Here is a 144,179-nt window from a genome sequence, read left to right as displayed (position 1 = left end):
GCTGTGCAAACAGAATTATTTTAGTGCAATTCATTACCACTTGGTGGGGCTATAACCTCTGAGCCAGCCTTCACACCCACAGTGCACCCCCAATATACAAAATACAGATCAAAGCTAACCCATTTCAAATGCTACATGTTTAGAATGTGCAAACATGTTAAAAAATATTAAATAAATATGTTTAATATTTAAAAGAGCTTTCAATTTGGAAAAAAATATTCTTAGAATACTCTGAATTTTCAACCAAAGCTCTTGATATTCATTTTAATACTCTATGAATTAATGTCCATTAGACAAACGGAGATGAGCATAGACATGAGGAGAAATGTACTTATTGCACCAGCACATTTATTAAGTCCAACACAAACAGACTAAGGTGTTAGGATCTAATACTCTACCCTCTGTCATAGCAACACAGTGCCATGTCCAGAGTTGTGTGGCATGTAGCGAGGAGTTAATGCTGAACTTATGCACATTGGTATTCATACTTCAAATATAACTACAGACTTAAGTGCTACTCAGACAGCTGTGCAGGGATTGCACACGTGGTGAGGGGTTGATGAAACAGTGTCATATCTCAGTTATGTGCAATTCTGACCTTGAACTTAAGTCAGTTTTTCTTGCTCAGTATCTGCTTGAGCAGTATTTAGTTCTGCACCACTGGCTCATATTTTGATGTAACCACAATATGTCACACTGAAAATTCTGCTTTGGGCTGTAAATTCATGCAAAAGAAAAACCAAACAAACAAAAACAAAACAGACACACAATGTTATAATTAGAAACATAAATATGACACAATTAATTAATTAATTGTATCGTCCCTGTAAAGTCCATGGAAAGTTTATTGCTTTTGTTTTTTTGGCATTGGGTGAAACAGCATCTTAAATGTTTATCAATACTTTGTTCCTCTTGAGGAACTTTTTATGGATATAAGTATGACCACCTTGAACTTGAACTGAGCTGTAAGCATGGCAGATGAATGCTTGCTCAGTGTATCCTTTGGGCATGATTTCTACAACATATAACCAAATCACTGGCATTAATCACACAGGTAGATGCTGCCTGTAGCACCTCCTCCGGTGCCCAGAGGATTACCGCCATTCCTTCAGCCTTGCCAACATGCCTAACACAACAAAAACCATACAGGCCTCCCCAGTGACTAGTTTATTAATTAGACAATGCAAAATAGTGAATTAAAAGCAAATAAAATAGTATAAAATAGTACATTACGAAGTGCTGGATCTCGCACACACACACACATGATCAAGTGTTGTATGTTGCCATATAATGACGGTGGGGGAAAAATGAAATGATACAAGTTTTGAAACTATAGGGACTGGATTTGCATGTGCACATAGATCTGTGACAGTCTCAGAATTCACAAGCTTCGTTTTTCACATCTCCATCCTGTTCTCTTACTCCCATCACTACATCCTGAGTCCGCAATGCCGACTCTTTTCTGACATGTTTACTAAAGGTCTTTGTATTATTCTTCTATGAATGGTGCAGAGCTAATAGAATAAAGTTTACTCTATTAGCTCTGAACCATTCATAGTACTCAGTAAACGGTGATAAAAGATAAGCATTGAAATATTAAACATTTTATCCATTTATGAATGAAGGGTGAAATCCAAATCAATAGCTCCAGGAAGTCATGAATATAAACATGTAACAGATTTCAGTGTTTCTTTTAGTAGGCAATAGAAGTAATGCACTGGAAACACATACATCAACCATTGCAAGATGTCTTTGAATTATCCACTGCAGTATTTATATGTCACTTTCAGGCCCAAGAAATGTCCCACTTGTAGCATACTGCTGACAGTGAAGCCTCACTATCATTTGAAAAAGATAAAGATAGATTAATCAAATTGTTTGAATTGTTTGATTGTCTAGACCATGTGGATATACTGATACATGATCAGGAAAATAGTCCCTCATGCCCCTTTTGGCTCAAATAAAATAAATTACACATATGGATCTTCGATGGTGATTAAATTTAAAAAAAAAATACTAATTTTGAGTTCACATCACAACAGAGAGCTTATACTCTATAAATAACACACAGTTGCCTGTGTGTATGAGAGATGCTGTATTTATGTGGCCTGCACCACAGCCCTTACTGAGTGCACTTACTTTCCTTGCACACACATCCAAAAAACCATACAATTCACATCGCACTTATTGAATGAACCCGCTATAGATGCCATGGCGGTCACTTCCCAGGGTTCCTTCTAAGAGTGTGCAGAAAGAAAGATGGATGGTCATTCTTACCCAGGTCATTAAACGGGTGAGCAAATATTCCCTGAGCCATTTTTAAAATGACAAGCCCCTCCCTTGTGGAACGAGCAAAGGGACAGTGGGATAAACAAATAACTTTTCCAGAAAATCTCTTTCCATGATCTCAACTATACCTTCAACCTAGCACACACCATTTGGGAGGCTCAGTTCAGGAGTTAAACTAGTGTTGAGAAAGTAGGGGACCCTTACTTATTATTATTATTATTATTATTATTATTATTATTATCATCATTATTATTATTATTATTATTATTATTATTAAATTGGTACCAACAATGTGGTGACATTACAGATCAAATGTATACGTATGTTATTATATGGAGTTCCCACATGGGATAGACTTTTCAAATATACAGGGTTTTCAAGAGTTATTGAAGTCTTGTATAATTATAGGGTCCTTAACTTCCTAAAGTGATTCTACTGTATGATAGGGAAAGTCTTTATTTACGGTTCTACATAGAGTTCTCCCAGAGGAGCAAACAGAAGGATCCTTAAGAGTTCTAAATTCAACCCGTTTTCATAAGAGGTTATTGTGTAAACTTCAAATTAATCGCTTACCTTTTTTCAAGTTTGCAGTTTTTCTTGTTTGACAATTTCCATCCATCCATCCATCCATCCGTCCATTTTCTGTACCACTTATCCTACACAGGGTTGTACCTATCCCAGGGGACTCAGGGCACATAGTGGGACACCCTGGATGGGGTGCCAACCAATCGCAGGGCACAATTGCACATTATGGACAATTTAGGGATGCCAATCAGCCTACAACACATGTCTTTGGACTGGAGAGGAAACCGGAGTACCTAGAAGAAACCCCTGAATCGAGCCCCCAGGGTGAAAGACAAAAGTACAAAAATTCCTTGACTAAAAGTATGCATTTTATGAATTTCTTTATGAATCAGTGCACAAGAGTTTTCCATCACCATTATTATAATCACCATTATGCCATGCTATGATTTAGTCCTTTACAACAGAAAGGATCTTAAATGATGCCTCTGAAAGTACAAGGAATGACACAGGCGCCAGTGTATTTTTTGCTTGTTTTGTCATTTGCTTAAACTTACAGGAGAATCTATACCAGATGTCTGTTGCACCTAGGCTTTATTCAGAGTTGTTTTTGCCAAGCACATATTTATAACCCTTTGGCATTTTTCCATTTGGCTACTTCTTAACTAAATGGAAGTCCCTTGCTTTTCCCTTTATGTTGGTTTTCCTTTTTAACAATCTGCTACAATTACACCTTTAGCTTTACTGCTTTTCTAGATCAAATACACTGGATACCACTCAAATGACTTTTCATCTGTCTATTATATTCTGCTTTTGGACTTATTTCCCCATGTACATCCAACTCTGTCATGGCCTATTGCAATCTCTCACCAGATCCCTGAATCTTTACTCAGTAAGTCAAGTTGTTGGTTGTGGTTAGGTTTGGGTTTGTTGGGTTGCAGGCTGCTATGATTTTGTCTAGTTTTATTCAGTTACAATGTGCATTCATTGGACTGTTATTATCCATCCATCCATCTTACTCCTTCTTCAGGGTCGCGGGGGAACCTGGAGCCTATCCCAGGGAGCATCGGGCACAAGGCGGGGTACACCCTGGACAGGGTGCCAGTCCATCGCACGGCACATGGACTGTTATTATGCCCTGTGTAATTTGTTTTAATGAAACAATCATTTGATCATGAATACTTGTAGACAATACATAGAGAGATTAGACAGATAGATGCATGGGTAGAGGACAATAACAACAATGCAGATATTACAAAGCTGACTTTTTTTTTAATTTCTTTTTTTTTTTTTAATGTTTATTTAATTTTAAATATAGAGAAGCATACCCAGTCACACTTCAACCCCCCAATGTTCAAACCAAATCTACGCCCATGGGCTTATTCATGCTTTTGAAAGATCTTGAATAAAACTTCTTTTCAATAGACCATCCAAAACATTAAAAGCCAAAAAGTTATGTCCAGAATAGATTTCCTAATCACGTAAAAAAGAAAAAAATCTGTATATACAGTCAACGGCCACTTTATTAAGAACACCTGTACACCAGCTTTTTCATGAAATTATCAGCCAATCATGTGGCAGCAGTGCAGTGCATAAAATCGTGCATAAACAGGTCAAGTGCTTTGGTTAATGTTCACATCCAACATCAGAATGGGGGAAAAGTAATCTTGGTGACTTTGACCATGGCGTAATTGTTGGTGGGTTGGTTTTCAGAAACTGCTGATCTCCTGGGAATTTCCTGCACAACCTTGTCCTGAGGTTAAAGGACAAGCACTCAAAAATATCCAGCGAGCAACAATTCTGAGGTAGGAAATGCCTTGTAGATTAGATAGGTCAGAGGAGAATGGCTGTACAGGTTCAAGCCAACCACGGTGAGGAAAAAAAGCATTTTAGAACACACAACACAAGGAACCTTGAGATAAATGGGCTGCAACAGCAGAAGCCATTGGGTTTCACTCCTGTCAGCCAAGAACAGGAATCTGGGACTACAGTGAGCACAGGCTCACCAAAACCAAACAGTTGAATATTTGGGGAAAAAATGGTTGCCTTATCTTCAACTGTCCAGTTTTGGTAAACTTCTTCCTCTCAAATTCACATTTTGTTATATTTAATTACATATTACATCACTTCCTTTTCTGTCCCTAAAGCCCTCTTACAAATAAACACACAGACATTTAATGCATTGGAACAGTCTCTACATGCTGTGGGTTTGACAAATGGGAAGAAAAGGTATTGCCTGATTTTTTTATTTTATTTTATTTTTTTTTTAAACAATTTTCCATCTTAATCTCTTAGACAGAGATTAATGGTTCAGCCTGTTGTTGAGTTTGGCAGCAGAGCATCAAGGTGGATGAGGACTTCAGTGTAATTTAGGGAAGAATGAACAATCGGCTTCATCATAACACTACTCCAGGAGGTTCACTGAACTTTAGTTCCTAATCATAACAACATATCCTTGATGGTACAACTTTCCATATACATGATGTAAATGGATGTATACATGATCTAAGTGCAAACTAACAGGCACGTTTTTTTTTTTACTGATCAGTTTTCATAAACCATCAAGAAACACTCCCTCATTATGTGCTTTTCCTCATGAGGATTTCATCCCAAAGAAACTGTACTCTGTTAATATCTCTAGCAAATGTGTCAGCAGGACTATAATCACAATTTAAATGCCCTTATAAGGACACAGAGTGTGCTCAGTTTATGCGTCTCCCAAAAGTTCTGCATCTGTGTTCTTATTGCATTCCTTCACTCCTTTTTTTCCTCTCCTGCCAGCTCTTAATGCATCCTCAAAGGTAGGATATTCACAGGATCAGAAATGGACAGAGAGAGAGAGAGAGAGAGAGAGAGAGAGAGAGAATACCCAGATGTTGAACAGACCATATCCCATATCTGTATATTGTATTGTTTTTTGCACTTATCAGTGTTTTAAAGGCAGTCATATTAGAGACAAATATAGTTCTAACAGCAAAAACATTTCTTAATTATCACTTTTATATTATGAGGTTTTTATCTTACTACTGTTTATTTCTTTACATATAATGAAATGTACATTCATCGTTCAGTCATACATCTTGAATGACTTTATCCTGGTCAGAGATTCAGAGAATGCATAGCCTATCCCAGGAACACTCCATACCACAGCACTACCATATCACAGCAAACCAGCGACTCCATTTCCCAGAATGCACCACGAACTACAAACATGGCAGATGAACTACAACTCCCAAACTCACACACAAACAGGTTCACCATCGCCTAAATTCTAATTAGAGAAACCTGCTGCCAATTGCACCTTCAGCCACACCACTCCTTTATAGAGACTGTACACATACAATATCTTTGTGAAGTATATGCTCAGTTGACTAGGTCTCTGTCTATACCAAGCTTTGGTATCGTGTTTGTTTGTCTGGTTTTGACTTGTCTGGTTTTGACTGGTTTTGCTCTTGTTTTTTTTTTTTTTTTTTTTAACCTCGTCTCTCTGCCTAACCTTGTTTTGACTGTTTGCCTGATCGCCTGACCTCTGCCTGTTTAAGTTTGTGGATTTTGCATTACCCTTTGGACTTGTAGTTTTTGTATTAAACTACATTGCCTGCACTTGCTTCTGTCTTCGCCTCCATTTTGTGACATTCATTTTACACCCAGAGGCAATTAATTATACCTAATCCATATTTTTTGGAGGGAACTGGAGAACCTGGAGGAAATTCATGCGGAAACAGTGAGAACTCTGCACTGACAGTAACTTGAGCTCAGGATTGCTTCTTGTTGAAGTAGTGAAAATACATTATAAGGGTTAGTCATCTTGTTAAACTCTAAGAATGCAGCACACCAAGGGGCAGTGGTGCCTTGGTGATTAAGGCTCTGGGTTATTGATCAGAAGGTCAGGGGTTCAAGCCCCTGCACTGTCAAGCAGCCACCGTTAGACCCTAGAGCCTCTTAACTCTCTCTGCTCCAGGGTCGATGTATCATGGCTGACCCTGTGTTCTGACTCCAACCTCCTAACATGTTGGGATATGTAAAGAAAAAAGAATTTCACTGTTCTGTAATGTATATGTGACCAATAAAGACTCATTATAAAGTTGTTTCTTGATGCTGAATTGTGTGCAAACCTCATAAGACACAGTGTCATATTAATGCTCTCACAGACTCTAATGCAAATTTGACGTGCAGAAACTAATGACACCCCCATATGACATTAGCTCACAACCCATAACCCAGAAGCAGGAATATCCATGCAGACATTACCTCTACCTTGGAGCTCTCTTTCTGTTTCTTGCCATTGGTGTATTGTTAATATAGTGGATTCCTTAGGTGATTTGGCTCTATTTTTTGTTACTCTTTGTCAGACTCATGGCTTTTGGGAAGTTATTCGCCCTTTCCCACAATCTAGTTGAATAACAAGGGCGCTTGTTACACCATGGCAGGAGAAAGTTAAAGTAATACGCACAACAGCTTAGTCATTCACATTGCCACTTTGATGTTTCACTATGATACAGATGGACTTAATTTTCCTGCTGCCGCCTCAGCCCTTTCCTATTGATGACTATTAGATGATAGCCCAGGAGTTCGTGTTGTATTCACTGTTCAAGTTGATGTAGGAAAAACCAATCTTACGTCAACAGAAAAGGACCTTTTAATGCCATGTGTATGGATTAAAACCTTGTGGCAATCTATTTACATTATCTTACGTATATTAACACCCATTTAGTTTAATTTCAAGTCTACCATTTTTTCACATCTCCTAAGGCAATGTAATATCAACAGAGTGAAAATACATTTTCTTGCTGTTCTTGGTGGAATCAAACTGGAGCTGGAGAATAAAATACATCATCTGCTTTTATATCCTGCGACTATGAGGAGCTCAGGGTGCCACAATAAAACTTTAAGGGAATCATTTTTGTGGGTTAAATCTGCAGTGATACACAAGCACAATGCCCTCTTTAACCTCTGCAGCAATCTGATCTTCTCCTGATAGCGTGAAGGAGGTTTTGCTTGAGTCACTCAATTTCCCCCATTCTCCTGGGGGAAATCAGCTTTACAAAAAGGGCCAAACAGACAAATAAATAAGTCAGCAGATGAATAAATCAACCCTCCTTCAGAGTAGGTACCCAGTAGAGCCATGGGGGGAGGTGGGACGTGAAGGAGAGCATGTCACCTTGGAAAAAGGAAAGGTCTCAGCCTCATCCTTTATTCATGTTAAGGCCACTTCATCTAGGAGCTAAATCTCAGGAGATTAATAAATAAGGCAAGGTTGTGGATTATTAAAAAGATGGCAGGATATTTTTTTGTGAATACAATATTTATCTATGTCGAATTGTAGGAAGAGATGATCTAGAACTCATCAAATAGGGCTCAATATACCAATATAGCACAGAAACCTAGGAAGACCAAATACTGGACCATATCTGGTACAGAATGATGGTGTTTGTGGGTAAATGTATACAGAAACCATAATGTTTTCTTATTAAATGCTAAGGCCATATTCATAAGCCACACCTTTATAATTTATTCACTTGGGTGAAGAGATTATCCTCTTTATTATTCTCATTGTAGCAATTTATTCTGAAATGTCAAAGCTCTGAGTCAATGAAAGTGTGTAATACCTACTATAACATATACAGCTGTATTGGAAAATGCTAAAGTATAGGCAAAACCAGGGAAAAAGACAGAGAAACTGGTATCACACCAGTAATAAATACCAGGGGGAAAAAACAACAAAAATAACATTCACTGGGTTCACATAGGACAATATTATTCATACCAGCAGGAAAAACATGTTGTTAGGTAGAGTGGGATGGACAGCAAAAATGTGTTCAGGAGGGATCTTAATTTGGGTACAGAATCAGACTCTAAAGCATAAACAGATGGGAGTGCAATCTGAATAGTTTCCACTTGAAGTTTTCAACTCTTGTTTGTGTTACTCTGGGTTGTTTGGTCCAGAGCTCTTCAGTCCACTCTCTGCAGCTCAAATGGGTTTCAGTGTTTCCATTCCAGCAGGACGGCAAGGTCAGGACGTGAGAAAATGATGGGTTTCATATGCAGACACGTGCACACAAGCTAAATATAACACACAACAATGTACAGTAGTGCTGTACATTTTCTCCATTTCCTCCATTTGTACACAATCTGTCTGACTGTGGATTGGTGTAGTCCAAACTCTTTAGAGATGGTTTTGTAACCTTTTCCAGCTTGATGAGCATCAATAACTCTTTTTCTGAGGTCCTCAGAAATCTCCTTTGTTTGTGCCACGATACACTTTAACAAACATGTGTTGTGAAGTTCAGACTTGGATGGATCCCTTTCTTTAAATAAAACAGGGTGCTCACTCACACCTGATTGTCATCCCATTGGTTGAAAACACTTGAATCTGATTTCACCTTCAAATTAAACTGCTAATCCTAGAGGTTCATATACTTTTGCCACTCACCGACATGTAATATTGGTTCATTTTCCTCAATAAATAAATAAACAAGTATAATATTTTTGTCTCATTTGTTTAATTGGGTTCTCTTTGTCTATTTTTAGGACTTGTGTGAAAATCTTATGATGTTTTAGGTCATATTTATGAAGAAATATCTTCTAAAGGGTTCACAAACTTTCAAGCACCACTGTAGTCTAAATGCACAATATGAATGTGAAATCTAATTTGAAGAAATTTTCTATTAAAGACCAAGCCCTTAACTAAATAACATAAAGAGTAATTGGGGAAATAAAAAAAATGGGAGAATATTTTATTAAATATTTTATAAAGAAGATGTGGCAGTGCCACACCTATGAATCCAGTATTCTCTCTCTGTATTATGTTACATAATGTTTGGTACTGCAAATATTTGTATCTGTATCTACATCCCCAGTTCTAAAAAAGTTGGGACACTGTGTAAAATATAAATAAATGTAAATAAAAACAGAATGAAATGATTTGCAAATCTCATGAACCCATATGTTATTCACAATAGAACATAGAAAACATATCAAATGTTTAAACTGAGGAAATTTTAAAAATGTTTAAAATGAGGAATTTGATGGACGTAACGCGTACTCTGTTGGGAAGGGAGGCAACAAAATGCTGGAAATGTAAGCGTTACTAAAAAGAACAGCTGGAGGAACATTTTGTAACTAATTAGACTAATTGGCAACAGGCCAGTAACATGATTTGGTATAAAAAGAGTATCTCAGAGAGGCAGAATCTCTACGAAGTAAAGATGGAAGCATATGTTGCTCTAAAACCTGTATATACCTTTCAGCATTAATGGTGCCTTTCCAGATGTGCAAGCTACCCATTCCATAGTCACTAATGCACCCCATACCATCAGAGATACAGACTTTTGAACTGAGTGCTGATAAAAAGCCGGATGGTCCCTCTCCTCTTTAGTCCAGGGTTTCCAAAAAGAATTTCAAATTTCGATTCGTCTGACCACAGAATAGTTTTCCACTTTGCCTCAGTCTATTTTAAATGAGCTTTGGCCCAGAGAAGACAGCAGCATTTCTGGATCATGTTCACATATGGCTTCTTCTTTGCATGATAGAGCTTTAACCAGCATTTGTGGATGGCACGGTGAACTGTGTTCACAGACAATGAGTTCTGGAGGTGAGCCCATCACTGAGCCCATGCAGTGATTTCCATTACAGAATCATGCCTGTTTTTAATGCAGTGCCACCTGAGGGCCTGAAGATTACAGGCATGCAATATTGGAATACAATACAGGCACAGGCACCCTTGTCCCTTGTCTCCAGACTCTTGGAATCTTTTGATGATATTATGCACTGTAGATGATGAGATATTCAAAGTCTTTGCAATTTTACGTTGAGGAACATTATTCTGAAATTGTTCCGAAAATTGTAGAGACAGTTTTTTGCAGATAGGTGAACCTCTGCCCATCTTTACTTCTGAAAGACTTTGCCTCTCTAAGATACTCTTTTTATACCCAATCATGTTACTGACCTGTTGCCAATTAACATCCAGCTGTTTCTTTTTTGTAACACTTACTTTTCCAGCCTTTTGTTGCCCCTGTCCCAACTATTTTGAGACATGTTGCGGCCATCAAATTCAAAATTACCTTATTTTTTTCTTAAAATGGTACATTTACTCAGTTTAAACATTTGTTATATTTTCTATGTTCTATTGTGTATAAGGGTTTATGAGATCTGCAAATCATTGCATTCTGTTTTTTTTTTGTTGTTGTTGTTGTTTTTTTTTTCTTTTACATTTATTTACATTTTACACAGTGTCCAAACGTTCTTGGAATTGGGGGTGTATATTCAGATTTAAATGTAGGAAATGTTTTAATCCTGCTTGCACAGTTGTATTTTTACGTTTTTTTTTTTTGTTTGTTTTATTTTTTTTGTTATTTTTACATTCCAGTGATATTTTCAAATTTAGTTGGTTCTATTTACAAAAATATAAATAAACTAACAGTCTAATTAAAACCATGTGACCCTGACCAGGCAGGAACAAAGGATGAATGAATGAACCTTGTAAATGCATTGCTCAGTGATGTCACGTTAATAAGTGTGCTTGTTCTTTTTACTACAAACATTGTATCTGACTGCTCAATCACATGAAAGCCAAAACCTTCCACAGGATCCCAGTCCAATGCACCCCTCTAGTCTCAATCAGATTTCTGGCATGCATTCTAAAAAAGATATAGTGTGCCTCCTGTTCATATCTGAAACTGTATAACAAATGTTCTTTATTTCAAATGTATTTCAAATGTTCTGTATAACATAATGTATTCATATTTGGTTACTCATACTGTAAGTATTACTGTAGCTACATGCATCAAAATTATGCATGAGTTTATGACTTCATAATGTCAAGTTACATAATGCATTATAATATTTGTTCCTAAAAATATGGTTTTAAAGGCATTACTTTAATATGGTCTTGGTATAGTATCTGTATGGCAAGTTACAATGCTTTATAGCATACACTTTTGGCTTAAGTATATAACTTATAATAATGCATTCTGCCAGGTAATAATAGTCTTTAAATGATGAGGTTTTTTTTTTGTTTGTTTGTTTGGTTTTTTAAAAAAACTCGTAAGATTTTTTTACAGTGCCTTTTGTCCCATTTGGCTCTAAATGCAATGGTTATCTACATATACCATATACTGTCTTGAATATAAGCTTTTGCTCCTTGCATTGAAAAATATGTATCAGGTAATGATTTATTCCATGTGTTTAGTTTGTCTCTTCAAAATATCCAAAACAGCTCAGTGGGTTGATCGCATTATGTCTGCTTTAAAGTCTTCATTGAGATTATTGACAAGGTTTAGAAGTAATAGAGTGATTCCCTTGTTGGCTCTTACTTTGAAACCTGAGAAATGTAAGATGGGAAAATTTGGCATTAAATATCAGTTTTCATATTCATTTCAGTAGGAATACGAAATACGAAACAGGCACAAATCCAACTATTACGAGTTCTAACTATTATCTACACTCATGTTGCCATTGAAGCATAAATGCAATCATGAAATCTTTAACTTCTCTCCTGTTTAAAAACAGTTGTGAAACTGGTTTTTATTATGTGGTTGAAATGTTATTGACTCACTTCCATGTTTGTCCTTCCACATATATTTCATCAAAGTAATGCGACTATCATTGGATTTCTATGATTACTACATAAGTGTCAGGTGGTTTCCTTTAATGAGTCTTGGATCCAGTTGATGTTCCTTTGTCATCTTTGGGAGTTTTGTATTTCTTGCCACTATGGCCTTGGCATTCTCATTATTGATACTGTATGGAGCCAGATTTGTAAGTGTTAGTATGCCATGGCATAATTTTTACACCAGTATTCATAATTAATTATAAATGCATTTATGTTATATATCATACACACTAACTTATAGTGGCTGGCAGACATCTGTATAAATAAGTAGATATAATTACATGGATTTATTATTATTATTATTATTATTATTATTATTATTATTATTATTATAAGTAATAATTGATTTTTAGTTTCTAAAGAGCTATGGGACACTTTAGGGCCATGTGATGAACATTTCTATGCAGTGGTAAGATGAACTCATCATGCTGTTTTCTTCTGTGAAGTGCATGATGTGCATATTTTAGCCATGAGAGTTTCCAACCCCGGTCTTGCAGTCAGGAAAAAACTAAAATGTGCAGGACAGAAGGTCTCTAGGACCAGAGTTGGAAGCTGTGGTATGGGACTTTCAGAGTCATTCTTATCAACCCGCTTCACAATCCAGTTTTGCGCCACATAAACACTTTTATAACAAATTTCATATAAGGATAAAAGGTTGTTAAAGTCTGGACAGTATAACAGCTCTTTACTTTAAACAAATGCCAAACGTTCTGGAGAATAGAGGCAGTGGGAGCAGTTTGTTGCAGGCATTATGGATTGTGCTTATTTCCTGCTGTCACTGTGGACCTCAACCACACAAAAGAAGGGGTGAAATGATATTCACTAATACATACATCACTTTCCCACATCCATTCATCTTGCTTTCTCGCTGCCTAGCACGACTGAGGTCAGAATTTGCCAGACTTGGAAGGCTGACAGTAACATTTGTAATAGGTAGAAATGGGAGCTGCAACCTCAGGGTCATTGTTTACAGCATTACAGCTGTGCAGTAACAACTGATATTACATGCAATTAAATAGCTCTGGGGATTAATAATGCTTTGTATTTGATTCATAGTGAAGGTAAAGCCTTTGTGGGTGGAAACGTTTGGAAAAAAAAACAGGTTTATGTAAGTAGCAACTATATCTGACTCATGCATGGACTCTGAAGGTGTGCTGTGGTGTCTGGCACCAAGACATTAGCAGCAGATCTTTTAAGTCCTGCAAGTTGCGAGGTGGAGCCTCAATGGGTTTGGCCAGCCCACCCCACAGATGCTCAATCGAATTGAGAGGCAGGGAATTTGGAGGCCAAGTCAACACCTTGAACTCTTTGTCATGTTCCTCAAGCCATTCCTTTGACAAGGGCCAAATTGTGATGGCTAGATGAATGGGTCAGAGAATCTCCAAAACTGCAGGTCTTGTGTGGTGTTCCCAGTATGCAGTGGTTAATAGCTACCAAAAGCGGTCCAAGGAAGGACAACTGGTGTACCGTTGACAGAGTCATGGGCACCCAAGGCTCACTGATGCATGTGGGGAGCGAAGGCTAGCCTGTGTGGTCTGATTTTCACAAAATGGTGCAAAGGTTCATGCTGGCTATGATAGAAAGGTGTCAGAACACACAGTACATTACAGCTTATTGCTGCGTATGGGGCTGAGTAGCAGTGGACCAGTCAGAGTGCCCATGCTGACCCCTGTCCATCACAGAAAGTTTCTACCATGGGGACGTGAGCATAAGGACTGGACCATGGAACAGTGGAAGCCCTTTTTCACATTTTCTTGTGCATCATGTGCATGTGCGATGCTTACCTGGGAAGAGATGGCACCAGGATGCTCTATGGGAAGTAGGCAAGCTGACAGAAGAAGTGCTCTTGGCAGTGGTCTGCTGGGAGACCTTGGGTCCTGGAATTCATGTGGATTTTATTTTGACACGTACCATATACCTAAATATTGTTGAAGACCAAGAACACCCCTTCCTGGCAGCAATATTCCTTAATAACAGTGGCCTCTTTCAGCAGGATAATGTGCCCTGCCACACTGCATTGTTCATTATAATTGTTCAGTTCAACACACACACACACACACACACACACACACATACAAACTGTATATGAACAAAACTATTTATAGAAAAAAATATTTCTTACAATCAATTATTCAGAAATGTTGAAAATATTTTCATCTTCTTATCTTCACTCTAATGCTATATTTCACATCCAGAAGTATGTTTATATAGTGTCAGTATATTTTACAGTGGTTAAAATAAAAATAAAAAAAGAATGCCAAAGAAACCAAACCCAAATTGATTAATTCCTAATGTGAAGATTTTCCTTGTTTGAAATTCACCTTAAGCCAAACCACAGAATCCTCCTTTCTATTTTACTTTGGCCATTTCACCAGACAGCAAAGGAAATATAAGGACCTGCCTTATATGGAGACAAGAGGCATAATTATTAACAGACACCACAAAACTCTGACTCAGCTTTAACACTCATGAGTAATGACTTAAAAAGCTTTCAATCCATTAACAAAGAAACTATTTAAATCTTTCTGACTTCAATCAGAAACAGTAATCCATCAAGTGGTTTGTGGCTCATTTGACCCTGATCTTAATGGATGTACTTTTCTTCATGTCAAAGCCAGCTGAAATGAATCTGTAGGAAACAAGTCTCGTGAAAAGATTTACCCAGAGATGTATTATAATGAGCATGTTATACTGCAACATTTTTTTAATTATTTTTTTTTATAATTAAAACAAGTTCAAACAAATTGATATTTCATATTTTCTGTTAAATGCCTAATTTATGCATCTACAATTGGGTAGCAAAAATATGTAATTTTTTGTTTTATTTAAATGTTAGCACTGGAATAAAAAAACCAAAATGCTTCTGAGATTTTGGGGGCAAAAACATGATACAGTAATGCATTTGAATGAACTTCATGAACATATTTTGCTTTAACGAGCAAATGAATGTACCTAGCAGTTAACCATTGTCATGACTGAAGAAAACATTCCCTTATAAGGTAGGATAAAATTACATTCAATCTTCATTCTTAATGTCACTTTTATAATTAGCATTTCCATTTAATTAATTGCTGTAAAAATGCTGTAAATTTACACAATTCATTTTACAGCAAAATACTGTTTTATCCTTTTTTCAGGATTGTACTCTAAATGATCAGGCAATTACAGCAGTGCTTTGGTGAATTGGGGTGAAAATGGTGAAAAAAATTCTCTTTGTGTCAACATCTGCAAATTAGTGGATGATATTTGTGTTCTTCATTTTATCGACTATTTTAGGCCAATACAAACCCTGTTTGAGTTTAACTTTATATGCTAGTTAAAATTTTGCTTTAAGGCTTTGATTTAGTTATTAGAAGCTAGCATGTTTAAATCCAAGGAGTATCAGGCTGCCATGGTTGGGTCCTTGAGAAAGACTCTGAACTTGGCTGCCAGTAAATTAGTGTACATTTTATAGTACCAGAGCTCAGCTTCACTTGCTGTTAACTTTTAACCCCTGCTCAGTACTGGAACTGAAACACTGCTCTAATGTTCAAAGGTCCATATTCAGTGTTTGTAAATTAAAGGATGTGCAAATATTTACACAGAGAATTCTTTCTCTGAATACACAGTTGCTTTAGTTGGTTTTCTGGGTGGCCCTTTCAGATGAGTTGAATAACCTGCATGCAGTTCACACGTCTGAAGAGAGGTGTCTGAGACGAGGTTTTTTAATAGCATGTAGATCACTGCTTTTAAACGCAAGCACTTGCCTTTAAGCACTGTCAATATGTCAGGTTGCTGTCAACTTTTATACATTGCAACCTAAAAGCAAGAGACAACTTAAAATATACAAATAAAAATAAAGACTATTACTACAATATGTGAAGTTGGCAAGCATTCAAATTAACAAGTAATAGAAGTCTAATAAATGGGCAATGGATTGCTGCATGAATAGTGCTAAATGTAATTATTAATGACTATATTATAATTATTATATTAATTACTGTAAATATGTCTTAATTTAACAATATGGTTTCCACCCTCATTATTTGCAACCTATAATATTGCACTTGATCCTGCACTGTCAAGCCAAACTACATGTTAACATCTAGGTAATACAGAAAGATAACTACAAAAGCTTCAAATAAATTATAAATTAAGCTACATGTCAACAAAACGGTTTTTTTTTTTTTTTGATTCAGACCTTTTCTGGTTGCTGCTCAGTCTCAACAGGCACAGTGAAAAATTTCACAAAATTTTGATGCAGTGTGCCTGTTTTATTTCGGGGCTGCATCACCATTATCAACCAGATTTGGGTCACATCAACCAAACTACCTGATCCAACAAGCTACTCTCAGCAACTGATTTGTAAACCCAAAATTTTTACAGTGAATTTTTTTCTGTAATTGAGCACAAGAAAAACAACTTCTACAAAATACTGGATATTACCTTCTAATTATATGTGTGTATGTCATGGGAATACAGCCCAAATAGAATAACATGCTTGAGGAAGTTTTAACTACTAGAGCTCATATATGGCCTACAGTAGAACTGAGATTTTCACACAGTAATCTGCCACTTTTTTTTTTTACTTCCTCACTTTCTCACATTCACGTACATACATACATACATACATACATACATACATACATACGTACATGCTCACACCCTCTCAGTCTCTCAGAGTTCAAGGCAAGGGGAGTCATAAATTGTGAGGTGCTGATGTGATGTGTCAGGCATATCTGATAGAGCTCTGTCTACCTCAGCATGAAGGACTTGTGCCCTGGGAGAGGGCAGTGCCTATCAGCATCTCTCACTCAGCGCTATCACTTATTGCTGCTGACAGAAATAAAATATCCACATCTGAGTAAAACACAAGCACTGCTTTTTAGGCTCATCCTTCTTTGTCCTTTTTTTTTCATATAAAAATGTATTGGTAAACTCCACTGGGAAAAGAGTTCCTGTGTGTTTTATGAATATCATAGACAAGACTTTGGTGATGTATTTCACTTGGATACAGTAATTGTGCAAATTAGACCAATTTTATGTTAAATCTGACCAGTTCCAGTTTCCCTAAACCCACTGATGCCTATTCCAGAGTATATTAATAGAATGTTCAGTATTTTATGGGTTCTAAGACTGGTAGACTTTAATGTTCTTGTGATAGTATGAGATGGTATGGTGTGATAATATACAGTCAGGGGCAAAAGAAAATACACCCTCCTTCAATTCTATGTTTTTATTTATCTGGGTCTAAATAATAAACAATTGTTTGGTCCTCACCAACTTCTATTAACAAATAATGAAGCAAAAAAAGATTTCAATATGTGTTTTTGTTGTTTTTTCCCCCCCAAAAAGTAAACCAACAAACCAGGTGGGAAAAAATAAGTACACCTTTCCTATTTCCACGATCTTAAGGGAGTAATTAGCAGCCAGGTGTTACTAATGAAATGCACAAGATTAGTTAATCATCTAGAAGGGTGACTTCTTCTATAAAGGCCTAATGTTTGGGAGTTTGGTGTTCTGGAGCATTCAGATGTGTGCCTACATCATGCCAAGACGAAAGGACATCAGCCATGACCTCAGAGAAACAATTGTTGCTCGACATCAGGCTGGAAGGATTTATAAGGTCATCTCCAAGAATTTGGAATTCAGCATTCAACAGTGAGAAGAACTGCTTACTGTAGGTTTGTAGGTTATAACTTTAACTATAAGGTTTGCAAAACTGCATCTGAACAAACCACAGTTCTGGAGCAATACCCTTTGGACTGATGAGACCAAGGTGGAGATGACTAACTCAAAACACCTGCAAAGGTTTCCTGAGCCTTTAATCTCTCAGTCTGGTACAGTACACATGTCACGATTCAAAGATGAATGCAGAAGCAATCGCAGATTTCAAACATTTAATAAACAAACAGACAAAAAACAAAGACACAATAACACGAGGCAAAATACTGTGGCAAAATTAAACTTCGACGTGTGGACAAAAGCATGGATAGACAATTACGTGAGACAAAGAAGCAGTGCAAACAGTGTCTATATATATATGAGTGCTCGTTAAACAAAAAACGTGATACAGGTGCAGGTGGTCATGTGACAGTAATATTGTGCAGTGGCTGCTGGGAAATGAAGTCCAGAGTTACCTCCTTGATATATGACAACACACAATCACAATCAAGGGGAAAATGAAAGCAAATTTTGCGTTTCATTTGGAAATCAAGGTCCCAGAATCTGGAGGAAGAGTGGAATTACACAGAATCAAAGTTGCTTGTGAAGTTTCAACAGTCAGTGATGATTTGGGGTGCTATATCATCTGCTGATGTTGGTCCACTTTGTTTTCTCAAGTCAAGAGTCAATGTAGCGTCTACCAGGGGATTTTAGAGCACTTCATGTTTCCATCTGCTGACGAGCTTTATGGAGATGCTGATTTCCTTTTCCAGCAGGACTTGGCACCTGCCCACAGTGCCAAAACTACTAGTAACTGGTTTGCTGACCATGGTGTTACTGTGCTTGATTGGCCAGACAACTCACCTGACCTGAACCCCATAGAGAATCTATGAGAGACACCAGACCCAATAATACAGACGAGCTGAAGGCTGCTATCAAAGCAACCTGGGCTTCCATAACACCTCAGCAGTGCCACAGGCTGATTGCCTCCATGCCACACCATGTTGATGCAGTAATTCATGCAAACGGAGCCCCGACCAGGTATTGACTACACAAATTAACATACTTTTCAGAAGGTCAACATTTCTGTATTATAAATTCTTTATTCTAATATTTTGAGATACTGGATTCTTGATTTCCATGAGCTGTAAGCTGTAATCATTAAGATTAAAACAAATAAAGGCTTGAAATATTTCATTTTATGTGTAATGAATCTAGAATATATGAAAGTTCCACTTTTTGAATTAAGTTACGGAACAAAATGAACTTTTCCACAATATTAATTTTTTTTTAGATGCACCTGTATATGGTATTGCAAGTGAAGTTTAGTAAGGTTAGTGAGGACTTTGTGATTGAGTAAAATTGACCTGTCTCGGGTTGTATTTCTGGTAGGTATGTCTATCATCAGGTAACTAAGCTAACTTCTGTCACTTTAGCTTTATTCTGTTACTTGATCATTTTATAATGAATGCACCAGATAACAGACATGCATCTCGCCAATGTCGGCACCACCTGCACAAAATACGCCTCACTGACATCACATGGAATTTGTTTGCTTACTTGGAAGATGTCACCACAACGTTGATTTATTACACTGTTAAAGACCGTTCTTATTATTCTGCTTTATATTTCTTTATTCATTTATCTTCAGTAAGCACTTTATCCTGGTGAGGATCGTGGTGGTTCCAGCGCCTATCACAGGAACACTGGCCACAAGGCTGGAATACACCCTGAATGGGATACCAGTCTAAGAACACCAAGAACACATGCATTCACACAGTCAGTCACACTAAGGGAAATTTAGCATAGCCAGTCAACAAGGATCTACTTGGATGATTTTGAGAAGTTGGAGGAACCCAGAGGACCTGGAAGACATCCACTTGGACACAGAAAGGAGATGTGAAACTCAGAACAGACTCAGCACAGTTATGTTACTGACTCACCACTGTGTCACACTTATTCTGTTTTTTATACTGTTAGAAAAGTTGGAATATTTATTTAGTTGCTGTGGTTTCATTGAGGAATGTATTACTCATCACCCAGGATACAACATAATTCAGATACTATTTGGATACTAAGATAAATGAATGATTAAATAATTGAATGAATGAACAATTGTTGATTGTATTAAGTTCTGTGTTTCCAGCTAAACAACACTTCAAAAAAGTAGGCTATGTTTATTATTCATATTAGAAAGTGATAGAGTGTGACTACAGCACCAGAAAGTGAGGCTTACAACACTGCCAGGTTTAAATGACACATCATTCTCAAGCATGGATGAAAAAAGAGGAAGAGTCATTGGACTGAACATTGTGCACTTTGTGCTGATGTATGTGTGCTATATGGAATGGTGCCATAAAGATATTTTTACATTAAGCTTATGATTTAATGTAATCTTGTTATTAATTATTTATATTAGATAATTTTTTAATGCTATCATTAGTCTGAGTTATTATTGTTAGTCTATATTATAGTTATTTTAATGTGTGTAATAATACATATATTTAAAAGTATCAATAGCAGTAAAACACATCATTTTAATTACAGTTAAAAAAATTACAAAACACTTGATTATAACATAAATTATTATTACAGCTGCAACTTTTAAAATGAGTACTCTTAATACTCTTAGTGTTGATTTCTAGAGTGTTGAACTAGTACTACAGTACCTACTGTGCCCTCCATTAATATTAGCACCCTTGGTAAATATGAGCAAAGAAGGCTGAGAAAAATGGTCTTTATTGTTTAACCTTTTGATCTTTTGTTTAAAAAAGCACAAGAAAATACTCTGCTCTCATGGATATCAAACAATTGCAAACAAAACACATGTTTTTCAAAAAATATATTTGTTAAATATAGGTGTGCAACAATTATTGGCACCCTTTTAGTCAATATTTTGTGCTACCTCCCTTTGCCAAGATAACAGCTCTGAGTCTTTTCCTATAATGCCTGATGAGGTTGGAGAATACATGGCAAGGGATCTGAGAATATTCCTCCATACAGAATCTCTCCAGATCCTTCAAATTTCAAGGTCCACTCTGGTGGACTCTCCTCTTCAGTTCACCCCACAAGTTTTCTATCGGTTTCAAGTAATGGGACTAGGATGGCCATTGCAGGAACTTGAATTTGTGTACAGTAAACCCTTTTTGTATAGATTTTGATGTATATTTTGGATCAGTGTCCTGCTGGAAGATCCAACATGGCCCGTTTTAAGCTTTCTCGCAGAGGCAGTCAGGTTTTCATTTAATATCTGTTGATATTTTATAGAGTCCACGATGCATGTATCCTAACAAATTGTCCAGGTCCTCTGGTAGAAAAACAGCCCCAAAACATTAAAGAGTCACCACTGTATTTAATCATGGGCATGAGGTACTTTTCCATATGGCTACCTCTCTGTGTGTGCCAAAACAACCTCTGGTGTTTGTTGCCATAAAGCTCTATTTTGGTTTCATCTGACTATAGAACCCAATCCAATTTGAAGTTCCAGTAGTGTCTGGCAAACTGAAGATACTTGAGTTTGTTTTTGGATGAAAGTAGAGGCTATTTTCTTGAAACTCTTCCAAACAATTTGTGGTGATGTAGGTGACTTCAGATTGTAGTTTTGGAGACTTTCTGACCCCAAGATGCAACTAACTTCTGCAATTCTCCAGCTGTGATCCTTGGAGATTTTTTGGGCCCTCGAACCATCCTCTTCATGGTGCGTTGAGACAATATAGATACATGTCTTCTTCCAGGTTGATTCATAACATTTCCAGTTGACAACTGAGATTATGATATCAGTTGGTAGTCAATGCTTAAAAGGAATGTTGATTCAGGAATGACAAATTATGTTGATCCAATAAGAAATCATACTCACCCAATGGCTCTCACAACATTCCCAGCTAGACAAAGTCTTAACATCATGGAATCTTTGTTGCAGAAAAATATATATTCAAAATAAACATTCTCAAAACATCCCAAAAAAGTTTTTAAAAGCAAAACATTAAGAAAATGGTCTCTTAACATAACATTACTGAGTTTGTAACCATCTCCATGTCATTCATGCTACCATTAGAAGTTGTTATGCTACAATGGTTTTGAGGAATGTTTGGCAGACAGAATAGCAGAAGACCATGCTCAGTACAGACTGAAGCTCACAGTGATGAACACAGCACACAGCGAGAATGTGGAAAGACCAATACATAATACCAGAATTAACTTGAAGTAGAAAGAATGATCTAAAAAGATTACAAGATAAACATAATTGCATTAACCTTGGAATGAAATTTAATACCAATCAAAATGATGAGCATTATCACTGACTATGTTCTTGGAAACAGTAGAAAGCTGTGTTTGTATGAGTCTAATTTTGAGGGCTTGGTAAGAAATTTTGAGCTTCAGGTTTAATAAAGTAACAAGAGCAGAGGTCTTTTTAAAAGAAATGTGCCGAATGCTCTTTGCTTTCAGTCATAGATCTGGATTTCATTACCAGCTCCTCAATATTGGCCACTATCAACAAGAATTCATATCTTCAGTTGACAATTAATGACTGAAATGATGGCCTGGGTTGAAAGTGAGTGTTCCTGACACCGTATAACTTAAATTTCATTCTAACCATCATGGATGGGAAACGCACTGAGGAAATTATACTTGAGTGCATGTAGATAATGTATCAACATCTTAGTCAATTTAAAGTGGAAGTATGCAGCCAAAAATGTATTCCAATATACGCAGCCAAAAAGTGAAAGCAAAAACATTGCTAATTTTAAATGTACTTAAGAAGCAAAAAATAAATGTTTTAACTGATTAAATTAAGTTAGTCATGTTTTCATGAGAAAGGCAATTTTTAAAAAATTACTTATCTAAAACACTTAGACGAGTTTAGTTTTAAAACAACTACACTATTTTGAAACATCATATGGTCTATATAAATTTGTTCATCATACTGTATGCATGACTAAATTGCACTCTAAATAGTTTGCTAATTAATTAATCAGAAGTAAAATATCATGTAAATAACCAGTATTTACCATTAACTACAATTACTAGCTACTATGAAACGAATGCAAGTCTATCCTGCCATTAGCAAAAGAAGTTTAGTTTTCCAGTTTTCTTAAAGTTATAACCAACTGCAAATATTAGCAAATTAGCAAAACTTACTTCAGCATCATTTTTCAAATTAGATGGAGTTCATGCCTTCTAGGGAAGCAAAGGAGATGACATTTTTTTTATGAGTCTTTGTTTACAGCATATTGGGACATTTTAGTAAGTAGGGCCAGGGGTGCTCATCTTCAAATTTTCAAACACACAAGGATAGCTATTTAATTAAATATATTGTGTAGCATGAGAAGGTCACAGCAGATGACACATTGGCATGATTCTTGGTAGTTGAATGAGAGTTCTGAAATGTTTGGATACTAAACTGAAATGACTGGATGCTAAACTAAGCCCATCTGATTGATATATAGCATGCAGACTTGATGAGAAAAGTACTCTGAAGGTCCAAACAAAAATATAAGGAGTAAAAAACATATTTTCTGCTTGGAAATGTAATTAAGTAAGAGTATTCAATTTCAATAATGCTCAAGTGAAGTATAGCCTAAATACTCCAAAATAATACTTACTGTAAGATAGCAACAGCATACTACTGTTTAAGTATTTTCCATCTCTGGAAACCATTATCATTGCATTGTTTTTTCCCCCCACATTTAAAATGTCAAAATTATGAGGAAGAATTGTGTTTTTCTTTTTTTCCTTCAACAACAATGGCTATACCATTTTAGGGGGCTTCTAGTGTATTCCACCTGAGCTTCAAACACCTAAATCTCACAACATAGAAAACATTTTGAAGTGACAGTTTCATTCATGTTTCCCTTTTTTCATTTATTTGACTTATTATTTCGATGTGGTAGCACAGTAGTTAAGACATTGGACTACTGATTGGAAGGTTTTGAGTTCAAATCCCAGCAGCGCCAAACTACCACTGTTGGGTCCTTGAGCAAGGCCCTTAACCCTCAACTGCTCAACTGTATGATTGAGATAAATGTAAGTCACTCTGCATGAGGGCATCTGCCAAATGTCATAAGTGTAAATATAAATTATTTGCTTTATATATGATGTTAAGTAGGAAAATCTAGTCAACCATTAGGGTTACTGACTGAAAATAAGTGATATTAAGGATAACTAAGAAGAAAGGATTGAGGTTCAATCTTCATGTCCTGAAATATGGCTTTCGACCATCTTTGTAAGATGAAGGCTGAAATACAATATGTCTTACAGTGGAAAATGATCTTTTATAGACACAAATTGTGTCCGTGTTTAGAGCTAAATACTTGAATGGATGTCTACTGTATATCATGTGAATTTGCATGCGTTAATATCTGGCCTAATATGTGGAAGCATATTTTGTATATTGTAATTCTACAATTGTATTAAAATGTGCATCGTTTATGTAAATATTCCAAAAACATCAAGCTTACTGCGTATATCTGGATTCATTTTTTAGGGTGCTCTAAGTAAGGCATAAAACATGATGAGGTGTGCTGTTTTATATTTCATTATTTTATAGGTCATGCCATGCTTTTTAACCATTTACAGGTGAATCTAAAAAAATTGAATATCGTGGAAAAGTTCATTTTTTCCATAATTTAATTCAAAAAGTGGAACTTTTATATATTTTAGATTTATTACACACAAATGAAATATTTCAAGCCTTTTTTTGTATTAATCTTGATGATTAGGACTTGTAGCTTACAGCTCATGGAAATCAAAAATCCAGTATCTCAAATTATTAGAATAAAGAATGTATGATACAGAAATGTCGACCTTCTGAAAAGTATGTTAGTTTATGCACTCAATACTTGGTCAGGATTTTAATCCCTTTGCACGAATTACTGCATCAGTGCGGCGTGGCATGGAGGCAATCAGCCTGTGGCACTGCTGAGGTGTTATGGAAGCCCAGGTTGCTTTGATAGCAGCTTTCAGCTCGTCTGTATTATTGGGTCTGGTGTTTCTCATAGATTCTCTATAGGGTTCAGGTCAGACGAGTTGGCTGGCCAATCAAGAACAATAATACCATGGTCAACAAACCAGTTACTGGTAGTTTTGGCACTGTGCCAGGTGCCAAGTCTTGCTGGAAAACGAAATCAGCATCTTCATAAAGCTTGTCAGCAGATGGAAACATGAAGTGCTCTAAAATCTGTTGGTAGATGCTGCATTGACTCTTGACTTGAGAAAACACAGTGGACCAAGGCCAGCAGATGACATGGCCTCCCAAATCATCACTGACTGTGGAAACTTCACACTGGACTTCAAGCAACTTTGATTCTGTGCCTCTCCACTCTTCCTCCAGACTCTGGGACCTTGATTTCCAAATGAAATGCAAAATATACTTTCATCTTCCTCATGATTGTGGTTGTGTGTACTGAACCAGACTGAGATATTAAAGGCTCAGGAAACATTTGTAGGTATTTTTGAGTTAATTAGCTGATTAGAGCTCTTCTCAGTTCGACATTTCTGTATTATAAGTTCTTTATTCTAATAATTTGAGATACTGGATTTTTGATTTCCATGAGCTGTAAGCTATAATAATCAAGATTAAAACAAAAAGGCATGAAATATTTCACTTTATGTGTAATGAATCTAGAATATATGAAAGTTCCACTTTTTGAATTAAATTATGGAAAAAAATTAACTTTACCATGATATTCTAATTTTTTTTTTGCACCTGTATAATTGTGTTCAATGTTGTGGAATGTGTGAGAGACAAGTTGGTTGCCTAGTTGTTCCCCCAAGAGCCTCTCATTTTTTCTATCTTAAACAAGACCCATAAATAAATAAATGCATCTTCAAATGTTATGGAGAAATGTTTATTACCTTAGATTATGTGGAGCGATCACCATAAAATTCCCTGTGCATAACTTGTTACTTGAGAAACAATAATGCATTCGAATGAACACATTAATATAAACCTGTGGTTTGCCTTGCAGCCAGCACTATTGCCAGAAGATTAATCATCTAGTTCTGTCCAATAAGATTGGATAATTCAGCAGCGCAGTGTGATAAAATTGAGGAAATGTCTGCTCTTACTGAATTATGTGAAAGTGAGTGTCGTCCTTGTTTGAGCCATGGAGCAGCTGCTGACTGTTAGCTCCCACTATAGACAGTCATTTCTGTCTATAATCATGATCATGGAGATGGCTTTATTCAAAGAGAGTGAACAGTTTAGACACACACATACACACATGCAGACACACATGTACACACCTTCAATTACTCTGTTTCCACCCAGTTGGGTGTCATTCAATCAGTGGAAGCTGCCAGTATATGGCAAATCGTTCCGAAAACCTCAAGCTTTATTAATAACTCTCCGCTAGTACAGTCAATGCTTATAATTATATAGGACTATAGTATATATGTGTAAGCAGCATAGCCAGTTTCACTCTTTAATTTATCAAATAGATTTCAAATCCATTTAGAACAGAAAAGCATGTTTATAAGATTGCATGACCTGGCATTTTATCTGTTTTTATATGTACACTATATAGCCAAAGATTTGTGGACACCTGACCATCACACCCATATGTGGTACACGGTTGTCTGGAATGTCTTGATATGCTATAAATGTAACCATTTAGTTCCTCTTAGTTCCCTTTGCTGGAACTAAGAGCCCCAAACCTGTTCCAGCATGACACTGACCCTGTGTACAAATCAAGGCCCATAAATACATTGTTTGCCAAGGTTGGAGTGGAAGAACTCAAGTGGCCTGCACAAAACCCTGACCTCAACCATCTCACCCAATTTCAGTGCCTGACCTCACTAATGCTCTTGTGGCTCAATGAGCACAAACACCCACAGGCACACTCAAACGTCTAGTGGAAAGTCATCCCAGATGGGTATTTGGAGGTTATTATAACAGCAAAGGAAAGACCAAGTTTGGAATGGGATGTTCAAAAATCACACAATCGTATAATGTTAAGGTGTCAACATACAGTACTTTTGGCCATATAGTGTATGTAGAGCAAGCAAGGAACAATATATTCTGCTAAATTATCTATAATCAGTTATCAGAAAATAATAAAACCATTTCTGGTATTTACAATACCACAAGATCATTAATGCTCCATACACACAATTGGATCTAGCCCTAAAAGTTTTGGGGTGTTTTATTTTTCTTTTTCTTTTCTGGAAATAAGTTTGTGAGAAAAATTTGCAACATGCCATGTGCAGCAGAGCAGATGTTAAAATGACACATGGTAAATTGTCTCATTATTTAATTCATTACTTGTAAAAGCATTTCGGCCAAAAGGGAAAATATTTTATTGATATTATGCAATAATGGATGGAAAAGATATAGAACATATCTGGTGCCTGAAACCACAAAAAGCCAGCAACAGCGTTGGGAACTGTCTACAATCTGTACTACAATAAAGTGAACAATAAAGTATCCAAATATAATCATGATGACAGATAGGACTATAAAACAGTTTATAGATATTAAAATGATGGCAAAATTACATGAAATGATCATAATTAGAATGACTTGTATAAAACATAGTATAATTCTCAGTGCAATAATGCACTGTGTACATGTGCAAGATTTCATCAAGAGGGATGTGTGCAGTGTTGATATGGGTTGAAGCTGTTCCATGATGCATAGTACATCCATGTGGTCAGCTTCTGCTATCTAGAATGTGTGTATGTCCTACTTGCTGAGAAATTAGACCCATAGACTTAAAGTAGTTCATTCAGAAAAAATGTTCATTCAGGAAGGATTGTTATGGAGCATAATGAGTTTTATATGGATTTTGCGTGACAGGCTTCACCATGTTATTTTTGAGTAAACTCCTAAGGGCAGCAGGTGTCAAAGCAGCCTGGGAAAGTTTTAAATGCAATGCATGAATACCAACTCAAGTATTACATATCAGCCATTAAAGATTAATATTTGATAGTCATCCTTTGTGATGCTATATGAAATTATGTAAGACTGTATGGATCATTTACTGACCTTTTATATTGCTCATGAACTAATCTGTTCAGGGTCTAAAGTTTGTAGCGTGAGCTTGCTGTACTTTTTCTCATTGCCAGAAATCATACAACAGTTGACATGTTAATGGCTCTGAAAAAGTACAGCTACTAACATCAGAACATGGCTCTTACCCTGATAAATGATGGCTGAATGGAAAATCCAGACTCATATTCCAGGCCAAAAGTTTAGCATGTAATAAATTGCACTTAACACATAGATCATTCAATATTCATAGACGGTAGACTTAATCTGACTTATTTTTCATCCTACCTGTGACCTTGGATTAAAACAAATTAATTACTCACATCGCAAGATGTAAGGTCATCTATGATCTACATTCACTTACTGATACTGTCTTTGTCATAATTTTCATTGAATTCTAATGGTGATCATGTAAAATACAAATCTCTGTGCTATCAGCGCTGAGTGGAAATCTGTGAGACATGAGATGTAGAAGTGGGATGCAAGAAAAGTTGGGCTTCAGCCAAAGTCAAACTCACAGCATGAGAGTGAGATAGATCTTGTTTTAGGACAAACAGCTGGACAGATGGAGAGAGAGAAAGAACCAGAAAGAGAATAAAGCTACATACTGCATATTCAGACATGCTCGCTGTCTTAGGTAAACCTCCTTTAGAATCAACAGTGTAATGCTTATGTAAGCTTTCTTGCTTTACCATTTTACTGGACAATCACTAAAACAAATTTATAGAACTGTCAAACATTTTTGAAACAAATATTAGAGATACTTGAAAACAGGGGTCTCTGTAGGGTTGTAGGGTTCAGGATGTAGCCATTTTAACACGAGAAATCATTTTCCTCTGAAATAGTTCCTTAGGGTTTACAGCTACAATAACAAAAATTTAATAATACTTCAGGAATTTAGGAAGATTGTGTCTGAGATATATTCTCAGCAAAAAAGAAACTTCCTCTCACATTCAACTGCTTTTATTTCCAGCAAATTTATTAACATGTGTAAATATTTGTATTAACATAAAAACATTCAACAACTGAGACATGAACTGAACATAAACTGACATAAAGACATGAACTGAACATTTGACAAACAGAAATGGAATAATGAGTCCCTGAACAAAGGGGGTGTCAATATCAAAAGTAACAGTCAGTATCTGGTGGCCTCCAGCTGCTTTAAGTACTACAGAGCATCTCATCCTTATGGACTGAACCAGATTGGTCAGTTCTTGCTAAGCCTTTTGCAAGTTCTCCATCACGTCTGGGGGGACACATGGTTACATGTAATTTTCTACTGCAAGGACGATCAGCTGTCTTTCCTGTCTCCTTGTAGCACTATCTTAGGCATCTTACATTACAGACATTGCAGTTTATTGCTCTGAACACATCTGCAGTCCTCATGCCTCTCTGCAGCAGGCCTATGGCATGTTCACGCAGGTGAGCAGGCACCCTAGACATCTTTCTTCTGGCGATTTTTCAGAGTCAGTAGAAAGGTCTGTTTAGTGTCCTAAGTTATTGTAACTGTAATCTTAATTGCCTACCTCCTGTAAACTGTTAGTGTCTTAAGGACTGTTCCACAGGTGCATGTGCAATAATTATTTATGGTTCATTGAACAAGCATGAAAAACATTGTTTAAACCCTTTCCAATAAAGATCTGTAAAGCTTATTTGGATTTTACAAAATTATCTTTAAAATATAGTCTCCTGAAAAAGGAACATTTCTTTTTTTGCTGAGTACAGTAATGGTGCTGCAATGACCTTTCTAAAAAAATTATACCAGTGGATTGAAATGATTTATAATCATTCATTCATTCAATCATTTTTAATAACTGCTTTATTCAAGTCATGAAAGATCCAGAACTTACCCCAGGAACACTGGTTGCAAAATGTGAATTCACCCTGGAGGGGACACCAGTCCGTCAACTCTGCACCATGCACAAACACACATTCACAGAAAGAGGCAACAGTCTGGATAGCCCAGAGGAAACCCCCCTGTATATACAAATATACTAGAAACATTACTGTTGGTTGCTCATTTCCATGAACAGATTTAGACACCTGGGTGACAAGTTAGGAGGACAAATAGGAGATCAGTGAGATTACTGTGGATGGTACCACTTAAAAACCATGAAGATGGCTGATATAAATAGTTCCCTTTCAAAGGGAACTTCGACGTTGCGTTTAGCATAACACTATGGGGCGCACCTCTCGCACGCGACCGGCATCTGAAGCTTGAGTAAAATCATGCCTATTTATAGGCCTGCCATGATCAGGTGACGTGGCAATTAAGCGCGTCGTGTGATATAAATATGGAACCTGTGAACCGAGCCATAAACCTTATTATCTTCAGCGAGACTGCATGTCGGCTGTTTGTGTAAAGAAACAAAAAGATGCTTCATTTCCTCTCTATCTTTTCTCAAAATCTCTGGACTTTTCTATCCCTTTGAGGAAAAAAAGAGAAGAAAAAAAAAGGAATGAGCGAGAGAGAAAAATATGAGTGAGAGAATTCAGGAAGTGTGTTACGGCTTGCTCCCGTTATATCATGGGGAGTAGTGCACACTTTCTGTGTGAAGTGTTTAGGGATGAAGCATGCGATGGCAGCCTCAAGAGGCTACGCATTGTAATGCCTACATTAGGTAGCTCCGTTCGCGACTTGCACTCTTCTCGGAAGCCGAAGCAAGTTGGGTTTCAGAGCCTCGCGGATCTTGGCCGGCTGCTGCCCAGGCAGCTAGCTGTCTCCGGTCCGGGGGCTCTCTTATGGATCCGGAAGAACAGCTGGAGATGAGCACTGCTCTATCTCTTGCTCTGTCTTCCGGGTCCGGCTCTCCACTGGATTTTGGAGCTCACGTCGCGACTCCTCCTTCCGCTATGGAAAGCCAAAAGAGGAAAAAAAGAGAGAAAAACACACACACACAAATAATAGTAATAATTCCTCTCTGACTTCGAGGAGCCAGAAGGATGTGCTAAAAACTGAGAGCAGCATATAAAGAGCTGCTTGAAGTGATTACTAAGGCTGGATAAGCCTTTGTCTCCCCAGTGAAAGTAAATCCCTCACACTGCAGAAAACTCCCCTTTCTTCCAGAAGTGCATAACTAAATATCAGGCTTCTGGGGGAAAACCATGCATAAGCCGTATTTATAACCCCACGATGTTGGATTATTCGGCAATTGTGGGGAATGAACTATGGCTATTTAGCTATGCTGAAGGTGGAGGAGGCGCTTGCGAGCTACTTCTCTCCATTGACAGTAGGTAATTAGAAGGGCCGGCTTTGCTATCCAAGCCACTGTGTAAAGCCACCGTGGCATTGGTGGGCAAGGCCTACACAGTAGTAGTCTTGCTTGTGGGTCACTGCAGACAATGACAGTGTCGCAGGCCTACCAAGCAGACCTGCTGAGTGAGCTCAACTTATGGTGGCTTTCAGCCAGTTCCTTCCCTGTTGTGTCGAGTTCACCTGGGCATCCATGTGTGGAGCCCAGGCCAGCAATAGTGCGAGGGAGACACAGAAGGTGAATATGGCAGCCCGCCAACCCCTGCAGACAGCCAGGGGAACCGGGCGGCCACAGTCCCGGCTAGGCCTGATCTGAGAATGGTCATAAAGACCAAGTAGGCAAAGAAGAGCGGTCCTGAGGGGCTGTGGAGGGACGTATCAGGGGAAACGAGGTTGTTAGGGCAGTTAGCCCCCAGTGCTACTGTAGGGCCTCCCCTAGCCAAGGCTGTCCCAAGTTTTCAGTGTTCTCTGGTCAGCGAGCTGTCACAGGGCAACGGAAATCTGATGCTTTCCCTCCAATAGAATGTGGAATAGTTAACGTTACTAAAAGACTGTCTGGCAGCGTGGAAACTACTGCCAAATGTGTCTCCATGGGTTCTGTCTACCGTAGAAAAAGGGTTACCGGGTCCAGTTTAGAGCTCGACCCCCCGGTTCAGAGGTGTGCTCACCACAGTAGTCAGTACAGACCAACAGAACCCGAAGTTAGTGCAGGAAGTAAGGTCCCTCTTGGACAAAGGGGCCATAGAACATGTACCCCATTCCCTGAGCAAGGGAGGTTTTTACAGCCATTATTTCGTGGTCCGCAAAAAATAGAGGAGTATGCGGACAATTTTAGATCTGCGTCATCTGAACTGTACGCTTCGGACATACAGGTTCAAGATGCTGACTCCCAAACTTAACGTTCCACAGATTCTGTTTGAGGACTGGTTTGTGACGATACTGTAGATATAAAAGGTGCATATTTCTACATAGAAATATTGCTAGCTTTATCCCCTCGCACCTTCACAAAGTGCATGGATGTCACTCTGGCTCCATTGTGACTCCAACGCATCCGTGTACTAAACTACCTGGACGACTGGTTAATTCTAGCATGATCCAGGGAACCAGCGGTTCAACTTCAAGATGTTGTTCCCGCCCACAAGAAGAGCTTGGGGCTCAGGTTGAACCTCAGAAAAGTATGCTTTCCCCAGTGCAGTAGACAACTTTTCTAGGAGTTATAAGGATTCTACTACGATGAGGGCGTTTCTATCCCCAACATGCGTAGGGTCAATCCTATTAACACTGAGCAAGATAAAGCCGGATCTTGGGAGACTATTGGAGCTTATGGGCCTATTGCACAGGAGACCGTTCAATGGTGTCTGAAAAGTTGGGGGTTTTGTCCAAGGACGAAACCTCTGAGAGTAATCAGTATCACGTGGCGATGCCTACGTGCTCTGAGAATTTGAGTTTCCCCAGTTTCTAGCCTTGGGTCACACTCTAGGGGTGTCTCCTGTTGGCTCAAATTTAGCCTATTACCCAAAAACACTTAAAATTCAACTTAGAAGCCAATACTCACATCTACCTCTGAGCCCAGTTGGAGATAGAAAAAAAACACCAGCCGTGAGTGAGAAGAAGCAAGGGTCCAGCTTTATTGGTTCCGTTCCACCACACGAGATCCACACCGATGAGAATTCTCAGAAGTGATCTGATATCCTGAGCCTAAGCTCCAGTATTTATACTGTATTTACCCAGTAAATAACCCATATGTTTCAAGAAGACTATGATATCACTACCAATAGGATTAAAAAAGAGCTCATCTACCTTTGAATTACCCGTAGAATCAAAAAGTGGAGAGACAAAACAATCTAGAGTGCCCTTGGTCTTAGTATTATCTCGTGGGGGGCTGGGGGGGGGGGGGGGGGGGGTTAGCTTGACTCAGCTGCCCTTATAAATGGCTCCTCATGGTTTTCTCTTAAAATTAAGGCCTTCCTTGCGAGACAAGAATCTTCACCATCTGAATTATGAGTAAGTTATATTTTCCTGTATTTCTAGTTTATAATTTATTTTCATATTTGCTCTATATCTCTATTTTATATATAGTTATACTGCTTGAAAAACGGTTTACTGTACTTCCTACTTCATAATATCATTACAGTTCTACTGTCGTGTTATAAGATATTACTTTTATAATATCTCAATACTCCTTTTTATTATTCTCATAAAGTTATAATGTTATGTGTATGTGTGTGTGGGTGTGTGTGTGTGTGTGTTATGTCTACATGCCCGCCCTTGACTGTGTGAGAGTGTGTGTGTGTGTGAGTGTGTGTTAGCACTCCTCAGCTCTTATACTTCTTTTTGACTCTTCGACTAATAAACCATAGTGAAGTACTCTTAAAGATCTTTAAAGTGTAAATCCAATTCAATATTCAATATCAGTCAATATCCGCCTCACACCGCTTCTGTGTGTCTTGGTGCCCGTCTTTTCTTCTTCTCCCCTTTACTGGATACTAGGTCTCCCTCATGTTTATTTTATGACATTTTTATCCACAACACTCCTTAGCACAAGACAGTAATGACAGACACCTCACTCACGGGCTGGAGCACGGTCTTAGACAGCTGTCCAGCTCATGGTCTCTGGAGCGGCATATAAATTGCCTACAAATGTGGGCCATATTTCTAGCACTGAAATTCCTTCTTCCTCAATTGAGAGGTCACCATGTGTTTACAGACAACACAGCGGAGGTCTCATATATTGACCACCAGGGAGGATTATGTCCGTGCCCCCTGTTCAGGCAGGTGCAACTAATTCTTCTCTGGGCAGAAGGAATGTTTGCCAATGAGTGCAATATACATTCTGGGAATATGGAGGCAGACATCCTGTTGAGGCAGGGGCTGAGGCCCAGGAATTGGTGGCTCCATCCACAAGTGGTGGAGTCCATATGGCGAGGTTTGGCCAAGCGGGACTGCATGTGTTAACCTCTGAGGAGAAAGCACACGACCCGCTGTGGTTCACCCTCACTCCTCCAGCACAATTAGGGCTGGATGCCATGGCGCACATGTGGTTGAGGTCACATCTGTACGCTTTTCCCCAATTGCTCTGATCCCACAAGTTCTAGCGAGAATTCACCAAGACAGTCTATGTCTGCTGCTAGTAGCACCTTTTTGGCCAGCTCGAATATGGTTCTCAGAGATAATATCCCTGCTAGATGGCACTCCTTGGGAGATTCCCATCTGCAGGGATCCACTGTAGTTCTGGAGTTCTTACAAGAACGTCTCACAGCGGGGTGGGCTGCTTCTACAATCAGGGTTTACGTGGCCGCCATTTCGGCCAGCCATGCCCCTGTTGATGGAGCCTCTGTGTGGCAACATCCTCTAACTTCGAGGTTTATGCGTGGTGTCAGGCGGCTGAGGACCATCTGCAGGCTGCGCATACCTTCCTGGGACCTTTCTGTGGTCCTGGAAGGTCTGTCAGGTGCCCCATTTGAGCCCTTAGAGTGGATCTACTGTCTTAAACTGTAGGGCTGATTTATCACCCTTGGCCAGAACTATGGAAACTGTGTGTCTGGCCCCTGAGGGGCACTAGCTCATAGATTCTTGTCCCACAACTGAAGTTGTAGAGACCATGTTAAATGCTAGAGCACCATCCGCAAGGAAATTGTATGCACTCAAGTGGCGGCTTTTTGTCTTGTGGTGTGCGGAACGTCTTCTAGACCCAGTGAACTGCACAATAGCTACAGTCCTGGAGTTCTTACAAGAACGTTTCTCAGCAGGGTGGGCTCCTTCTACAATCAGGGTTTATGTGGCCACCATTTTGGCCAGCCACATCCCTGTTGATGGAGCCTCTGTGTGGCAAAATCCTCTAACTTCGAGGTTCATGCGTGGTGTCAGGTGGCTGAGGCCCATCTGCAGGCCGCGCATACCTTCCTGGGACCTTTCTGTGGTCCTGGAAGGTCTGTCAGGCGCCCCATTTGAGCACTTAGAGTCAGCCTCTGAGAAGCTTCTGACTCTAAAGGTAGCTCTTTCCCTGACATCTCTCGAGCGAGTAGGAGTTGTCTCTGTTGCCACTTCCCTTGACTTTGCCCCTGGATTAGCCAAGGCCTTCCTGTATCCTATGCCGGATAATATTCCTAAGGTGCCTACATTGGCTGCCCACCCTGTGGTGTTGCAGGCTTTCTGCCCTCCTCCATTCCCCACACCGGAACAAGAGAGAATGCACCTGCTGTGTCCAGTAAGGGCTCTCTTTACTTACATCCACCACTCTGGCCAGTGGTGTAAGTCAGAGCAGCTGCTGGTCTGCTTTGGCAGCAACAGTAGAGGTGATGCTGTGTCAAAGCAGCGCACCTCTAATTGGATATTGGAAGCAATCTCTACTGCTTATGAGGCGCGCGGTCTCGCTATGCCTCTGGGTATAAGGGCTCATTCCACTAGGGCGGCCGCCTCCCCGAAGGCTTTGTCCAAACAGGATCCTTACAGGATGTGTGTGCTGCTGCAGGGTGGTCTACGCCACACACATTAATTCGTTATTACAGCCTGGATATTCATTCCACCCCGGGCTCGAGTGTCTTGCAGTGACCCTCGGGCTTGGGTCTTTTTGAACAGGCCGTACCCTCGGTATTACAGATTGGGTATTCTCGTTCCCATAGTGTTATGCTAAATGCAATGTTGAAGTTCCCTTTGAAAGGGAACGTCTGGGTTACGCATGTAATCCTCTTCCCTGAGAAGGGAACGAGCTTTGTCATACCAGGGCAGGCCTGTGAATTGCGTCTTCGCTTCAGATAATAGAGGTTGATGGCGCGGTTCACAGATGCCATATTTATATCACGCGACGTGCTTAATTGCCACGTCACCTGATCATGGCGGGCCTATAAATAGGCATGATTTTACACAAGCCTCAGATGATGGTCGCACGTGAGAGGCGCTCCCCATAGTGTTATGCTAAACGCAATGTCTCGTATCCTTCTCAGGGAACAGGGTTACAGGGTTACATTCAAGTCTGCCAGTTATGAATTTCCTGGTTACACAATTGCACTTTTTGACCATGTAGTATGCAGTTATAGAAGGGAATTATTTATAATTGCACTATCCGTTGTCACCCAGATGAGGATGGGTTCCCTTTTGAGTCTGGTTCCTTTCAAGGTTTCTTCCTCATATCATCTCAGGAATTTTTCCTTGCCACCATCACCTCTGGATTGCTCATTAGGGATAAACTCAAATTTACATCCTTGATTCATACATTTTTTTTAAAGCTGCTTTGTGACAATGCCCAGTGTTAAAAGTCCTGTGTAAATAAACTGTAATATAAGTGAATTGGAAAATGGTGGCTCTGTTCAATTATGGAATATATGTTGCTGGCATGATTGGGTTCATTTGCCCCTTGGAGTGAAGAGTCACTGCAAATCAATACAAAGTTATTGTGAATGATCATGTTTATCCTATGATTAAACATGTTTATCCTGATTGAGTGGTCTATTCCAGGATGACAATGTCCCAATCCACAGGACACAAAGGCTCACTGAATGATTTGATGGGTGTGGAAATTATATAAATTATATACTTTGGCCATACCAGATCTCAAACAAGTTGAACACCCATGGGATAGTTTGGGTAGACATGTTAGACAGCACCCTCTACCATTTTTATGGGAATCACAGAATGGTTATAAATTCTTTATTCTAATATTTTGATATATGGGATTTTTGATTTCCATGAGCTATAAGCCATAATCATTAAGATTAAAACAAAAAAATGCTTGAAATATTTTACTTTATGTGTAATGAATCTAAAATATATGAAAGTTCCACTTTTTGAATTAAATTAGGGAAATAAATAACTTTTCCATGTTATTAAAAATTTTTGAGATGGACCTGAATATAAAATCTCATTCTAAATACTCCTTTTAATGTCAACAATACAAAAATGTTCTTTGTTGCTCTATGGCAGAAATTGCTCTATGTTAGAAATTATTGTTCAGCAATGCAAACAAGCCTGTCCACCATATGTAAGCAATAGCAAAAATCAACATTACGTGATTTTTACGCAAACATGCAGTAATTAAAGGTTTGTGCATTTGTGCCTGCATATGTGTCTGTGTGTGTGTGTGTGTGTGTGTGTGTATGACTGAATCCGTCTCCATGATAATGATTACAGATAGAAATGATTTTGTGCTGGAGCTGACAGGTTTCTCCAGTCAGTGGAGAAACACTCCCTTTCACATTTTTGGTGTTTAGACATCTATAACACACATGACATGCCAAATGTTGTGTGCATTGCAATAACAAGTAGGTCATTTTTCTGCCCTAAACATTTTTCCTGAACCTAAATACTCAAAGAAATACATTAACTATTCCATCATGCATGTTATGACCCTATTTACGCATCAGGCTCAACATATGCATCTGGCAGTACAAAGTGTAAGGCCAGTACTGGTCATAGGAGCAAATAATTTTAGCAAATACCTTTTTAATGAACAATCAATTTGACTCTGATTCCCACAAAAGCCAACTGATTAGAGTTTATTTAGGCTTTAGTTTCTTTTCTCCTGCCAGCACAATGTAACTGAAATGAAAAAAAGAAAAGACTAAGCAGTAAGACCCAAGAAATCTATAGGAATTTCATTGTTCCTTTAAATATATGTACAGGTGAATTTCTACCATTCTTCTGCCAGAGATTTGGCAACTATTTTGTTTCAAGCATTTTTTAAAGGTATCCTTTACACCCTCTTTAACAACGTCAATTTCAGGCCCTTTTTTATTGTATTATTCCAGCTAGAGGCAGTGTTGGTATTACACATGCACCAGAGGTAGCTAAAAGTCCTCTGAGGATGGGAGGACATCCAGGACGACAAGAGGACATTAATTTGCTATAATTGCAATCTGTGCTGGGAAGAGTGTATACATTTAAGAAAAATATGGGCATTTTAAAAGGTGCTTTGAATGTCCAGGGTTTATTCCAAAAGGCAGGTGTATCTCATGCTAAAAATACTATTACCCACTTGTATTGTGGACAGATTCACTGGTGTTTATTATTGATTTCATCTCTAACTCTATGGAAGCACTTGACTTTAAGACACATCAGCAAAAGTCATTTTGTCCTCTGAGAAGAGCTGAATTGTACAACAACCTACAGTGTGAGAATTAACACAAAAAACCAAGCATACAAACACATAGCGAGTCAAGCTCCTGGCATTGTATAGAAACTCATTTGACTTACAGCATATTTAGATTTTTATCAGTTACTCCAGGCCTCTAGATAAGCCTCAAATAATATGAGTATGCCAAAGTTTTTCTTTGCTTTGATGCTGGAAGATCAGGCAAAGGAACAGACATAGGAGAAAAGAATAATATAACAATATGCAACATGGGTACTCTCAAGATCCCTATGGTTTGACTTTTATATAAATAATTATCAAAACATCTTATCATCAATACATTACAATTATCACAACACATCCCAATCATTCACATAATAGGCCAAGAATCACACAACCACAATCACACAGAAATCAACAACCATACAGTATGGTCATACTAAACACTATACAACAATAATGCATAAGCACTATGGCTACCATACATACACATATACAGAATGTAAATGTGAGTGCTTTATAAATGCGAGGTAATGGCATTCTCTTATTTAAAAACATGACGTTATGAAGAAATGAAACCATTAAAAATGCATATGTAGTGAAATCTCTTGGTGCACCTTCACAGAGTTCAAATAGGATGCAAAAATAGTGGTGATAGCAGCCATCTTGGACAGACTCTGCAAAATGTTCCAAATCTGTCAGTCATCAATATAAGAAAGAACAAAAGAGCACTAAAGCTTATCTCCCTGGCCAGCCAGGCAGAAAAAAAAGAAAGAAAAGAAATTCAAACACAAAGGTCCACATTGGCTTTGATGAAGGGTATCGTCATTTCACAGCAAAACAGCATTTTAACCCTTTCTGTTTCAACTACAGTTTTTACCGTTTACCAAAACAGCTAAAAGCTGAGAGGTCCCTCTTAGTTTTTCTTTTTTTTTTTTTTTTAAATTTTATCATATACCCACAGAGACCATATTTCTGAAAAAGAAAACTGTCAAGGCTCCCCACAGTGTGAAATACTACAGAATTAAATTCTCATCTCTGTGTCATCACTGTGCTTCAGGGAGTGCTCTGTGGTGCTAATCATTGAGGCTGATGGGCCTTGTGTAACACCAAAAGGGGAGACGGCTGGTGATCGAGCTGCCAGAGGGGACAGCGATGGAGAGAAGCTGGGAGACATGGCTGCAGATGAAATGGAACCCTCATGGCTAATAGGAGAGCGTTTGAGGGTTGCTAGGTGTGGAAATGTCCTAGTGATTGCAGGCTTGGGTGGAACAGACTTGGCACCCGGGTGGGCTACTGATGTAATGAGAGGGGGTGGATCAATTCTTGGTTTAGGATCTGTCTTGATTTTAGGTTGGAAAGGTCTACGTGGGTTGTTGGGGGGTAGGCTCTCATCTTTAAGTCTGGCAATTTCTGTAAAAACACTGGCAAGAGGTTGGAACTGTGGGCACCAATTGAGAAGGTAGTCCCAATTATAGCTTCCTCGCAGCTCCTCATCACTAGCAACAATAGCTGTGAGAGAGCCATCAATTGAAGGTTTGCCATCCTCCGGAAAGCCATAATCCTTTGGATGGGATATGTTTAGCCCTCTGCCCACTCCGAGGTAGCCACCTCCTTCATCTCTATAGACTGGAACTTGACCAGAGAGCATGGTGCCACTTAAACTTCCCAACTTCTTCCCTTTGAACCACTGGCTTGCATCTAGTGTCCCAGTTTCACCAGAGATGTCAGAGAGCTGGTCAGCATCCTGCTGTATACCTGAGTCAGGTCCTCGTGCAGAGATGTGCTCTTGCATGGAAGAAGTAATGCTAGCCACTCGAGGATACTCATTTATCATCCGGATTTCATCATCTTCAGCAGCCTCGGCTGATCCTCTTCCACTAGAGTGTGATGGATCCAAGGAGCCTCCCCTTGTGTAGGAAGCTCCACCTCCTCCCTGATCGCCAGCATACCCTGGAAGGGTCTGGTGATAGATCCTCTCCCCACCTGCTGATTTGGATTCATCTAACTGCTGCAGTGCTGTGTCTGAAGCCGCTGTCCCAGTGTTCTGCCCTTGCTTCTTGTGTCTGGACTTCACTAGGTACAGGGCCACAGCAATTATGACTAAAATGACTATTACACCAAGAGAGGCTGCAATAATGCTGATGAGGAGAATGTTAAAGTCAGTTGCAAGTCCAAAGGATGTGTTGGTGACATCAATACTTAGCTGGGCAGTTGTAACCCTTGAGGTTTCTAAAGGACTATGAGCAATAACATCCATGGTCATAAGGCGTGCCTCCCTTTTGGAACGGCTTTGGCCACTAGAACTACTAGCACTATCCATTTTGAGGTAGATCACACCAGTGGTCTTGTTGACATCAAAGTATGGCGAGCTGCTTGGTAATGAGTAGAGCACAATCCCATCAACACCACCATCCTCATCATTGGCTTGCACCTGACCAATGCTCTGGCCCTTCTGGGCTCCCTCCGGTACCTCAAAAGAAAAGGCTGAGGAGGTGAAAACTGGATCATACTCATCTTCCCCTGTGACATAAACTTGCACAGTAACTGTGGCAGAGTTGTTGCCTGCATCCATAGCCAAAGCCTTGAAATGGAAAGAGCTCACCTTCTCAAAGTCAAATATCTGACGAGAACGCACCTCTCCTGTGTTTTGATCCACCATAAAGAAATCTTTTCCTTGACTAGATCTGTCCAATATAAAATACTTCAGCTGTCCATAGACCCCAGTGTCATGGTCTATGGCATGCAGCACTGTGACTGCTGAATTAGGGGGCTGGTTTTCTCGTATGCTTGCAGTCATGGTCTCAATGGGGAAGTAAGGCCTGTTATCATTAATATCTTTCACCTCCACATTGATAGGAGCCAGTGCAAAGTGACCATGACCATCTGAAGCTTGAATAATAATTACATGGGAAGGCTGAGCCTCCCGGTCCAGAGTTTTCTGCAGGCGCAGAGCTCCAGTCCACTGGTCCACTGAGAATAGGCCCATGTCATCTCCAGAGCTAATGCTATATTGGATCTCTGCATTTGGAGCTGAATCTGGATCAGTTGCAGAAAGCCGTAAAATTTCACTACCGGCTGATGCCCCTTCACTCAGAGACACCACATACTCAGCACGGCTGAATGCCGGAGGATTGTCATTGACATCGTTCACAGTAATAATAGCAGGCACACTGGAGCTGCGCTGGGGAACACCACGGTCAGATACCACAATGGTGAGGTTGTAGCGAGATGTTACCTCAAAGTCCAGCTGCTCTGCCAGGATCAGTGTTCCTACTGTCTGGAAGCCATGACCTTCTATGAAACGAACACTACTTTCAATCTGAAAAGCATTTCCAACATTCCCACTTGCGATAGCAAAGTCAAAACCTGAGTTTTCCTGGGAGAGGTCACCATCCACTGCTTCCAGGGTCAGGATGGTGCCGCCAGGAAGCTGGTCCTCAGACACTGTGGCTCTGTATTCTAATTGATGAAACATGGGGGCATTGTCATTCACGTCTGTCAACTGGACTTGGACAGTAGCAATGGCAGATAGAGATGGCTTTCCTCCATCATGAGCCTCAATAACCACCCTCACAGTGGGGCGCTCAGGGTCAAATGCAGCTTTTTGACTGATAAACAATGTGCCTGTAGAGAAATCACATATTAAAGGTCTTTAGGTTTAATTTGAGAAATCTCAAAATTGTAATATATTTGCATTAAATCGAATAGATATTAATAATTCAACTCTGTACCATTACTAGAATCAATGTAAAAGCCCTCTTTAGATGATGATATCAGTCGGTAGGTAACTCTTCCATTTTCTCCTGAGTCCCGATCTGTGGCTGTTACTGTAATTACAGGAGTGCCAGGTGGAGAATGTTCTGCCAGTGCCACCTGGGAAGCCACAACAGAGCAAGTTAATATCCTCTCTTGCATCTATTACTCTTTTTCTTTTTTCTCTTACTAAATCATGTCTTGCTAATATTGCTGATACAGGTTTAGAATAAACATAGTTACATCTTGGGAGATGAGAAATACTGGTTTATGGACTGTGAGACTGTGCAATCTATCTAAATGTATTGTACCTGGTATAGGTCTTGTGTAAAGGTAGGCATATTGTCATTCACATCTTCCACCATCACTGTCAGATTGGCATCAGTCTGATGCTTAGTGTCAGAGGCTTTAACAGTTAGTGTGTACCATGTCTTCTCCTCATAGTCCAATGGAGAAATCAAAAACACTCTGCCACTGTAGCGGTGGATTCCAAACTTGCCCTGTGAGTTTTTGTCCAGATACAGAGAATAAGACAGTGCTGGGCCCGAGTCAACATCGTTCCCAGTCACCATGGTAATCTCTGTGCCGATAACTGAGTCTAGGAGATAGTAGAGACATAATATACATTCGGTGGGTGTAAGAAATATGTATAAATGCTTAACAGCGATCACATACCCACAGAGGTTCACTGAGTACAAATACATGAAACAAGGTGAAAATAAAACTAATATGAAGAAGGGCAAAAGGCACATGCTTGCTCACTCACTTTCAGGCACACGCACTTCTCTTGGCACAGGGATTGTGGGACTATTGTCATTGAGGTCAACAATAATCACAGTCACAGTGGCAGAGCCAGCAAGCTTGGGGCTGCCACGATCTGTCGCCATAATCACTAGTCTGATACAAAGAAGATAAACATTAAATGTCAACATCAAAGTTCAAATATTCCTCTTCTTATTCTTTTTAAAAATGGCTTTTAAACTCAGCAAAAAAATAAACGTCCTCTCACATTCAACTGCTTTTATTTCCAGCAAATTTCTTAACATGTGTAAATATTTGTATTAGCATAAAACTGAGACATAAACTGAACAGGTTTCACAGATATTTGACAAACAGAAATGGAATAATGAGTCCCTAAACAAAGGGGGGGTCAATATAAAAAGTAACAGTCAGTATGTAGCGGCCTCCAGCTGCTTTAAGTACTACAGTGCATCTCATCCTCATGGAATGCACCAGATTGGTCAGTTCTTGCTGTGAGATGTTACCCCACTCTTCCACCAAGGCATTTGCAAGTTCTCGATCACGTCTGTGGGGGGGCACATAGTTACATGTAATTTTCCATGGCAAGGACAATCATCTGTCCTTCCTGTCTCCCTGTAGCACTGTCTTAGGTGTCTTACATTACAGACATTGCAGTTTATTGCTCTGGCCACATCTGCAGTCCTCATGCCTCCCTGCAGCCGGCCTATGGCATGTTCACGCAGTTGAGCAGGAACCCTAGACATCTTTCTTCTGGTGTTTTTCAGAGTCGGTAGAAAGGTCTCTTTAGTGTCCTAAGTTATTGTAACTGTGACCTTAATTGCCTACCACCTGTAAACTGTTAGTGTCTTAAGGACTGTTCCACAGCTGCATGTGCAATAATTGTTTATGGTTCATTGAACAAGCATCTGTAAATCTTATTTGGATTTTACAGAATTATCTTGAAGATACAGTCTCCTGAAAAAGGGACGTTTCTTTTATTTGCTGAGTTTATTTTCAAAAATGATCAAAATATCACTACAGCTCAAGGTACACATATAATCATCAAAAAACAACAACAAAAAAGCAGTAAATAAATAATATGTATCAGAGAAAATCTAACATGAAACCCTTTGCAAACACTATATGCGGGGAGATGAAGCTGAGCAAAGGAAGCATGAGTACTTTTCACAGAACACTGGGGAAAAAAACACACAAACATACACAGACAAAGGAAGACTTACTTGGTCTGCATCCAGATCTCACGGTCCATGATGGCTGCAGTGGTGACACTGCCAGTCAGAGGGTCAATTTTAAACAATCCGCTACGACCAGAAGACTGGATGGAATAGGTCACCTGACCATTCGGGCCCTGATCCACATCTTCAGCTACAACCTGAATAGAGATCATTGAATTATTAATGTAATATAGCAGTATCCCAGTGTCATATTAAAATAGGAAATTTCTATCATTTTGATGTAGTTGTAAAATATACACTAAAATACTTGCGTTATTGATCAAGATTTAGTTTATTGTATGCAGTAAAGAATAAAAAGAACACCTGAATAATTGGAGAGTCATAGCCCTGTGCCTCATGCATGTATGCTATGTAGTTCTGCAGCTGAAATCGAGGCAAGTTGTCATTGACGTCCTGAAGAATCAGGTTGACAGCCATGAAAGAGCTGGAAGTTGCCGTTTCAGCCTTCACCACTAGACGGAGTCTTGGTGTGTCCTCAAAATCCAGGCCGTTGGAGCTTTGTACCCAAATCTCACCTGTGTGTATCAACAGAAATGGCATCTAAACTACCTGCTATTGTACTCATCATGCCTCAAGTCTGTGAATATACAGCCAGTTCGGGTTTAGTTATGTCACATTAGCTATACAACAGTTAGTTCTAGTCCACTAATTTGATTGGTCGAGCAGTGTTCCAAGAGTACTTATATTTACTTTAACCGCACTGGGACATTTACTGTGTGTATATCACTCCGCCATCTGTGTTAACTACCGTATATAAAATTTCACTTCCTTGTTTGAAACGGTTACTACAGGAGTGTTCGTGGCATGACAAATTATAATTTGACAAATTATAATTTTCAGGAATATAACTTTTGAACTAAAATATGAAAGCTCATCAAATGAAGATGAAAATGAAGAAACAACGCCAATTTCACTGAAAGCACCTTTAACGGGAATGTACAAATCAATGTGAGCTAGCAAGCTGATGTGGTATAAAGTGAGTGTGGCTTCTTCGGGATCTATTTCTATTAGCGGAGCAGAAATATTGGCCATGATGTGTCCGAAATGTAACTTACTTGAGTTTAATTTTTTATTTAGACAGTAGAACTCTTGTATAAAAGCAATATCGCGCATGCAATCATGCGGTTATATTGAATATCGGCACGGTTGTGATTTCAGTATAATCGCACTCTTGCTCATACAATATTGCTTAAATGTTCCATGGATAAACAAAATGCACAATCAGCTTCACACATACTCATTTAATGGTATTCAAGAGAATTTGCAAACATGCACTTTGATCTTAGAAAAGTATTTTTGAGGTAGAACTAACTGATGTTTTTATTACACAAGCTCTTGTAAGAAGTAGGGGTTGCATAACTACTTATCTTACTAGTCGACAAGTAATAAAATAAAGGAGCACACTTTTCCATTTTCCTTTTCCATAGTTAAAGCAAAAAATGTTTTCAGAACAGCATTATTTTTATGCAGCTTTACTGTACAGCAAAAACTACAAATTGCATTTTTAACTTCGGTGTGATAGGATATCTACCAGTATAATAAGTGTGCAAAATATTAAATATGTGCCTCATATCACACTATCTAATCATGCACCAATCCCTAAATGCATTTGTGTGGACAAGCTGGTGGCTCAGCTGAAAATGTTGATTGTGAAACTGAGAGCGTGCAGCATGAAAGCTCTTTATCGCTTAATGATGGATGGTGGATGCAATGTCTACAGAAGCGTCTAAAGGGTTTTTTTGCCATGAGGAATTTTCTTTGGTAATATCAAACTGGTAGCAGCCCACAACACAGAATTTTTTAAAAAAAGACTGTATATCTCCTTATGGTTTGCCTCACTGTTTTTTCCACTGTAATAGAAGACTAGTCTATACAACCCCTACTAAGAAGTAGTAAGAAATTATCTGAGCTGCAGTGTTGCATTCAACCCCAAACTGACCTGTGCTGGAGCTGATGCTGAAGGACTGCTGTTTGTTTCCACTGAAGATGCTGTACGTGATGCCTATGCGGGTGCCATCCGGATACTGCGCCTGTGCCTGTGCCACTGCAGTACCTGAGGATCAAAGCAGATTGAAGCACAATGCTGCAGTGGTGGTTAAGCTGACTGAATTTCAGTGCAGTGTTTTAAAGAAAACGTGCATAGACAGTTTGCTGGACAATCCAAGTTTCCATATCAAAGGAAAATATTTAAAGTTTGGAAAGGACATTTGCAATTTCAGATTTAGTTGTTTTTTTTTTTTCTAATCAATTGAGAAAACGCTGATTACATAAGGAAAACCTTATGTAAAAATTTTATACTGTAGCATGAGAATTTGTTGTCTATTCTACACTGTAACTAACCTTTGGCTGCATTCTCCTGGATGCTAACGTCTCTGGCGGTACGGGAGAAGCGGATACCATCATAGTTCTGTTCCTTCACATAGATGATCACCACCCCCAGGGAAGACTGAGGAGGGCTGCCCTGGTCCATAGCCTCCACAATGAGGATGTACTGGTTCTGGGTCAGGCTGTTCAGTGCTTCAGTGGTTTGGATCTCTCCAGTCAGAGAGTTTATAGAAAAGCCTTGCACCGGTTTGGCAAAACGATAGAATACTGAACCATTGGCACCAAAGTCCTTATCTTCTGCTTTCATAGTGGCAACCACATGGTTAGTAGATACCCTCCTGCTGGATACATTGATTATGAGAGGATCTTGGATAAAAAAGGGTGCATTGTCATTCATGTCCAAGATGGTTACTGTGACCTGGACTGTGGTGTTGTGGGGTGCTGCAGGGGACAAGTCGACTGCACACACTTGGAAGCTGTAGGAAGCCATTTTCTCTCTGTCCAGTAAGGAAGCTGTGAGGATCCGACCTGTATCAGGGTCTATAGTGAATGCACCTCTTGCTTCTTTGCTCAGGAAGTATAGGATCTGACCATTCTTGCCCTCATCAGCATCACTGGCTGTCACTTCCAGAACTAGTGACCCAATAGCAGAATCCTCTGAAATGTCTACAGCATAGCTGCTACTGCTAAATGTGGGACTATTGTCATTGATGTCCAGGACAGTGACTTCTACAGTAGCTGTGCTAGTAAGAGAGGGGATTCCATGATCCTGAGCAACTACTTCCATAGAATACCTGTCTTTTCTCTCTCTGTCCAGGGGTCGAGAGGTGGACAAGGCCCCGGAACTGCTGTCCAGCTGGAAGTCACCATCTGGGTCTCCAGCTAAGATTAATAAAGTTGGAATCTTAAAGGCTTGGTACTTGATAAGGTAAACAAATATTTATCCACTCCATCAAGTAAAAAAGTGCTTAGTCCTAACACATTATATCGCCAAACGTATATGGACACCTGACCATCACACCCATATGTGCCCATTCTAAAACCATGGGCGTTAACATGGAGTTGCCCCCCCCCCCCCTCGCTGTTATAATGGCCTTCACTCTTCTGGGAAGGCTTTCCACTACATTTTGGAGCATGGCTGTGGGGATTTGCCATTCAGCCACAAGAGCATTAGTGAGGTTGGGCACTGACATCATGTGAGAAGGCCTGGCACACAGTTGGTGTTCCAAAGGTGTTCAAGGGTGGAGGTCAGGGCTGAGAGCACTCCAGTTTTTCCACATCAACCGAGTTTGCTTTGTGCACAGGGGCATTGTTATGATGAAATAGATTTGGCCCCTTTAGTTCTAGTGAAGGGAAGTCTTAATGCTGCAAAATACAAAGACATTCTAGACAACTGTGTGCTTTGTACCAACAGTGTGGGGAAGGCCTATATGTGGGTGTGATGTTCAAGTGTCCAAATATTTTTGGCCAATAGTGTATTACCCAAATGTGGTTTATATGATCAACCTCAAGCGTGATACTTACCAATTACCCTGTACTCCACTCGGCCACTGTCCCCACTGTCATGGTCAGTAGCTTTAATTAGAAAAATCTCTACTGGAGTAAGGTTCTCTGGCAGCTCCAGACTGTATTGTAGCCTGCCAAAAGCTGGAGCATTATCATTCTCATCCAGCACTGTAATATGCACCTTGGCCTTTGCAAAGTTAGGGGGCATCCCTCCATCTTTGGCATACACTACATCGCACAGAAGAAATATACCAAGAAACATAAGCATGACTGGCAAAATCAACAATCCAATGATAACTGCATGAGGATGTCTTAATGCTAAAACAAGAGGAACCTGCAGATTACCAGTTACGCTGTAATGATCCTGCTGTTCCCTGTCAAGGACTTTGATAAGGGAAATGACACCAGTTTCAGGTGAAATGACAAAGCCTTCCACTGTCACACCTCCATAGGATACATGTCCATTTGTACCTGAAACAGTCACAGAAAACAAAGACAGAGATGGAGCTTAAATCAGAATTCTGCAATGATCTTCAATGCAATTGTAAAAATGCCTTGCAAACTGTGATTAGCTGGTTTGATTTAAGCACGTTGCACATCTCATTACACCTTGGCATTTTTTCTCCACTGTGGCATGTTACTGGCAGCAGGGTGCAAGCTTGCATGCAGAGAGAGATCATTTGGTGACAGCACTTGTTTACTCAAGCAATGGCCTTTTACAGAAACCCTGGTTTATGCCTTTAAACTCAGTCCATGGCAATAAGAACAACCAGCACAAGCTCCACTACGTGATTAAGAATTATTGCTGGTTAGCAATAAACTACACCAATGAATTCCTCAAACCTTAATAAGATATTAAGCTGAATGATTCAAACAAGGACAAAATGCATTTAAAAAGACAGTGAATTTGACCTTCTATCATTTTGTGCCTTGAAATAGACTGCATTTAAAGTAAAAGTAAAGAAAAGCTGCTAAGCTGCCCAAGAATAAAAATCCTCTCACCTTGGTCTCTGTCAGTAGCAGAAACAGTGAGTATGGTGGTTCCAGCTGGCTGATTCTCTCGGATTTGTACCTCATACTCACTCAATTCAAACCACGGCGCCTCATCGTTCACATCAATAACCTGGACAGACAGGACCTGAGTGGTGGAGTGCTGGGGTGTCCCATGATCCTCTGCAACAATAGTGAGGTTGTAGCTGTCCTGCTCCTCACGGTCCAGAGCTTTGAGAATGGAAAGAGAGCCTGACGAGGCGAGGAGATCAGACAGAATTGTGGAAATTGCAGAAGAAAATGTTTAAACAAATATTCATTGTTACTATTAATACAATAATAATTAAGACAAAAATGAATATTTCTTTACAAAAAGAAGGTAAAACCAGAATTTAGTACACTACTGTATTGGAGACTGGGAACAGTGTAGTTTAGGCTTTGTTTGTCTGAAAATTATTTGCATTATTTCCATCCTTAAGCAGTCGAAATTACACAAATATATATATTACATATATATAGATACATATTTTTTTCTCACTTACACAGATATCTAACACATCCTCCTTTCACAAGCACAGAAGACAGCATTCAGGAGACAAAAGACTAAAACTTGCTTGTCCATAGTCCACAGAATCGTAGAGTCATGTTGTCCTATTTTTTTACCTTTATGGGTTCATTATCAAGGAGTACAACATAATGTCAAAAAAGGGTTTTATGCTGGCATGTGTCATGAAAATATCTGAAACTGATACCCACAGTTACTCTCATCAAAAGGACAGTTGGGGGTCTCACAGGGTAATAACACTCAGGGGCGAATATGGTGGCTAGACTGTCTGCCTGTGTGCCATATTTTACTGGCTGTTTAAAGTGTGTGAAGTCTGTGTGAAGCAGCTCCTTTATTTACAATTCACCAAACACTCTTCATCCCTAATAACATCTGTGAATATTGAAGCAAGCTTCCCCTCTCATGTTAAAAAGCTCTGTTTTTGTGCATAACATCAGCTAAAGTGCACCACCAGACCTCCTCCTCCTTCTGATCCAGTCAAAACCTTGTTAAGCCTTAATCCCCAGTGTCTGGCCAATATCAGTTTATCACTCCTCAGAATAAACCCATTCTGGTATGTACTGCTACTACTATATATACACAGCAAGGCATGCCTGACTTGAACAGAACTGAAATAACAATTCATATTAATTCATATGAACAAATTTAGTGTAAGATCATTATTTTTTTCCCTACACTTGACTTGACCTAACCAGTCATTACAATTAAATTGTGTATTCTTATTCCTAAGCCTCTATGATAGAACTACTGTATCCTTTTTAGAGTGATTATCTATTTGTTTGTCTATACAAGCTGCATACCTCCTTCATACAGTGGGGGAAATAAGTATTGAAAGTGTCAACATTTTTTTCAGTAAATATATTTCCAATGAGGCTATTCATGTGAAATGTTCACCAGAAATCAGTATTAACTCAAGAAATCTGGAAGTATAAAGAATTCACAACATTTAAGTCCATAAATAAAGTTATGTGTAATAAAGTGGAATGACACAAGAAAAAAGTATTGAACACACTAAGAAAAAGCAGTTCTCCAAGGCAAGGTAAGGCAAGGAACCAGCTGAAATCCGTAAGTAATTATACCCCCTTTCTGTGCAAATTAATATCAGCTGGGTTAGTAAATTGATGGTATATAAAAAGGCTTTTCGTTACAAAGGTGTCACACAAGAAACATCTCATGAAGGGTGAAAGCAAAGAGTTCTGCAAAGACCTTTGCAACCTTATTGTTGCAAAACATATTGATGGAATCAGATATAGACGTATTTCAAAACTTCTGAATCTTCCAGTAAGCACCATTGGGGCCATTATCCACAAGTGGAAGCAACATCACTCCATCATCAACTGGCCACAGACAGGAGCTCAAGATTTCTGACCAGGGAGTCAGAAGAATAGTCAGAAAAGTAGCCCAAGAGCCAAGGACCACTCAGAAAGAGCTCCAGAAACACTTGGAGGCAGCAGATGCCATTGTTACAATAGGCAATGCACTCCACTGTTCACGCTCACCCCACAAGACTCCATTACTAAAGAAAAGGCATGTCAAAGCTCATTTAAAGTTTGCTACACCTCATTTGGACAAGCCTATGAAACACTGGGAGAGTGTAGTCTGGTCAAAATGGAACTTTTTGGCTGTCATACTACACACCATGTTTGGAGAAGAAATGGCACTGCACATCACCCTTAAAACACTATACCAACAGTGAAGTTTGGAGGTGGAAGCATCATGGTGTGGGGCTGTTTTTCATTGCATGGTACTGGCAGACTTCATATAATTGAAGGAATGATGACTAGAGCCCTTTACTGGGAGATTCTTGAGAAGAATCTGCTGCCATCCACTAGGATGATGAAGATGAGACGTGGGTGGACTTCCAGCAGGACAATGATCCAAAGCATACTATAAAGGACACTCAACTGGTTTCAGAGAAAAAAAAATCAAGGTGTTAGAATGGCCCAGTCAGTCACCTGACTTGAATCCAATTGAACAAGATTTAAAGACAATATGTTTAGAAGAATGGACCAGAATCACACCTGAATACTGCGACCGATTAATTTCTTCATACAGGAAGCGTCTTGAAGATGTCATTACAAACAAAGGCTTCTCCACTAAGTATTGGATACATTTCAGTTAGCGTGTTCAATACTTTTTACCCGTGTCATTACTCTTTATTACACATAACTTCATTTATGGACTTTAATGTTTGGATTTCTTTATATGTGCAGATTTCTTGTGTTAACACCGGAATCTGGTGAAATTTTCATGTGTATAGCCTCATTGGAAATATATTTAATGAAAATTTTTTTTACGCATTCAATACTTATTTCCCCCACTGTATGTATAAGCGCCACTATAGTAATGAAAACATCTCTCACTATACTTTACTATACTATACTGTAATTACTTCAGTTTCGACACACTCTACAATAATGACTTTCCCACTAGCAATCCACCAGCTAGCAGTAGGCATGAAAACACACACACAGACACGTGAAGAACATCCGGAACTCCGTACAGGCAATTACTGAAGATCGAACGGTGGATTCAGCACCCGGTTTGCCAAAAAGTGTGTTAACTGATGTCTGTTCTTTGATATTGATTTCTTACCATTGCTAAAAATATTGTAAACACACATTGATGGCCAGCTGGCTAGCCAAATCATTAATTACCAAGATCAAATTGAGCTAAGATAACTATTATTAATGATAGTATCTGCAGTATGATGAATAAACATTTCAAGAAAAAAATCCTTCCTGCTGATTGTCTTCACATGCTTTTAATTTGCTTGGTGGGAGATGTTAGTAAAATGGTTTGTGAGGCTCACCAGTGTTGGGATTGAGACTGAATCGTCCTGCTGTGTTGCCTGCCTGAATGCGGTAAGACACTCTGCCATTTTCTCCTTGGTCTGCATCACGGGCAATGATGTAGAGCAGCACAAAGCCCATTGGCTTATCCTCCATCACACTGACTGCTGTAGGAGAGCTGAATACTGGAGCATTATCATTCTCATCAGTCACAAAGATGCGGGCTGTGACTGAGCTCCAGCGCCTTTGACTAGGATCTGTAGCTGAGTCAGTTGCTTGGACCACCAAAAAAAGACATGAGGTCTCTTCGTGGTCCAACTCTTGACCCAGGGTGAGCACACCAGTGATGGGATCAAGGGACAGAAGATCTGATCGATCAGGCCAATGATGCTGGATAGAGTAGCGTACCTCACTGTTGGGGCCACTTCCATCCTTATCAGAGGCCTGAAACGCATAAATGGAGGAGCCTGGCTGCATGTTCTCAGGGACAACAATGGTCACAGGGTCTTCAGGGAACTGTGGTGCATGATCATTACTGTCTTGTACATTGATATCCAGCAGTATCACATGACTGCTTGGGGAGGCCTTTGAGAAGTCATCCACCTCAATCTGCAAGGTGAAGTGAGCTCCCATTTCATAGTCCAATTCTCTGGCCAAGTACACATCCCCAGTGAGACGATCCACCATAAAATTGCCATCTTGATCAGTGCCACCTACTACAAGAAAAGTCACCTGTCCATCAGGCAACACATCACGTTGGTCATGTAGGTGAACTGAACCTATGACAGAGCCCGGTTTGGTGCCCTCCATTGTGTTAAGTGTCATTGATAGGGTATTTGGTTTTTGTGGAGCCTTCGCTGAGCCAGCAACCTGTGGATTGAAACAAAGCCAATTTGGAGTCAAAACAAGAACATACCATGTCACTGATGGTAAGTACTGTATTACCATCTTTACTACTCTTACAAAGGATCATAGTGATACAAATTTATGCAGATATAAATAATAATAAATAATATATAAAATATAGGTTCCTCAAGGGTTCTTTGCCAAGAAGAGTTCAAAGATTTTCTCAAAGGGAAACATTATGGTGTAGGGTCCTGCATAGAACCTTTAAGGGTTCCTCTAGACATTGGGTCATCAACTGGAGGACTATGGTCTGTATGCAGGCCATGCAAAGTAGTTCAGTGGATCAAAACTACAGTATTAGAGCCGATAAACATTAAATAAATGGGTGTAGATCAGTGACTATCATTTACTAAACATAGCTCTAAACGAGCTCAATTTCTCTAGCAGATCCTCTGTTCTGGATTATCCAAACACTTGAGTTTACATAAATTATTTAGCTGAAGCCAGCTCAGTGGACCAAAGTATAGCTACAGTAGCTACAGAGCTAAAGACATTAGGTAAGAATAGAGAGTTTTCACAGACTTTCATATATTTTCATTTTATTTACCCTCTCTGGTCTGATTAGCTACCAGTGTTAAGGAGTTGCTAGCTACCAGTAGCAACACTACAGGTTTAACTACACATTTTAGTAGCATGGCAGTATATACTGAGTGAGTGAGTGTATATTCAAAATAATGTAGCTGTTGCAGTCATGAGCTAGTTTTTCACCAAGTGGCACTGCAATGTGACAGACTGCATTTTCCCTTTTCACATAACCAATTCAACATTATTTGTGCAAACTATTGTACTGTATTTGTCTGGAACTATGTTCAATATTTCTAAGCAGTGCAGAACACTTGTAGGTCTATGTATATCAGCTTGTATGGACCTGTCTGGAGAAGTGCAGGATTGCACTACAAAGAATTCAGTCTACTTGTGATGAAAACAAGACTATTTAATATAGATGGCCATATTTATCAAAGTGTATGAATGTGAAAAGATACACATGACAACAGACACATGTTTGTTTGTAACCAAACTGGAAATGAAAATACTGTTCATTCACCAATTTAAGGACACATAATCATAGCTTATTATTTGTTTTAATTATTTTTGCTGATTATCTAGCTGGTTAAGAGTGTTAGCATTAGGTGCGGAATATTTTCTGTTAATTAAATGTGAAGAAGCAGTGAATTATCACTGTTTCAATGAAGCATGACAGCTAACCTCAAGTATTTAGCCTAATAGCTAGCATCACTCAACATTAGATACTTTTTAATAGTAGCTTGTAGTGTATGGTTTGTTAAAAAAAGTGGATAATGAAGACAGAATGTCGGAGATGGCCAGAGAAGAATGTGTCAGTTCTCCCTGTGCTAAATTCAAAGCAGGTCTCATCTGTTTAAAACATCTCTCATCCGTGTGCCACTAGTTAAAATGGGTAATGTGAAGCATTACTTTAAAAAAGTAGCAATTTCTTGTAAGCAAGAAGTGTCTTGTAACTAGACCTTTAAAAATTGTAGTTGAAATGGTTTAGTTGAGTTGGATTTATGTAGTTTTTCTAGATAAAATAATTGGGATTTGAACTTGTTATCTTGCATCACTGAGTTGGGAAAACAAATTTCTACCTAAGCCAAAAACTTGGATCAGTAGCATTGAAAATTCAAGGATTAGAGAAAAATGGGTTCTAACACATGTTTCTCAATTTAGTTTGACTTCTCAAATAGAAACTTAAAGCACATTCTGATTTAATTGCATTTTTGTCATCAATTCACAATCTGCTTTAGGAACTCATATGGGAGAGACTTTATTCTTATTCCCCTTATTATTATTATTACTGTGTACCAATGCAAGAAAAGGACACTCTATTTTCTAAGGAGTTTTCTGTATTTATTAAATTACCCATAGTTCAAGAGGACTCTTGTAATGTCATACAGTGGGGGAAATAAGTATTGAATGCGTAAAAAAAAATTTAATTAAATATATTTCCAATGAGGCTATACACATGAAAATTTCACCAGACTCCGGTGTTAACACAAGAAATCTGCACATATAAAGAAATCCAAACATTAAAGTCCATAAATGAAGTTATGTGTAATAAAGAGTAATGACACAGGTAAAAAGTATTGAACACGCTAACTGAAATGTATCTAATACTTAGTGGAGAAGCCTTTGTTTGTAATGACATCTTCAAGACGCTTCCTGTATGAAGAAATTAATCGGTCGCAGTATTCAGGTGTGATTCTGGCCCATTCTTCTAAACATATTCTCTTTAAATCTTGTTCAATTGGATTCAAGTCAGGTGACTGACTGGGCCATTCTAACGCCTTGATTTTTTTTCTCTGAAACCAATTGAGTTTCCTTTATAGTGTGCTTTGGATTATTGTCCTGCTGGAAGTCCACCCACGTCTCCTCTTCATCAGCCTAGTGGATGGCAGCAGATTCTTCTCAAGAATCTCCCAGTAAAGGGCTCTAGTCATCAATTAGCCTTCAATTATATGAAGTCTGCCAGTACCATGCAATGAAAAACAGCCCCACACCATGATGCTTCCACCTCCAAACTTCACTGGTGGTATAGTGTTTTAAGGGTGATGTGCAGTGCCATTTCTTCTCCAAACATGGTGTGTAGTATGACAGCCAAAAAGTTCCATTTTGACCAGACTACACTCTCCCAGTATTTCATAGGCTTGTCCAAATGAGGTGTAACAAACTTTAAATGAGCTTTGACATGCCTTTTCTTTAGTAATGGAGTCTTGTGGGGTAAGCGTGAGCAGTGGAGTGCATTGCCTATTGTTTTCTCTGTAACAATGGCATCTGCTGCCTCCAAGTGTTTCTGGAGCTCTTTCTGAGTGGTCCTTGGCTCTTGGGCTACTTTTCTGACTATTCTTCTGACTCCCTGGTCAGAAATCTTGAGCTCCTGTCTGTGGCCAGTTGATGATGGAGTGATGTTGCTTCCACTTGTGGATAATGGCCCCAATGGTGCTTACTGGAAGATTCAGAAGTTTTGGAATACGTCTGTATCTGATTCCATCAATATGTTTTGCAACAATAAGGTTGCAAAGGTCTTTGCAGAACTCTTTGCTTTCACCCTTCATGAGATGTTTCTTGTGTTTCTACCTTTGTAACGAAAAGCCTTTTTATATACCATCAATTTACTAACCCAGCTGATATTAATTTGCACAGAAAGGGGGTATAATTACTTACGGATTTCAGCTGGTTCCTTGCCTTACCTTGCCTTGGAGAACTGCTTTTTCTTAGTGTGTTCAATACTTTTTTCTTGTGTCATTCCACTTTATTACACATACCTTTATTTATGGACTTAAATGTTGTGAATTCTTTATACTTCCAGATTTCTTGAGTTAATACTGATTTCTGGTGAAAATTTCACGTGAATAGCCTCATTGGAAATATATTTACTGAAAAAAATGTTGACACTTTCAATACTTATTTCCCCCACTGTAGATTGCAATTTTACCAAATAAATTGCACTATTCACCAAATTACTCGCTATAATTTTATTTCAAAATGGAACATTTACTGTCGACATTAGGCTGTAATTAAGGTGCAATGAATCCATCTGCCACATAAAAGCACTCATGTGCTCATTTCCTGTTGCCTTTGAGCAAGCCTGGAAACGTACTTAAATGCTTTCTAATGATAACAGGTGAAAGCTTTCATACTTAAATCCTCATAAAAAGCAAACAGACTTCTCAGACTGCTGAGCAACAGAGGAGTTGTGGAATGTCTATAACGGCGTTACTTAACATTCTCTAAAATGCAATGTACTGGAACGACCCAATGCTCCTGTTATTACTCGACTGTTATAAGGAATATTATGTTGATGTTATTGTGGTAAAACCTTATCTAGTGTGAGTGTGTCCATGAGCGCTACCGTGTGAGAGGGCTGGAGGTTAGCGGCTCTTTTTGTCTGATCAGAGCAGGCCACAGCTGGGCCCCATCATGGGCCATCTGGGAACACTTGATTTAAAGGTTCCTTTTTTTCTCTCCCTTTCTCTCATTCTTTGGGGGGGGGGGGAGAGATATCGCAGGCAAGCACTCACTCCACAATTAGCATCCTATTCCCTTTATAGGAATTAGATATGAGAAAAGCACTATGGTTCATGTACGCTCACTGCCTGCCAGAAACACTGCTGCTCAGCATATTCTGTGGAATCTGCACACATCAGAGCAGATATAAGAACAAAAATAGCGTACTTTATGGAATATCAAATGACGCACGTGTGCAATTCACACCAGACTCTGTGGTTGACTGCACTCTCTCATTTGGGTTTGAATTACAGGATCTGGTGCTGAAAGGGGAAGCAATGTTGACAGTTTTGTTTTTGAAGCACTCTGCTTCACCCAATTCAACCCACAACCGTGATACTACAATTTTATACAATTTTCTCATCCTCTCCTTACAGAAGGAGTAAGTATATGGTAGATTTTTAGATTTTCAGTGTACTTGCTAAAAATGCTGATAAGCAGTTTTCAACAATTCTTCCAATAGTGCACTGTGTAGTGTGTTAGACTTTTTATTTATTACGACATTACGAGTGAGCACAAGTTTTAATCCCACTCTGTCACACCGAGGTCTGACCTGTATGCGCAGGATGCTGGAGACACTCTGAGGTGGTGCACCACGATCCGAGACAATTACAGTTAAACTGTACTCAGCCTTTTCAGCTCTTCTCAATGTGGAAGCAGAACGCAGCTCTCCTGTGTTAGGATTTAGAGAGAACCGTTCTGCTCTGGAGCCTGAAATACAAAAGAAGAAATGACTGCAAAAGGTTTTCTTGGAAAAGAGACAATGACTTCCAACATATGTTACACAAGGCTGTAATACACGTTATACATTTCATAATGTTTCAGCCTGGAACTAAAATAGAGATTTATATGTCATGAATCTACACAAAATATGCCATAATATTTAAATGGGGGACCCCCCCCCCCCCCCCCAAAATTATGAAAGAGCTATCAAAACAGGTTTGGGAAAAAATTCTGTAAAATATGATATATAATATATAATGGATATAATATGTATGGTGGCACGTTCGCTTCAAACCTCCAGGGTCAGGGGTTCGATTCCAGCCGCCCTGTGTGTGCGGAGCTTGCATGTTTTCCCCGTGCTGTGGGTATCTCCTCGGGCACTCCAGTTTCCACCCCAGTCCAAAGATGATAGGCTGATTGGCATGTCCAAAGTGTCCATAGTGTGTGAATGAGTGTTTGAATGTGTACGTGCCCTGCAATGGATTGGCACCCTGCTCAGGGTGTACCCTGCCTTGTGCCCTATGCCTTCTGGAATAGGTTCCAGGTTCCCCATGACCCTGAAGGATAAGTGGTATAGAAAATGGATGGATGGATATCTCAAACTTTGAACATCCATTGGCGTACCATTAAATTTATTATTAAAACAAAGAAAGAATATGACACAACTGGAGGTCGTCCACCAAAGTCAGTGACAGAGAAGCAACCAAGAGCCCAAGAGTAACGTTCAGCATTATGCTTCCATCATTATATACTTATGCAATCAGTATTTTTTACTTTTTTATTTGTAATGACATTGAAAATAATTTAGCAAACTATACTAGATTTTTTCCTCCTAATTCAGCCGTATGAACATAAAATCCCAATTAAATCCATTTCAGTTCCAGGTTGTAACACTCCAAACTATGGAAATGTTCAAGGTGGTGAACACTCTTGCACGGCACTGTATTATATTTGTATAGCTTTATACTTTCCACTAATCGAGTGTTACCCTTTCCACTATTTTGCAAATGCAGTTAATCAGTTACATCTGGAAAGCCTTTGATTCCAGAAACAGAGCTCATACTGAAGAAGCATTGCTGGTTTACCAGATAATGAGTAGAATATTGTGCCATTCTCTCCTTCATCTGGGTCTTTAGCCTGCAGTGTTCCCAGGAGTGAGCCAGCAGGCAGACCCTCCTGCACCTGAAACACCACACACCCAATGGTAATAAAACATACCTGACACCACCAAACATGTACGCTTCTGTAACTGCAAATATGCTACTCTCTATTCACAGCTACCCCCAAATAATACAACTACTCATTCTTATTCAACACTCATATGACATTCAACAGCCATTTTGTTACAGACAGGGTATATAATTATTCTTCATATGTCTATACTACAGTAAATCTAAGCTCAGCAGCTCTCACTTGGATAATCAGCTCCCTGCCAGGGAATACGTGACTTAAGAGTGGGGCGTTGTCGTTCTCATCCAGCACAGTGACATGGGCGGTGCCTGTAGCACTCCGAGGAGGAGTACCTCCATCCTGTACTACCACCACCAGCTGGTAGCTGGACTGGTGCTCACGATCCAGAGCTGCCCTGGTACTGATCTCACCTAGAGAGAGAGAGAGAGGGAGAGAGAGAGAGAGAGAGAGAGAGAGAGAGAGCATGCCGGGGACATTACATTTTAGTGCCTTTTCATTTGCAGAGGAGCATCTAAATGTTGAAATGTTACAATAAGATAAGTATTGAGTAGTAAATCTAAGCTAGTATTCACATAAAACATGACACATAAGCTACATATTCTGTCTAAACGCTACATGGTTGCATACCCTAAAGCACAAACTGCAGGAAAAGAGCAAAATATTCTTTGTTTTTATCCAAAAGTAATACCCATATGTACAACAGTGTTAATAGAATATTAAGACTGTGAGGAGTGAGGAGTTTCAAAAGAGGTCACTTAAAACAGCATATTCATGCTAATTTTGGTTCCCCATGTTGGTGTAATCGGTATCAATGTACACGTTACCATACTACATGTAGCAGATAACATTGTATATTATGATTTAATCATAGTTTACAAGAAAGTATAGAAATTGGGAGTGTGTGATTTGAATTTTATGTTACGCAAAGATGTGAAAACATTCAGACCAAATAATAAACAGCTGAGTGGATGGGGTAATGTTTTTACATGCATTAATTGTGTCTTGTTGGATTGAGACCTTGGTTAACCCCTTCTTACATGAACATTTTGTAACTACAATTAATTTATTTTAGTAACTACAATTAATTTATTCAGTAACAGAAACTAATTGGAATGGTATGCTGTTACAAGAGTTCAAGAGTCCAAAAGTGTACAAGAACCCAAAAGTGTATCTGCTCTGTGAGACACATATGACAGTCCCTGCAGGATTTTGCGATTTTGCAATAACAAAAATTAACGCAAAGTCAAGCAAACTCTTCAATCTTCAGAGGAGCTTCCAATCTTTCAAAAGTACCACAGATTTTTCCACAGAGTTGGGTCAAGATGTGTCATATGAGGTCATTGCAACATGAGTATAGCTAAAAGGTCTCATTTACCAAAAAACATCATCGAAAATGTCCATGCAAAACAATTTCGTGCAGTGCAGTTTCACCGATTCCAGTAGTTTCCCTCAAAAAAAGCACAAAAACTCTGCAAACTGTGTCACCAATTTTGAAAAAACCCTGCGAAATCCTGTATGGACTAATATGACAGGAATGAATAGAAATGCTTCAGAAAGGCTTTGTGCATAAATAAACTAACTGAGTAGAAATCTTAATAGCATCTAACATGAAAACTGTATAAAAGCAGCCTAAGTTGTCTTGACTATAACCTGGATACTCAAATGGGACTTGTGTATGATAAGTTGATTACACGTATTTCAACTACTAGAAAGAGCTGCTGGTAAGTGTCGCATAACCAGGAGCGTCCTGACCAAATAAACTTAAAGGAGGCAGAAAAACAGGAAAGTTAACCTCTTTTTTTTAATGTAAAGGAAAGTTAACCTGTTTTTTTTTTTTTTTTAATTTAATTGTATGAATAATAAGGTTTAAGATGAATAACTGAATATTAAGCAGGGACATTAAGGAGTTTTATTGACCCTGAGCTTGGGTCACCTGAGTGTGAACATTTTTTCCCCTTTTATCTATGTGGGTTTCTTCAGGGTTCTCTGGTTTTCCCTCCACCATCCAAAACCATGGCAGTAGGTGTATTTGTTACTGTAGGTGATAATGTGTGTGTGCATGGTGCCCTATGGTGGACTAGCATCCTATACAGAGTGTATTCTATCCTCGGGGGACAGGCTCCTGATTCACCACCGCCGTGACCACGATAAAGTACTTAGTGATACTGAATGAATGAATTAAGGAGTTTTAAGCATTTCTCTTCTCACCAGTTTGAGAGTTGATCTGGAAGTTGCGGTCAGTATGCAGTAGTTTGAAAGTAAGCCGGCTGTTGAGTCCAGCATCACGGTCAGTGGCTGAAACTCTCCCAAATCCTGTTCCTGCAGGCAGGTTCTCCCTTACTGCAAGGAAGACCCTCTCCTGGGAAAACCGTGGTGAGTTATCATTTTCATCTGTCACAGAGACCCGTACAGTGGCGCTTCCAGTTTTCTTCAGCTGTCCCCTGCCTGAGCTGGCCAGTACAGTGAGCATGTAGATGTCTTTGGCCTCCCTGTCCAGTGCACTCTTCACAAACAGCCACCCGCTGTCTGAGATGATCCCAAACCCTGCCGCATCCCCATCAGGCCGGAGATGGTAGGACAGTGGTGTGGAACTTGAGGAGGAGGCTCCATTTCCACCATGATCCCTACTCAGGGCACGTACTTGCAGGAAACGGGTGTTCAGTGGTGTGTTTTCCTTCAGCTCCACACGATAGGTCATTGTGTCAAACACTGGCCCCTGGTCATTCTCGGCCTGTATGTGCACTACAAGAGTGAAAGTGGCGCTGAGTTGAGGAGCGCCACAGTCCTTGGCCAGCACCAGCAAGTCATAACGAGGAGCACTCTCATAGGAAAGGCTTCCTATCAGGCGGATTTCACCACTGCTTCTGTCCACACTAAATGTGCGTTGGCCTTCAGATGAAAGCAGATCGAAGCTCACCTGCCCATTGGCTCCTGAATCACGGTCCTCAGCCTTTACCCGGTACACAATAGTTCCCATCTTGGTAGCCTCGGGCAGCAGCAGAGACTCTGATGATGAAGGAAGGAAGGTGGGTGCGTTATCATTGACATCAGTGATGGTGATGCGGACCAGTGTCTGGGCAAACACCGGAGGGGAGCCGCTGCGAGCCTGGACCTCCAGCTCCAGCGAGGGCCAAGCCTCATGATCCAGAGGCAGGCTGGTGCGCAGAGCTCCTGTCTCTATGTCCACAGTGAAGTAGCCTTCTGGATCACCAGAGGAGATGGTGTAGGAGATGTCCTTATTGCCTCCTGTAAGAGGAATGGGGAAGAGATATACAGTCAGACAGACAGGCAAAATTATGTGTGCATACAGTGGTAATAACATCAAGTAACTACCCATGTGTTATGTATTAAGATATATGCAGAAGTAATATCAAACACTCACCGTTCCTGCTATTAGCAAATACCACACCGACTTCTGTGCCCCTCAGAACATCCTCAGGCACAGTGAAGAAGTACTGCGCTTGCTCAAAGACGGGGGGAGCTACAGAGCCAGCTACAACACTGATGTTCACTCTGGCATTAACGGGCACTGTGAGCCCACCTCCATCCAGTGCCGTGATCACCATCGTAATGACAGAATTGGCCTTTCCATGCAAAGAGCGGGAAAGAGAGATCACCCCTGCAGAGAAACAAATGCCACACAGAAAATGCAGACCACATAGAGGCCACTCATTATTTACTGAAATATACAGCAGTAGTAGTAGTAGTACTAATACTACTACTACTACTACTACTAATAATAATAATAATAATAATAATAACAATAATGATGATGACTGGAGTCATTAATTTGATATACTTGAATTATGAAACAGCTACTTGTTGCTGTACAAATACGTAATAACTACTGAATAATGCTTTTTCTAAATATATCATAATGTATCATCAATGTCACATCATGAGCATAGGTATAATAAATAACTGCCTCATCATTTATAACGTAGATTATCAGTAAGCAATAATTCATAATGTTTAAGTAAACTAAATGTAAATATACTAAATTTGCATACAACTCATTAGATTAGATTCAACTGGATTAGATAAGATTCAATTTTACTGTCATTGTATAGAGTACAAGCAAGAAGAAGTGAAGAAGAAGAAAGAAACAAATGAGGTAGGATGGCATGTTATACACCATATAATCAAAGATGGTACAGTGCAACTGCACAAACTGTAGTTGCAAATAGAGTGGCATATACAATGAGTGAACAAATATCTAGTGGCATGAGTGAGTGGAATCCAGGACCATAAGTTTTATCAATAATTATCAACAAGTTCGTTAAAAATGAAACTGATTCATATCAGTTATGGAATATACATTACCAATACATGTTAACAAGTAATAAGGTATTTGTAATTTCTAACAATCAAACACACAAACCTGTGTCCTTGTTAAGTGTAAAGAAGTTGGATCCTCCGCCAGGCACTGTGCGATATGTCACTTTGCCATTCTCTCCTGCGTCAGGGTCGTGGGCTGATACTCTGATGACAGAGGTTCCTGGAGCGCTCTGAGAGCTCAAACTAACTGCATAGTTTACGGGGTAAAACATGGGCCTGTTATCATTAATGTCCAGCAATGCCACATTCACATAGGCAGATGAGCTCAGGCCACCCTGAGGGACAGAAAAGTGGGAGAAAAATGTGAGATAAGTTATTCTCCACTGATGAAATATCTGAGGAGAGTTCCTGGGCTTGTAATTACATTTCCTTCACCAGCGCCGTTTTATGACTGCTCAAATAATGGAAATGGGAACCGTTACTTATTGCCTTCATAAAAATGTGTGTGTGTGTGTTGAACTGATTAAGAAAGAAACAAAGAAAGAAAGAAAAAAAGAAAGAAAGACCAGTGAGAGTGGTTGAGTGTGTGTTACTGTATATGAATGCACCCAAGGGAAGTTGCATTTTACTGTCGTTTTTTTTTTTTTTAAGAGCTCATGGCTGTTGTTCCTGGCAGCCAAAAGGGGACCGTACTGAGCACTAAATCTGATAGCTAGTGTGGGAGAATGAATATGATCTGACAGCACAAATACACATTTGTATCAAAGCACGGAACCTACAGTATCTCACAAAAGTGAGTACACCCCACTCATTTTTGTAAATATTTGATTATATCTTTTCATGTGACAACACTGAAGAAATGACACTTTACTACAATGTAAAATAGTGAGTGTACAGCTTGTATAACAGTGTAAATTTGCTGTCCCCTCAAAATAACTCAACACACAGCCATTAATGTCTAAACCGCTGGCAACAAAAGTGAGTACACCCCTAAGTGAAAATATCCAAATTGGGCCCAAATTGTCAATATTTTGTGTGGCACCATTATTTTCCGGCACTGCCTTAACCCTCTTGGGCATGGAGTTCACCAGAGCTTCACAGGTTGCCACTGGAGTCCTCTTCCACTCCTCCATGACGACATCATGGAGCTGGTGGATGTTAGAGACCTTGTGTTCCTCCACCTTCCGTTTGAGGATGCCCCACAGATGCTCAATAGGGTTTAGGTCTGGAGACATGCTTGGCCAGTCCATCACCTTCACCCTCAGTTTCTTTAGCAAGGCAGTGGTCATCTTGGAGGTGTGTTTAGGGTCGTTATCATGCTGGAATACTGCCCTGCGGCTATGCTCTGCCTCACTATGTCACAGTACATGTTGGCATTCATGGTTCCCTCAATGAACTGTAGCTCCCCAGTGCCGGCAGCACTCATGCAGCCCCAGACCATGACACTCCCACCACCATGCTTGACTGTAGGCAAGACACATTTGTCTTTGTACTCCTCACCTGGTTGCCGCCACACACGCTTGACACCATCTGAACCAAATAAGTTTATCTTGGTCTCATCAGACCACAGGACATGGGTCCAGTAATCCATGTCCTTAATCTGCTTGTCTTCAGCAAACTGTTTGCAGGCTTTCTTGTGCATCATCTTTAGAAGAGGCTTCCTTCTGGGATGACAGCCATGCAAACCAATTTGATGCAGTGTGCGGAGTATGGTCTGAGCACTGACAGGCTGACTCCCTACCCCTTTAACCTCTGCAGCAATGCTGGCAGCACTCATACATCTATTTCCCAAAGACAACCTCTGGATATGACGCTGAGCACGTGCACTCAACTTCTTTGGTCGACCATGGCGAGGTCTGTTCTGAGTGGAACCTGTCCTGTTAAACCGCTGTATGGTCTTGACCACCGTGCTGCAGCTCAGTGTCAGGGTCTTGGCAATCTTCTTATAGCCTAGGCCATCTTTATGTAGAGCAACAATTTTTTTTTTTTCAGATCCTCAGAGAGTTCCTTGCCATGAGGTGCCATATTGAACTTAAAGTGACCAGTATGAGGGGGATTGTGAGAGCGAGGACACGAAATTTAACACACCTGCTCCCCATTCACACCTGAGACCTTGTAACACTAACAAGTCACATGACACCGGGGAGGGAAAATGGCTAATTGGGCCCAATTTGGACATTTTCACTTAGGGGTGTACTCACTTTTGTTGAAAAGATATAATCAAATATTTACAAAAATGTGAGGGGTGTACTCACTTTTGTGAGATACTGTATATGATACCAAAAAAAGAATAAAAAAAAAATACCCTGCTATTAATTGAACAAGCCAATATAAAATGTCACTGGACCATTAGGATTAGCAAGGGCCAATCAAAAAATCTGCAATAGTCCAAACAGACAATTAAACTGCATTTTGTATCTATGTAATGAATCCGTTTGATGAATCAGTATTCCAAATTTCTCACTCACCCCATCAAGTGCAGTGACCGTGAACTCGTAGCTTTCAGATCCCTCATCTCGGTCGAGGGCTGCACTAGTGCAGATATGCCCCGTCTCTTTATTAATGCTGAACACTGCTGGAGGAGAACTGGAGGGTCCTGATCCTATAGAATAGGTTATTGCACCAAATGAACCTCCATCAGCATCGATAGCTGTCACCTATAGAAAACAAAGACAAAGAGGTATTTTATTAGTACTACAGTCTGTTAATACTGACGTACATGTATAACATTTGCTTTTGAATTTAATTAAACTGACTCACAAATGGTGCACCAAGCTTCTTTTCTGGCCGAATTGTTGTATTGATGTTACACAAATCAGAAAACCATTTGCTTTTCTACAGACCTTGCCTCTTCTCAGTACTGCCACTCAGACAGCATTTTAAAGTTGAAATGCAAGTGAAAAATACACAGCTTGAAAAGGACCAACCAGGGTCATTATCTGAGCTGTAAAAACTGGACAGGTGCCTTGAATTTTTGCCTTATGGGGGGGCACAGTAGGATTTTGAAAACAGGGAACACTGTTTTGTCATGGAACGACTTTTATCTGTCCACCAGCTGGGAGGAAGGAAGCCTGAGTTTACAGCTCAGGTCAGGTCAAACGCATCTGCCTTCCAGAAGTTTCCTTATAACACCAAACTCTGCAAAGGAGATTTTTTTCTCTTCAGATATCTCTCAGTGTAAGCTTATTCTAGACTCAAGCTTTGCAAGTTAAGGTCAGCCAAATTGCAAGATGACAGATTTCTATAGATTGGGCTTAGCTACTCTTAGATCAACAAACTAAAAAAATCAGCTGTTGAACAGAGGGAAAAGCTGATCGAATCTATTCCAAGCAGTTGTGTGAGTTGTTGCATACCCCCTGACAGCTACACATCACCAAAACATGGCAAGGCACCAGACATCAGGTGCTATCCAGAAGGATCTCAAATGGAAAAGTCATGACCTCTTAGAGTCTCTTTCTGGCCTCTGTTCCTGATGAGCTCAGTAAACAGAATTACACTGGTGGTTCAAGAAAGCCCTCATTCATCATTTTAATACATGCATATAACCCAACAAAAAGTTTCCTTCAAAACATTAGAAGGAAAAGACTTCACTCTTCAAGGTCTGTTTCTACAAATGTTTTATATGTTTGGCTTTAAAAAGCAGCTCTATAACTTCGCTTCATGTCATTTACACCAGCAGTAAAACAGACTTTTCTATAAGATCTTGAGACTTTGAAATCTGGCCAAAAAAGGACCCAGAGATTTTTTCCGAGCCAGCACAGAGGTGAGGCAGTTCGTTCTCAGGATACTGCTGTGGATTTCCTCATCCACTCCAATATTTATCTGGATTAAACTTTCTCGAACAGTCAAGAGACTGGCTGGTCAGCAAGAGGTTCAAGTGTACGTCATGAACTGTAGGTCTGTGTACAATAGAGCAGAAACAGCAGCTCTCTTTTTCAGAGCACCAACTTCATACCTATTACATAGAAAGCCAATTTTACATATTTCCATGGCTAATTTATATGCAGATGAGGATAAATGCTGTGTGTGTTTAAGTAAAACTTTGAAACCTTCAACACATTCTGAATGGAAAGAAAATAATGCAGTAAGAACTGATGGCTTCACCATGCTCTCCAGGTGGTAAGTGTTTAAGAGTACAATTCATTAAAATCAGTCAGCTTTCAACAGCCATAGACGACTGAAAACCCTCTGTCTTAGCACAAATAAGAAGACCATCAGAGATTGTTATCCCAGCTGCAGATATCTTCACCATTACCATTTTGCCATATTTCCTAAAAAGGTCATTTTGAGTGTAACATCTTTTGGATGGATCTGTTATCTTTTAGCTGTCACTGTTCATGGAATATTTACGTAATTTGGGAAATTCAGGCATCTGTGATATTAATTTGGGACACTGCACTGACCAGGTCTGAGAGTCAGTTGTCCGCACAGGAAAGCCCAGTGAGATTCAACTTGTCAGAGGATGACCTCAGAATTATTTGTATATACACCAGAATATCTGGATATTATCTTAGAGATGGGTGAAATCATAATTGACACAGTATCAGCACCACTTGGGAAGAAAGCGGAAATTAACAAAAAAGGCTCCACTGGATGGCTCTTATCTTTTTGAAAAGATTCCACCTACACAGTCATCCAAGATCCCTGTGACCATGTGGCCTTGTAGGACAGCCTGTAAAGGTTTAAGGTGCTAGATGGAACCATTTTCTATTGGGGATTTGTATTGGGGATTGAAGTGGTAATAATTTGGTCAGGTGTGGGGGTAATGGGGCATGATGGCCAAAGCTGGGAAAGCCTGGGTTACAATCAGTGGTTGATTTGAGTCATAACTGAGAGCCCCTTGGGGTGCAAATGATAAAATGAATTATTGGGAGTCAGTGCTGAGTTTGGACCCTTTGGAGTAACCATGCAGACATCCTCAGCTGCAAAGAGACTGTCCTGAGTCTGACTGGAGGAAGAGCTTTATGCTTTAGGCTTTAATAAAAACTTTAAGAGTGATAGATTGAAAGTCAACGTAAGGATGTAGTCACAGACAGCACATGTTACTGTGAGTGCTCATTGATGGAAATTAAACAGTCATGGCTCAAGAGTCTAGCTCCAGCCTCAGTTTATTACAATAGTGATGAGACAGGGTTTCTCTCATTAATGCGCTTTCAAACATGCTTATTTGTTTGGAGAGAGAACAAGAGACTGACTCCAGGAGAAATGTTTCACACACTCATCCATTCATCCCTGTGACTGTAAATTGAAAATCAACACTGTGGAGTGTTATTCACTTTTAGCACTGTTAAAACATCTGAAGCATCGTGTCCAGAACAGACATACATTCTCTTAAGGTCACTTAGTTACACTCTAAAAATGCTAAAACAAATGTAACCTCATTTGAGTCAATTCTGTAACCCAGTGCTTAGTTAATAACAGAACACACTTTGGATTAATTTGACCAGACACTGCTAAACTATGTGTAGAACCCAATGTGCCCAAAAAGGTCACTTATTTGACCCATATTGCATACAATTAAAATGTAACACTTAAAAACAAATAAACACATTTATTTATCACCTAAACACCAGAAAACAAAACAGATAATCCAATGAAAATGACACAAACTACTATGTAAAGAACAAGGCAAGAAATTTCTCTCAGTAGTGTCCATAGAGAGTCTGACTAAATTTGTTATTTAAACATGAAGATGTTTTGCCACGGATGGTGGGTTTCCTCAGCTCTACCTGATGGGAAAAACACCATGAAACTGACATGACACCAGGGTTCAGAGATATGAACCAGAGTGAAACCACCAGATTAAACATGTCAGGACAGTATTGCAGATAGGTGATCTATCAGTTATGTTTCACTTTGACTTAGATGAAGTCCTTTCCATAACGTTTACATAGTTGTACTCAAAAAAGTACTCAAAAAAGACAACTGGGTCCTGAGCCGAGGAAGCATTTGATAGCTAAACATTATAATCATCTCTGACCCCTCAGAAGTGTTAGCAGTGAGCTTGTGTGTGTCCAATAAGCGAGCTTGTGGTTTAATTCCATTATTTTAATCGTCTTTGCATTTTGCCGGTTATAGCTAACTGCCCATATGACGGGTTGTTATCATGTTCCAATAGAAGTAACAGAAGTAGAAACAATTAAACTGGACTGTAACGCCAACCCAGCCATTAAGCAGACATAACCCAAATTTTAACATAATATGAAGTAATCCTCTACAATGGCCCAACCCAGTGACTGAGTTATTTAAATAAGTTTAAAAGTAGAGCAGTAATTCTGTCTGGATGAAGGCATACTCCTACCATTGAGACCCATTTATTCCTGAGGTCACACTCTCTACAATCGCTCCCAAGAAAGCACACATACCACTGTATACCATAACTCAATTCTTTCTTTAGGCCATATGTCTCTCATGAGATGTTGAGCAGGGCCCATATATATTAAACACTGTGGTACAAGTAACGATTCAGACCCTGATTTTATTATTCACATCGAACTGATTACCATTGTATGATCTGGTAAAAGCTGACTTACAAGTGCAGACTTCCGTTCCACACTCTCAGAAATACATTTCCCTTTAGTTTCAGTGTAGTTATTCAGAAGTAGTTACTGAATAATATTTTAGTATTAATGACTAAATAGTAAGTAGGGGATTGAGGTGTTGAAATCCAGCTCAATCGAAACATGATATGCAATGAATGTTTGCAAGTGAGTGATTTTATGCCTTTGTCTCTTGAACTGAATGTGTGTCCATAACAGTCATTTAGCTGACAAGACCTTATAAGCACTCATGTGTAAGTTATACAGTCACAAACTCAGTGAAATGGCCAGAAGCCTCCCTGGGTTTCTGTCATTTGTAAGTGTTGTAAATGGTTTGTTCTTAGTGCATAACATATGGTCTAAATTATGAATTCTTGGGTTTATCTCTTGATAGCATCTAATGTCAAGAAGCTGAAGGTAAAATGTATCTGTACTTTCAATAAGAGGCTTTTCTCTGGTTAAACATTGGGGTATTAGTTTCAGACGCACAGCACACACACCATGTTTATCCATTAGCTGCAGTACAAATGTACAAACAAATTCTCTGAGAATAGAATGGATTAATTGAGGCAAAATCTTATTTCAGTTCAAAGTGAATATTATATGACCTTACATGAAATAGGACGTAACCTTACTAAATCATCCAATCACATTAGTCATTTATGCAGAACTAAAAGCGGTTAGCATCCACACCTGATGCAGACCAGTTCAGGCCCTGTTTTCGAGAGCTGTCCAGAGAATCAGTCCCTGGTCCTCTTGAAAACAGGGCTTGAACTGGTCTGCATCAGGTGTGGACGCTAACCGCTTTTGGTTCTGAGTGTGTCTGAGGGCAAATGGTAATAGTACTACTACTCAAAAGTACTAGTGTGAAAATGATCTAAAAGAATTAAGAGGACTTAAGAGGATTGTTTAGAACAATGATGTCCTTTACAAGAATGGCAGCACACTTGAGAAATAAGGAATTATGAGTGGATTGAATCATGATAATCTTGTCTATTTTAACAAATTCCAATGGTACTTATACCCACTTAAACCCCTTAAGTGCACATTTGTGCAAACGACACAGCTAACATAAAGTATTTTATATATGTCTATACAGTATATACACACTGCATATACAAAAACATAGATGTAAAAACAACAAAGAGCAGTTGAATCACAAGACCTATTGTTACGAAGCGTAGACGGAGACAAGCGCGGGCGAGCGGAGAGATGACGTGAGAAAGAATCCAGAACGAGAATCGAATCGGGACAGAACAGGTAAGCTATGTATCAGGGGCGTAGGCAAAAGCGTAGTGAGAGACGAGCGTTAGGTCGAGCACCAGGGAAACCACTTCTAAGGAAATCGGCTTGGTAAACAAACAGAGACGAGGCTGCTGAGCGGTTACTTCGCAAGCGGCTAATGCTAGGGAGGCCCTTATATAACCTTAGGTGTTTGCAGGTGTTCGTAATTAGAACTCCGGCGAACTCGAGCGCGGGTATGACTGGGAAGTGTAGTCCTCCTCCGCCATGTCCCTGGGCGGCACTACACTTTGTGAGCTGCCGCGCCGATTTCGCCGTGTCATAACACCTATAAAGCTAAAGTATCCATTTTTTTATATTTGGAAAAAAAAAATGGATACTAAGCCATGTTAGCACAAACACTGAAAAAGCCTGACTTAACATTTAAGAACTTTCCTTTTAAGGGTCAGTCCTCAGTGAGCCGGGTTAAAACTGCCATTTAATTTTACATTCAGTAATTTCCAAGTCATGAAACATAAAGTGACCTCATCTTATATCTCTTTAGTAAAGTCTCAGACTTGGTTTTGTGTAATAATAAAAGGACAGATTATCAATGCTGTGATAAATGAAAAACAAACAACAAAACAAAAAACAGACAGCTTTGACTATAGTCCGTAGTAGCATATGCTCCAATAGGTCAGTACAGACTATTGATCTCAGTCATGTCAGTGGTAAAACGGTTAATTTTCATAATTGCATTTCCTGAGCAAGACACCCTTCAATATTGATCTGGACAGAGGAATTATGATACAATCAACTAATAGTTGGGTGTAGCCCCCCATAACTCAACATTTATATGCATGTACCATTTTGGCTACATTTTAGTAATTATTGCTTGTGTTGTATCCTGTTTTAATAATAATCTTAAGCATATGTGTCAACAGCAAACTATCACAAATGATGAAGCAGCATGCCTATCACAAAAAAAAATAAAACACTAAGAAATGGTCCTACTACTAATTTGCATTAAGATTAGTAGACTAAATAATTTGTAGAGCATAAAGAAAAACAAAACACATCTTGTAATATAAAATATGGTACACTTAAGCTGTGTTATAGAATCTACTTTTTTGTGATACGTCATCCTTCAAATATAACAAATTTACTGTAAAATGTAAAAGGTGTCATAAGATAACAACGACCTCCTGAACATCAACAAGACAAAGGAGTTGATAGTGCATCACCACGAAGCAGCTACAGTACCAGCCCCTTATGATCAACGGGACCCCAGTGGAGAGAGTGGATAGTTTTCTGTACCTTGGTGTTCACATCACATGGTCTTGCCACATCATCACCCTGGTGAAAAAGGCCCGATATCATCTTTACCACCTTAGATGCTTAAGAGACTTTATACTGCTTTCTAAGGTGCTAAGGAACTTTTACACTTGCACCATCGAGAGCATCTTGATGGGAAGCATCACAGCCTGGTTTGGAAACAGCACCAAGAAAGATAGGCAGGCTCTTTAGAGGGTGGTGTGATCAGCTGTGCGTACCATCCGCACTGAGATCCATGACCTACAGTCTATCTACAGCAAGCAGTGTTGGACCAAGGCCAGGAAGATAGTGAAGGACCCCAGCCATCCAAACAATGGACTCTGCTGTGGTCAGGGACGAACTTCTGCTCCCTGAAGGTCAACACAGAGAGAACAAGGAGGAGCTCCTTCCCGCAGGCCACTGGGGCCCTTAACCAGGACAACACCAAGGACTAGATCATGGACTTGCTACACAATATCCACACCAAATTTAATACATCTTCTATTCATTCAGCTTCAGAAACCAGTTTATCCTGTATTTATAAATATTTATCATATATGTGGACAATTTCAAGACAACTACCTCAGCTTAATATTACGCAGCATTACATTGCACAAATAACTGCACTTATCTGCACTTTATACCAATTATAGTTAGACTGCTGCTACCCACTTTATATCCTATGTCACATTTTTATACTTTTTTTTAAACACTTTTTTATATACTTTTCATTTCTCTAACTGTATACATCAAATTATATTTTTTGTCACAGACAGTCGTAAAAAGCATTTCACTGCACTTCATACTGTATATGGTTGTGTGTGTGTGACAAATAAAATTTGAATTTGAATTAGAAAGGTAAGCATTGGGAATAAGCAACATATGTCAATGTGCTTAGATAATGACAAATCTTCTATAGCCAGATTATGCTTGTTTTAATTATAATGGTAATGGTATTTGGTAAGCAAGAGGTCATGGCATCACAGACAGATTTTAGAAATTCTTCACTCAAGACACTCAAGCAGGCTAAAAGCTGATTTATTACTTGCAGAGTAAAATTTATTGGCAATCAATTTCATTTGCCTCAGAGAGACAACAATAACTAAAAAGCAGAGTGACAGACCAGAGACATTTAATGCAAACTGATTAGAACAAACAGACTTCAACTGGCATTTGTCCCAGCTAAGGCAATGTATTCACTGTTTTGTTTTTTTGTTTTTTCAGAAAGTGCAGTTTGTAGCAAGACTGAATAATTTGTTATGTAGGAAATTGAACCTTAAAGAAAATTTACAGACTACACTATGTGTACACTATTAAGAGGTGCCCTTTAGTGGTTTGTCTATAAAGTAAAAGTACAGAAAGGATGTTTCTTTTCCCCATAACTTTTGTAAAAATGCCATAGGGCTCTTTTTTATTTTATGGGCTTGTGGGGGGGACAAAACAGTTCCACATTTTGTGTTCTTCTTTGAAATAGATTCAAAGCTACAACCTGCTACCAAGTTGAGGGGAAAAGCATAGTGTATACAGAATGCTAAGGAGTGTGTGCATTAAAGATAACTTTGTCTTAACCATCAGCATTGGAGGTTTAAATGTTTGGACATGTTTGGATACATGTGGTTTATGCTCAGTGTGCTAAGCAATTGCTAATGGGTGCATGTTTGTTATGTATAGATAATAGTACTGGCAGATTACATGCCCCTGCTAAAATGTCACTTAGAACAACTGGTCTGGCAAAATACTAGTGATAGAGCAATACTGTTTTCCTGCTTTCTGTCCCACTTAAGTATCTGTGTATTCTCAGTATTGCTCCTTTCTTGATTCTCACAGGAAATGCTCAGTAGTGAGCAAAGGCAAGCAGTGGTGTTATTTGATTGTTGGGATGGAGCCTTGGGACCAATCCAATTAATTGCATGCTAACTAACATCTACTTTAAGCAGGATCAACACACAACCGTGTACAGACTCTGACATGTAAACAGCCACTTGCTACACATTAACTTGTCCATTCACAAAATATTCAGTATAAGCACCATCATAATGCTTAATATGATTAACACCCATTACAATACAACCATGTTGAATTCTTGATTTTGATTGGACAGAAGGTGTTGATTGATCAAAATTCAATTCAGTTATGTTGACAGAACTTCCACATAGTTACACTTTTCCTTTTTTTTAAATGTTGATTTGTGAAGTTTTCTGTAAGGACATGTTTATTTGCATTTTTCGTAAGCAAATATTTTTGTATTATTAAGGTCCAGAGAGAAGAAAATAGAGAGGCTGGTGAAGGAATGACTGTTTACAGCTGCTGTAACATATGTGATTAAAGAATTAACTTGTTTCACAAACATTCTACATTATTATATGTAACTATAAATGGGTAAAACATGCCTGTTGTACTTAATTAAATAAAAATGGTTAGTGTTGACAAATTGCCGTAGTATAAAAGGAATAAAAACACTTCGGATCATGTTGTTAATGCCACCCAATCTTTGATTATTTTCAGCATGCATATCATGTTTCATTCTTTATTATGAAAATGTAGTCAAGCCTATTAATTTCTTCACAGTGATAAATACAAATCTTTAACTTTACCTTAATAGTGGTCATTTATGTTCATCTTTGCCCCAATCACATGTTATTCAACACCAAAATTATTCTGAGTATTCAAAGTTTTAAGGATCTGGACTGGAGAAATCAATGGATTCGGTGAGTCATACATCATGCTGACATTCTCCCAGAACAGCAGACAAACTTAAGCTTATTCAAGATAATTACATTTAGCCTATGCAAATAAATGCTTTTTTTGTCCATGTCCTAGATCATAGCAAACCTAAAATGTTGGTTGTTCTACACAATTTCCATTGGATAATATTAGCATCAGGTCAAGGATATAGTGAGATTATCACAAGACCTCTGAAAAAGAGCAGAACAGGAGCTGGAGTAACTCCATACAATGCCCTGACCCCCACATGGACCAGGGCTTTCATCTAAGTGCTTTTACTGACCCAATACTTCAGAATAAGGGAGATGAAGGGAGAGAGAAAAACGGATTAAGACAAGAGACTCCAGTAGCATGAGAGACTAAGAGAAACAGCACTGTTATGGAGGAGAAATATAAGCCCTTTAAAGCACTGTTGTCATTCAACAGACATTCTTCATCGTGTCTCAGCTCAATTACATGGCTGCCCAAAACCCAAACAGCATTATACATGTTTACACTGACCCCACCACATTATACATGCCAAATTGGAGTCTAATCACTGCTACAGCATAAGCAACTCAATCATACTGCAGAAAAGAGACTCTGCAATGCCTGACATCTCTTCTTTTACTGGAGTCAGTGGTGGTGCAGACGGGGATGAAACAAAGGATGCGGAAAAAAGAGTCAGAGGAGGGGGATTGGTGAGGAGGGGACTGGGATGAAGGACCAGTCAAGCGTGGAAGAGTAATGTCCATAAGGGTATACTGTCAGAGCTCCATAAACACAAGCAAATAGACTTGACGCTGCTCCAGAAACCAGCAACACAATCTGTTACCCTGTTTACAATACTGCACACACACACACACACACTCTCACCGACCACTTTAATAGGAACACATATACCCCTGCACATTCATGTAATTATCCAATCTGTCATGAGGCAGCTCCTCAGTACTTAAAATTATGTAGGTAAAGGTGAAGCTCAGAACATCAAATATCAGAACAGGGAATAAATGTGATCTCAGTGACTGTGGCATGGTTATTGGTGTCATTTCGGCTGGATTGTATATTTCAGAAACTGCTGATCTATTAGCTAGATAATAAATTCATTAGCTAGCTGATATATTCAAAAATATGTTAAAATATATCAACATAGAAAAATATATCACTGAGAGCTGTGTGTGATTTTGGTAGTGCTGTGTTTCTAAATTATTGCTCTTTTTACCTGATATTTTATTTTTGGTAACCTTATTTTAACTTTGTTTCCATTTTATCCATATTTGTTTATTTGAATGAATGAATGAATGAATGATTAGCTCAGAAGTGCCAGACATTAATGTCAAATTAATGCTAATGCAAATAATTCTAACAGGATTCATTCATTCATTCATCTTTAGTAACTGTTTTATCCTAGTAAGCATTGAGGTGGATGCAGAGCCTGTTGGGAGGCTAGAATACACATTTGATGGGACAACAGTCTATCACAGGGTACCATGCACACATGCATTCTATTGGCAATTTAGTTTACACAATCCCTCTATCAGTAGGAGAAAACGCATATGGACACTGAAAGAACATAGGAAACTCTCAGGCTCTGGATTAAACAGGGGAACCCGGAACTTTGAGATAGTAATGCTATGGCACCATATTTTCAAATTTATTCTCTAATGGTCTGTTTTACTAAAAACATCTGTTATGCATTTTGAAATCATAGTCCCTGCACTTCTCATTGATTCTCCCTGCTCAGTCCGAGTCTGGGTCTGATGATGGACCGGACGTGCATGATAAGGTCAGGGTCAAAGATCGGCAAGCCACCACTGCGTGTTCTATCTTAACCTATGACCCTTTGCTTTCTTTGTTGCTGATATGTCTTCTCTGTGTCTCTGAAATGAGCGATCCATCCATTATTAGATACAATGAGGAAACAGCTGTTATAACAGACACACAAATGCATTAAAGGGACATTAAGAATCTAATATGTTCAATTAGTCAGAGGTTAATTTAAGCAGTGGTGTCAATCACCATATCCATGGAGATACTGGGTTTCACAGGATCCAATCTAATTACAAGATAGATGTTTCTAATATGCAAAAATACAAAAAGTATTTATACTGTAATAAAACACCAAATGTTATCTGTCTCAAACCATTACATGATACACCAACTAACCAACAAACTAACTTTACTAGCTAACCTGTTAACCTGTTAAGCAATAAAAGTGACTGTAAAGAGAGAGAGAGCTGACCCCATGGAAAAAATGCATTCATAAATAGAACTACAAAATGATGACCTACTACACATCTATCAGGATCAGTAGTTCCAGTGATGCACATTTAATATATTTAATCACCTTGTGTTGGACTCAAATATTACCTTTAAAAAAGGAAAATCAAATGTGTAAATCTGGAAACAATAATCAAAAAGACAATAGCAAGCAGTTTAACGTCACATCATGTCTTATATGTGGTGGTCTGGGGAAGCCCATCACATGGTGTAATTTTTATAATTTCCTATATGTAGTATATATATCCTATATATACAGTACTGTGCAAAAGATTTAGGCACATGCAATCACGCACACATCAGGATTTTATGGAGATACTAGAGATCCTGATCCTTTCTGCTCTCTGGACCTGACTGATCTCTTTCGAATGCCCTACCTCTGGATGGAGCTACTCCAATTCCAGATTTCTGGGACTACAGCTGCTTCTAAGGCCAAACAGACTTCATATAAAACCATAATGAACTTTTTCACACTATCTGTTGTTACCCAGATGAGGATGGGTTCCCTTCTGAGTCTGGTTCCTCTCAAGGTTTCTTCCTCTTAACATCTTAGGGAATTTTTCCTTGCCACCGTCGTCACTGGCTTGCTCAATTGGGATAAATTTGCACTTTTAAAATCTGTATACCATGTTTATGTTTCTGTAAAGCTGCTTTGAGACAATGTCTATTGTACAAAGCGCTATACAAATAAAATTGAATTGAATTGAAAAGAAATGCTGTAGAGCAAAGATGCCTTCAAAACAATGAAATGAAATGTTTCGACATTTAAAAAAAAACAAAAAAAATTACCGTAAAGAGCAGTAACAAAGTCAATATTTGGTGTGACAAAAATATAAAAATAAAAATAGTAGTCTCTGGTTCAATTTGTTTTATATTGAAATGAGCGGTAAGTTTTATTGAGCATCTTGCAGAATGAGCCACAGTCCTTCTGGAGACTTTGACTGTCGTATTTGCTTCTTATTTTGTCTAGCAAAAGCCAGCAGCCTTCATTATGTCTTTTGTCTGAAAAGTGGTCACTTACGTAATATGCTACAGTACTTTCTTTAATGACACACAATTTTTCTGTAACATTTAATTTTGTGCTAGAAAACTAATGTTTGAGAATCTAAAAAGTTTTTTGTATATAAAAATCTATAACAAAGTTTGTACTAAAAAAATAGGGTGCCTAAAACTTTTGCACAGTACAGTAGTTCTGAAAACTATGGGCTTTCTTGAATTGAAATGTTTAAATGTTTCACTGCACATTGTATTGTGTATGGCTGTGTGTGTGACCAGTAATATAAGGATTTGATTTTGGTTTCTCTTTTGCACACATACCATCTGCAATTAATTATACAGAATTTTAAAAATCTGGTTATCTACCAAAAGTGAAAAAGGAGAAAATTGCATTCAGAGATTCAACAGAGACACATCAACACATTGATTGTCTAAAAGCATCTGTTATATATTGATTGTATAGTAATTAATTTCATGAAAAAAACCATCTAACTTTATATATGCTGTTATATCCACCTTTATTCATAGACTTTTTTTAGATTCGTACTTCACACTTTTTTGCACATGCTATTTTGGGGAACCTATTCCCTAGTACTAGTACTAGATTACTCTCACTGTACATTTCTAATAACTTTGCAACCTGTGATTAACTACCCCTACATTCTATAATATAATATAACATAATATAATATAATATAATATAATATAATATAATATAACATAATATAATATAATATAATATAATATAATATAATATAATATAATATAAGAAAGAACATATCCGTCTTATTCTTGATCATAGTGTTTATGTACACTCACCGTCCACTTTATTAGGAACACCTGTCTGACTGCACACTCATGCAGTTATTAGCCAATCATGTGGCAGCAATGCATAAAATCATGCAGATACAGGTCAAGAGCTTCTGTTAATGTTCACATCAAACATCAGAATGAAGAAAAAGTGTGACATCTGTGACTTTGATCGTGGCATGGATGTTGGTACCAGATGGGCTGGTTTGAGTAATTCAGAAACTGCTGATCTCCTGGGAATTTCGCACACAACAGTCTCTAGGGTTTACACAGAATGGTGCGAAAAACAAAAAACAGAGTGAGCGGCAGTTCTGTGGGTGGAAACACCTTGTCGATAAGAGAGGTCAGAGGAAAATGGCCAGATTGGTTCGTGCTGCCAGGAAGGATAAGCACTCAAATAAGCACTCCTTACAACCGTGGTGAGGAGAAAAGCATTTCAGAATGCAACCAAGAAGAAGAATCTGAGACTATAATGGAGACAGACTCACCCAAAGTGGACACTTGAAGATTAGAAAATTTTCAACTGTCCAGTTTGGGTGAGCCTGTGCTTGTGATAGCCTCAGGTTATTGTTCTTGGCTGACAATATGGGCAGCCAATATGGTGTTCTGCTGCTGTAGCTCATCCAACCCAATGTTTGATGTTTTGTGCATGTGGATATGCTTTACTGCTCACCACAATTGTACAGAGTGATTGAGTTACTATAGACTTCCTGTCAGCTCAGACCAGTTTGGCCATTCTCCTCTGATCTCTCTCTTCAACAAGGTGTTTCAGCCTACAGTTTTTCCACATCATACTGTTTAAACTCTAGAGACTGTTGTGCCTGAAAATCCCAGGAGATCAGCACTTTATGAACCAGCAGCAACCAACAGCAACCATGCCATGGTTAAAGTCAGTGAGATAAAACTTTTTCTTCATTCATTTATGCACTGCACTGCTGCCACATGATTGGCTGATTGGATACCTGCATAAATGAGCAGGCGTACAGATGTTCTTATTAAAGTGACTGGTAAGCGTACAATGAGTTAAAGGGACACTATTTTATGTATTCACATAAACTCAGCATTCAGCAAAATCACTAACACACTGTCCTGTCAGAACTATGTCAGTACTTAAAATCACTTCTAATTTTAATCCACAGTTCTATGATTGGTTTTCAACGAAGTTTAACACACAATTCTTTGTGCTTTTTTAAACATTCTCTTTGATACGTTTAACTTTATTGCTTTGCAGCTTTAAAAGGTCCATTCCAGTAGTTGACTTCTCAATTCATGCTTTGTAAGACACTTTCTTTTGGCAGACCTGTAAAGATCCAACATCCCAGGTGCATCAGACTAGCCAATCTCTTTCACGATCACAACCCCATCTTTCCCTGGTGTGCTGTTTCATGTGGGCTAACAATGCACCGAGTCAGCACAGAGACAGTGCTAATAATGAAGAATAACCAGCAGAGAAATATAACACAGAATGTAAATTCGCTGGACGGTTTTGGACTGCTCTGACTGCATGCATTAGGGAGAGTAAAAGCAGCTAAATAACAGAGCAGGTCAAAGAGGGCACACACATCAAAGAGACATCAGCTCTTGAAACAGAGAGAGGGAAGAACAGCTCCCCGATAATCCAGCTACGACTTAAGGATCTGCATAGGGAATGTACTGTATACTGCAGTGAGGGTGAGAGAAAGGGCAGGCAGCTTTTGGCAACCCAGACAGGAACAAATGCTGTGCAAGAGGAATAAAAATCATAAATTCAGAAAGAAAAAAATGGCAGAGGGGGCAGGTTAGAGAGAGAGAGAGAGAGAGAGAGAGAGAGAGAGAGAAAGAGAGAGAGAGAGAGAGAGAGAGAGAGAGAGAGAGAGAGAGAGAAATCCTTTGAGACTAGTTTAGTTTTAAGACCTTGAAAAATGCCTCAGCATAGCCTCCCCACTGCCTCTAATGGAAGCCATATTGGATTAGACCAGTATAAAGCACATCATGGCCTGCAAATCGTGACATGAATGCCATGTGTGAAGAAACAAATCACAATAAATGCCTGCCAATTGATAGCTAACAACCACCACAGCTTTCTAAATCAAGCCATCACATGCCCTCTGTGACATTAACTATATTTTGTATTTTGTAAAGATGCACAATGCATTTAAACTAATCTTATTTGGTGTGTTAGAACAGTGATGTTTGCTTAGCTGTGGCTTTTCTTTACCAGTGCTGAAAAATCAATATGTTGGCTACACGTTTTAACCAGATGGTTAAATGGTGAAAATCCCAAAACACAGTGAAGTGAGTCAAGGTCATGACCTGTTTTAGCACTGTGAATATAAATCTATGATCAGCATGAAGGCTGATGAGTGAAACAGAAACAGATAGTGAGGTGGAAGGAGGGATGAAGATTGACAGTGTATGAGTTACACTTCCAGTATGCTCTCTTCATAGTATATATCCTGATCCATTTAAAATGCTAATGGTCATTATTTTAATGCAGCATAATAACATACTTTATATCTTATGTCAGCATTTTTTCAATATAGGAAAATGAATAGTACAGGATATATAATCCATAAGAAAACCGAGGTTTACGAAAAAAAAGAAAATGTTGAGGACAAGTTATTATTTACGGAAATCCTCTCACTCAGAATTTGAGTTATGGAAAGAGTTTTGCGATGTGAAGAGAGTTGTTGAAAGAGAATTCCAGATCCAAAATATTCAGACCACATTCCAGGAAGGCCTCTTCCACCATCTCGCTCTTCAAATATACAGACACATGTAAAAAGAGCAAGAACTTCTGCAATAACTGAGCGCAATTCCGTGCCAGTGACACGCATGCTGTTCCTAGCACCTTGGGAAAAGAGGAGGGAGTGTTACAATTCATAAAGCACCTGTTGCATCCAAAGCAGTACACAACCTCAAGCACTGATTTCTTTCTCCTCCACCTCCCCCCATCCCCTGTATGCCCGGATGTGGGGATGTAACCCTTCTTCAAGCTCTGCTGTGTGAATGGCAGCAGCCTTGCTGTGGGTTCATTCACTGTGTGGCCTACACGGGGGGAGGGAGAGTGAATGCGCTAACCCTGGATATGTTAAAACTAGTATAAGCCTAAGCTTCGGCTGGATCAAAGAGGATTGCTGCATGCCATACCCTCACTAGATAATGAACTCACTCCCTGAACAAGAGTGGTAATAAATTGTGCCCGAGATACTGACTAAAGGTTCGTAGGAGTACTAAAGACACACATATGGGCTCTCATATGCATGCACACACAGACATGTGCACCAGACAAGACGCCCCAGTGCACTCCTACTCACAATCTATTTTCTCTGCTCTTGGCTACCTAAGGCTCCAGGAATGGCCAAGAAAAACAAAATAGCCAGGCGCAAGATAGCACAGGGGTTAGAGGGCTCCACAGCTCCAGCTGAGAGAAAAAGAACTGTGAGTGTTGTCAGATAACACACAAATACACACACTTGGGAATTTTCCTTCTGCTGCCCCAAATGGTAAACCTTAAGGACAGTACCACAGAGTAGAATATATGATACAGGCTGTATATTTATCACACACATCAGTCTGTCAGAGTGTAACAACATTGTGGCATTTAAAGTTAAATAACTTGCAGTCCCAATTTTAATAGTTAATAAAGAATAAGAGCAGCAGGGTCATTGTTTTCTGAATAATGTGTGCTATTAGCTTAATTAACAGTATCTCCTTAGGGAAACACTGGTTTAAATACAACATTGTTTATAGAGATTCTTATAAAGATGCCATGGATTCCAACGTCACATGCAACATTTCAAATGAGTCTGAAAAAAGAAAAGTATTGGTACAAACACCCTTCTGCAGCGAATGTGGTGACTTTTTACATCTTACTGTACAGTCATTTTTAATCTTCAGCAATACTGCAGTAAACAGGAGCAAGTCGAAGAATTTAAGGAATCGATCGATGCGACTGGCAAAATGAGCAAAATGGAAAATCATTAATGCAATCATGTAAACGTGGACAAGTCACAACCAGAAAGGAAAGATGCCATTTATTTTCACACTGCAAGAGGAATTCCTCTCTGAATGTGACATTTTAATCCAAAGGATATTACCTCAGGATATCTTTGCAACATACAAAGTGTTAAACCAGCTGTGCTCAGGATCGATACAGATCATCTCATGCAAATTTTCCTCTGTGACACTTTTCACTGCATAGTGCAGCACGTCCCTTTTTCACTATCAGTGCTCCCTGTGGCTTTCCTGCTGATGTGCTGCTAGAGTCATTGAGTTCATGGAGGATTTGTACAAGGACAGCAGGAAAGACAGCTCCCCCAGAACTTGACGAAGGAACCACATGTACCGCTTAGAAACATAATTCTACCTTCTTCATGGTACAAGCTCTGCTGACTCATTTTATTCACAGCAATATATCAGAAGATATCTAGAATCTGTCACACGCAAGATGACTCACTGTCCTTTCTGATATCTCACATCTGTCATAACCTGTTGATGAATAATGCCTGTACTTTGTCAAACTCAGTTGTGCTTCTATGAAAAATTCCACAAGATTCATGTGACACAAACTATCTCTGAAATTCCTAAAGAGACAGGGTTAATATTAAGGATACAATAACTAATACACAATATCCTCATATTAATCTTCACCCTTCATTGAAGTTTTATCAGAATCATTATGAGACATTACAGCTGTGTAAACACCAATCCATGGAGCACTGCTCTAACATTCATGTTCATCCTACAGACAAAACAACACACATATTGTAGGGACAAGGATTAAACCAGATGAGGCTTGATCCCTATCCTTCATACTTGCTGCATCTTCCCCATGTATTACAGGCTCTCTGATTATCTCTATCTATCTGATAAGTCAGGGATGACCACACACTGTGCTGATTGATGACACATATGTTCTAGCAATGCGGAAATGTGTAATGCAAACTGAAAAAAGCTGAATTGTTACATCTGCATTATAACTCTTACTCTTACTCTGAACTTGACATTACACTGGAATCACTACGTCACTAGGCATCTTGGTACGGCCAGTCAAAACATACTAAAACTAAAACTCTCAGGGATTCTCAGGGATAAGAGCTCCAGTCGTCACATGATTTGTTGAGCAGCGTGGTGGACTATTACTTGATCAAGGCACACTAAAGTGGATTTAAGTGTGGGCGCTGGACACGCCAGCCCAATCTTCAGGTGACTATGAGCTCTACAAAAGAGGGAGAGCATTAAGAGGTCACCTGAATACACTAATCTTGAAATAGTGACTGTGTGGCTATAGATACATGATGTCCATCATCTTTCTGTCTGATCACAATGTCTAGGTAGTAAAAGCAAAAAAAAAAGTGGGATAATTTTATATAATGAGGTTTAACGGAACATACAGTAGATATGTCTGAATATACAGTAGATAGGAATATGTTTTAAAATAGTGTATATGCGGCAGCCCTGCAAAGAAATGTAATAATAATTCATCTGCATCTCTGTGCATCTGTGTGGATTATCACATATCCCACATTGAGTTTGCTATTTGATTGTTCCCTAATTAATGAAGAAGGAACACAGTTTTGGGCAACAACAGAGATGAATTCTTCTCTGCCTCAGGATGGCCTCTCAATGACGTCTAAAGTCCCCAACCACCTGCAGACAAGGTTCATGATGGACCGCTGCTTTCTGAGAGCATCTTTGCTCCATAATGGCTAAACCAGACATTCTTCTTTTGCCTGATGATGTTTCCTGACCTCCAAATGACATTACTACGAAAAGGATTCCTATCTTCAATATTCTCTCTGTATATGCGAAAGAGAGATCCAGCATTCAGGCTTAGCTAGCAGTCCTCTGACGTGTCATTTTTAGCTCAGCTCAGCACTTGTTGTGAAAAAATAGAAAATGGGTGTGAGGACACTGTAAAATGTGAAGATAATATGGGACACGGAGCAAAAGAGGATAGAAATAGACTTTTACTGTACATTTACATTTATGGCATTTGGCAGATGCGTCTATCCATAGTGACTTACTTCTAATAGACATGGATAAGCTTTCCTTTTTTTAGGCTTTAGTGTTGGTCTGGTTCTGAATTTTTATAGTCTTTAGCTTAGTTCTAACCATGTCACGATATTCAGAAATAAGTGTGAGGTTGCTGGATGTAAGTATGAATTCAAAATGCATTTATTTGGGTTCTTGTCAGTGGTACACCATGAAGTGGTCTAAACAGGTTCAGTAAAACCTCCACAAGATAGCCCATATTAATTAAATCAAAAAGCTAGCAAGGGTCAAAACCAGAAAAACACGAAACTAATCAAAACCAAAAACGAGAAAAGTAGGCAAAACAGGTGGAACTAATCAACAGAATTAATGACAAGAGTAAGCTGTGCCCATATAAGGAAAATGAAGAGTAAAAAGGGAGGGGGATGCTGGTCTGCTGGGTCAAAGATCACTGAATCAGCTGGGATGTGACATCATCTTCCATTATCAGTGATGATGAACATGCACATGAAAACACCAAGTGTTTTTGTGGCCTCTATAAGCACTCAATATAAGGCTAAGATGAACAACAAGAAGGACTGTTTCTCTTTATACAAGTCATAAGGAGACTGTTGAGTTATCTTATCCAGCTGATCAAAACTGTGTATTTAGACCCATTTGTGATGATTTGCTAAGAAATATCCAGACTAAAACAGAAAGATCACATTGCATGTGTTTAGTCTCCAAGATTAATATCAAGTACACATCCAATATTTGAAAACAAACAAAAAAAAATCCAACTGTACAGGTGCTCGAATTAAAGTCTGGTTCAGACAAAACGACTTTAAACCACAGCTTTATGACTGAATGCAGCGAATGTATAGGTTCGTGCCAGCCTGTTACGATGGCTTGACCTGCTGACCTCTGGGAATAGAGCGCTGATGGGAATATGAGTCTGACTTATGTCCTTGCCATGAGAATGAGAAGAAGGGTTAAGACACCAGCATCCCTTTGAAGACAAATAAGAGGACATTCCAAAAGGAGCCCTCACAGCCAAACTGTCAAACCGAGAAAAAGATCCCAAGAAGATTACAACTATGGTGTAAATTTCTGTAGGCCTTTACATAACTCTACACAAATACAATGTAAAAAAAAATGTAGGGAAAGGCAGACAATACAGCCATAACTCCTTATAAAAGAGATTTTTTTTTAAAAGAATTAAATGATAAAGCTACAAGTATGAATGTGTGACATCAGTTCTGGCCAGAAGCACAAGCTGGAAAAGAAGTGCACTTATTACATATGTCTATCATTCCTTTCTTTAGACATCTGTTGCAGTGCCCAAAGTCGAGAGTGTGTGCATATGTAGCATATTATATTGCACAATCATACATATCTATTGATTCCCACAGAAGTTTTTTAACACACCTACATATACACACATAGTCACATGAACACAAGCAGAATGAAATGTCCTACTTTGAAAGGGACACATTCACGCATCATTTCAGGTTTTTACCAGCTCACTAATGTCCTCTGGACTCTCATGAAGTCACTGTTGGCAAAATGAGGCACAGAAACTACAATCACAGTCACTGCAACTCAGCAAAATCAGCTTATTATAAATATGCATCCAATTTAACATGTGCAGTTAATTACGCAAATGTCGGTATTTTACTATAAAAGGAAATGGACTGAAATAGTAGGCCCGGTCAGTTTACAGACCCATACCTGACACACACACACACACACATTTTAGTCACCAGTGGCAAAATATTTGCTTTGCAAATTATAAATTATAAAGCTTTGCAACAAAAAGATGGTTTTGGTTCTCTCTCGTAATCAGGAGTACTGTATATGTTATTATTTTCTAAGAGCACTTTCAAGTCTGATTCTTCATAGTAAACCTAGTAACATTTACTGAATCTGTGCATTCAGAACAAGTAACATGCAAACAGAAAATGTCCCAAGGATGTTTGACAGATGCATTTTTCCTCATTCTTTCTTTGGTTTCATGCAAACTGTCCATTTTTTAAGTGGACTGACTTTGTTTCTGCCTTTGCTTATGTACAGCTTTAACCAAGCCGCTCGGTGACCTCAGCTTATCACAGACGCAGTCAGAGAGTTATCCTTAACAGTTATTCATCATTCTCAAAGAGTACAATAAACAAGGCTGAGCTCCAAGTATCACATGACCACGATGGAATCCTCACTACTAACGTCCTTCCTGTTGTTTGTATTTTAAAACACACTTGCATGCACTCCAGTTCTTATGGGGCAGTGTTACAATAAAAAGTTTATTTTCTGGATAAGGCATAAGAAGTGCTTAGTTCAGCTCTTTCATCATAAAATTTTTTAAAGGTGGATAAGTACAGGCCAGTATGGAACCTTGTAAGAAAGAAGAGTCATTTGAAAGTCAGTTGATCATATACACATACAAAAACTCCAACTCTGTGCTAGCTACATTAAACCGTATTGTATGTCTTTAATTTATTTTCAGATTAATCTTGCATTCTTAAGACATTCATAATAGTCAGTTAGACGAATTATTATACAGAAATATTACGAGATATACTACATTTTACTGCTGAAGCTGCTGCCATTTTGAATCTATCTGCATGACGTTGCAGCGATCAGGTGGTACAAGTCAGAGCTCTCAGAAAATGTTGTAAATACAAGTTCTATAAGGACATGAATGCTTTTTACAAGTCATAATCTCATAATTATGGTTATTACAACATGGTGTGAATGCAGCTTTAGCTATCACTCCCAGAATTCTGCAATCCACCTCTAAGGCTTACATTGTATAATTTTGTCATGATTTTCTTTTCACTGTTGCAAAACCATGTACAAATGGGATGCTGTTTGTCACACACTGTGAAAAGATGTCATGAAGAATTTCTTACATGTCAGGAGATGTAATTTGACAATATATAGTGTGAGCAGCGTCACAATTTGAAATGCATTTCAGAAGCCTTGAATAAGTCTAGTTTGCACGGAAAACAATTTGTAATAGCACCATCAACTAGACCTGTCTGCGACTTACAGTAATCAGCATAGGGTGAGTGACTGACTGTATTGTTTCATATTAGTTTAACTCTAGCTAGATTGTAAGTTAAGAAAATGTCCAAAGGAAACATTACTGAAACAAATGTAGGTGAGATGATGAAAGCTGCATTGGGTATACTAAATTGTTAGTTCAGAAACATCCGATGATCAGGGCCAATTATATCCATTATAGGGCAGGAAAACACATGGATTTCGTGCTGTGTGTAAAGATGATGTCTCTTGTGTTGAATGATGACAAAACTGCAGTTTGTAAGCTCTGTAAGCTCTGCACTGCTAAAATTTTACAACGGACACTGCAGCAGTGAAGCGGGAGTTTCAGCGTTGAGTCAATTTTAAAAAAAATTTTGCTGCACTGCTCGCACTGAATTAAAGCGCCAGTACACCGTTGAAAGATGTAAATAAAGATGAGTTGACAAAAAAGTAGGGATGCACCGGGTGTTCGGCAACCGAAATTATTCAGCCGAAAATAGTAAAAAAAGCACTTTCGGTGTTCGGCTGAATAAGTGAAAAGGCCAAATAAATTTGACCGAACAATGACGTGTTTGATGACGCCACCAAATAGCCTAGCAACCAGAACCAGAGTGAGACGCGCAAATGTACGACCTCGATGAGGGACCGCACGCATGCACGAGCTACGTGCATAAGCTACCTGCAAGCTTACGGAGGCAGGTAAAGACGTATTTATTTAAGGGCAGGTAGACAAATCCTATATCTACTATAATACTCTGCGAGGTGTACAGGGATGCGAGCGGTATATATCCCCAATATGATCAGCCGTATAGAACCGAATATAACCATTTTTTGCACTCTTGTCAATGCACTTTTTAATGCACTTTTTTGTTATAGGCTACAGAGTGTTACATTCTTTCAGCAGTCAGTTATAGGCCTAACATAGGCTATTCAAAGGGGGCTCAAAGATGACCACATAAAAATATTTTTATTTTACTCATTTATTTATTTAAAGTTATATTGTGCCTTGTTGGTAGCCTATGCCTGCTGGTATGAAAAAAAAATGTTCAGTGATAAATAAATATTTTGAAATTGGAGTTTTTGTAATTGATTTTTTTTCTTTGAAAAGCAAGACAAAATAGCAAAAAGCACATTTTGACTATTTAATTTATGCAATGGTGAAAAAAATGGCAAAATAAATGAAAAAAACGCAAAAAAAACGTGTTCGGTATTCGGCCTTCGGCTTTCGGCCAAGTTTTTCGTTATATTCGGTTTCGGCTTCCTCCAAGAATTTTTATTTCGGTGCATCCCTACAAAAAAGTATATATTGCACAGAAAAATATATTTGTAGAGTAGTATATTTCATATCCAGTTAATGTTAAACATAAAAAAGATTATTTTACATATTACCAGTTTGATGTCAGTGATGAAGTAGAAATGCTTTTGTTTGTGGTGAGTGAATGTGAAGCCTAACAGGAGTTTTTTTTAGATTTCAGTCAATTAATTTTGTTAATATGAATTAATAACATTCAATAAGTTAAGAAATCTTACTTTAATCTTCAGAATTTAGTTCATGTGTTACTGTTAATTTGAGTAATGTGTTTTATGTTTATGAGACCAGTTACTGTGAAACAAGTTGTTGAAATGGAGAGAATAAATTTTTTATTTGCATTTCCTTCCGAATTGTGGAATTAATTATTATTAATTTAAAAGAAGGCATAAAAGGCAGAACAATCGGTATAGGTTATCTGTATCGGCCGATATCACTCTGAATAATCGGTTATCGGTATCGGCTGAGAAATTTAGTATCAGTGCATCTCTAATATATATATATATATATATATATATATATATATATATATATATATATGCCTTGATGCCACTGAATGTCACATTAATTATGAACATTGACATACTCATTCGGGATGAATTCCTTTAATTAACACACACACACACACACACGCACACACACACAAACACACACACACTTATAGAGATCATACTGATCGTTACCACAGTGTGTAAGCTCATTAACTTGTAAATACCTACTTTCCACTTAACTAAGAGTAGATGAGACAGTGTACCACGCCCTTTTGCAGGAAGTTGTGCGATAAAGCAGGAAGCGATGTCTATTGTCAGGGCCAGGAGAAAGGAAGTTCGGTTCATGCTGATACAGTCTGTGTCTGGACCCAAGGTTAGGAAATCTTTTCCTTCAAGGCTAGTTGAAACGTCCTAAGAAGACATTACAGTGCACGTATTTCCCAGGATTTATTTTGAATAACATGGCTAATTCCATCTCATAGTTCAATATGTTTCCTATTTAAATGGATGAGTGGAGCAGCTGGCACATTGCTCCGAAGATCATAGATTTCATGATGAAAGTGATGATATAGCGATGTTGTAAATTTCACCATTTCCTTTGGCTCAGTATGATAATTGATTTAACAATGTGGAAACACTGAGTGCGTGAGTTAACGAGACAATAAACACTAGCAACAATGCACTGTTACTTGAGTGACCAACTGTTAACAGTGCATGCCAAGTCAAAACATTTGTAATAAAACATTTTTTAAAAATAACAGACTTACGCAAATGCTCCTCATAATTTCAAATTATGACTTCATGGTAAATATTAACATTATTTTACAAAGATATCAGCTGAAGGAGTGGAAAAGTGGTTCAATGTGTGTAAAAGAACTGTAACTGAATACTGTTTCTTTTCTCAGAAGTTTAACCAAAAACTGAGGTATTCTGAGGCCATGATGTCTCTCAGGATTGGTCAGAAACTGACTTTCCCAATACAACCTCAGGCATAAATGTTTGGCATCTTGGGAAAACCCTTCACATGTTCAAATTTTAACATTTTGTACTATATAGTTATGAAAATTACAGGCTTTCCTGAACTGAAATATGTTTCTCTTTTTTTTTGCATGTATCTCAACCAGAGGTTTATCATAGCATTTTAAAGTCTGCTTACAAAAGGGGAGGCAAGTGCATTTAAAGATTCCATTCCAACTCGTGTGAAAGATGTCTACATTTATAACCTAATCAACTTATGGGGAAACATTATTACTGCCAAATTTAAAAGACAATTTACAGTGGAATAAGTGTAAAACTTTGATTATCTGTATGATCTATATCAGATCCTGTCTCATCACCTGAGATAAAAATCACTTGCATCATTTAAATGCCCCATCATCATCTCTTCACTCCCCTGATCTTTGCCCACACTAAGGTTTTACACATCTTTAGGCAGACTGAATGTAGTTACATCTGCATTTGTTAAACTGGTTCCTAAATCAGGCAGACAGGCAGGGCAAGGTAAAAAAAAAAAAAAAAGCCCATTTCTATGGTGTGTGAGTTTCTATGTTTTCCAGAATTCAGCCATAGCCACATCTAAAGGGTTTTTCTGGTCACTATACAAATGATAAACAAAGCTGATCCTGACCCTACATTATCTCCTAATCCTGGTCCTGGAGTTCCTGCACATTTTACCCATTTTTTCTGAGCTGTGTGTGGAGTTTCGCATGTTCCCCCTTGGTCACGTGGGTTTCCTCTGGGTTCTCTGGTTTGCTCCCACTGTCCAAATACATGCAGGCATAGGCAATTTGTCTGCATGAAATTGACCCCGGGTGTGAATGAGTGTATGAATGTGTGTGTGCATGATGCCCTGTGATGGACTGCTGTCCCATCTGGAATAAATTCTCCCACCTTGCACCCAGTATTACTAAGATAGGCTCCGGACCCAGTGTGACCCTGATCAGGATAAAGAGGTTACTGAAGATGAATGAATGAATGAATGAATGAATGAATGAATAAAAATAACCCAAATTTAAATTAATGAAGGCTTTGTTCAACAGCTGATGTGCATTGGAACAATCAAAAAACACCAACATGTCCAAACCTGGGAAATACTTGTCAAGTATAACAAAAATGTTGTATTAAATTAATGTTCATTCAACATTAGAGTGCAGGACTAAGACCAACTGTTTGCTCTTGATTCCATGTTCCCCTTAGTCCCAAACGCTGATCCTATCTTCACACTCCTCTTACACATGAGCTGAGTGTCATATATCACTTCATCATACAAACAGGGTGACAAACTGTAACCATAGAAACAAGAAGACAATTTCACACTACACCTCCCAATGGCAATTAAGCTTGTTTCCACCCACAATGATTTCCTTACATTTCATTTTATATAACATGATGGCAAGCTTTGATGTTTATAATGCAATTTGTCCCATTCTGAAGCTATGACAAGGCCCTGTTGCCTTAGCTGTCTGTGATGTTTCATTTTATGCATGTGACCTTTTTACTTGTCACTTCATGATCATTAACAAAATAAATTGTGCATTATTAAGCAGCAAACTAGATATTCAAACAGAGAGCTAAGAAATGGTTTGCTGATTTAGTACATTCCTGTTAATTTAGTACATTCAGTAGGTTCTCTAAAGGCCAGCAAACTACGGTTTTGTTTTCTTACCCTTTCATGCAAAAGGAATTTCCAGGAAAAAGGAAAACTTTCATTTGTACTTTAGTTTTCATTGTCACATAACTACAATGAGAAAGTTTTAAGGCACAAAGGCTGTGTTATTGCATGATGGGGGAAAAATAAAAAACCTGCACTATAATTCTAAATGAACATTAGTCTATGCCAAATCAGAATGCTATTTCAAGGGTTCCCTTGAAATTAATTGACAAATGAAATTAATTTGGAGCATTTCCAGCACCAATTTAGAGTGCTGTACTGCCATAGAGAAATACTGCAACTGCTTAAGTTTAAATACATGACTGAGCAAATGAAATTCACCACACTTTGTTTTGCACTCCTATTTTCAAGTGTATCAAATAATAGTGTTTTCTAATCTACTTTCTAAGGTTAAAACTGCTGAAACGTTGTCTTTGGAACTAATCCTCATCAATTTCCTCAGGGGATCAGGGATCCGCCTTTACAGTCAGAATGTTTCATTTCAAATATGTCTCAAACTGTTTCTCTGTATAATAAACAGGATGCATTATTTCAGCACTATACAGTACTTCCACTATATCTCAGCTGTCATTTGGGCATTCACTGAAAACATGATAGCTCCATTAACTTATGTGAACTTATTTCTTCTCTTTAACTCCAACTGTCATGACAAGTTTTGGATATTGAACTCAAGTTTATAAGTTTTCAAAAATTAAACTTAAAGTAATCCATTTTCTTGACTTTTAAAACTTGTAAAACGTAACTTTTTGAATTGAAACTTTTTGGTTATCTTAAATCGAGTTTACTCACCTTTTAAAGGCAGCAGGTGAACTTTTGTTTCTATTTTAGTATGTCTAAGTCTACAACTTTGTAAGTCCTACAGTGTTGGTGTCTAAAGCTCACTTATGAACTGGTGGGGTGGGGGGGGGGGGGGGGGGGTGAGGGGGTTTAAGTGAGGGTTTAAGATCAGATGAATGTGGTGGATTAATCTGGAATTTCTATAGCAACTACCCAATTAGCTGATTTATGATTTAATAGTGCCTCTTTTTTTTTTTTACTTTAAGCCAATGACCTACAGCCCTTCTATAGGCCTTGCCTGCTTGAGTGTGTGGAAGAGTGTGTTCATGTTCATTACACATAGAACGAAGTGAGGGTAGTAAAATTGCTGAAGATCGTCTTTTACTTCAGCTGAGGGGCCAGAACAAAATTCTACATCTCAAGAGCTGAACAAGGATCAGATTTCACCAAAGGTAAGACAGTGCAAAAAAGAAACAAAAAACACACACAACTGTATTCCTGCAACTGAGCACTTCTCTAATTATGTCTCACTCAGCACAGTGCCACCTGCTTACTGCTTGCTCTGCAGTAAGGTAGAATACCAGCTCACTGTTACAAAAGGAGCTCATTTTGCTCAGTGTGATGCAGCTCAATCAATCACAATACTGGCTAGCTGTGAGTCAGCGGTATTGGATTCATCTATAGTGGGGAAAGAAAAGTACCATTTCTCTGTAGCCACATCGCCCACATCATCCCTTTGACCTCTTAACCTCTGACCAAAAACACTCCTACACTTCACCAGCACATGTGCTTATGAACTCAAACATAGCATAGATACCCTTACTTAGTTATCTGTCCTACCATTTACTAACCCACACTGAAAACATTTATACCGCATTTCCAGTTTAGGATCATGCGAGGACAGAGGGAGGTTTGCGTGTTCTGGCAGTGGATGCATACATAATGGAAATAATGGACACTTATCAGAGGATTTACTACATCAAGTACGGAGTGAACACCAATGAAAACACATGACTGAAGTAACAAATGGGGAAGCAGATAGAGCTTGGATCAAAGAAGGCGGTAATTTTTCAGAGCAAGCAGGCAAATGCAAACATACACAGGAGTGAAAAGGTTAGACGCAGCAAGAATCTCATAAAACCAACCATCTTATATGAATGCAAACAGCCAAGGGCAATTTGGTTGGAGATCACTCATTATCATACAAAAAAGTAACTCCAACCCTTACTTTAAGAGCATTTTATTAAAACGGAGTTTAGAATGTTACATAACACTTATTTTTTTATATTTTTACTTATATTTATTTAATACTTAAGTATAGCTTTAATGGACTGAAAATAATTGTGCCTCACAGTTATGTAAGAAATGAACATGACTGGGTGTGCTGTTATAAGAAAATAATCAATGATGGAGTGGTGTGATGCAAAGTGCAGTTATTGTTACCAAACCAAAGTGGATTATTTTCCTCTAACAACATCTTCTGAAGTGTTTTATTCTTCTTATAGCGCAAGAATTTGTCACACTTGAGTCCTTCTTGAAAGAACCAGACTCACACCCCTTGAAGTGGACCAAGAGGTGAACCAAGTGAAAAAGGACCTAGTTTTTTTATGTTCACAATGTCCCTAAAAGAGGACACTGTTTTTTGTCCACTGTTCATACTATTGCTTTTTGGGTCCTAGTCTTGTTGCAATGCTGTGCATTGTCGGGACCCTGTAGAACATGTTTTTAAAATTACAAAAGAGAAATACAGAACACAAAAAAAATAAGAAATCAAACCATATATTTCTGCGGTAATTTTTTCACTTTAACCTGGCACTGCAAGGCGATCTAGTTAAATACAGTTTTGCTGAAAATTGAAGAAATACTTTTCAATTTCTGTTGATGGTGGATAGTTAATTCTTAATGCAGTCTTCCTTCCAAATTTTCATCCTCATCTGTCCATAACATCCCTCTTCCAGCAGAAGCAGCCATGTTGAATAACACGATTTGTATGGAGGACTGTACTGTATGGTACTGTATGAGAATTCATGCCAAGATTGATTTGTGTTCACAATACATGTTTTTAGCTAAACCATACTTGGACCACCTTGCAAGATGGTCTCAGTTTGGTTTGCTTTAAAAGGGTCTGAGATCGTTTGGAGCGTTCACACTTGGGCCAAAAATCCAACGAACCATGCTCAGACCCCTGAAAAGAACCAAGTGTGAAAACACCCTATATGTCATATTTTTAACCATGTAAAGACATGTTTAATGCTGTGGAACTTCAACATTAATCAGCTATAAACAGTTGTTCCCTCACCAGCTGCATTTTTTCTTTCTTGAAGTTGCTAAGACAAAAAAACAGCTTCCCTTAGCAGGACACTTACTGAATGTTACTAAGCACTGACACTGGAGACTTCTTCCACAAATATTAAACATTTTCTTACAGAATATGTAGTCTTATTTATGATTACACTGTATGTTTTTTTTCTTTGTTGAAAAACAACCTTTTATTAATTAATTTATTATTAATCATAGATTATGTGGTGTGTTCACCACCAGGTCCATCTAAATTAGCTGTTAAAATTAATAAAAGCATGAGATTTCAATTACAGCTGGAAGTATTGTTAGAGCCATGCCATTATTGAAAAAAGAAAATAAATCAACTCTTTCTGACCAATCAGCTTTACGGTATAATAACCTTTGAAGCACTGGAGTGAAACAGTGGAAGTGGTAATAGCACAAAGGATGCAAGCAAGCAATTGCAATGGCATTAACTGTCATCTAACTAATCATCAGTAAGATGATGCAGGCTGACAGAACTGATACGGAGCAGATGGATGGTAAACAGAAAGTCCGATTCTCATCTTAAACTGTCTAAGCTCTTTTCAAAACAGTTTATGCTATGATGGATCCAGTGCAATGCTGCTGGTTTAATTTATACACAGCTGAAGAGATTTTAATATCCTCCAGCATGTCTTGGCTGGATGAAACTTGAACACACCAATTAATCTATGTTTGTAAACACACACACACAAACACACACAAACACACACACGCTTACTAGTAAAACTGGTGTCTCCAACCAAGCAGGCCTGGTAACAGAAGCACTTTTTTTGTTTAGCTTCTCCTGCTTCCACATAGTCTGCAGAATAGTGTGTGTTTACACAGCAGAGCTCTCGAGGCCAGACCCCCTTTCCAATTGACCTGAGGCTGAGCAAATTACCTTCACGTGCCTAAAGAAAGCCGAAGCCCTGTTCCTCAGGGGAGTGAGTGTAGCGCTGGGGGTTGGGGGTAGGGTTCAACAAATACCAAGAGCTTTTTTCCAAATGAGAGCTTTTTTTAAAGGCATGTCACCTGAGATGTAATGAATTTCACATTCATGCAGTGATGGAGTCAGTAGTAGAAGGTGTAAGAGTCATATTGTGCCACTTCCAATTCTTGAGATCTGTTGCAGAACAAGTTCTTTTTTTTTCCCAGAGTACATACAGTACTATACTCATATGCATTATAGCTCATTGGCTTTTATAGATAACATTTATATATGTACATATTGTTATATGTTTCAACTTTCCAAATTTACCTAATTTGCCTTCAAGCTAATTTATTAGCATGGATTTTGGAGAATTATGCCTTTCACATAAACATAATACGGGATTTGATCCCTTTCTACAAAAAGGTGCAAAATACAGGGAGGGAGTTTATGCAAATTGTATAATTTTTGTATCTGAAATTTACTAAGCCTGAAAGTCACACTGGGAAAGGTGAAAGTGTGCTCAAATTAATACAGCCAAAGATAAGGTATTAAATTTGTGCTAGCCTTTTTCTGCCAGTTGAAGACAAAATTAAGTATTTCATAATTATGACTTAATGTCTGAAAACAGTCAGAATGTTTCTCAAAATGACTTATTATTGTCTCCATATTAGATATTTGTTGAATGTTTGTGCCACCCTCAAGGCTGACAGCTTTTAAACAAAGTCTTTTGTTCATATTTACCTGTACATGCTTTTGTTTTAATCACACACCGGGGATTGTCACTGCCTATATTTGCAATTAAACTCGAGTATTAGTTTTATTTGAGTTTTATTAGTAAATTTTTCACAGCACAGATCTTCAAACAAAATACAACATAAAACAAAGGCAAACGGAATGAACAGACACTACATTTTTTATTTTTTTATTGAAGCAAAAAAAGGTTATCCATCACCTATCACCCATGTGAAAACTAATTGAACCCTTAAACTTAAAATCTGGTTGTGCCACCTTTAGCAGCAATAATTGCAACCAAACACTGATAACTGGAGATCAGTCTTACACTTACTTCTAGGACTAGGACTTACTCCTGTGCTTTGGATCATTGTCTTGCTGCATAATCCAGTTGCGTTTGAGTTTCAACTTACGGACTGAAGACCAAACATTCTCCTTTAGGATTTTCTGGTAGAGAGCAGAATTCATGTTTCCCTCAGTTAGTGCAAGTTGCCCCAGGCCCTGAATAAGCAAAGCATCCCCACACCATCACACTACCACCACCATGCTTGACTGTAGGTATGATGTTCTTTTTGTGGAATTCAGTGTTTGGTTTATGCCAGATATAACGGGACCCCTGTCTTCCAAACAGTTCCAGTTTTGACTCATCATTCCACAGAACATTTTTTAGCTGGTGTGTGGTGGATGTTCTGGCACACTATGGCTGCTGCTGCATAATCCAGGTGGATGCTACACACTAATGGTGGTTGAGGAGCCCCCCCATCTGTGAGTGTCTAGAAAAGTGCTATATAAATGTAACTGTAACTAACTATAACTAACTAACATTCTCCGAAAAGATTTGAGGATCATCAAGGTGTGTTTTGACAAAATTCAGACGAGCCTTAATGTTCTTCTGGGTTAGCAGTGTTTTTCACCTCACCACTCTTCCATGGATGCCATTATTGCCCAGTGTCTTTCTGATAGTGAAGTCATGAACAGTGATCTTTATTGGAGCAAGAGAGGCCTGCAGTTCCTTAGATTTTGTCCTTGGCTCTTTTGTGACTTCCTGGATGAGTTGTTGCTGAGCTCTTGCAGGAATTTTGGAAGGTTGGCCACTACTGTGCCGAGTTTTTGGAGATAATGGTGGTTCTTTGGAGTCCCAGAACCTTTGAAATAGCTTTGTAACCATTCCCAGACTGATGTATTTCAATCAGCTTCTTCGGCCTCATTTCTGGAATTTCTTTCAACTTTTCAACTAGGTAAGACCTTTTAACCAACTTCATACTGTTGAAAAAGTTCTATTTAAGTGTTGATTTGATTGAACAGGGTTTGTAGTAATCAGGCCTGGTTACGTCTAGTCCAGCTGAACCGCATTATCAATGCAGTTTCATAGATTTTGGGAATTAGTAACTACATTTTCACACAGGCCCAGTTGGTATTGGATAACTTTTTTGCTTCAATAAATAACATTATCATTTATAAACTGTATTTTGTGTTTACTCAGGTTGCCTTTGTTTTATCTTAGATTTTGTTTTAATTTCTGAAGCAATTTAATATGAGATATACACCACAGAAGAAATCAGGATGAGGCAAATACTTTTCACAGCACTGTAAGATGACATATGATATCTGTTCTAACTCTACTGCCTTCATATTACATCTGGAGACTGAGTGGATCATGATAAAAATGATTTTTCTTTAAACTTTTTAAAAGCTGTTTTCAGTTTGTTGAAAAATAGATTCTATTCTATATTTTATTAATTTAAAAACCATGGGGGTTACAAAGGGGTTGCCATCAATAGTGAGTTAATTTGTGTGTTCAAGACTCTGGCTGTAAAATCCATGAAAAAGAAATGCAAGTGCAAAATCAATTATTCTACTGACATCTATTCGTACTACTGATGAGGTCTGACTCTGCTTAGGTGGCAGAAAAAGAGACTACTGGTAAATGTAAAGAGCACAGGAGCCTTGTAGAGAGTACAAGCTGTCATGCTGAACAGAAACTGCATTTAGCCAACTTTAATTTCCCTCCCAGGTTTCAGGCAGTCTTACGACAAAAGCGTGAGCTGTCAGCAGCTACAATCTCTCACAGTGAGTGATACCAACCCGTTGGTGCACCAGGTGTATATCATGGTTCAGTCACTACCACCTGAAATAACATTCATCCACTGATGCTTTGATCTCCATTCATGAACATGCACATTCTCAGTAATTTCTCATTCAGCAAACTGTGCAGAAAAAAGAAGAGATTTTCTCATTCTTACTAAAACGTGTACATTCTGCACCTCCATGAAAAGCAACAATTCAATTCAACTCAATTCAATTGTATCTGCAGCATTGTAAACATTGACATTAAACATTGTCAAAAAGCAGCTGCACAGAAATCTGAATATAGATTTAGATCCCTAATGATCAAGCCAGAGACAAGAGTGGCAAAGAAAAACTCCCTGAAACAACATGTAGAACAAACTTTGATGGGAACCAGATTCAAAAGGAAAACCATTCTCTTCTGGATGACAGCAGGAATTATGAATCATTACCCTTGTACAACTGCATACTATATAATCAAACAGTACAAAACAGTACAAAAATATGTTGAAAGTATGAGGATGTTCAGTATGAGTATATTGTGTACTGGGATGAGCAGATGACAGTCTTTATAATTACAGCAGCAGTTTATAGAATCCAGGTGAGATTATCCACTGAAGAAAGAGTTAGTCTTTAGCTGTTTTGGGGAAGTTGCAAACCTAGGGTAACCATGTGGCACTCTCAACAGAAGATAACCAACAATTGCAGAAACTCCAAGCAGAAATACAGGCACAAGTAGAAATAGTAACATTCTCAGAAAAGCACTCCAGGGCCATTATCACATTCAAAACCCATTTTATTAGCAGTGTCCAATTACTAGTACTGTTCAGTCTTTCCTCGATCACATTTGCCACCTTTAAACATTATTAAATGCCAAGCATTCCCATTTGCAATGAAATTCCTGTTACATAGGATATGATGTATAACAGATCTTACATTTTCAGTACTTGAGTTTGTTTATCACCAGCATTCTCTCTTGCTCTCTCTCTCTCTCTCTCTCTCTCTCTATATATATATATATATATATATGTTTATATATATATATATATATATATATATATATATATATGTATATATATAATTTTTTTTAATCACCTGCCTCAAAATGTGTCAGCACATCCTTGCTGCTAGCGTATTGACTTCTGTTCACACAATCTGTCTGATAATTTTCTGCCAATTGTACTAGAGCTGGTCCTCATACACTGCCATGTTATATCTTCCCAAGATAGGGGTTTTAGCTATTGAAGTGTGTTTGCAGAGTAGATCAATAGTTGTCTAACTTTATTCAATACATTTCAATAAATTAAATTCATATTTCCAGTTGTTTGCATTCATACTTTACCTTTTCCTGGTTAAATTCTAACAGTGCATGTATGCAAAGGATTTAGCATCACCGGGTTCATGGTTCATGAGAATCAACATTCTGTTGTGCTTTTTGGGTTTTGGATCATTCTCTGAATTCCAGTTTACACTGGTCAGACTGTTAGTTTATTGACAGAGCCAAACTAAGTAAGATCTGCGTACCACATGTCCAGAGTCCAGTAATCTTTGCCACTACTGCCAAGCAAATGCACTGAACTTCAGTATAAGTGACAGTAAAGACACTCAACAGAGCGAAGCCGTGAGTGTGAGATGAGCCATGTACAAAAATAAATAAGACAAGACATACATAAGCCACATGCTTTAGCCGTGATGTAAGTAAGTTGAGCCATCATTCCGAATGAGTTGCCAGTTTCCAGTTATCCTGAAAGTGTCCACATTTGAACATGAACAGAACATGAACAAGATGCAGATGAAGTTGGACACCAAAACCAGCAAACGTCATCTGAATATAGACTGTAGTTTAATCAAGAAGGAGTTGAATTAAAAAGCTTCCATAAGAACAGTATTCAGTGGTACAATACGACTAAGGGAAAGGCGACAGTAAAAACTTCAAACCAATTGTTTCCAGAAGTTCATGTGCAGCTGCACAAAGCTAACACTAACACAGTCATTATATTACCAGCTACAACTCTGCTGCTCAGTCAGTGAAATATGGAGTGATATGAGAATAACTTTAGCGCAGTAAGAGGCTGTCTCTCTTCCACCAATATGAAGTGTCTCATCCTAACTGCAGGGTGATTGTGAGGAACAGACAGGTTAAAGGCTATGTTAAATAGAAGGACAATAGAAGGACAATTAGGAATGGCATTGTCTTACTTAAAAATCATTATGTAACCACTTGTCTATTCCCAGTAACGTCTGGACTCAAACAGGAAGGCAGAAGATGGCCTTTTCAGCTTATTCATGACTAGTCTCTCTGCTTCTCTTTTGTAATTTAGGTTAGATCTGGGATAAAGTATGGTGCACTTCAGTCATCATTTAAAGTTGACTTCTGCCAAGAGTCATGCAAACTCTTGTCATGCAAAGTCTGACCTCTGACCCCAAGCTGCTAATGTAATGTGATCACATCAGAGACAACCTGAGTCTTGTGCTGTCTGTCACCACCTTCCTAACTTCCTGAAAGATCAGACAAATAACCTTTAAGCCCCTCCACCTCAATTACTCACTTTCAGTAGCCACTTTATACCCGTGAGGCCCATGGTGGTTCTGAAGCCTATCCTGGGAACACTGGGCATGAGGTTGGAATATACAGCGCGTAGGACACCAGTCAATTCTAATTCTCCTTGCTATGAGTAACATGTCATTTATATAAAACAAGGGAAATGCTAGTGGCATGCAGTTTCATTGTTTATCCTCAAAACTAAGTTTCCATTATTGCAATGTCATATTTCTGTACATGCCTTTCTCAGCTTTGCCTGAATACACTGAAACTATTTGGTCAGGTACCTGATATTTGCTTAGCATTTTACAGTATCTTACCATACAGTGTGATACAAATGTGTGAAGTCATGTGTAAAAGGTAAAATGAAGCAGTTAAACTTGGGACTTTACAGTTGGGTCTGAAATCAGCACCTTGCATGACTAGCTGGGCATCGGCTCTGGCAGACTGATAAAAAAAGACCAGGAAACATATTTACGCAAAAGACAGTCTCTCTGACAAAACAGGAGAGGACCCTATGCTCCTGAATCCCTGTTATACAATGGTCTCCTAGTCCATGGGCCTTTCTCAAGCCCTTTATTTTCTCTCTAGTGTATGGAGTTTAAGAGTTGCAATTAAAACAATTTTTGAAAATAAGCCCAAAGGGAAAGATTTAAACAAATCACCAGATGAATACAGAGCTCAGTGGAGTGAGATCATTGTTGTTAATAATTCACATGTTCCCATTAGAAACAAAAGAACGGCTTGAGAGCAAATGGAAAACGTGACAAAATAAACAGCACAAATATGCTGAAAGGCAGCATTGTGAATAAAGTCTATTGTAAACTCTAGATGTTGCTTGATTTGAACTCATAATAGCATTAAATATATAAATATGTATTGTAGGTATTAATTATTCTTAATTAATTTGACTAAGAGAAGCTTTTAGTTTGCTGTAACCGATTGGGTGATTCTTGTGTGCTTTAATGTGCAACAGTTTATACAATAAGTACTTGTATGAGTAGGGTGTCAGAGACATCATCAGATGTTTTACATCACTGGGTGTTTACAAAATTCCCCATGGTAAATCAATTTAGATTCAAAAGCTAGCATTTTCCAGGGATGTTGACATAAAGACAAACAGCCTTGCAGCTAAATACATAGTGCTGTAACCACAGCAAGCAGCTTTAGCTTTTACATTAAACTATGGAACTCCAAAAAAATATATAGAGCCCGTGTTTATTATGGTTTACTCTACCAGCAGTGCAAAGTGCATCTTCTAAGTGGCCTAAAACAGACCTTATTCGTCCCATCATACCTTCATGTGGTCCAGCAATTGGGAATACGAATAGCTCCAACTGCTATATAGGTGAAGTGGTTAGAAGGGGTAATATAATGTGTGAGGCAGGACGGTAACAGTCCTGGAAATAAGAGGCAGGAAGAAGATGAAATAATGGCTCATAATCTCCTGCTGCCATGCATATCCATGAGCTCATTGTGAGACCGGGTCTAACTTCACTTCATTCTGACAATTCTATAATAAAAATTAACAAACATCCTGTACTCCTGCAATGTCCATCTTAACCACCATCCAATGACCATAAGGTTACTAGATTTCATTCATTTGTAGATGTTCTCAATGTATCGTAATCAGGATTAATGCTTCCTTCTAGTCACACACTCTTAGAAGAAAAGGGGGTTTCTCAAGGGTGTTTTGATGATTAGCTACTTGGAACTATTATTATTATTATTATTATTATTATTATTATTATTATTATTATTGTTGTTGTTGTTGTTGTTGTTGTTGTTGTTGTTAGGGTAGTGGCAGCTCAGTGGATAAGATATTGGACCTCTGATTAGAAGGTTGTTAGTTTAAATCCCAGAACCACCAAGCTTCCACTGCTGGGCCCTTGAGGAAGGCTCTAATCCCTCAACTGCTCAGTTGTATAAAAAATTAGATAAATGTAAGACGCTGTTGAAAATAATGTGTGCCAAATTCCATAAATATAAATGTAAAGTGAAACATTGTGTTGTTGGACTTAACATGGAACCTTTAAGGATGCTCCCTGAAGTATACAGACTTTCAGGAGTGAAAAAAAGAACCATTTTTTCTTAGTAGATATTTAGCAAAAACAATAGTCAAACACTTTGTGGTTTGTACTTTCATGAGTACTGGCATCATCATCCTCCTCATTTATTTGTGATCCTATTTAGCATTAAAAACACTAATATAATTGCATTCTTTTGTCATCCATTCAATGTAACCTAATGAGATCATTATGTTAACATGTAAAATGCACTCCTCAATACTGCTTTCGATAGGTTTTTATGAGGTTCTACATCCTATTCCAAAAAGGAAAACTTCTGCTGTATGGCCCTATGTAGAAACTTTAAGAGTTTCCACAGAGCAAGCTGAAGAAATAAAGAACTGAAGAAGCTCAATGCACTTTAGATGGTGCTTAAAAGAAGCTAGCTTAGAAGAACTGAAGAAGCTAGATGCACTCCTAACCCTCGGATCATACTACCTACTAACAAGTCAAGTGACCATTTCTGTTATCACCTGTGTGGGTGCACTGTCCAGCAATTCATTTTTCCTGTTCCAGTAGGAAATGGTAATTGGCAAAATGTATTGCCTTTAGCTAACTACTTAAAAACAACTTAAATACTGCACTAATCAGTATGAAAACTAGTTGTTTGATTTACATGTTACATGCTAGGCACCAACGATTTCTGCTACTTGCTTCCAAGCTTTATTTTTCTTCTATACATATTTAATGAGAGGTCATATATGACAAGATAAACCGACGATTATAAGATTTTCTTCTATTTTTGCACCTATCGTGTTGTTGCTTTGTCCACTGAAATTGCAATGGATAAATGGTGGCCTGTCACTTTGTTGCTTGCTAGTATGAACCTAAGGTGAGAATGTATGGCAAATAAATGTACAGTCTAATCTTACTACATATATCCAGCAAGGATCTGAATACTGCCTGTGCTAGCTGAGTAATATAAGCCTACTAACTCATACTGTGCGAACTAGTATTAACAGTAGTATATGAAAGTATTTTGTTCAGACAGTTGGTTATAATATGAAACAAACATCCAATATTCTGCAAGTGTTCTTGAACATTCAGAGTATAGAGCAATCATTAGACAACTCAGAGCAAAAAAAAAAAAAGCCATCCATCCCGGGGATTACACAAACTGGACAGGTCTACTCAAACAAACAATATTTATATTAGACAGGAGACAAATTACAGGGAAACTGGTGGCAAAATGCTGAGGAGAGCATTTTGCTGGATTGGTTTGGGTCCACTTGTCCTCTTACAGGGAAGGGTCACTGCAAATCAATACAAAGTTATTCTAACTGATCACCATTATCCTATGATGAAATATTTATATCCTGATTGATTGGACCTATCCAAGATGATGTCCATACACAGGGCATGAGGGCACTGAAAGGTTAGATGAGTATGAAAATGATGTAAATCATATGCTATGACCTTCACAATCACTAGTCCTCAGTCCAGTTGAACTCCTATGGGTGGTTTTGGACTCATGTTTTAGTAAGCAGGTAAGGTTTCAGAGACTTGTAGAATCTGTTCCAAGGTGCACTGAAGGTGTTATGGTGGCTTGTGGTGGCCCAACAGCTTACTAAACTACTTATTGTTTGTTTTTCCTTTATTGAACATCTATATGAAATGCCCAAATCCTTCTCATAGTGATCAAATTATGACATTTTCAGTGAAGTGGAACACTGATTAAATTCCTGTGGAGAGGCTGGGGCACTGGTTAGCGTGCCTGTTGTGAATTAGGTAACGATAAATCAAGCTGAAATCAATTACAAATTACAGGAATTACAGGAAACCGAGGAAGAAGTGTAGAGCATGCTAACTTTTCCATAAAAGGTACTCCCTCAATCCTACTGGGCCACTAGTGTGTTCGTTGCTTGAACTATCCCAGTATTATGGTTGGTATGGTATAACAAGATGACCAGGACAGGTTGTGTGAAGTTGAGCAAACAGTGACCTTGAAGAATAAATAGCATATATTACATGAATAAACTAATAAACTGAAAAAGAACTCATACATGTTAATACCAAGAAGGCATTGAGACATTCTTGTTTTAGCATTCTGCTTCGGAAAAGAATGAGAGCAGAGAGAGTGAGAGGCTCTTACTAATATGTTGCAGCCAAAGGCTCTGGCTCAAGAATATGCTTCAGGAGGAGATACCACGAGAAAGCACTTTTCAGTTCTCAGCTTTGTTAAAAGCTCCCAGTTGTCCTACACCCATCAGTTCCAGAGAGAGTGGTTTAGTAGTAGAGGAAGGGGGAGTAGAAAGATGGCAGAGCCAGGAGCAAATTCCTGCCAGGGAAACCCTCACACAGATGGAGAGTGGGCATGAGGAGAGAGCGTGAGTGTTACAGAGAGTGAAGGACAGAAAGAAGAGGGCATGACGCCCAGAGGATAAGGCTGTTAGGTAGAGTTATAGTGCAGGTGTGCCTGCTAAATGTTCCTTTGTTCAGAATGGTTTTCCTGCAGTGTGGAAAACATCGCCCAGAGCATGGGCACATGGCCACAGCCCAGTCTAACTATGGCTGGTCCCCTGATTATAAATTGACAATGACAAAATGGTTGACTGATTTCAACAACTTCACCCAGTGGAAAAGAACCACTTTTTATTTCCTACTTTTATGCATGAAGCAATGGTACTGGAGAACACATTTCCTTTAGTAATATAAATGTGAGAGTCTGGTTTTAGAGGCACAATGTGTATTAGAAGACAATGAGTAAGGGATTTATTTGGTGTATGATTACCTTACCTAGATATATATCTCTCTCTTTCTCACTCTCTTCCTTTCTTTCTTTAACTACATGAGCGTCACAAACCAGACTAACAAAAAACTCTTGGGTGGAAAACAAGATAAACTCTAATACCAAAAATGTTTCTGCCTAAAGACACAAAGTCTACACTACATTACAAACCGAGAAGGAAAAGCTTGCATGATTAAGTTCCAGAAACTACTTGGACAGAATCTACATTCCTACAATGAAAACAAGCACCAGGGAGATCCCACTAATCCTTACATGCCTTTCAACTTGTGGATCACTTGTTATATTTCAGTGTCAACATAATTATGATTCTCATAATATTTGAACCTAAATTTATATCTCACACCTCATCGAAAGAGACAGATCCAACCTCTGACTTCATAGCTTGCATTTTAAATAGAATTCTGCCCACTGGCTTTATTGCATGCTTAAATAAACAATTCAGGATCATAGATAAAGAATAAGGAGGATTTAGCAGGCCTCATTCAAAATTAATTGAAGAGTATTATATTGAATTTTTCCCTTTTCTATAAATACCTCACAAAATGCACTTCGAAGCAAAAGTGGGGTATCTGGTCCAGAAGCAAGAATAACAGCCTATGTGCTGGTGTGACTCACCAACTAAACATCTGCTAAACCTCTATACCCAACACCACTCTCACAAATCCACATAATAACTTGTTAGCTCAGAACACAGCCAAATTAACCACCTATTGATCCACATTCACAATTCTTTGAGTCCCAGATCATTGTTTAGTAAACCAGCAAGTCAAATGTTTCAAAACCATATTCCAAAACAATCAAATAATTTGCAGCGTCACACAATGAATAAAACCAAATTACCTGTATGTATGCTGTAAGACATGTCTTGTACAATCACCAGACATATGGTGTAACATATATATATATATTTATATATATATAAAATATATATATATTTTTATATTGCTTGATAGAAGTTGAAACTAGTGTGATTCACACGACCTGGAGAAGCCTTGTGTCTCAAGCCCAATATAAAGCATCCATCTGTCTCTGTACTGTAGGTACAGCTTTGATGGGTTATAAGGCTGAAGCTTTCTTTGTGGAAATAATTCAAAATGGCTTTACTTAACCTCTGCTCATTTTCTCCTTGGGAATCAGAACATCCCACAATCCCCTTTGGCATGCTGGTCCATGCGCAGCTGTAGCTCACTCTGCTATTTGCAGTGGGCAGTTGTGGGACTGGTATTGCCACACCAAGTTTGTAGGAATTTGAGATGAGTGTGGCTGAAGAATTGTACACATTTATTATACATCTGTCTACATATGCAGCATGTACTCTGTCTGACTTGATCCCTGGTGCATTTAGCCTCTCAGTGCCACTGAATTAAGAAAATTAACAGCAACCACATTCTGGCGCAGAGCAAAATAACCAGTCTGGTAGTCTTTGGTTTCCAAGCCTGCTCTAATGCAGTTCAATTTAATTTAGAAAGCAAATCGATCCTGGTTCAACCAAAATGTAAGTTGTGAACCAAACGTGTATTTTGTATATATTTTATATGTATCTGGGCAGCATTTGTTGAGATGATAAACTGACATTCACTGTGCAGCTGTAATGTTATGGACAAATGGATCAAAATAATCCAAAATTTTATACACACACACACACACAGACACACACACACACAAAGTACTGTGCAAAAGTCTTAGACACCCTATTTTTTAATACAAACTTTGTCATAGTTTTATTTTATGACTTCTACATTATCGAGTCAGTACAAAAACATTTTAGATGTCCAAACATTAGTTTACAAAATGTTTGTATGTCAGTACAGAAAGCGGCATATTAAGTGTCACGAGTTCCCCTTTAAGCAGCGCGCTGTGGAGCATGTGAGCGTGCGTGCAGGAGTAGGTGCGAGCACCTGCTTTTCCCGTGTTGACAGTAGTGACATTTGGACACGTGTGTTTGTTTATGTTTCCGTCATGTCTCCTCCCTGTTCTGTAATTAGCTGGGATTTTCAAGTGTGTCTGCATCGCCCTCAGCTGCGAGCATTTACGACACTGATCATGTCCGCATATATACCGCGCGCCTCCCAGCACAGAAGGCGGAATATTATAGTAGTTTAGTTTAGAGTCCTTACAACAGATAACCATAGTCATAGTCCATGTCATGGTTCATGTTTAGAATCATAGTCCATGTCATGTTTCATGTTTAGGTTCGTTTGTTTAGTTCACGCTGGTTTCTCCGCTACCAGTCCCGTGCTATTGTTCATGTTTCTTGTTTTGTTTCTCGACCCTGTATTTCTGTGACCGCGACCTTGATTCCTGCCTCACCCCTTTATGCCTGTTTGCCGATCGCCTGAACTTTGCATGTTACTGGATTACATGTTACTGTTTGTGGATCACGTTTTGGATTTGTCTGCCTGTCTCTCTCTTAAATAAAACTGTTCATACTGCACTTGCATCCTACCTTATCTCCGTTACGTCACGATACGTGACATTAAGTGGTAAAAGACCATTTTTCACAATAAAAACATATTGAAGGCTGCTGGATTTTGCTGCAAAAATAAGAAGCAAAAGGGTCGTCATACCAAATATTGCCTTTGTTTCATTTATTACTGTTTACTGCTCTTTATAGCATTTTTTAAAATGGAGAAATAGACACACACACACACACACATTATATATGTGTGTGTGTGTGTGTGTGTGTGTGTGTGAATTCTTATTTTTATCATTTATATAGCACCAGCTCTGTTCCATGTTCACAAGTGATTTTCTTTTGTGATTTGTGCACTACAGTTTTGAGTATGTTATCAGCCCCACCATCCCATATTGCCAACAGCTTTTTATTTTCTTTTTTTAGAAAAAAAAAGTATCAATTACTCTGATTGGACTCAGCAAACAGAGAAAATATAAACAAAGAGAAGATGATCAAAGGTGACATTGCATACAACAAAAAAGTTTATCTTTTGCAAAGGGTTGATTGAAACAGTGTAGGAACGTAGTAAACACTTAAAACTGCCTGCCAGGAGCTCTGTGTAACATGCAGGAAACCCTCACCACCACCACCACCATTAATACATTACCATCATTCATCTCATTAATGAGCTAAATGTGGCCACTATTCTCTTTTCACCACCGGACATTTCGTTTTACATTTACACATGAAATAAATTTTGGTTCCAGACCAAAGGTGGCATTTAGGCTGTCTGTTTTCACTGCCTCAAAATAGGACTAAGGACTATTGTAGACTAAGCAGTGCCATAGAATTGCAGTTGGTGCTTAATCTAATGTGTTGATGTCCCTGTCGGGCTGAAACAAATGGAACCCCTATTGTGCAAAGTGGGAGATATGCCATGATGTGGCAAGAAACTAACTTAAAGACTAATTACCCTGGAAACAAAGGCCATATGTCATGTTTCCACTTTAGAGCCACGTCCTCCCCTCTCCATCAAGGCAACTTAACTTCCTTCATATTTAAAGACACATTTTAGGGAAGGATAAGGCTTTTGGTGGCTTGCAAATAGCTTTATGGAAGATTGTTACCATATGATGGAGGTCAGTCAGCTCTCAGTGAGGATGTTCAAAGTCAGTAAGACAACAATTTCTTACACATGACAGTCTGACAGCTGGAATCTTCCTAACCGGCAAGACAAGAAGAGCTGCCTAGGTTCAACTCCTCAGAATGACCTTTATGAAATTATGGTTATAGAAACTAAGTGATAACAAGAAGCGCAAGTGCAAGTGAGGAGGGTTAACTACTTTGTGTGTGTGTGTGTGTGTGTGTGTGTGTGTGTGTGTCCAGATGCGCTATATGTCTGTTCCTTTTGCCAGTCCCCCTAAGAACTAGTTATGCTGCACTGCTAAGGGAACACCAAAAGAAAGGAGAGCAGCGTAGCGACTTGGGAGTCTAGCAGCTGGAGACAGTTTACGTGAGTTTACAAATGGACAGGACAATCCAAGGTTAAAGCTACTGTAGTGACAGTCACCATTCTGAAAAGTCACAATAAAACAGTACAAGAAAAATAGTAGAAAATATGACATTTTGTCCAAATAATTATTATGTATTATTGACTAAAGTTGATTAGATCACTTTGCTCTCGGCTTTGCCATTTACACATCCTCTATCAACACAGAATAATGATAGCAAATCCCAGAAACATGGCCTCTTAAAATATAATCAAATCCAGATTTCTACATCAAAGAAGAATTAAAAAATCAACCTGGATTCAAAAATTTCAAGCAGTTATGAAAGCATTTCCCTTCCAACACACATCAGATGCAGTCCACTGTCTCCCTTTTCTGTCCTTTCTCAAGTATTATAACTGCATTGCTTGGTGAATGATGTATGTTCCTCATAGGAATTCTTTATTTTTGATTACAGATATGAATCTCAGCCAAGCTGTACAGCTCATTCTGCCCTTATATAATCAGTAAGTGTTAGCTTCGGTGCACTACGATCTCTAACGTAACGGAAGTCATTTCTTAACTGATGATGTAGTCTACCTTCAAACAATGAACCCTTACAGTAGGTCACCATGTGATTCTACAAGCAATGCAGATCACAAGAGAATCTATAATCTGTCTTCAAGGCCTGCTCCAAGCACTTTGTACACCTTCAGGAAAAAAAGTATTAAACAGTACCTTTCCTTTTCACTGGGGTTGTGCCCTCAAGGACACATCTTATATTAGTGTGTCTCTTTAATGGATCTTTTTATTTCTAGAAAGGTGGCATTACTGACTATTTCTTCTCTATCAATCACAGCGATACTAACCAATAGTGGGTGCCTTTGAGCTCAAGTGTGCGAAACAGGGCATATATATAATTTTCCTCCATGTGTGTTATACTGCCCTGTGATGTAGCAAAAGCAGCAGTTAAAAAAACAAGTGCTTGGCTCCACGTGTCTCAGAGGAGGCAACTCCGTTTGGTAGATTTTGTATGAGGAGAGCTGGCTGGTGGATGAGAATTGACATGAAATATTCTAACATTCAAAAATTAGTTTTAAGATTACAACACAAAGCTGCTGCCAATTTCCATTTGAAGTAATGACAATATAACTATAAATATGTGCCTGTGCAAATAACTGCACATTAGGCAGTTTAATAATTTGTTCATATTAATCTCGCTATAGCAGCCATGTTAACTTTTATTTTAACTAATCTTGCAGGCCTCTCTTTGTGACCTTTGTGTCTTTGCACTAGCTCGCTTTGTTTCATCATTAATCCAAACGCTTGAGAACACAAAAGGGCTCAATATATACAGCAGCCAGATTCATTTACATGCAAAGTGGGTCACTTTAATGAAGGATGCCAGAAAGCTTGATGCCTACATGACAGGAACACTAAGATGTGTCCTGGAAACGTTTGGAAAGGCTGTGGCATCTGAGGTCTAATAAGAGAGTCAGACAAACATTTAATTAAGTTTTAAGACCTGGTTACAATATAGAGCCCTGCTATATGAACACTAAACTGCAGACATGACATTGCTATTATAATAGTGTCTTATACCATAGAGCTGTTTATTGCTTGTTTTTGATTGGTCAAAATGTGTTGATTAATTTTACAGAACAGTACTGCTTTGACAATAGTTCCAGATGCAATGTGTATATTTATGCACCCTTTCTAATATGTTATTGTTTCACTAGTAACAACTTACATAAGGACATGTATGGCAGATACTCCACATAAACAGATCAATGTAAGATATAAGAGGAATAAAACACTTTGGGACATGTGATTGTAGGTATGCTTCACATTGGGCCACATAAAATATTACCATATATTTCCCTTTAGAGTTTTTGTTTTAGTCTTGGTACTGATATCGAAGAATACACAGCCGAACATAAGGTATTTAATGCGATCAATCATGAGGTATTTCTATCTGATCCAGAACACACAGCTAAGGCACTCAAAATTGGTTTGACATGAAAATAAAAATGGGTTCAAATTCCCCACTTTGGTTAGGCCTACAGTATCTCACAAAAGTCAGTATACCCCTCACATTTTTGTAAATATTTGATTATATCTTTTCATGTGACAACACTGAAGAAATGACACTTTGCTACAATGTAAAGTAGTGAGTGTACAGCTTGTGTAACAGTGTAAATTTGCTGTCCCCTCAAAATAACTCAACACACAGCCATTAATGTCTAAACCGCTGGCAACAAAAGTGATTACACCCCTAAGTGAAAATGTCCAAATTGGGCCCAATTAGCCATTTTCCCTCCCCGGTGTCATGTGACTTGTTAATGTTACAAGGTCTCAGGTGTGAATGGGGAGCAGGTGTGTTAAATTTGGTGTCATTGCTCTCACACTCCCTCATACTGGTCACTGGAAGTTCAACATGGCATCTCATGGCAAAGAACTCTCTGAGGATCTGAAAAAAAGAATTGTTGCTCTACATAAAGATGGCCTAGGCTATAAGAAGATTGCCAAGACCCTGACACTGAGCTGCAACACGGTGGCCAAGACCATACAGCGGTTTAACAGGACAGGTTCCACTCAGAACAGACCTCGCCATGGTCAACCAAAGAAGTTGAGTGCACGTGCTCAGCGTCATATCCAGAGGTTGTCTTTGGGAAATAGACGTATGAGTGCTGCCAGCATTGCTGCAGAGGTTGAAGGGGTGGGGGGTCAACCTGTCAGTGCTCAGACCATACACCACACACTGCATCAAATTGGTCAACATGGCTGTCATTTCAGAAGGAAGCCTCTTCTAAATATGATGCACAAGAAAGCCCACAAACAGTTTGCTGAAGACAAGCAAAGTACATGGATTACTGGAACCATGTCCTGTGGTCTGATGAGACCAAGATAAACTTATTTGGTTCAGATGGTGTCAAGCGTGTGGGGCAGCAACTAGGTGAGGAGTACAAAGACAAGTGTATCTTGCCTCCAGTCAAGCATGGTGGTGGGAGTGTCATGGTCTGGGGCTGCATGAGTGCTGCCGGCACTGGGGAGCTACAGTTCATTGAGGGAACCATGAATGCCAACATGTACTGTGACATACTGAAGCAGAGCATGATCCCCTCCCTTCGGAGACTGGGCCGCAGAGCAGTATTCCTGCATGATAACGACCCCAAACACACCTCCAAGATGACCACTGCCTTGCTAAAGAAGCTGAGGGTGAAGGTGATGGACTAAACCCTATTGAGCATCTGTGGGGCATCCTCAAACAGAAGGTGGAGGAGCACAGGGTCTCTAACATCCACCAGCTCCATGATGCATCATGGAGGAGTGGAAGAGGACTCCATTGGCAACCTGTGAAGCTCTGGTGAACGCCATGCCCAAGAGGGTTAAGGCAGTGCTGGAAAATAATGGTGGCCACACAAAATATTCACACTTTGGGCCCAATTTGGACATTTTAACTTAAAGGTGTACTCACTTTTGTTGCCAGCGGTTTAGACATTAATGGCTGTGTGTTGAGTTATTTTGAGGGGACAGCAAATTTACACTGTTATACAAGCTGTACACTCACTACTTTACATTGCAGCAAAGCGTCATTTCTTCAGTGTTGTCACATGAAAAGTTATAATCAAATATTTACAAAAATGTGAGGGGTGTACTCACTTTTGTGAGATACTGTATTTGATCATTATCACTGCAGAAAAAAGGTTTGTATAAAAGCACAATAGTGTTCTGACAAGGGTGTGGGATTTGAAAGGACTGTGTAGCTTGGCTCAGAGAATGACTGGCACCTTATTTTACTGATTACTGAAAGTAAAGTCAGTAAGAACTGGTGCATACGCTCCAAGTCTCATAGCTTGGAGCATTTCTGTGTCTTTCTCTTGTGTGTCTGTATGCCAAGCATTATTTTTTTTCATTTACTAGTTATTGTTCATTAGTTTCTTGTTTCTGTTGTACATAATAGTTAACATTTGTGAAGAAGTAGGCACACTGAGCTCATACACAGGGAAAAGGTAGCTGCTGAGTATCGCCCCCAATTTCCTTTGAGGTGAAAAATGACTTTGTGGGTTCCTTAACTGGTCTAAAAAGCTATATATAGATCTATGCTTGGATAATCCATGAGTAGAATGACAAAGTGGACTGCTGTTTCCTGGTGATTAAGAGCAATTTGTTGGGAATCACACCAAGACACACCAAGGCTGTTGATAAAAATTTTTATACAGTGCAATCTTTCATGCATTCACACACACACACAAGCTGTAGACCTCTACACTTGTAGGACATATACAGTTTTACACACCTGCTCGGACTCAATATGTATAATATGCTTCAAGACTGTTTCAATGTTCAAAAAGCCAAAAAGGAGATCAAGTTTAAAGCCACGGGTTTAATTTTGCCAATTCTCCTGCAGTGACAATAAGAGGTTAAGGTATGATTCTAAAAATAGCACAAATATAGACTGGCCCCCATTCCCTTACAGCCTTTGTCCTATTCCTGCATCTTTTACCTCTAAAGCCGTCACCCAGGGGACTGGTTACCATGGTCACCTGATTTCTAAACCTAGCTACAAGCCCTGTTATTATCAGGGTGGGGGATGGCAGACATACTAACCGAGACACTATGCTCCAGTGCTCAGACACATTGCAAATGCATAAAATTGTCATCTCAAATCTAGTAATAATGAGATAAGGAGAGTGAGAGGAAGGGGTGAAAATGGAGGGGGTGATGGTAAGGTTGTAGTGTTTACGTCTTTATGAAAAAAGTCAGAGTAGTGTTAACTATTCTGTTTGTTTCTGGTTTAGTTTGAAATTGTAATAAAAATCATAAGAAAATTACACAAACATTATAATATGTATTGTTTTTGTTTATTGTAACGTTTAAAAAATATATATTTTTCCTAAAACAGCCAAATCGTTAAAAAAAACATTAACAATTTGCAATCTGTTCATTTCCAATAATAATTAAGACTTTGAAGTCAGTCTTGTTATTTCATCTTAATTTTTTATAAATTTATTACATCCCATTGGACTGGGCTTTAAAAATGATTTTCCAAGTAGCAGCTTGAAAAGTGCTCCATTAGCTAGTTCCATTAGTAACAACGCAGTCCATCATGTGAAACTCAAAGAAGAAACAGACTGTTCTTCTACTTCTCTGAGCCTTTTCATTTGACCTCGAAAAGGATAGAACATATGCATTTCTTGAATGGGGGTAGTGTGTGTGTGTGTGTGTGTGTGTGTGTAGGTGTGTGTAGGTGTGTGTAGGTGTGTGTGGGTTTGGTTGGCTGGGTTAATGATGAATAGTCTGAGCGAACCTCAAAGTAGTGTACTGCAAGCCAAAACCTCTGTCTATGAGGGAAGAACATGATTTTAGATTTTTCCCAATTTCCTTCACATATATTAATATGACAATAGCCACAATAGTCTATTCACTACTCCTACCATCAATTAGCACTAAGCCCAAGAATATCCTCCCATAATCAAGAACAATATTCATGTTTTGTTGTCCTGGGATACACATACATGTTCTGCTGTGTGGACATCCCTCTCAGAAATTGATACTGTGTGGGGGGAAAAGCACTAGCTGTTGCAGTTACACAGAAACTTTAGTCTTTAGTTCTCACCTTTTTTTCTGGTCTGATTCCATTGCAACTTAACCTGTATGCAAATAAGAGCCAGATTCCAAATGGGAGAACCAAAAACACTTTTGTGTGTGCTCATAGCTTGTATTGTATCAACCTTGTTAATGTCATTGTGCTGTAATATCACTTGAAAACTTATCGAAAATCAGCTATTCTTGGTTCATAAAACATTTATTAAGATTTCAGAGACCAAAATTCATATTAGTATCCTGGTATATTAAACACTGACCACTTTTCTAATAGCATTTCTCTGGGCTAACCAATCAAGATGCCTGAGAGATGACTGGTGGAGTAATCATGGATGTAACTGGACAAGACTGATTTACTGAAAATGTAGAATAAAATTTATCTGTTTGAAATAAAAAACATTTGGGGGGGCATGGTGGCTTAGTGGTTAGCACATTTGCCTCACACCTCCAGGGTTGGGGGTTCAATTGCTGCCTCTGCCCTGTGTGTGCAGTTTGCATGTTCTCCCCAAGCTTCGGGGGTTTCCTCTGGGTACTACAGTTTCCTCCCCAGACCAAAGACATGTGTTGTAGGCATTTCCATATTGTCCGTAGTGTGTGAGTGTGTATGCGATTGTGCACTGCGATGGGTTGGCACCCCATCCAGAGTGTTCCTGCCTTATGCGATGAGTCCCCTGGGATAGGCCCCAGGCTCCCCGTGACCCTGTGTAGGATAAGCTGTACAGAAAATGGATGGATGGATGGATGGATGGATGGAAATAAATTTTATATAGGTCATATATAGGCACAAACACATACTGATGTAAGACACAATACAGCACATCTCTCACTGTAGTAGGATAGTGAAGGAAGCATAGGGTTTGTTTGTTTTTTCAGTAAGATGTCTGCTTCCCCTATATACGTACATATACGTATGTGTATCTATGCATGTTGTATATGTGGAAATCACAAAGATACTGACATAAGTCACATAACTTCTGTTCTGGCTGTTCTGGCCTGATAAGGGCATATGTGTTTTCAGGGTTTATAGGAAGGATGTATGATAGAGAAGTTCTTGTTTTTGAGTATCTGAGTCTAAAGCTGAATGTCGAGGCAGCTGGAAGAGTCAAGGTGCCTCATTCTTCTAAGGTGCCCATGTTTGATGTGACCTTGTAATTAATTTTCCAACTAATCTTAAGCAGAGAGAGAGAATGCTGTAGTGACTGTAAAAGCTGCTCCTCCAAGCAAGCAATCAGTAGACAACAAACTGCTGTGTCCTAAATAAAACCTTAAATAATACACAACACGCAGTCAGACATGACAACAAGGACACACAGCGTTCCTTACACCCCCTTTCACTCTTTTCTCCCTTGCATTTCCACAGTAACCATGGTAACGAGCACAATTCATCACTGATACCCCACACTGCATGCTGATGTCTCCATCTTGCTGTGACACTCCCTACACATCTCACTTGACTCACATCCCTGTCTTTATCCCTCTTACTGTCTCCACTCCTTTCTCTCATCTCACTATAACACATGTAAATGTATACAACCATCTTCTGTGAAGACCATGTGTACCACAAACTCATGGAAAGTTGCAAGGTTTGAACTGTAACAGCAAGACGAACAAAGGAGCCATCACTTCCATAACAATTGTATCCATGTTGATTCATAAGAACAGCAGTACTCAGCTCATAAACAGCTACTTCACCAGTAGTATACCTCACACATGTGCTTCTAGGGGACTAATGAAGACATATGGCATTTATAACACTAGTATTCTAAAGAATCTGAAATCTGAATATGCCACACACCTAGTAGTTGAATTTCAGCAGTGTGTGAATGGATTTTTTGTACTTTACTCAACAGGATTAGACTCTTATGTAAGCATTCCAGCTACCATCACACTGCAAAGTACTTAGCATCAGCCAAAAGGCCAGATATCTAATCAGATGCGTGCTTTGTTTGATCAGCTTGAGCACATCTGTACAGTGTTTGAAGACTGTTTGCAGATAAGCTTTATTAGTAAGGAGGAAATCATTTCCAGCTCATCAGGTGTAGAAGTTTGGATGGCTGGATAGAGTACCTACATATCTGCTTCATTCAAATGGATTCAACAAGCCCAGTTTTCCAGAGCAAGAAATTTGCCACAAGGCAGTAGATATTTCTGAACAGACCCATAACAATAAGAAACTGCTGGATGATTTACTGAAAATTGCAAGTGTACAAGTCCAGGATATGAATAGTTACTGTGAAGGTAAAGTGCTTAACTGAAGATATGCATGGAATTTCGGTCCTACTTTGGATTCAGCTTGTACTCGGAGGAGACTGTGGTTTATAGTCTCATATATTGATTGATCAGAACATGTTGATTCATTTTCTGTAACAGAAGCTCTGACAATAGTGCCAGCTGTAATTCAGATAACAGGTTAATATTAAGGTGTTCATTCTAATACATTATTGTTTCTGTAATAACAACTCATTTACAGGGTACTTGTATTGCAGATCCATCCATTTTCTGTACTGCTCATCCTACACAGGGAGCCTGGAGCCAATCCCAGGGGACTTGGGGCACAAGTCGGTGGACATCCTGGATGGACAACGGACAATTTAGAGATGCCAATCAGCCTGCAATGCATGTACTTGGACTGATGGAGGAAACCAGAGTACCTGGAGGAATCCCCCGAAGCACAGGGAGAACATGCAAAGGTCGGCTAAGGTGGGAATCAAACCCCCAACTCTGGGGGTGTGAGGCAAATGTGCTATTCAACTATGAATTCTGCATCATATCAAAGAGTGCTTGAAGATAATGTGAGGACATTTGTCTGAAAGTTGAAGCTGAACTGAAAGTGGACCTTTCAACAATATAATGATCCTAAGCAAACTAGTAAATCCACCAAGGAATGGCTCAAACAGAAGAAATGGAGGGTTATGGAATGGCCTAGTTAAAGCCCAGATTTGAATCCCATTGAAATGGTGTGGGGGATTTGAAATGGGGAGTACGTGCAAGAAAACCCTCAAACATCTTGCAATTGAAAGAATATTGCATGGAAGAGCGGTCACAAATTCCAGCAAGCCAATGTCAGAGACTGGTGGACAATTATGCAACGTACCTACAAGAAGTTATTTCTGATAAATGGGGCAATATTAGCTTCTGATGCCAAGGGTGTACTCACTTTTTCCACAGAAGAATATCACATCTATTCATATTTCAGGTGAATAAATGATTGAAAAAGCGATGTTTCCTTGAGGTTTTGTTCAAGTATATCAACTTTATTAATAGGCACTGTTTCAAAGATGATCAAATGTTTGCTTGTCTAAACATGTCACATGACTGTATGTAACTATAGACAGATAAAGTAAATTTTAAAATTCAATTATTGGGAAATAATCCACCACAACGCTGATGTTACTGAAAGTGAGTGTTACTAAGCGCCTGGAGAAAACAGAGCAGAGGTTGTTGTTATAAAGAGCAGGTCATATTTTCCATTGTGCATACTGGTCATAATCCTTAAATGTTCAAGGGACAAATGATTATTAAATCATTACTCCTTATACACCCTGGACAGATAGCTGTAAGGGAGGAGTAGTGGAACTGAATGGAACAATGTTAAACAGTGGACCATTGAGTATACACATAACTCATAGAAGGTAGACTACAGCTTAAACACCCAAAGGTTTGGAACTGCCAGGCATGTCATGCAATCTAAAGAGCTGCCACTGAAACAGAGGCAAACAATTTGTTTTACTTAATAGGAATACTGAGCATGTATTAAACTTCCCATTTTTTCCAGGTTGGCAGTGAGTGGTGTCAGACATCGAGCCAAATACATACATACAGTCCAAATACAGCTACTGGAAATTTTTCTTCTTCTTTTCAGCATCACTCACTCATTTGATCAGCCTGAGGAGACATGAGGTCAACAAGCACCTTGTCCAGTTTCTGGAAATATATGAGGGAAAAGAGAGGACCAAGCCAACACAGGGATATAAAGCTTACTGTGTTGTATTCCTCTGTAAATTTCACTGTATTTGTGAAAAGGCAATGCCAATAAGTTTGTAAGACCCTGGTACATAGGAAATCACTTTTGTACTGTACACTATTAGAATAAAAGGGTTCCTCAGGGTTATGTGGCTAATTAAGGATTGGCTTACACTATATAATTTTCAGACAATTTAGACACTTCATTTTTTGCATTGTGACTAAATCGTAGATGAGGCCAAAGGGAAATCTCAAGTAAATCACAATTTCTGATAAAGTAAACAATGCCTGATAATGTGAATTTGATTGGAATGTCAGAGGTCACTGCAAATTTTTGAGGTCAGAAAATGTAATAAGATATTTTGTAGTGTGAGCAGTGTCACGATCTGATCCCACCATATACATATCTGAAGCCTAATTAATGGTATCAGTAAAAGTCTATCTGTTACTTTGCTATCAGTGAGGTGTGGTTGCTCAGGGACACTAGCACAAAATATTAATACAAATGGGAGTTGCTGCAACCAGGGAAGTTTCTGTGGCTCTTTTGTCCAATATAATAAATTACTTGCGATGGGATGCGGATGCCTGATATTTGGGAACAGAATGGTGTTGAGAACGTTTTTGGGGATGATTATACGAAATCATTTTGATGGCAGACTTCTATTCTACTCTATTATATTTTATTCTAAATATGTTGACAGAAAAGCACAAACACATCCCAAGTGATGAAATTGGCACTAATTGAAAACATGTCTATACATGTATATATTTTTGGTTAATAGTGTTGTTTTGAAGTTTCAGCAAATAAATCTGCAGACTGAGCACTGCCTGCTTGCCAACATTTTCAGACTGAGGTGACTAGTGCACATATGTGACATGAGGTATTGTACAGTTCAGTATGATTTTTACTTTCCAGAGATCAAGTTGTGTAGTGTGAGCAGTCATCCGATGACAAGATTTGTGCCATAGTACAGTGTAAGCCTTAAGAGTTTACTTGGACCCATCTCTAATAGGTAAACACCATCTACTGTAGGGCTCTACATAGAAGCTTTAAGTGATTTCACAGAGACATCATAGAGTTTTTTCTCAACTCAGTACATCCCTTTCCTGTTCATCTGTACTTTGTACAGTCACTGAGCTATCAAGCATCAAAACTGAAATGATCTTTGATGGAACAGATCTTTTCACGGCACTCATACACTTGCTGTTTGCTCTGTTAACCTGCTTGGATTTTCAGACTAAAATGAGCAGAGTTCAATAAGGGGAACTGTGTACTCATAGTTATATCTAAGAGCCACTCAGAGATGCCAACACAAACAAACTGACCTCAACCAGGTCATGTAACTATGAATCAACTCAGCATATGGTTTGGAAAAAGAAAGAAGGCTTGTCTTCCCATAACAAAGAGACTTCAAGCTAGTAGGTCTTTTTAACTTAAAACAAACCCCTCAGATCAGTTTTGGGTATTTGGTGGCAAGATGGGAGGGCCAGTAATATGGTAATGAGCATAAGACGTCAATGAGGTTGGCAGAACGTGTGTGTGTGTGTGTGTGTGTGTGTGTGTGTTTTGGAAGAATGAAAGTCAGAGAACAGACCACCAGAGAGACGTTGGAATTACTGTATGTGCTGGACAGGGCATGATAGGAATACTCTGGGTGCCTGACAGTCTACAGAAGGCAGATTGGTTAGGCCAACCACAGTTTATGGAAAACTTTGTGTGTCCAAATGTGAAAGATAAAGAAAGTGCAGAGACAAGGGTATAGAAAATATGCATGCATATGTTATTTTTTTTTCCTCATTTGTGTACATAAGGAAAGGTCTATGGCTATAACGTAGCACAAATTAAAGCATCAGAAATAAGCAGGACCACATTGCAGCTGCAAGCATAATCCAATCCAAGCTCAGGGCTAAGCACTCCTTATTAAAGCATATGTCTCAACCTGTTCATTAAATCAATACAGTTCTTATTATTGCTGGCTACATCTGCAGTGAGCAGTAGCCTTGTAATTAGATTTCACTTAACTAAGCTCTCTGATGGGGAAAAAAGCTTACTGCATGTTAAAGTAAGAGACATGAGAGAAACTGAGAGATTGATTGAAGAATGGTTAGTGATTTTTCCATTTTCATATATAGCTATACTATACATTCACCATCTTATTAGGAACACCTGCACATTTGTGCAATTATCAAATCGTCAATGCATAAAGTCAAGCATATACAGATTAAGAGCTTCAGTTAATGTCCACATCAAACATCACAACTGGGGAAAATGTGACTTTAACCATGACATGAATGTTGATGCCAGATGGGCTGGTTTGAGTATTTCAGAACCTGGTGATCTACTGGGATTTTCACACACAATAGTCTCTAGAGTTTACACAGAATTATGCAAAAAAAAAAAAAAAAAAAAGAAAAACCATCCCATGAGGTCAGGTTCTGTGGGTGGAAATGCCTAACTGATGAGAGAGGTCAGAGGAGACTGACAGGAGGGCTGCAGAAACTCAAATAACCACCTATTTACTCCCATGATGAGCAGAAAAGTATCTCAGAACATCAAACCTTGAGGCAAATTAGCTATAAGGGCAGAAGACCAGAACAGGTTCCACTCCTGTCAGCCAACACCGGGAATTTGAGGCTACAATGGGCACAGACTCACCGAAACTGGACAGCTGAAGACCATGAAATGTTTTTCCAATATTCAACTGTCTAGTTTTGATGAATGGTCTATGACAGAGATCACTATCATTCTGTTTAAGATTGAAACAAAGACTGGGAAAACATGAGGGAAAAGTAATACAAGTACATGTAGGGTGGGAGGACAAAGATGGACAGCCAGAAAGGGCCTTGATTAAGAGGGTGTGTGGAGAAAGAGAATGAGAGAAATGTTTAAAAGAGTATAAGTACTGAGACAGATCAAAATACTTTCCAGTCACTTCTCCTGATTTGCCCGTATGTGCAACTCTACTAGCTTTTTTATTTCATACTCTTTTGGATTATTGTCAGATGTTGGCCTGTTTTTCTGGGTTCAATCCACCATTCTGGTCATTCTTCGTTTCTCTAGGCAGGGAATTTAGATTATAGAGGTTGGCAACCCAGGAGGAAGGGCAGGGTAGAGTGTTTGCTAAAGGGAATTCACACTTACCCCATGCTTGCACTCTCTCACACTGTTAAAAGCAAACTTTAGCAGCCCTAAACAATGTCAGCTGAATGTGGGTACAGTCCAAAATGTTTGGGCTACATTTGATCTCAACCAACTGCCATTCAGAGCTTTACTAACAAGAGCAGAGGCTGTGTTATTGTGGCTGGTGAGAAGATAGGAATGGAAAAAGCAGGGCTAATCCTTGTTTATATAATGTCAAATGAACTTACTTGATTAGAATGTATTGTTGCATGTGTATGAATATACAATACAGTGTATGTAGGTTGGGGGGGTTGCATGGTCACTCTAATTGGTGATTTAGAAATTGGTCTGAGGCAAGCAGCTGGAATAACAAACAGGATCATGACCAATACATCTCCAATTGGTATCAATCACCTCGAGTTGACTCAGACTTTTTTTTCTTTTGTATTTTTTATACAAGTATTTTATTATTTTTTTTGCAGATCTACTTTCATTGTGAGAATGCACGTTAGAATTTAGCCAGAAGAAAGGGGAAAAAAAAGAAAACAATATATCAGAGTGTCATTGAGTCTATCTCAGAAGCAAAATAAGTACAAACAGCATAAGGGGAACTATTGCTGACCTTCTGGAAAATAAATAAGTTCGATGAAACACTTAGGCTAAGACACAACAATGGAAAATTGAGCTGAGACAGATTTCTACATAAGGAAGGACTGCAATGGTGTTAGATCCTGAAGTAAAAAGTGAGATGCTAACTGTATGTGCCATTTTGACAATTAGTCTGAGAGTAGTGTATTCAGTGTGTTCTTTAGCTTTGCATTTGGCAGCGATGTTGCTTTTTGTGGTGGCATAACGGAAAGGAATTCTAATGAATGACATCAATGGCCAGAATTTTCTGAGCTGTCCTCCTTTCTGTCCTTCAGGTTACAACTAGCATTAAAACATGTCAGAATGAGCCACCTGCTGTCAGAACAGAGTGTAATGCTGTCCATGCTGTTATCTGTGTTTACTTAAGAACACACTGACTAAACATGACACGGTGGGAAAGTTACTGCTTCAGAAACCTGTTACCTTTAAAGACCAACCCAAGACCACACGCTGGCCCATATTACCAGGCTCTTTCTCTGAGCTCAAAGATGTTGCAAATTCATACAAATCCACTTCAACACATCAAGAAATCTGATTACGGTGACCATTAGGACCACCATGACCCACCATGGTCATTAAAGAATACTTTACCAGATGTTCCTTCATGAGGCTGCTTCCATGTTACAGAGATATTAGATGGTTGAAGATCAGGAAGGAATAAGATTTAAGATGATATACACAGGGAGAAGAAATATGGAAATTATTCCAATAGCCATCAGTATGGGAGAAAAAAAAAAACAAAGATAAAAAAAGAGTTCATACAATGGGAAACTGAACCAAGAACAAAAGCAATGATCCAGGGAAGAAAAGAAGACGCTGGAAATTAGTTAAATAAATAAACAGTCTCTCTCTCTCCCAAAGCTGATATACGCATTGCTGGCCAACTAAATGGAACTGTAGAAACATAGAAAATTCATTGTATATGTGAAGAAAGTGGGAATGTTTTCCCACTGGGACCATAAATTCTCCTTTTTTGGTAATCCCTAATGTTATACAGTTAGCTCCACAACTTGTAAAGATGGGGAAAAGAGACATGACAAATGTCTTTGTGGTTAATTAGCTTAATCTCACACTGAAAATTACAACAATATCAAAACTTTTTTTTAACAAAACCACGTGTGTCACAGTTATTGGCACCACAAGAAATTCTTACAACAAAATGTAACTGAAACATATTCCCATTTATATTTTACAAAAAAAAAGCGGGAAATCTTCACTGCCTACTATAACACTGGATACAAGCTAATTAAACAGAGGCCGACCTTTCACCACACACAGCAAAGATATCTAAAACAAGTGCTAAAGATTTGGATTATCCTGATTTAATCCAATCCCCTTTTCTTTTAGTGGATTTTGAATCTAGTGAGGTAACTCTCCTCACCATTATAAGACGTAAACTACAAAAATTGTTTTAAAAAAATGCTAGCTAGATGCAGTTTTAATCAAGATTGACAATGAAAAAAGGCTGTGTGAGCAAGAAGGAAGTTACTTCAATTTCTGAAGTTAAGGTAAAACTGTTAACTTCCCGAAGCGTATTCCCATTTCTGATTCATACTTAGTGTTACCTGTCATCAAAAATTTCCAATGCAGTATCACCCAAATCAAACCAGGCAGAAGAAAAGAAAAAAAGAAATTCCCAAATCTCTGAGAAACTGAGGAAAATCATCATTCATTTTTCATTTAAAAAAAAGGGGGTTCTTTCAAGGTTTATTGGAAAGTTAAGGGTTCATAGTTTACTAAAGGGGTTCTACTTAGATCCATGGTTTTCCATAAAACCTTTAGTTCCCAGAGAGGAACAAAGTGAATATTTAAAACCTAAAGGGGTTTTCCGTTTGACACTTTGGGGATGGCTAAGAATGACTAACTATACAAAGAACCCTGGAGGAACCCTTTTTATTTCTAGGAGTGTACATTTATAATTTCAGATTAGTGGGGTTTTTGTGGAATAAAATGCCAAGCAGAAATGTCAGAAACGGAACTCTTTGTGTGTTATTCCTCTTTAAGTTAATTTAACCCAATTCCTCTTTACATTATTGGTATTCTTAGACCCTGAACAGTGTATACAAGCATGAGAGGTTGTTCCCCACTAAATGCTGCAAATATTAATGTAAATGTAAAAAATAATTAAAAACCAAAAGAGAACAAACTCCTTGCCATGTACTAGAAAGCATTTGACTAAATGAGACATAGCACCACTCACAAAGTCCAGTTATCTGCACATATTATAAATGTTTGGACTGTGAATATTCAAATTCAACACCAGTCATAAGTGCGGCTTTTGAAGTGTTTTCTACTGAATCATGTAATTGTAACTGACTTCACTGGAATAGGTTTTGAATCTGCGCCACTATTTAGTGGCTATGTGTATATTATTCTGAGAAGCGACCGATCACATATCGTTTAGAAATAGCCTAAACCATGTCTAACAGGTAGCCCTTGCAATTGTACATACAGGTTGTTTCTGGACATATACTGAGCTCTTTCCTAGACATAAGAGCTTTGTTCTTTCCGGTCCTGTATGCTGTAGTCCGTGAGAACAGGTAGCCACAGTCTGGCTTATATTTTCAGTGGGGCACATTTCAACATGACCCCACCATGGGCCAGATCTTATGTTACAGGAAACGGTTCCTAGGTAACTTTCTTCACTGGCAACAGCCAGTATGTATGATATGTTCATACACTTGGATTTATTAAATCTGATTAGTCTTTCCAAGTTTATTCAGCAAAAAATATTACTTAACACCATAGTGTGCGTGATTGCTCAGACAGGTGGAGGAATTTACTGCAGTTTAATGCATTTACTGTTACCCCACCTGCACTTGCATACACACACATACTGCAGAGGCATAATGAACATCCAGCATCACACAGACTGTGGAGTGATGAAATACTGAAGATAAAATGGCCCCAGAGTGCTCTTGAACATCTCCATGTCTAATGTATAGCATACGTAAAAATTCCACAATGTGATATTGATATGGTATGTTTTCAAGCACAGCTGGGTAGATCATAGTTTAAAGAAAGAAAAAAAACACCAATGTATGATTCATACAGGAAACAGCTACTCTTCAGGACAGTAAAAAAATGATAAACACAAAAGTCCCTGTCTCTAATGTAATATTAATCAAAGTATGCTTTGAACAATCCACCAAATCTGTCAAGTGAATTTTTCTATTCAATAATGTATAAATTGTAATGACAGTAGACATATTTTTAAATGGTGTGGAGGACAAAGCAGTGGCTTTAACGCTATCATAGCTAATGGTAAGAGAAATAACCTTATAAGAAGAGAACGAAACAGACCCCTAATGTGAAAGCCAGGGTAAAGAAATAACCCTGAGCATCCTGATCTTGGACAATCTTCCCCAACCAAAATTTTGAACTTTTACATTTTAGCCAACTAAATCCTGAGAAACACAAGGGGGTTAGCTCTACCAACACCAAAGAAAATTCCATCAGTAGACACTCAGGGGGTGGAGAATTCTCTAATTTATGTTCACACAAGAGTTTTCTGAATACAGTTAAACATACAGTGACCAAAGTACTAGCACTAATCAATAGATGATGGTTTTTATGATGTACCACTCTTGTATCAATGCCCATTATTTCTTTTCTATATTATTATATTTTGTCTCACTAGTCCCTCTAGTTAAGGCCTCCTTCAAACAATGATCCATCAAGAGAAATGAATGGGATGGTTCAAGAAAAGGGAGCCAATATTTAGTAAAAACTTGTACTGAACTGTCAATCCTACAATTTATGCCAACATATTTCCAGTCAAAACCCTCATAAACTTAATGCATAATACTTAATCTCATAATTTTTCTGCACTAAGAATTAAGTACTCATTTCCAGAACGTTCCAGATTATAGATTTCCAGAAAAGTGAATAAAAAACTACAGCACTATGAATCCCTGTGTAAGTGAAAAGAAACTCATGTCACTTATCTGGATTTTGCTGAGAGAGGTACCTACCACAAAGACCAATTTCTATGTCTGTGTGGATCAGAAGCAGGAACCACAGCCGGTTTGGCGCTATGTATGCCCATGTGTGCGGTATGGTGAGGCTGGAACTGTGCAGTGGTGCTACAGCTAAAACAATCTCATCCTGTGGATTGTCCAAGTATTCTGTTTGGTTCTTTGTGGCTTTGAGGAACGCAGTAGAATAAATAAAAGAACATTCTAAAACAGTGAAAAACCAACGCTGGTGCTGTGTGGCATGAAATGAGATCTAAAGATGGTGTCTACTAATAATAACTGCCAAGAAATGGTTCTGATATATAAAAAGCAGAGTAGTTTAGAATAGTTGCTTTTGTAAATTGATAGATCTGTTGTTTTTTAAAAAACTCTCGCAGTTTCCCACTCAAATCCCTTTTACTCTTTAACAGTTTTCTTTTTTTTCCTTTTCTCTATCCTCTATTTTCTTTTTTTTTATACAACTATTCTTGTTTCATGTCCCCTTCTACAGAATGTTGAAATATTCCTCTGGTGCTGCCCTTCCTCACTCACTACTCTTCCCTTTACATGAAACCCACATTCCAATTTCTCTGATCACAGACAACTGCCATCTTCAAATATTAAAGTTAAATGAAGCGGCAACAAAGTGGAATTCCTGTATTTATCTTAACTGTTTTTTTCTGGAGGCAGTTTTTAGCACAGACGCTACATTGAAAGTACACAAGCCTGGCAGGCCTTTGAAGTCCAAGAAGTTCATGTACGCAGAGAAGAAGGAAAAACAGCAAACAATTTCCTTTCAGGAAACAAAACTTTTCAAAACAAGCTTGAGAAGATGAATGGCCCAAATTATGAATGGTTGCTAAGTTGATCATACTGGCCTTAAGTCAGAACAAAGAATAATCAGTATAATACATATTTTCTTTTTTGTTATTAGGAAGGATTGCATTAAGTGCTCGTTAGTTAAGATCAGTGGTCTTAGAATGCATAATGACGTGCTCACCAGCACCCGATTAAGCACCATAGCAACCAAAGACAACTGCTATTTAGTGTGATTTAGTGTGAGCATACCTATGATGCTCATGTAAAAGCCATGGAGGATGGCATAGGATGATGCAAAACTCACGGGACAGTTACAAATACAATAGTGGCAATGACAAAACATAAATGAAACATGCAAATGGACAGGGGAAAAAAGCCTTATTACTACAGGTTCACTTTGAAGAATTTTTCTGCACAAGTCTAGATTGCAACTGATGGTGGAGCAGAACTTAACAATTTTCTTTAATTGCAGGTCTACCGCTTGAGTATCTTCATCATTTCTGATATAGCGAACATGTTATCATTGGCCAGTTAAGCAATATTGCATGAGCAAGAGTGCTGTTGTACTGAATTTCAGCAAACTGCTATGTAACAAACATAGTGTTACAGACAGTGAAATATACCAGTGCTGTCTTACTAAATATCGGCACTCTTCAAACTTTTCAATCAAGTTAGTCGACCGGAACAAACTGTTGTATAAAATTTTCTAATACGTTTTCTAAATTCTGAACAGGACTGCTTTGTGATCTACCTTGTTTAAATACAGGCTGTATAGTTAAAATATATTTTCCCAGTAATGCATTTCATTAATGCATCTCCTAAAAAAAATTGGATCAAAGGTAGCAGATCAATTTTAAACTACCAGAATTACCAGAACCATATATGTAGATGTACTGTGTATACATAACACTGGATGCCACATAGGATGCCAATGATTTGCTGCAGTGGAAAGCATAGCACAATTACCTAAATAAACTTAACAATAAGTACTTTCAGTATTAGCAACAAGGATAGGACTTTCCCACCTCAAGGAAACACGTCCCTGCAGCTGTGTTCTCCTTGATGGACGCATTATAGAAGCTGCTCCCAAAGACTGGCTTGTTATCATTAATATCCTGCAGACTGATTTCCACCATGGCAGTAGACGATAAAGGGGGCTTTCCACCATCTGTAGCCACTATCTTGACACTTGCTTTTGGATCTGTCTCATAATCCAGCTCAGTAGCTGTGGTAATGATACCTGTCACAGCGTCAATGGTGAACCAATTAGAATGTGTCCCATTATTGGGCAGGATACTGTAGCGGACATCACCATTTGGGCCTTGGTCTTTGTCTCGTGCTGTTACTTGTAGCACAAAGCTACCTGGGTAAACCACTTCTGGAATAGTCTGTTTGTATGCCTGCTGATCAAACAGAGGAGGGTTATCATTGATATCTGTGACTTGTATTGTAAAAGAGGATTCCGCTCGAAGTGGTGGGGTGCCAGAATCTGTAGCCATGACCCGAAGCTCATACGAGTCTCTCTCTTCACGATCCAGAACCTGGTCCACACAGATAAGGTAGATGATACTGTCCTTAGTCGTGAGGGCAAACTTACCATCCCCGCCTTCCAGAGAGACGTTGACATTTGAATATTCACCATAATCAGGGTCTGAGACTGAGATACGGGCAACATATTGTCCAGGCTGGGCACCCTCAGATATTCGAGGTGACCCATCCTCACTAAGAAAGATGATGGTCATGGTTGGCTGATTATCATTGTAGTCACGAACATGGATAGTGACAAATGCATTAGTGATCTCTGGGTGGCTGGCATTGTCTTTGGCTTGTACAACAAGCTCATGGACCTTTCTGACTTCATAGTCCAAAGGCTTGTTGAGTGTGATAATTCCAGAACGAGGGTCAATGACAAAGTATCGATCAGGGTCACTTTGCCTCCGGTTAATTTCGTAAAGCACAAGGCCATTGTCACCTTCATCTGCATCTGAGGCAAACACTTGTAGGATATTGCTTCCTTGAGGGAGACTTTCAGAGATGATGGCATGGTATCTGCTCTGATTAAAAACCGGAGCATGGTCATTAATATCCTGCACCGTCACATCCAGAGTCAGTTGCCCTGTTTTTTTAGGAGATCCCCCATCAAAGGCCTCCAAAACCAAAGAGTAAGAAGCCCTCTTTTCTCGGTCAAGGACACCATTGACCACCAGATCCAAGTAAAGAACCTTATTTGCTGCCCTCTTAGTTTCCAGTCTGAACACCTGCCCCACATTTCCATCTTTGATGAGATATCCCTGAGTGGTGAGCTGATCTTTGTCGGCATCAGTGGCTGGCTCCAAGGAAAACCTTGTCCCCACTGCAGTCTGCTCAGGGATCTTCAAATAGGCCTTATTCTTGGGGAACACTGGAGCATGATCATTAATGTCATTAACTGTGATGGATACCTTCACTGTGAGGCCGGTCATGGTAACTGCAATAAAGCTATAATGGTCTCTCTCTTCCCGGTCCAGACGCCGAGCAGTCTTGATAATGCCAGTGGTCTCATCAATGTGGAGGTCAGTTCCAACGCTAGTCCCCTCATGATCAGAGATGAAGTAGAGGGAGGCCTTTTCTCCTGGTGGTAACCCAGCACTGATGTCACCCACTATTGTTCCTGCAGGCTGCTCTTCATCCAACTGTAACTCCAGGATGCTTGCTGTTGCATCCGCATTGACCCTTACTGTTAACAATTCCACAGTCAAAAAAACAAGTAGAAACATCCTTAGTCTCAAGCTATTGTCCCCAGAGCCTCTGAATAACTTCATCACAGCACGGTTCTCTTACACCTGCAAGAGAAGAGAAAGAAAACAGATCACAGCCTGGAATCGCACTAATAAAACACAGTCACACACCAGACACATGTCAAATTCCACCACTGTTGTCTATAAGGCAGTGGAATGCATGAGAGGTCTGGTGTGGATCACTGGTGCAGAATACAATTGTGTTAGAGAGCAGCTCTCTTGTCAATGTTCTACACAGTGTTCTTCTAAAAATATACAATTCTTAAACGCTCCCAATTTTATCTGTATTATTGAAAAAATTAAAAATCTTTCTGCTATGTACTTTAAGTATGTTTTTTGCAAGTTGACCTAAATAAATATATATCTTTAATATAATGATGAACCCTGTGTGTGCTTTGCATAGCCAGATATTTTACACTGGGGTGGCCAGTTTAGACCAAATGACTTTACAGGGGTAGCAATCTAAACTGGGGGAAAATAGGATTAGAATACATCCTTAGGATATTATATAATGTGGCTATCCTTTCTGTGTATGGCCTGAGTAGAATCCTCACAAGGCATGAAAGGCACACACATAAGCAACATTTGTTTGTCATCTAGCAAGCTACAAAAAAGTAATAGCTACTGAAACATAACATTAAGCTGCATCATATGACATACGCTAGCATTACAAAGTCAATTTCATTAGCTAACTGTAGCTAATAACAAACTGAAGAAATCCAATATTATTGTTCAGTGTGGTCAGTGGGGCTAAGGAATAGTTTGCGTCATGTTAGCTAGCTAAATTTGCTTGTTCCCACCAATGGACAATGATGAAAATAGCTTTAAAATTTCCCAGAGCTGTTATAATGTGTGTTCTGTTATTATTCAAACTAGCCTATCATGCATCATTACATTGGTAACTACAGTGAATACTACTACTAATACTACTACTACTAATACCACTACTACTACTACTACTACTACTACTACTATTACTACTACTAATAATAATAATAATGATGATGATGATGATGATGGGGTTGCAGTGGGTAGCATTGCCACGTCACAGCTTCAGGGTCCTAGTTCGGGTTACTGTCTATACTGTCAGTTTCATGTGTTCACAGCGATGAATTCTCCACTTTGTACCCAGTGTTACTGGGTTTGTCTCCTATTAAATAGACTTTCATAGCTTAAATATAAAACCACTTTAATAGATTTTATATCTAGAATGCATAACAGGATTGCAACATAGATTTTCTGGAATAGTTTCAGGAATAGTTTATAGAGTGATAGGGAAAGGTTGTTTGCCTAATTCCCCAAGCTACCATCAATTCAGGAGTGATTACATAAGGAATGTTCCCTGAATATGGGCAACGCAATCTAAATAAAATTCACTTGATTCAAAAAAAATTAAATTCTGTAAACTTCTCCAAAACTGAGATGTAAGCAAAGGTAAAATAAGACAGACAGAGAGAGAGAGAGCAAGAGAGAGAGAGAGAGAGAACACAAACAGAAGGCAAGATTGTGTGTTGGAGCTGACGGCTCCAACTCCTGTCCCATATGGGAATACAGACCACTGAGAGCCACAGGTGGCCAGACTTACAGATGCTATTTCATCTAGCACTAAAAAAACATTACAGAGATTAGACAGTTGTACGGTTTTGGCTGGAACGGTGGCCAAACCCCAGAGTTCAGCCTGCACTATGCTGGGAAGACATGCAACTTGTCAGTGAATGTGAGGTTCTCCAAACCATACTGGCAAGATCTTGGACTATCACTGTAGATTAAATGTGTGCACAGATTATGACTGCAATTTGTCCTTGTCAGTACTGCTTTAGAATGGGTATCTGTACAAATCACAAAAATGAAAAAGGGAATTAAGTAAACCTGAATCTGCATTTAAATCTATTTGATAACCCCAGTAGTCTAGACAACAAACTTTCAGCTTTGAATCATTTTACACTCCCTCTCGTGATAAACAAGGGATGTAAGTGTAAAGGAAGATAAAAAACTCACAGGGATATACGTATATTCACCAGTGTGGCCTGACCATACAGAGGGATTTTCATATTGACTATCACAATATCATGCTATACACTACCTACATTTTATTTACATTTTTAACACGTCATATTGGTCTGATACAAGTAAATGGGTCAATCAAGAGAAGCTTGCTTAACATAAAAGGCCTACAGTCAGTAGGATAATCTACTCACTGTAAGTGTCCATTCTACAGACACAGTAAATACCCTTTGCTACTATTATGAGGCTTTGTGCTGAATATTAGAATATTGAGGGTTAAGTTGCAGTTGAGAGAATGACACCCCCTGCAGGCTCTCGCTAGGACTGCAGCAGCCTAGTTTCATCCTAATGCATGTAACAGACACAATGGAAACACAGAGACCAATAGAAGCCAAGTTAAATAGGCTCCAGAGTCACGAATTACCACACAACCTCAACATTCTTTCTTATATATTCTTATATTTAACAGCTTATTAAAATATGCCAGGGTCCCAACTGCCCCTCGATCACACAGAATAAACAGGCTAGACTAAGTGATTGACAGGGGCGTCTGAGGAAAATTAGCAGTGGGGGGCCTTTTCTGTTCACTGCATAACTACATGGCAGCACTTCAGCACTTCAAGTGCCATTTCAGAACAGCTGGGGATCAGGATTTCTATGGAATGTAGTATGTCTTAAAGACATATAGATTTTTGTGATACATGATATTTCCTTCAGCATCTTCTTTTATTCTTTTGTCCCATATTAATTGTCTAAAAATGGTGCGCTTTATTATACTGTAAGAACAAATCAGTGAGAATCCAAGATCAGGGTAATCGACATTATACAGTTCAATAAAGACCATACAAGTGTAAAATGTTTTCGTATTAATCGTTAGTAATTGTAACACAGCTGATGAGCTAATTTGTTCATATTTTTGATATTTTCATCTATTTCAGTGGTCACCAACCTGATCCAGGTAATCGAGTAACTTCATCTATTGTCATAGATTGACCACTGATCTATCTCTATGTACGTACTTAATCATCAATCTAGATAGTTTGGTCAGCATCATTCATTACAAGTGCTCTTTATCTTAAACCCATGATATGTGAAATACATTTTAACACTAAGTAAATAAATAATAATGCTTTGCACTTGAAATACTGTCTTGCAGGAGGTCGCATTTCATAGTGTATTGTAACTTTTACATCCCAAAGCTGACAGGGTAAGGAATGCACACCAATACTCTGCCTAAGACTTGGAAAAGCACAAAGCCTAAGCCTTCTGCATATAGCCTTCCAGCTGTCATCAGAGAATTAGTGTTGGGGCAAAGGTGGCAGACGGGTCCTGGCCAGCAACAACTTTTACGGATGGAGACTGATCCTTTTACATCCTCAATGCTCAGTGCTCTGAGCATGGACAGCAGCTGTAGCACTCCAACTGAGCTGAAGAACACAGAAAATGTTGTGCATTTAGCATGCATTTACATAGTCCCTCCAGGATTTAGCAATTTTCCGATTGCAGAAATGAACATAAAATCAAGAAAACTCAATATTTATCATATATATTCCATGTGACGTCGTCACAATGCGCATTCAGCCAAAGCCCCCTTCGATTCACGAGTACAGCTAAAAGGTCTCATTTACCAACAAACATCACTGCAAAAGACCGTGCAAAACAATTTTGTGCAACAGCAAGTTCACCAATTAAAGCAGTTTTCCACAAAAACTTTATCCCAGGTACACTGGGCGTGAGACGGGGATCCACCCTGGATGGTACAACACTCCATCACAGGCCACCATGCACATATATATTTACACATTCATTCACACACTATGGGCAATTCAACTTGGTCAATCCACCTACTGGCAGGTTTCTGGGAGGTTGGAGGAAACACAGACTATTTATAGATTGAGTTTGCATTTGATATAACTTGTAATAAATAAAACATAAACAGAAATGAGACCATGATACCGTAATCTTTTATACCGTAATCTTCAGTATAAAACTGTCCATCTTTATACCCATCTTTATTCATAGCCTACAACTGTTTTGTAGCCTTGTCTGTCCAGGCCCAGACAAGTTTAGACCATTAATAAAACATTTGGAAACTTTTGTATATGTTAATGTAGAGGTGTCTAAGTATGTTATACGCAGAAAAACCCAATTTCTCATAATTTTTAGCTGCCTGAATTCACATACAGTATAATGTCAGTAAGAACAGAAATATCATTTTCAAATTAAGGTTATGGAAGGCTGGAAGGTTTTTGTATTAGTGTGACCTGTTTCTGAGTTTTTAATAAGAGTATGCCAAGCACTAAAGCATGTCAACCTCACATCTCCACAGAGTAGTAAAATAGCAGATTTAATGCAAGTTTCTTATCTATAAGAACGTGTAAACATAGGCCCATTTACTGAACACATGGCAAGAACAAAATGCTTCCTTTAGAATTTCTTTATTGCAATAAAGTAATGCAGGAGAGATTATGCTCCTGGGCACTATTACATGCTGCAATTTTCAGTGTAGAAATACCCTCTGTGCACTTCAGCAAACACTTCCTAACTGTAAATCATCAATATGGGCCTGAAATGCTACTGGAGGCCGGTTGAGCTTTATGTGTCAGAACATGACTTAGACTAGCTCCACTTTCAGAAAGTGTACATAAAAATAATACCTACTGATATGTACACAAAACCACAGACTCTGTCAGGGTCAAGTGAACAAATGACGTCATGATTTGATTTGATTTACAGACATACCATTGATGTAAACCGGCAATGACAGTGCGGTGTAACACTTTTACGGACAGTTCTCTACACATTACACACACATCGTCCACTTGTTTGCTTTTTTACAGCCTCTTGGTGAAGCAGGTTTAATGGGATATGAAATTTCCTGAGAAAGCGTTGTAACCGCAGAAATGCAGAGCTATAAACCTCAAGGCTTCCAACGATTCCCCTTCAAACTGGAAGCAAGGCCAGAGGAAACAAAGCAAGGGTTTCAGGCAGTGACCCAACCATGTCCAGGTGATACATATTTTATGCCAGACCGCATGCTCCTGTAGGCCACTTGCTTTCACTGTAAACCTGAAGTGTCTATGTTCACTCCTTTTCCTTTAATTTCTTTTAATTCACCTACTCCAATAAACATATTTCATCAATGCTGTTGGAATGTTGACATCATTCTTTTATCCAACAGACCTGTGAAGCAACTAATGGTGAAACATAATGCTTGTTTTAGTACTGACTAACCTCCAAGAAAGTTACCACAGTATATCAAACATTTCCTGACACTTTTTGTCACATACTGCACGCCATTGTTCTATTCAAACTTTTACTTAAAAAAATAATAATAATAATTAAAAAAAACATATTAAGACATAATTCACAGACTGAAAGCAGGTCAATAAACCAAAAATTGGGCAGAATACTTTTTATTATTTAATAGTTGTTTTTTTTTTTATCGTTTAAAAGAGCTGTATTATGTAATGAATGAATGCATAGATGTTGTTTAGCTCATTTATTTCTGCCCTTTAATATAGTATTAGTATAATACTTCAATAGATTTCAATTAGTATAAATTGAATAGTCTAATTGCATTATGACACAGCAGACACAGACAGACAGAGAGAGAGAGAGAGAGAGAGAGAGAGAGAGAGAGAGAGCAGCTATAACTAAGTAATGAGCCACTAAGACGAATCTAAAACGACCTGCAGTTTCCATGTTGTGATCGGGGCTGGATTAATTTCTGCATAACTGTGTTGGGATGCATGCTGTCTAGAGAAATAAAACTTAAAACTTAAAAGGAAAACAGAGACAGTGAGAGAGACGAGGTCACTGAATTATTAACAAGCAAGGACTGCCTCGTTATTGGGGATGTCAAGATGTTAAACACAGGAATTGTGGTATATCAGGTTCTTGTGTCCCCTGTTCACATTCCAGCCATTAGAAATAATGCAGTGATGTCTGGACTGGACCCAATTTCTCTGACCTAATAAATAGCGTGCAATCAGACTGCATTTCAGATTACAGAAAGAAAATTAACATGAAACTTCAATGTATTTCATGTGATCTTACACCTTTGATGAAACAAACTTGCTAATGTTCAGTGGGTTGCTTTTACTCTAGATTACAACATACACTAGTAGCTTCATCACACACTTTTACCTTATTTTCTGGCCTGCCTGATGTCTTGAAATTGGACTGGAATTTTGGGTGTTCACAAAAGTGAACACATTTGTTTCTTAGTTACCTTTTTGTTCTTTCACTAAACTTGAATTTTGCTACTATATGTCTTCATCTATAATGGGAAAAACATACATGCTTTGCCTGGTTCAGTTTGTTCAGTTTGTTCACAATATTGTATCTAAGATAGTATATTGAATTGCTTACTGAGTCCAAATGGAGAGTATAAGCATGTGTACTTTTTTCACACGTTTGCAAAATGAAATCTGACTTTACCAGCATATAAGTGAGTAATGGGAAGATATTAAAATGGAACATGTGAATAATATGGTGGTGGGTCTCATTAATCTCAGTCTAGACCTAACTGTAGAGCTGAGAATTTGTTTTTGATTTTTTTTTGTTTTTTAACCAAAGCCAAAAAATGTCTAGAGACCCTGCAAAACTAAACTCCATAACTGGTAGAGGAAAAAGCTAGTCTTTTTACAGATTTAAAAGACCAGATTTGGCACAGTACAAATCAAGGACAGGACCTCACCTGAGCAAACTATTTTACCAGCTTGAACAGAACACTCAAAAAATATTATCTGTCTATATATAAACTATAATATAAACTGTCTATAATTCAGCAACTCCAGTTTTTTAAACATGAACCATGGTCTCTGTAGCAAATCTTTTGCTGCAGCTTGTTTTGACCAGTTACATGCATTTACTCTATCTGTCCCTGCAGGATTTTGAAATTTTTGATTGCAGAAATTAACACAAAATCAAGGAAACTCCAAAATATTCGCAGGAGCTTGCAATTTTTCAAAATTACCAGCGATTTTCTGCATATTTGGGCACATTTTCTGCATAAGGTGCATCACGTGATGTCATCACAGTGCATCATGTGACATCATCACAATGCACATTCAGCCAAAACCCCCTTCGATTCATGCGTGTCGAACATGAGTACAGCTAAAAGGCCTCATTTTCCAACAAACATCACTGTGAAAACCATGCAAAACAATTTTGTGCAATTTTTTTATGTAAAGATTTGTGTAAAATAATTAATAAAGCATTAAAATGTAACTGTTGCTGCTATCCAGTCATGTTAGTTGCTTATCCAGGCATTTGTGAGCAAGACATTTTATATAGTTGAAACTTTACAAATTGTAGTCGAAAACCCCTAAATGTATTCACCCATAAGTAACAAGAGCATCATAAAACTTCCACACAGGGCAGTCTACATTCATTACTCTATAGGAAATGAATAGGAACTATGCCTCAGCAGAGGTTCACAGGACTTGAGCAAACTCAGGCCTTATCTCCAAGCATTCTGTTTCCAGGCCATTTGCCTGAAGTTAGGCCTGAGCTCAATACCCATTAGCAGAGCAAAACACTACCAGAGCTATTCACTCAGCTTTCTTCTCAAGGTCAGTCACTCAGCTCAAAGCTATTTAACTAAACTGAAGTTTGCTCCATTACCTAATGGAGCAGTTGATTAGTCGAACCAGAATTGGCTCCTGTGACTTTCATTTTTCCTGAGTTGGATTGGGGATTTACTGCACGTTTCCTATACTTCAAAGTACCTCTTCTTCCTGATACATACAGATCAACAGACTTCAGCATTTCAAACAAATCTCAGTGGGAAATAAAGTTTTCCTCTACTATATACATATGAGCCCTACATCCATTAATTACTGACTACTATGCACAGTATCTTAGCAGAAGACAAACAAAAACATAATCCAATGTACCAAATTTCAAATGTTACTGAAATCAAACTTAATAAGAATACATTGTTGCCTTATTATTCATTTGCCATTACCTTATGATGTTTAATATTAACAATGTTTAATGAGCAGAATGAAGAGATTATAGGACAACAACACTATCCTGAAGCATTTAGACATACCAGCTTTTGCTTCAGCAAGCTGGCAGTGTATTCTAACTACAGAGAGAAACTGATTAAAATGGAATGATTTGCAGACATGAAGGCTTTTAATGTCAGACTGCAGAATTGTTTTGGTTCATGTGGTAAGACAAAGATGATGACGAAAAGAAGAAACAGAACATCTCATGGATGCCATAAGTAAGTGGGGAGGGTTTGGAGTTTCTTGTGTAATTCTTGTATAAATGTCCCCCCTCCCCCCAGGTACTTAAGGCAAAAGATCTGATGTAGATCTCACTACTGTCATCTGTTACTCATTCTAATGTGTGCGTGTGTGTGCGTGTGTGTGTGTGTGCGTGTGTGCGCGCGTGTGTGTATGCAGCTGCATTTCATGACATTAGTATTTAGTATTTAACATTGAGTCTTATAGACATTAGTTAGAATTAGTGGTGACTGAGAGAGCAGTTTGTGCTACAAAATATAAGTGACAAAACATGAGTGATGGTCAGTACTATGGTGGCATGTTGTTTTTTCATGTTGTTTTTGCCCTCTTTATATGAACTGATATGCACTTGGTGCAAAAGGTTAAATAAAAGCAGAGAAGCCTACTTTTATTTCACTTCCATAACAGATGACTACAAGTTACTAAACTAAAGGGGGAAAAAATAATAAAAACTCCCAATACAACAGTAATCACGATGCTTGTGAAGCAAAGTGTATGGTGGTATAATGTCATTCTGTCGACATCCTAACACACCCTCTCCTGGGGTGCAAGCTAGCATGCGTGTCCCAGTAACACTGAAAAACTTCAGTCATTAATAAGAGCAGCTCTGTGATCGGCATCCAAGTGATGAAGGATAACAGTACCAACAGACTGCCCCTTACTGGGCACTGTTATATTTTATAGCTCTGTGATCTGCAACCCATGCTGGGAATGCACATGTGCTCCGTATTTCCTGACCTCACGTGTGCAGTATTACAATCTCTCCCAGACCTGTCTTGAGACCTTCAGAAGATTCATGTTTTTATTTGGACTCAAATAATCTGTTTTTTGCTCTACTCTCAAAACATTCAATATCATTATTTATATTTGAGCGACAGACTGGCTACCCAGCCAGATTTTATTTCTGAACTTAATGTACCCTGCATAGGCTCGGATCTGATTAAGCTGTTACTGAAGATGAATGAATGAATTAATATGCATGTTAGAATTTTCTACTCGTTGGTGCAGGAGGTAGGGTGGCTATCTTACAGCTCCAGGCTTCCCAGTTTGATCCCGACCTCAGACTATTGTCTATGTGGAGTTTCTGTGTATGTTCTCCCCGTGTCTGTGTGGGTTTTCTCTGGGTTCTCTGGTTTCCTCCGACCTCCCTAAAACAAACCAGAAGGTGGATTGACAACTCTAAATTACCTTAGATGTGAAAGTGTGTATATATAGCCTGCATACATTAAAACAGCTTTTAGTGCTCTCTCTCTCTCTCTTTATATATATATATATATATATATATATAATTTTATTTTATTTTTTTGGTCTACATCTGAACTGTTTTGAGTTGCTCTTTCTTCATTGAAACTGAAGCTTTGAGCCACACTTCCTTAGCTGGTTTAACAGTGTCCCTTGAGTTCAGTGAGGAACTTAAATGTTAGTTGTCATCAGTAGCCCAGTGAGGTGTCCCCGCAAGCTGAAAGATTTCCACAGCCCTTCAGGAGGTATCACAGCATACCCAAGCAGTAGCTCCGACCGACGCTAAGGCATAAAAATGGTAATGCGGTCAGAAAATGACCATATGTTTCTCATTAGGACCAGAGTCGGTTTTCCAGGCAAGTCCCTTCAGAAGAAAAAGGATCACTCCTTGACCACTTACACCGAGGACGGCCAAGTTTACCTGGGGATGGATGTTGTGACTGACTCCCTCTCTCCGTGACATGTGGTCAAATAATCTACAAGAGTAAAACTGCCATTATAAATAATGAATTTGATAAGGATGTGCAATTTGCTTCACTAAAATTCAGGTGAAATATTATTTTAAATCCTTGTAAGCTAACATATTAACGGAGCAGGAATTCACTATAAGCAATAAATCAATGTGTTAACAATTTACATAATTTATCCTATAATGTCTATATGACATTACAGTCATTACTTCATTGATTTATTATACAAGAGTGTGAATGAATGAATGAATGAATGAATGAATGAATGGTGTTTTAAAAGTTACATACTCAAAGTGTAAAGAAAGAAATCACATTAAACTGTCATCCCTATATAAAGATCACTGCTGCTGTCCTGATCATTCTCACACAATACTACTACCCTAGAGTCCTACAGCCAATCCAAGCAAAATGTCCAAGGTTGAATGAACACTTACAGTGCTCATTAATGTCTATCTGAACTTGCATGAATGCTTGAGTGTACGTGTTAAAGGGTGTTCTCAATTGCACTGAGTGAAGCAGGTCTCAGAGGTGCTGAGACGAATGAAGCCGCTCCTACCAGCCGCTCCTGGCTTTTGACTGCACGGAGATGGGAATGTATGAATGGGAAAGACACTCGTGGTCTGCGTGTGGTTAAAGCGCATAAAGTAAGATCTGATGCATTGTAAAAGCAAACCTCTACGCAGTTCTGCGCATCGTAGCCTAGATTGTAGTAAGACACTGAATGAAGCATCTGCTTACATGCATGGGATCGAGGCTGCTGCTGCTGCTGGTCCTGTTGTTCCTCCACAAACCCTGCTCGGATGCTGATGTGTCCCCAACAAGGGGGGAAAAACGAATGCTTTTACAGATCCAGGCTAAAATCCATGTCCACAGCAAATCTGATCTCTGTCTTTTCCTTTTTCCAGTCCAGGTTGACACAAAAACGCGCTTGCGTTTCAGCCGCAAATATCGGATCTCCACTCCAGCGTGCCGCCCGTCAGGTGCGCGTAAATGCCGTGCAGGCTGCCCGACCCCGAGCCTTTTCACGACCGTACAGTATAACAAAAAAAGAGGCCACTGGGTCCTACGAGCCGTCCTGTTTCACGCGTGTCCAAGCGAACATTAACAGGCGCCTCCGTATAACGGTCCAGCACGAGCGTCTAATTCAGTCGAGCGCGAGCGCGCAGGGAAATCTGACACTGCGACGAGGCCCCGCCCCCTCTGATTAGAGCCGCTAAAGTATTAGACACGTGGGGAGTCACACAAAAGAGGAGGAGAGCGGAGAGAAAGAGAAGGGCTGCTCTGGAAGGGGGGGGGGGAAGAGGAAGGCTGTTCTGCTTAAGCTTTGGTGCCACCATGCTCTGCCGCGAAGAAATGGTTTTCAAGACAAAGAGCCAGACGAGAAGGCGTTAGTCTTGGTGTGCATGTCTCTAGGATGCTGAATGCACTGCAAACGTAGGCCTATGTCTTAAGAAGAAGAAGAAATACCGTTACCATCTGCTATTATGTACGGGTGGAAAAAATCAATTGTGTGTGTATCCTGTGACAAAACAGCAATCCAAACAACAAAAGAACTAAAAAAGCAGAAAGTAAAAAAAAAAAAATTCCATTACCCTGTTGGTCTAAAAAGAGAAAGACAAAGAAAAGGGCAAGATCATGAAGAATTATAACAGATATGTCAGGAATGAAGTGGGAATATTATGCAAATTACATGATCCAAAGCTGCACAGAGAGTATGAAAGATTCAGTTATAAAGGACAAACCGTTGGTCGTTCATACAAGTTATTGCAAAATGTCATAGTCCGGTACGTACAGGATTTTGTGGAGGGGTTTTTTTGTGATTGTCGCAGCCAAAAATGTTTGATTTTGCTGCAATTTTTTTTCCCAAATTTGCAATGCGATTTGCATAGTTTTTTGTGCTTTTTTGCAGAAAGCAATTGCACAAAATTGTTTTGCACGATCTTTCACAGTGATGTTTGTTGGTAAATGAGAACTTTTAGCTGTAATCATGTTCGACACACATGAATCGATGAGGGCTTTGGCTGAATGCGTGTTGTGAGGACGTCACATGGTGCGTCTTGGCCAAAATCTGCGGAAAATTCTGAGGTCATTTTGAATTTTGATTTTATCCTGCGATTATTGCGGCGTTTGCTTGATTTTGCATTCATTTCTGCGATCACAAAATCACAAAATCCTGGTGAGATTAATATTCAGAAGAGGAAATGCATTTTACAGTTTTGAACTGATAATTCGATTATGAGTGATAATTTACATAATTTTTTGTGAAATCTCTGAAAAATAAAGTTTTTTGGTTTAAATGAATTTCTGTTTCTTGACTTGTTTTGTCTTAAGGGTATGCAAACTTTTTCACCCAACTGTAGTATATGTAGCATAACAATATCTTAATTATATTGTTTGTATTAGACCTATAATAAATTCATATGTAGCACTAAACACTGCAAAATACAAAATAAAATAATTAACATCTAAAGAGTTCATCTGACCAAAAGACATTATGGTATA

The 144,179-nt window shown here is 38.8% G+C and overlaps 1 protein-coding gene across 2 annotated transcripts; it reads right to left on the bottom strand.

Annotated features, from left to right (window-relative positions):
* Positions 1-38,662: 38,662 nt before the first annotated feature.
* Positions 38,663-143,791, bottom strand: dchs1b (dachsous cadherin-related 1b). Of its 2 annotated transcripts, XM_053644601.1 has the most exons (21): positions 142,416-143,791; positions 129,950-131,746; positions 65,898-66,086; positions 63,533-63,764; positions 62,534-62,770; positions 61,360-62,397; positions 59,374-59,561; positions 59,046-59,142; positions 57,791-57,948; positions 52,329-53,178; positions 48,964-49,203; positions 48,307-48,432; positions 47,980-48,189; positions 46,471-47,337; positions 46,070-46,183; positions 44,434-44,645; positions 44,116-44,267; positions 42,900-43,030; positions 42,445-42,731; positions 42,112-42,253; positions 38,663-42,004 (listed from the first exon to the last, which is right to left on the bottom strand). In XM_053644601.1, the coding sequence occupies exons 2-21, from the start codon at positions 131,723-131,725 to the stop codon at positions 39,402-39,404; spliced, it is 9,849 nt and encodes a 3,282-aa protein (XP_053500576.1). In that variant the 5' UTR covers positions 131,726-131,746; positions 142,416-143,791; the 3' UTR covers positions 38,663-39,401. The 2 variants fall into 2 exon arrangements, with proteins under 2 accessions (XP_053500576.1, XP_053500578.1); XM_053644603.1 differs by lacking the exon at positions 129,950-131,746.
* Between the last annotated feature and the right edge of the window lie 388 nt (positions 143,792-144,179).

Source organism: Ictalurus furcatus, chromosome 16 (genome assembly GCF_023375685.1).
Source record: "Ictalurus furcatus strain D&B chromosome 16, Billie_1.0, whole genome shotgun sequence".
In the NCBI taxonomy this organism is placed as follows: domain Eukaryota; kingdom Metazoa; phylum Chordata; class Actinopteri; order Siluriformes; family Ictaluridae; genus Ictalurus; species Ictalurus furcatus.
The sequence above is the reverse complement of the archived record's forward strand: the minus strand, read 5'-3'. Positions and strand labels throughout refer to the sequence as shown.

Coding starts and splice junctions, on each gene's coding strand:
- dchs1b (XM_053644601.1), bottom strand. CDS start 131,725: ATGAAGTTATTCAGAGGCTCTGGGGACAATAGCTTGAGACTAAGGATG. Junction 48,190..48,306: donor GGATCATTACAGCGTAACTG/GTAATCTGCAGG, acceptor TGTGCGATGTAG/TGTATGCCAAAGATGGAGGG. Junction 47,338..47,979: donor AGTGGAGTACAGGGTAATTG/GTAAGTATCACG, acceptor TATTAATCTTAG/CTGGAGACCCAGATGGTGAC.